This window comes from Leopardus geoffroyi, chromosome E2 (assembly GCF_018350155.1).
Source record: "Leopardus geoffroyi isolate Oge1 chromosome E2, O.geoffroyi_Oge1_pat1.0, whole genome shotgun sequence".
In the NCBI taxonomy this organism is placed as follows: Eukaryota; Metazoa; Chordata; class Mammalia; order Carnivora; family Felidae; genus Leopardus; species Leopardus geoffroyi.
In genome coordinates this window covers 18,452,153-18,591,050 of record NC_059335.1, presented here as the reverse complement: position 1 = coordinate 18,591,050, position 138,898 = coordinate 18,452,153, and the positions used below count along the sequence as shown (strand labels likewise).

At 52.5% G+C, this 138,898-nt stretch overlaps 4 protein-coding genes, 3 long non-coding RNA genes and 1 pseudogene across 19 annotated transcripts in view; 4 read left to right on the top strand and 4 right to left on the bottom strand.

The window, feature by feature from the left end:
- ZNF792 (zinc finger protein 792) overlaps nt 1-19,416 on the bottom strand; it is a 20,429-nt gene extending 1,013 nt beyond the window's left edge. For 2 of the 4 annotated variants that reach the window (XR_006702270.1, XR_006702271.1), the window contains exons 1-4: nt 19,023-19,415; nt 15,939-16,065; nt 15,332-15,454; nt 11,687-14,453 (exon numbers count right to left, since the gene is read on the bottom strand). Coding sequence is in view for 2 of the 4 variants with exons in the window: in XM_045441037.1 (XP_045296993.1) it covers nt 12,835-14,453; nt 15,332-15,454; nt 15,939-16,065; nt 19,023-19,058 (1,905 nt within the window). In the remaining 2 variants the exon portion in view is untranslated. Of the gene's footprint in view, nt 1-9,990; nt 14,454-15,331; nt 15,455-15,938; nt 16,066-19,022 lie in introns of those variants that run through there. The other 2 variants (XM_045441038.1, XM_045441037.1) reach the window with 2 other exon arrangements.
- An 876-nt stretch (nt 19,417-20,292) lies between these two features.
- Nucleotides 20,293-32,468, top strand: LOC123578319. Its single transcript, XR_006702308.1, has 3 exons — nt 20,293-20,444; nt 30,387-30,449; nt 31,875-32,468. It is a non-coding gene; the product is annotated as an uncharacterized LOC123578319 (long non-coding RNA).
- Nucleotides 32,469-38,898: 6,430 nt separating this feature from the next.
- On the bottom strand, nt 38,899-39,835 carry LOC123578278 (annotated as a pseudogene).
- A 14,346-nt stretch (nt 39,836-54,181) lies between these two features.
- LOC123578309 lies at nt 54,182-65,037 on the bottom strand. The gene is made up of 3 exons (XR_006702298.1): nt 64,773-65,037; nt 64,489-64,638; nt 54,182-55,386 (listed from the first exon to the last, which is right to left on the bottom strand). It is a non-coding gene; the product is annotated as an uncharacterized LOC123578309 (long non-coding RNA).
- On the top strand, nt 62,576-86,348 carry GRAMD1A (GRAM domain containing 1A). 6 transcript variants are annotated; one of them, XM_045440935.1, is made up of 21 exons: nt 62,576-62,803; nt 64,773-64,844; nt 72,006-72,216; nt 72,305-72,325; nt 72,799-72,883; nt 73,022-73,125; nt 73,203-73,298; nt 74,046-74,126; nt 77,328-77,440; nt 77,611-77,761; nt 78,308-78,506; nt 79,388-79,531; nt 81,127-81,245; nt 81,327-81,469; nt 82,176-82,279; nt 82,365-82,538; nt 82,635-82,722; nt 83,537-83,548; nt 83,878-83,985; nt 84,069-84,189; nt 85,891-86,348. In XM_045440935.1, exons 1-21 carry the CDS (start codon nt 62,739-62,741, stop codon nt 85,981-85,983), a joined length of 2,304 nt encoding a protein of 767 aa, XP_045296891.1. In that variant the 5' UTR covers nt 62,576-62,738; the 3' UTR covers nt 85,984-86,348. The 6 variants fall into 6 exon arrangements, with proteins under 6 accessions (XP_045296891.1, XP_045296893.1, XP_045296895.1 ...); XM_045440937.1 differs by lacking the exon at nt 83,537-83,548 and having other exon boundaries at nt 62,577-62,803; XM_045440939.1 differs by lacking the exons at nt 62,576-62,803; nt 64,773-64,844 and adding an exon at nt 65,342-65,529.
- Nucleotides 86,349-89,369: 3,021 nt separating this feature from the next.
- On the top strand, nt 89,370-98,473 carry SCN1B (sodium voltage-gated channel beta subunit 1). Of its 2 annotated transcripts, none has more exons than XM_045441233.1 (6): nt 89,370-89,612; nt 91,349-91,515; nt 92,300-92,540; nt 97,195-97,336; nt 97,674-97,745; nt 97,833-98,473. In XM_045441233.1, the coding sequence occupies exons 1-5, from the start codon at nt 89,573-89,575 to the stop codon at nt 97,738-97,740; spliced, it is 657 nt and encodes a 218-aa protein (XP_045297189.1). In that variant the 5' UTR covers nt 89,370-89,572; the 3' UTR covers nt 97,741-97,745; nt 97,833-98,473. The 2 variants fall into 2 exon arrangements, with proteins under 2 accessions (XP_045297189.1, XP_045297190.1); XM_045441234.1 differs by having other exon boundaries at nt 97,674-97,750.
- Nucleotides 93,213-100,523, bottom strand: LOC123578306. Its single transcript, XR_006702295.1, has 2 exons — nt 100,373-100,523; nt 93,213-94,020 (listed from the first exon to the last, which is right to left on the bottom strand). It is a non-coding gene; the product is annotated as an uncharacterized LOC123578306 (long non-coding RNA).
- HPN (hepsin) lies at nt 99,794-116,750 on the top strand. Of its 4 annotated transcripts, XM_045441156.1 has the most exons (14): nt 99,794-99,977; nt 100,530-100,599; nt 106,205-106,306; nt 106,403-106,444; nt 110,258-110,338; nt 111,527-111,656; nt 111,730-111,852; nt 111,965-112,005; nt 112,196-112,361; nt 112,451-112,641; nt 115,407-115,502; nt 115,696-115,838; nt 115,997-116,185; nt 116,404-116,750. In XM_045441156.1, the coding sequence occupies exons 2-14, from the start codon at nt 100,584-100,586 to the stop codon at nt 116,440-116,442; spliced, it is 1,359 nt and encodes a 452-aa protein (XP_045297112.1). In that variant the 5' UTR covers nt 99,794-99,977; nt 100,530-100,583; the 3' UTR covers nt 116,443-116,750. The 4 variants fall into 4 exon arrangements, with proteins under 4 accessions (XP_045297112.1, XP_045297115.1, XP_045297111.1 ...); XM_045441159.1 differs by lacking the exon at nt 110,258-110,338 and having other exon boundaries at nt 99,801-99,977; nt 116,021-116,185; XM_045441155.1 differs by lacking the exons at nt 99,794-99,977; nt 100,530-100,599 and adding an exon at nt 103,532-103,941.
- Nucleotides 116,751-138,898: the final 22,148 nt, after the last annotated feature.

The window sequence follows — 138,898 nt, the reverse complement described above, 5'->3', positions numbered from 1 at the left end:
AAAAAAAATTAAAAAAAAAATGGCAAACATTAGAAACATTGATCATATCAATTCTTGGCTACTATATGGAAGAACTGGAACTCATTCACTTTTGGGGGAAAGTAACATGGTATAAGTACTTTAGAAAACAATTTGTCGGTTTCCAAAAATTTTTAATATTCACTTGCCCTTGACAAAGACATTGTACTCCTAGATATTATCACAAGGGAAATGAAGGCATAGGCCCATATGAATACCTGTACATTCATGCCCATAGTTTGTAATAGCCAAAAACTCATGTTATTTAACATATAAAAAGCTTAAAAAATTATAGTGCATTTGAGTAAGTTTTCTGGTAAAATGGTAGAATAGGAAGCACTAGAAAGTCATCTCCCTATCTACACAACAATTGCATTGGCAGAATATGTCTATTGTAACTATTTTGGAACTCTGGGGTCTATTCAAAGGCTTACAACTTACGAGGAAGCCTTAAGCAGTAAATTGCAGTTAATTTTGCTCAATGTATGTCCTCAGCACTGTAGCAGCTACCTATCCCTTATTCCCTTGCCCTGTGGCAGACAGCTATTTGTGTGTCCCTGGAGCAGCTTGCATGCAGTTTTGGGGAGACTGGGTAGGACCCCACTCTCCAAATATTGAGCATCTGTGCTCTAATCTGACCGCAGAGGTGAAAACACGGAAGTGGGCGGCCATTTGTGCAACTCTTGTCCAATTGTTACAAGCCACTACCCCTCTGGCTGAGGTGACTCCCGGGGGATTTTAGGTGCCAGCACATTTCTTCCCCTTCATTTTTCTTTTTCTCCTTTTGGGAGTCAAATACTTAGCATTAAGACATTCCAAAGCAATCACATATACAGGAGAATTTTAGAAGTCAAGTTAACAGGCTCAGAAGAGACCTGAGATAGATACACTTCAGGCTGATCCCTGGCAGAGACGGCCTAGGACGGTTAAAAACATTTCTAAATAAAAATGGCAAACGCTGGGAAAAGATGAAGAATCTGATTTCCAGAGTTAACACATAATTAAAGTGTCCAGTGCTCAACGACAACAAAAATCACAAGGCAAACAAAAAAAAAAAAAACAGGAAAGCATGGCCCGTTCAAAGGGGGAAAACATCACCAGAAACTGTCTCATAAAAAAACCCTGATGTCAGCTCCCATTAGACAAAGACTTTAAAACAACTATCTTAGGATCCTGAGGGAGATGGTGGTGTAGGAGGACACTGGGCTCACCGCGTCCTGCTGATCACTTAGATTCCACCCACACCTGCCTAAATAACCCAGAAAACCGCCAGAAGACTAGCAGAACGGAGTCTCTGGAGCCAAGCGCAGATGAGAGGCCCACAGAAGAGGGTAGGAAGGGCGGAGAGGGGGTGCGCACTGCACGGACTGGCAGGAGGGAGCTGGGGCAGAGGGGCGGCCGCAGGCCAGAGCCCCCGAGTCTGGCTTGTAAAAGCGGAGAGGCCTGACGGAGTGTGTTCCGACAGCAAGCAGGACTTGACATCTGGAAGGTTATAATCTAACAGCTCTGCTCGGAGAGCGGAAGGGCTGGAGGGCAATGGGAGGGAGAGTTGTTGAGCTCCAGATGACAGAGCACAGCTTGGCAGGGCACAAAGACGCTTGCCAGCGCCATCTCCCTCGCCCATCCCCCAGCCAAAATCCCAAAGGGAACCACTTCCTGCCAGGGAACTTGCTTGCACCGTGAAAACACCCAACGCTGTGCTTCTGCGGATCCATCCCTCCAGCGGCAGGTCTGACTCCCTCCCGGTGCTGCAGGGCCCCTCCCGAAGCAGATCTCCGAAGGAAAAGCTAGCTGAGCCTGCCCCTCCTGCCCCCGTGCACCTTGCCTACCCACCCCAGCTAATACGCCAGATCTCCAGCACCACAAGCCTGGCAGTGTGCAAGTAGCCCAGACGGGCCACGCCACCCCACAGTGAATCCCGCCCCTAGGAGAGGGGAAGAGAAGGCACACACAGTCTGGCTGTGGCCCCAGCGGTGGGCTGGGGGCAGACATCAGGACTGACTGCGGCCCCGCCCACCAACTCCAGTTATACACCACAGCACAGGGGAAGTGCCCTGCAGGTCCGCACCACTCCAGGGGCTATCCAAAATGAGGAAACAGAAGAATTCCCCTCAAAAGAATCTCCAGGAAATAAGAGCTAACGAACTGATCAAAAACGATTTAAGCACTATAACAGAAAGTGAATTTAGAATAATAGTCATAAAATTAATCGCTGGGCTTGAAAACAGTATAGAGGACAGCAGAGAATCTCTTGCTACAGAGATCAAGGGACTAAGGAACAGTCAGGAGGAGCTAAAAAATGCTATAAACGAGCTGCAAAATAAAATGGAAACAACCACAGCTCGGATTGAAGAGGCAAAGGAGAGAATAGGTGAACTAGAAAATAAAATTATGGAAAAAGAGGAAGCTGAGAAAAAGAGAGATAAAAAAAAATCCAGGAGTATGAGGGGAAAATTAGAGAACTAAATGATGCACTAAAGAGAAATAATCTATGCATAATTGGTATTCCAGAGGAGGAAGAGAGAGGGAAAGGTGCTGAAGGTGTACTTGAAGAAATAATAGCTGAGAACTTCCCTAATCTGGGGAAGGAAAGAGGCATTGAAATCAAAGAGGCACAGAGAACTCCCTTCTGACATAACTTGAATCGACCTTCTGCACAAGCATGAAACCTACAGATATCACAATGACTCTAAACCCATATCTTTCTATAACACTGAACGTAAATGGGCTAAATGTGCCAACCAAAAGACATAGGGTATCAGAATGGATAAAAAAAACAAGACCCATCTGTTTGCTGTCTACAAGAGACTCATTTTAGACCTGAGGACACCTTCAGATTGAAAGTGAGGGGATGGAGAACTATTTATCATACTTGGAAGTCAAAAGAAAGCTGGAGTAGCCATACTTATATCAGACAAACTAGACTTTAAATTAAAGGTTGTAACAAGAGATGAAGGGCATTATATAATCATTACAGGGTCTATCCATCAGGAAGAGCTAACAATTATAAATGTCTATGCACCGAATATGGAAGCCCCCAAATATATGAAACAATTACTCACAAACGTAAGCAACCTTATTGATAAGAATGTGGTAATTGCAGGGGACTTTAATACCCCACTTACAACAATGGATAGATCATCTAGACACACAGTCAATAAAGAAACAAGGGCCCTGAATGATACATTGGATCAGATGGACTTGACAGATATATTTAGAACTCTGCATCCCAAAGCAACAGAATATACTTTCTTCTCGAGTGCACATGGAACGTTCTCCAAGATAGATCACATACTGGGTCACAAAACAGCCCTTCATAAGTATACAAGAATTGAGATCATACCATGCATACTTTCAGACCACAATGCTATGAAGCTTGAAATCAACCACAGAAAAAAGTCTGGAAAACCTCCAAAAACATGGAGGTTAAAGAACACCCTACTAACGAATGAGTGGGTCAACCAGGCAATTAGAGAAGAAATTAAAAAATATATGGAAACAAACAAAAATTAAAATACAACAATCCAAATGCTCTGGGATGCAGCAAAGGCAGTCCTGAGAGGAAAATATGTTGCAATCCAGGCCTATCTCAAGAAACAAGAAAAATCCCAAATACAAAATCTAACAGCACACCTAAAGGAAATAGAAGCAGAACAGCAAAGGCAGCCTAAACCCAGCAGAAGAAGAGAAATAATAAAGATCAGAGCAGAAATAAACAATATAGAATCTAAAAAAACTGTAGAGCAGATCAATGAAACCAAGAGTTGGTTTTTTGAAAAAATAAACAAAATTGATAAACCTCTAACCAGGCTTCTCAAAAAGAAAAGGGAGATGATCCAAATAGATAAAATCATGAATGAAAATGGAATTATTACAAGCAATATCAGGGAATACCATGAAAAATTATATGCCAACAAACTGGACAACCTGGAAGAAATGGACAAATTTCTAAACACCCACACACTTCCAAAACTCAAACAGGAGGAAATAGAAAGCTTGAACAGACCCATAGCCAGCGAAGAAATTGAATTAGTTATCAAAAATCTCCCAACAAATAAGAGTCCAGGACCAGATGGCTTCCCAGGTGGGAAGCCTGGTAGAACCAGGCATTTAAAGCAGAGATAATTTTCCTGCCAGACATTTAAAGCAGACATTTAAAGCAGAGATAATACCTATCCTTCTCAAGCTATTTCAAAAAATAGAAAGGGAAGGAAAACTTCCAGGCTCATTCTATGAAGCCAATATTACTTTGATTCCTAAACCAGATAGAGACCCAGTTTAAAAAAAAAAAAAAAAAAAAAAAAGAACAACAGGCCAATATCCCTGATGAATATGGATGCAAAAATTCTCAATAAGATACTAGCAAATCAAATTCAACAGCATATGAAAAGAATTATTCACCATGTTCAAGTGGCATTCATTCCTGGGATGCAGGGCTGGTTCAACATTCGCAAATCAATCAATGTGATACATCACATTAATAAAAGAAAAGATAAGAACCATATGATCCTGTCAATCGATGCAGAAAAAGCATTTGACAAAATTCAGCAACTTTCTTAATAAAAACGCTCAAGAAAGTCGGGATAGAAGGAAAATACTTAAACATCATAAAAGCCATTTATGAAAAGCCCACAGCTAACATCATCCTCAATGGGGAAAAACTGAGAGCTTTTTCCCTGAGATCAGGAACACGACAGGGATGTCCACTCTCACCACTGTTGTTTAACATAGTGTTGGAAGTTCTAGCATCATCAATCAGACAACAAAAATAAATCAAAAGCATCAAAATTGGCAAAGATGAAGTCAAGCTTTCACTTTTTGCAGATGACATATTATATATGGAAAATCCGATAGACTCCACCAAAAGTCTGCTAGAACTGATACATGAATCCAGCAAAGTTGCAGGATACAAAATCAATGTACAGAAATCAGTTGCATTCTTATACACTAATAATGAAGCAACAGAAGGACAAATAAAGAAACGGATCCCATTCACAATTGCACCAAGAAGCATAAAATACCTAGGGATAAATCTAACCAAAGATGTAAAAGATCTGTATGCTGAAAACTATAGAAAGCTTATGAAGGAAATTGAAGAAGAGATAAAGAAATGGAAAAACATTCTGTGCTCATGGGTTGGAAGAATAAATATTGTCAAAATGTCAATACTACCCAAAGCTATCTACACATTCAATGCAATCCCAATCAAAATTGCACCAGCATTCTTCTCAAAGTTAGAACAAACAATCCTAAAATTCATATGGAACCACAAAAGGCCCTGAATAGCCAAAGTAATTTTGAAGAAGAAGACCAAAGCAGGAGGCATCACAATCCCAGACTTTAGCCTCTACTCCAAAGCTGTAATCATCAAGACAGCATGGTATTGGCACAAAAACAGACACATAGACCAATGGAATAGAATAGAAACCCCAGAATCAGACCCACAAAAGTATGGCCAACTAATCTTTGACAAAGCAGGAAAGAATATCCAATGGAAAAAAGACAGTCTCTTTAACAAATGGTGCTGGGAGAACTGGACAGCAACATGCAGAAGGTTGAAACTAGACCACTTTCTCACACCATTCACAAAAATAAACTCAAAATGCATAAAGGACCTGAATGTGAGACAGGAAACCATCAAAACCCTAGAGGAGAGAGCAGGAAAAGACCTCTCTGACCTCAGCCACAGCAATTTCTTACTTGACACATCCCCAAAGGCAAGGGAATTAAAAGCAAAAATGAACTATTGCGACCTCATGAAGACAAAAAGCTTCTGCAGAGCAAAGGAAACAATCAACAAAACTAAAACGCAACCCACAGAATGGGAAAAGATATTTGCAAATGACATATTGGACAAAGGGCTATAAAGAGCTCACCAAACTCCACACCCGAAAAAACAAATAATTCAGTGAAGAAATGGACAGAAAACATAGACACTTCTCTAAAGAAGACATCCGGATGGCCAACAGACACATGAAAAGATGCTCAATGTTGCTCCTCATCAGGGAAATACAAATCAAAACCACACTCAGATATCACCTCACGCCAGTCAGAGTGGCCAAAATGAACAAATCAGGAGACTATAGATGCTGGAGAGGATGTGGAGAAACGGGAACCCTCTTGCACTGTTGGTGTGAATGCAAATTGGTGCAGCCACTCTGGAAAACAGTGTGGAGGTTCCTCAGAAAATTAAAAATAGACCTACCTTATGACCCAGCAATAGCACTGCTAGGAATTTACCCAAGAGATACAGGAGTGCATAGGGGCACATGTACCCCCAATGTTTATAGCAGCACTCTCAACAATAGCCAAATTATGGAAAGAGCCTAAATGTCCATCAACTGATAAATGGATAAAGAAATTGTGGTTTATATACACAATGGAGTACTACGTGGCAATGAGAAAGAATGAAATATGGCCCTTTGTAGCAACATGGATGGAACTGGAGAGTGTTATGCTAAGTGGAACAAGCCATACAGAGGAAGACAGATACCATATGTTTTCACTCTTATGTGGATCCTGAGAAACTTAACAGAAACCCATGGGGGAGGGGAAGGAAAAAAAAAGGGGGTTAGAGTGGGAGAGAGCCAAAGCAGAAGAGACTCTTAAAAACTGAGAACAAACTGAGGGTTGGTGGGGGGTGGAAGGGAGGGGGGGTGGGTGATGGGTATTGAAGAGGGCATCTTTTGGGATGAGCACTGGGTGTTGTATGGAAACCAATTTGACAATAAATTTCATATATTGAAAAAAAAAGAAAAAACCCTATCTTATAGATGATCAGATAACTAAAGGAAGACGTGGAGAAAGGCAAGGAAATGCTGTATGAACAAAAACGGAAATATCACACAAGACATAGAAAACATAAAAAGGAATCAAAACAAGATTCTAGTGCTAAAATACCTGAAATGAAAAATTTGCTAGAGGGATTCAAAAGCAGATTTGAGAACATGGAAGACTCCGTGAACTTCAAGATAGGAAAATCAAAAGAGAAAGGAGTGAAGAAAAGTAAACAGAATATAAGGCACCTCGGGAACACCTTCAAGAGGAACAACACACACTTTGTCGGAGTCCCAGGACATGAGACAAAGGAGAGATAACTTGAAGATTTAATGGCTGAAAACTCCCCCGGATTGATGAAATACATAAATATAAGCACCCAAGAAGCTCAATGAACTCCAAAAAGGCTGAGTTCAAAGAGACCCAAATCAAGACAAACTACAATCTGTCAAAAGACAGAGAAATTTGACAGGAACAAGGGAGGTGACCTGTCAACACAAGGGATCCTCAGTAAGATTGTCCACAGGTTCTTCATCAGATCCTTTAGAAGCCAGAGAGTCGCCTGGGTGGCTCAGTTGGTTAAGTGTCTGACTCTTGGTTTTGACTCCGGTCATGATCCCAGGGTCGTGAGTTCAAGCCTGCATCGGGCTTGCATTGTCCGTGCAGAGCCTGCTTGGGATTCTCTCTCTCCCTCTCTCTCTGCCCCTCCCCCACTAGCTCTCTCTCTCTCACAATAAATACAAACTTAAAAAAAAATTCCTTAGAAGCCAGAAAACAGTGGGCTGGTATGTTCAAAGTGCTGAAAGAAAAGAAAAATGGTAACCAAGAATCATGTATCTGGCAAAATTGTCCTTCAAAAGTAAGGGGGAAATTAATTCTCAGATAAACGAAATCCGAGGAAGTTTACAATCACTAGACCTGCCTAGCAAGAAGTGCTAAAGGGAGTCCTTCCATTTGAAATCAAAGGACATTAGACTAACTCTAAGCCGTGTGAAGGAATAAAGATCACCTGTAAAGGTAAATAAATACAAGTGCAATTTTTAAAACCACTATTACTGTAACTTTGATTTATAACTTTGTTAATTTCCACATGATTTAAAAAGATAATGCATTTTTAAAAAACAATTATTAGCATATATTCTGGACCTAAAATATATAAAGATGTAATTCTGTGATATCAATAACTGAAAGGGTTGGAGGTGGAACTGCATAGGAGCAGAGTTTTTGTATGGTATGGAAATTAGGCTAATATAAATTCAAATTAGAGTGTTATAGTTTTAGGATGTTCAACATAATCTCCATGGTACCCACAAAGAAAATAGCTATAGAATACACACAAAAGGAAATGAGAAGGGCGTTAAAACATTTTACATTAAAACAATCAAAAACAAAAGAAGACAGTACTATAGGAAATGGGGACCCAAAAGCCATATAGAAAACAAATAGCAAAATGACAGAAGTCCTTCCTTATCAGCAATTACTTTAAATGTAAGTGGATTAAACTCTCCAATCAAAATACAGAAACTGACAGAATGGATGTTTAAAAATGACCCAACTAGGGGTACCCGGGTGACTCAGTCAGTCAGTTAAGTGTCAGACTTCAGCTCAGGTCGTGATCTCACAGTTTGTGAGTTCAAGCCCTACACCAGGCCCTCTGCTGTCAGTACAGAGCCCACTTCAGATCCTCTGTCCCCCTCTCTCTCTGCTCCTCCCCGCTCTGTCTCTCTCTCTCAAAAGTAAACATTAAAAAATAATAATAAAAAAGAAAAGATCCAACTATATGTTGTCCACAGAGACTAACTTTATAGCCAAAGACAAAAGTAGGTTGAAAGTGAAAGGATGGAAAAACATATTCCATATAAATAATAAACAATTACAGTAAGGGTGGCTATATTAATATCAGACAAAACAGACTTTAAATTTTAAAAAGTTATGAGACAAATGTGGACATTTTTATATTGTAATAAAATGTCCAGTAAGAAGGGATATACAATTATAAACATTTATGAAACTAATAACAGACCAAGAAAACATAAAAAGCAAAAATTGATAGGAAGAAGTGGACAGTTTTACAATAGTTGGAGACCACTCTCAATAATAAACAAAAAGTCAGTAAGGAAACAAAGGTCTTAAACAACACATAAAACCAATCAGACTAGTGGAAATTTACATAATATTCTAACCAACAATAGAAAACACACTGTTCTCAAGTGCACATGGGATATTTCTATGATAGACCATGTTAGGCCACAAATTAAGGCTTAATAGATTTTTTTTTTTTATTATTATTTATTTTTGGGACAGAGACAGAGCATGAACGGGGGAGGAGCAGAGAGAGAGGGAGACACAGAATCGGAAACAGGCTCCAGGCTCTGAGCCATCAGCCCAGAGCCTGACGCGGGGCTCGAACTCACGGACCGCGAGATCGTGACCTGGCTGAAGTCGGACGCTTAACCGACTGCGCCACCCAGGCGCCCCAAGGCTTAATAGATTTTAAAAGGTAGATATTATGCAAAGTTTTTTGTCCAAACTCAACAGGACGAAGTTAGAAATTGATAAAAGGCAAACTAGAAAATTCACAAATTTGTGGAAATTAACACATATTTAATCAATGGAACAAAGGAGAAATCACAAGGAATATTAGAAAATACTTGGAGATGAAAGAAAACAAAAACACAACATACCAAAATTCATGAAATGCAGCAAAAGCAGTATGGAGGAAGCTTACATTAAAAAAGAAAGATCTCAAATCAACAACTTTACAATTTAAAGAACTTGAAAAAGAACAAACTAAACCAAGAGCTAGACAAAAGAAAGAAATAATAAAGGTTAGAGATTAAAGAGAACAGAAATACAATAGGGAAAATTCAACAAAACCAGAAGAAGATTCTTTAAAAAGATTAACAAAATTGACAAACCTTTAGTTAGAGTGACTAAAAAAGAGACATGACTCAAATTACTAAAATCAGAAATAAAAGTGGGGACATTACTACCAATTCTACAGAAATAAAAAGGATTACAAGAGTACCAAGAACAAGTGTGCACACACACAAAAATGGAACTGAGATGAAATAGACTACTCCCTAAAAACACAAAACCTATTGAGACTGAATCATGAAGAGAATATCTCAATAAACGTGTAAGTAGTGAGTATAATGTATACGCAACTAAAAACCTCCCCACAACAAACAAACCTCTGGACCCAATGACTTTATTGGTGAATTTTACACATTAAAGAAGTAGCAGTGATCTTTGTTAAGAAAATTTCAAAAACTTGGAGAGAACAATTCCTAACTTAGTTGTCCTGATGCCAAAGCCAGAAAATGATACTATGAGAAACGTACAGACCAGTATCCCTTATGAACACTGATGTAAATATCTTTAACCAAATACTAGCAAACAGAGTTTAGCAGCATACTGAAAGAGTGGGAGTGGGGTTTATTCCTGGAATGCAAGGATAGTTCGACATATGAATATCAATCAGTGTAATGCACCACATTAACAGAGCAAAGAATATATGACCCTCTCAATTGATACAAAAAAGAATTTGACAAAATCCAACACCCTTTCATGATAAAAACACGAAACCACTTCATATCTATCAGGATAGATGCTACTCAAAAATTTAAAAATGTTTTTTTCAGAAAAAACAGGTGTTGGTGAGGATGTAGAAAAATTAGAACCCATGTATACGGTTGGTCGGAATGTAAAATGGTAGAGCAACTGTGAAAAACAGTATGCAGGCTCTTCAAAAAATTAAACATATAATTACCATATGATCCAGTAATTCCACTAACAGGTATATATCCAAAAGAACAGAAAGAAAGGTCTCAAAGAGATATTTGTACACCCATGTTCATAGCTGCATGATTCACAATAGCCAAAAGGTGGAAGTAAACCAAATATCCATTGAAAGATTAATGAATAAGCAAAATATGACATAGAAATTCAATGGCATATTATTCAGCCTTAAAAAAAAAAAAAAAGGAAATTCTGACACATGCTATAAAACATGGATGAACCTTGAGGACATTATGCTAAGTGAAATAAACCAGTCACAAATAGACAAATACTGTATGACTTCACTCATATGAGGTATCTGGAGTAGTCAAATTCACAGAGACAGAAAGTAGAATGGAAGTTTCCAGGGGCTCAGCAGAGGGGGGGACATTGGAGTTATTGTTTAATGGGTACAGACTTTGTTTTACAAGATGAAAAGGGCTCGGGATGTGCATGGTGGTGATGGCTGCACAATATGAATGTTCTTAATACCCCTGAACTGTGCACTTAGAGATAGTTACCATGGCAAATTCTGTTAAGTGTATTTTACCAGATATTTTTTAATTAAAAAAATAAAGCATGAAAAATTATGATGGATTCACTCAATAGAACACTACTCGGTGGCAAAAGGAATGAACTATTCCTACACACAGCATGGATAATTCTCAAGAAAATTATGCTGTGAAGGAAAACAGACCAAATATAGGGTATAAGTACTTAATAACTCCAGTTGTATAAAATTCTAAGAAGGCCCACAAATCTATGGTGAAAAAAAGAAAAGGTAAATTTATGGTTTTCTGGGAAGGCAAGGAGGGCCGGTAAAAGGCACGAGGTAGCTTTGCGGGTGATGGATACGTTCGTTATCATGATGGTGTTGGTTCCCTGAGTGTAACACGTACTGAAAAACTTATGAAATTGTGCACATCAAATATGTACAACTGTTGCATGACAATCCTATCTCATTAAAGCATTTAAGGAAATTGTTGCACATTCATTTTAGAAAATTAGGTTTGGTAACCCTATGTTGACTCTATTCTCGCTCTCTCATGCCTTGGCAGCAAAAATGGCTGGCTATGTCACAAATGCTACATCCCTGGAATACAAGACCTACCTTCGCTCAGCCCCCATTTTCCTGCCAAGGCAGCAATGGCTGTGGCATGAATGGTGCAGAGAGCCTTAGCGGCCACAAAACCTTTAGAGTTTTGCTCTGCCAGTGGCCTAAGTCATAGGACAGAGGTCTGGAGGTCCTGAGAATTTCTGCAAAGCCTGAATCCTGCACAGTCACATTCAAGGAGACACCTGTGGATGCACTTTTAGAATAGGTACATTCCCTCTAGTTTGCTGCAGCCTCACCTACTCCGTTGTCACCCCAAGTGCTTCCATACAAATTATGCTCTCAACTGGGCCCAGTAAGGCTTAGTTAGGACACCAGTATACCAGATGCTAGACTTCAAGGCGTATGTCTCCTTGACAGGTGCCGCCAGGTAAATGGTGCCTGCTTAACAGTGCTAGGGAAAGTGAGGCATCCCCTGGAAACATGGGGCCCTATTCATGCAGCTCCCAGATGCAGTGGAGGTTGTCACAACTGCCCCATCCTCAGGGTAATCTCTGGTTCACAAAAATTCATGCCGTTTGGATCACATTAGTCCCACAGAGTCCTACAATCTTCCCCAGGAGGCCTTGTATAGCAACTCACAAAGGCGGCCAAATCTGGACCGAGAGGTGTTCTCCACCATCCTGTGGCAACGTCCCCTCTGAGGCAATGTTTGGAGACCCTTTTAGTTTGGTAGACCTTAACTGTGTCCTCAACCCACTTCACAATGATCAAAACATACTAAAGGTGGCTTTACAATAAGGCAATGTGAACTAGGTAGTTGCTGGGATAGGTAATGTGGAGTCTGGATAAATCCATCACGAGCATCACAGGAGATCAACCATCCTTGACAAAAGGGAAACCTTTTCTGCAAGCTGCCAGCGGAATCCAGCTCAGGTCTTCATGGTCAAAGATGGGTCATGTCCACAGCTACACTGGTCACAGAGGGAGGGAATGACATCTTCCTTTGGCCTCAGGCTCCACAGGATTCCCTCTTGAAACAAGAAGAGGTCTGAACACCGGGACTGGCTGAGACACACTCTTGGAGACCTGCTGTCCTTGGGAATGCTGAAAGGGCTCCTACCATAAACACTCGCAGTGACAAAGGTCTGGTAAAGTCCATGGTGAGAAAAATGCAACTTTGTTCCAGAAAGCTTTCAACATAACTAGCATTCATAGGGAATCTTCCCAGTGTGGACATTGGGATGAACAAGGTTCAACCTCTGGCTGATGGCCCCCTCATAAAGTCTGCCCTCAGAGCTTATCTCCACTGCACACGGTTGTGCTGGAGGAGGAAGCACATTCTCTGCACTCCTTTCTCTGATGTGAATTTTCTGATGCCGGACAAGGGTAGGCCTCTGGCTGAAGGCTTTTCCACATTCGCTGCACTTATATGGCCTGTCTGGTTTGTGAACCTTCTGGTGCTGCCTCAGATTAGACCTTTGCCTGAAGGTTTTCCCACATTCGAGGCACTCATAAGGCCGCTCCCCGGTGTGAAGTCTCCGATGGTTATTGAGGCTGGAGCTCTGGTTAAAGAATTTCCCACATTCGGGGCACTGATAAGGCCGTTCGCCAGTGTGAAGTCTCCGATGGCTATTGAGGCTGGAGCTCTGGCTAAACAATTTCCCACATTCGATGCACTCATAAGGCCGTTCCCCAGTGTGGACTCTCTGATGCTTCATGAGGTCAGAGCTCCGGCTGAAGGCTTTCCCACATTCGCTGCACCCGTAAGGCCGTTCGCCAGTGTGGACTATCTGATGTTGGATAAGACTGGCGATGTGGCTGAAGAATTTCCCGCACTCGTTGCACTGGTAAGGTCTTTCTCCAGTGTGAACCCTCCAATGTTTGATGAGACTGGAGTTGCAGTTGAAAGATTTCCCACACTCGCTGCACTCGTGAGCGCTTCTGCCAGTATGAACCCTCTTGTGATGAATGAGGTTGGAGCGCTGGCTGAAGAATTTCCCGCATTCGCTGCACTCATAAGGCTTCTCTCCAGTGTGAACTCTCTTATGTTGAATGAGGTTGGAGTTCCGGCTGAAGAACTTCCCACATTCGCTGCACACGTGGGGGCTTTCCCCGGTGTGAACTCTCTGATGTTTAATGAGACTCGAGTGTTGGCTGAAGAACTTCCCACATTCCCGGCACTCATAAGGCTTTCCTCTGTTGTGGTCTCTCTGGTGTTGAAGGAGGCCGGAGGCATGGCTAAAGAATATCCCACATTTGTTGCACTCATAAGGCCTTTCTCCAGCATGGGTTCTCTGGTGCTGAACGAGTGCGCGTTTGTCACTGAAAGTGTTCCCAGACTCGCTGCGCTTGTTATGGCTTTGGACGGTGTGACGATCCCCGACACCAGTGTCCCGGGGTGGCTCCTCCACTCTGTGAGGGACCTGATGCGGCAGAAAGCCGGATCCGGCCTTCCCATCCGCAAAGTCCTTCCCACCCTCCCTGACTGTGAAAGGTTTCTTTGATGCATCATCTCTGCAGCTCTTCATGAGGGAGGCCCTGTCCTCATCCCTTCTGACAGGCTTGTCTACACCCTGCTGCATCTGCTGCTGGTTATGGTACGCACTGGACTTGAACTCTCTCCCATATGCCTGGCACACGTAGGGCTTCTGCTTGGGATGTGCTGCCCGGTGTTCAGCCAGGGCCAAAATGTCTTTCAAGTGTAGGCCACACATGTCGCAGGAGTAGTCCTTCTGGCCAGACAGAGCTGCCTTGAGATTCCGGTCACGTGGCACTCCTTCCACAGACGCACTATGCTCACCCTCTGTTCCAGAGCAAAAATCTGAAAGCAGAGAAATGCTGGTGAAGTTAACAAGAACTCTGCTGGAAGGAAACGGCCCCGTGACAAACGCGTGCCTGACCCAGGAATGAGTCCACAGGATTGCTGGCAAGATAAGAAACCCGAGGTCAGGGTGAGGAAGGTTCTGTTCGGCAGTACTGTGTCTGGCAAGGTCACAAAACAGGGGGGGCCTTACCAGGACGAAGGACACAATGATGGGGTACACGTATCGAGCCTAAAGGTGGGGTCTCCATCTCCTCTAAAATTTTTTTTTTAATGTTTATTTATTTTTGAGAGAGTGCAAGCAGGGGAGGGGCAGAGAGAAAGGGAGACACAGAATCGGAAGCAGGTTCCAGGCTCTGAGCTGTCAGCACGGAGCCCAACGTGGAGCTCGAACTCCCAAACTGGGAGATCGTGGCCTGAGCCAAAGTTGGATGCTCAACCGACTGAGTCACCCAGGCGCCCCTCCAACTCCTCCATAAAGGCTTTTTGGCAGGGCCTTGGCTGTTGGTAACACACGAGTCCTGTGCAGAAGGTGTGTCCAGGCCCAGGAAAATCTGACTGCAAGTAAGTAGCTGGTGTTTAAGGACTACTGAAGGGAATATACACATGTCATGACATAAGGAGCATAGGTCCATGCGGGAGACTGTCACAGAGGGAGCTGTGGCAAGAGATGGGAAGGCCAGACAGGTGGGGCCCAGCCAGGGGCCCCAAGTCAGCAGAAAATGACAGGGGGGCGATGCGTCAAGAATGGGAAACGAAAGGTCGAAGAGAGATGTGCCCATTGGCTTTGGCACCCAAACAATGACGAACGCGAGAAAGACTGCAGTTATGATTTGAAGACAGCACTGACGTCACACGCTCTCCCATCCCCGACTCACCAGAGCCGGGCCCACTGTATGCCCCTCTTGCCATGGCGGAAGTCATGTCCACTCTGTCAGGCACCCATGGCTCTGCTCCCATCTCCAGCTGGGCAACTATGTGAGACCTGAAAGACGTAAGTCCTACGGGAAAGACGGGGCAGGTGAGTGGTCAGCACTTGGCCAGGTGAACTACCTGCTGACAGACCACAGGAAAGAAAGTGAAATATTACAAAAAAGAACACACTGAGGAGGTATGGGCGGAAAATCCCAGTGGTCACAGCAGGGCCTAGAATTCCTAGCAGTCAGGCCCTAGGAAACGTCAGCCGAAGGAAATGGTCACCCAGGTGGACACTGACCAAGCTGGCCGGGATCCACTGGGCTGCCTACAAGATTCCTCATTCCAGCCCCTTCCCCACAAGGTTTTGGGGCAGCAGGTATTGGGGCTGCTCAGGGAGTGGCGGGGGGGGGGGGGGGAGGGGAACCCTGCACACAGCTTAGCCCTGAAAATTGCAGCACGTATCCTGGGAGAGTGGGGAAGGAAGCATTGCCCATGGTTTGGCCATGGGAAGGAAAAGGGGACAGGCGGAAATGAGCCCGGGCCACCGGGTGGGTACGAAGGCCTTACCCAACGAGGCTATAAGTGCAAAGTTCTCCAGCATCACGTCGCAGTACAGGAGTCTCTGAGCCTCATCAAGGAGCCCCCACTCCTCCTGGGAGAAGTAAATGGTCACGTCCTCAAAGGTCACACAGCCCTGCCATGATGGGGACAGTCCATTCCATGATCAGCTTCTCTCCTCAGGACTCCCCGCCTGTCCCCTGCTCCCCCACCTCCCCAGCTTCCCAACTCAGAGGAGATCCCAGGCTCTGGTTCCACGGATGTCAGCTCTTTTCTCATGCCTCACCTGACCCGTGTCAGTGTCCCCACAGGCGGGTGAGCAGCGAGACACCAGCTAAGCTCTGGGCCTGAAGGGCAGGGCCCCACCCTCTTCTGTGGGCCCCCTCCCATGCCACCAACTTCAGGCTTTCCACATACAAACATGGACTCAGTCTTCTCCCTTAATCCCCAGTACCAGGCCCCTGGGGCCAACGGCTCACACTTACTCCTTTTTTTTTTTTTTTTCATTTTTTTTTTAATGTCCATTTATTTTTGAGAGAGAGAGAGAGAGAGAGAGAGAGAGACGGTGTGAGCGGGGAAGGGGCAGAGAGAGAGGGAGACACAGAATCCAGAATCCAAAGCAGGCTCCAGGCTCTGAGCTGTCAGCACAGAGCCCGACGTGGGGCTCGAACCCACAAACTGTGAGATCATGACCTGAGCCGAAGTCAGACGCTTAACTGACTGAGCCACCCAGGTGCCCCTCACACTTACTCCTATATACATAACACGTCCTGGACTGCACCTTGTATCCCTATTGTCACTGTACCCTCCCCCATCCAAGCCCACATCATAGCCACCTTCAAGGACCCTCACATGTCACTCTGCACATGGCATCCAGAAATTCTTAGCAAATACAACCCAGACCCTTGGGTGGCTCCCACTGCCAAGGGCAACACAGACCATTGATTTGAAGGTCTCCCTGCCCGGCCCTTTTCTGGCTTCAATCTAAGCCATGCAGAACCACACAGACATCAGATACCCTTGGGCCTCCTCCACTGCAGTGTGGCACATCCTGTCCCTACATCAGTCACACTCTGTGACTCTGGTTCTCACCTACTCAGGGTCTAGTGGCTCTCCCAGCTGACCCCACTTGCCCCTGAGCTAATTCCCCAGCCCAACTGAAAACCTCGAGGCCCCATCAAGGGTCACTACAAAGGCCTGCTGGGAATGCAAAGGGGTAAATAAGCACAGCCCAGGGCTCAGTGTAACAATAGCTCCATTACTACTGAGCCTCCCCATCCCACCCAAATCCACACCACCTGCCAGACTCCTCCCTCCTTACACAGCCCACCAGCTGTCCCCCACCACCACCATGAGCGCTACTCTTCATGTTTGTCTTTTTTAAAAAATATTTATCTTGGGGAGAGCGCAAGTGGGGGAGGGGCAGAGAGAGGGGGACAGAGGATCCCAAGCAGGCTCTGTGCCGACAGGCTGACAGAAGCGAACCCCTGTGGGGCTTGAACTCACGAATCACAAGATCATGACCTGAGCTGAAGTTGGATGCTCAACTGACTGAGCCACCCAGGTGCCCCCATGTCTGTCTTTAGAATGCCAAACAAGCCAATCATAGTCCCCTGTTCTCAGTTCTCAGGCCCCCCCTTCCTCTTTCCCTCTAGTGTCACTGCCACCATGACCTGAAAGTTCACCCTCCTGAACTGGACACACAACCACACCCTCGTCCACATACCAGATGCCACATTTTAGATATTTTAACTGTGGAAATAAACAAAGAGCAACCAAATAAGAAAAGCAAAGGTATTTATACTGAGCTTGCTATAGAAAGGGAGAGTGCTACCATCACTTATGTTTGGCCACCTCGAAGGCAGGCAGAAGCGTGGGAAAGCTTTATAGAGGAAACGGGAAGGCTTCAGATGTGCCCTGACTGGGGGCTGTGGGCACGGGGAAGCGGTAGGCAGGCTAACTAGAAATGGGGCGTCCTATGTGATGGGTTAGGGGTGCATATTTGGCTTTCTCTCCTTGGTCCCAAGGTGGAAGCGGGAACAAAAATTACAGAAGCTGTCAGTTATTAATCAAGCCCTGGTCATTTGGGGGCAGTTGTTACAGAAGCTATTGTTCCTGGATTGTCACTAGAGATAGCAATCTGGCTTCCTGAACTCTAATTTAAGCAGGCTGCTTCCTGGGTTGTTTATTGTAGATAAAGAGGTTGGTTTCCTGGGCAGGTCCCTGCAGGTTGTGGGTCAGAATTCTATTTTCATGTATGGTCTAGCCTTTGTCCTCTTGTGTATTCGGTCTCTCATAACCTTAACTACACCTCACCAAAACACCAAAATTGGTGTCTACCTGCCCACTCAACTCCATTCAGGCGTCTCTAGAACATCAGAGCTCAAAAGGGCCAAAGCCTCACTTCTACTTTTATATTGAATATTCCTTCTACACCCAACCTCCCCATCTCAGTTGATGGCAATCCATCCTTCCAGCTGCTGAAGCCAAAAACCACCCCTTTTCCTTCTCACCTTCCACATCAGAAAATCTGGTCAGCCTGACTTAAAAGGCGGATCTAGAACCCAATCATTTCTACCTCCAGCCACCTGCACTACTCATCCGAACTACTGCAGTAGCGGACTCCTTGGTCTTCCTGCCTCCACCCTTACCCCAAGTCAATTTTCCACTCTGCATCCACAGGGAGCCTGTCAAGACCCGAGTCAGGTGTTTCCTCTTTTACTCTAACCCATCTATGGCTCCCAACACAGTCAGAATAGAGATCAAGCTCCTCAGCCCGCCATTCCGGGGCTCACTGTCTCCCAACTGCTCTCCGAACACTCAGGTCAATCTCACCTCCAGGCATTTGTGCCCGCCGATTCCCGTGCCTAGAAAACCCTTCCTCGCGTCCTAAGATTTCGGAAATGGGAAGCGCTCTGTATAATCGCCGGCCTGGATTCAGCACCCCGGACCGGGCGTGGCTCCCCTCCAGCGCTCCCAGACTCAAAACCCGGAGAGAGGTGGGAGACGGCAGAAGACAGACAAGGCCCACCTCCGCGGTCCAGGTGCGGGGCACGCGAACGTAGGGGTCGCGGCATACACCTGGGCACTCACCTGCGCCGGGTCCCTGAGCGCCGCAGCCGCCGCCATCGGGACCCGGTCTCGCAGAGCAGCCGCCAGAGACGAGTGGGCCCCCAGTGCCCCCCTCCCTCGCCTGGCCCCAGGTGCGGCGGGCCCTCGGGCTCCCGGCTAGTGCAGGCGCGCGGGACGCGGGGCACAGCCGGACCGGGCGGACCCGCGTCTCTGGGGCGCGGCACGGAGCAGGGTCCCGGCCCCCGGCTCCGGAAAAGCCACGAGTGACGCCGGCGCGCACACCCGGCCCGGGCTAGGACTGGCTGGCCTGGAACGCAGGAAGTTCCGGCCCGAAGCGGCGCCGAGCTCAAGGGCTGTCATTGGCCCGGCGCCAGGCGCGGACTCCTGGTTCAGCCTCCAAGGACCTGCGTTTCTCGTCCCGCCCACGCTCGGCCCCGCCGGAGGGCTGAGCGAGAGGGCGGCCCCGGGGCGTGCTGGGGGCGGTGCGAGGAGGTGGAGCTGGGGCGGTGCGAAGGGGCGGAGCTGGGGCGGTGTTGGGGGCGGTGCGAGGAGGCAGAACTGGGGCGGTGCTGGGGGCGGTGCGAGGAGGTGGATCTGGGGCGGTGCTGGAGGGCTCAGCGAGGAGGCGGATCTGGGGCGGTGCTGGGGGCGGTGCGAGGAGGCAGTGCTGGGGCGGTGCTGGGGGCGGTGCGAGGAGGCGGATCCGGGGCGGTGCTGGGGGCGGTGCGAGGAGGCAGTGCTGGGGCGGTGCTGGGGGCGGTGCGAGGAGGCGGATCCGGGGCGGTGCTGGGGGCGGTGCGAGGAGGTGGAGCTGGGGTGGTGCTGGGGGCGGTGCGAGGGGGCGGAGCTGGGGCGGTGCTGGGGGCGATGAGAGGTGGTGGCACTGGGGAGAGCGCGCGGGTGGGTGATGCTAGGGGGGCGGTGTTGAAGGCGGAGCGAGGAGGGAGTGCTGGGCGGTGGTTCTGCGGACGGTGCTGGGGGCCGCTGCTTGGGAGGGGCGAGGCGGCGGTGCTCGGGGTGTGGGGTGAGAGGGGGCGGCAGTTGGGGAGAGGGCGACATTGTGGGCGGCGAAGCGAGGGGTGGAGTGCTGGGTGGGGATTCTGGGGGCGGTGCTTGGGAGTGGCGCGGGGGGCAGTGCGAGGGGGTGGTGCTTAGGGGCGGTGCGGGGTGGTGGTATGGAACTGGAGGGCGGAGCGCAGGGGCGGTGCTGGGGTGGCACTTGGGGGAGTCTGGGGGGGGGTAGTGCGAGGGGGTGACTCTGGGTGGGGGTTATCGGTGCGAGGGGGCGGTGCCGGGTGGAGGGGGGGGATGTTGGCACGCGCTCCGTTACCTGCTTCTCGCTGGTTCCTGCTGGTTCTCTGTGACAGCGGAGCGCGAGCTTTTCCTCTTAACGGGGCTGTCTCCAGACTTCTCTTTCTGGAACCAAGTCCCAGTCGCCCTCAGGTGTGTATCACGGGATACCCATTTCTGCGTGCGGGGACAGAGGCTGGTCCTGCAATTCTCAGACCTTTCGGGGGGGCCCAGGTTCACACTGACAATTGAAGGTAACACCTGATCTGCGGAGTCTGTGTGCTAACATGGAATGTAGCTCTAATTCAGTGCTTCTCAGCATCATCTGGGAATTTGCATTAGCATCATCTGGGAATTTGTTAAAAATCCTCGTTTGGGGGGCAACAGCCCAAACCTAGGTACTCGGAAATTTCGCGGGTGGGGCCCAGCGTTCTGCATGTGAACAAGCCGTCCAGGGGACTCCAATTTGAGAAAAAGGAGTCTTGGTAAATAACAGGGCCCAGGCTGTGCTTACTGCTGGATACTTAAGAGTCGTTATGGGGGTGCGTGGATGGTTGAGTCGGTTAAGCGTCTGACTCCTGGTTTTGGCTCAGATCATGTCTCCCTCTCTCTGCCCTTTTCCCAGTTGCTCTCTCTCTCTCTCTCTCAAAATAATAATGTTTTTAAAAAAGATTCATCATCATCATTGTTATCACAAGTCACAATCCCTGCTGTGAGAGGGCAAATCAGAGACCGTTCTCTGCATGGTAACTTATTTGTCAAAATAATGAGTCTCATTCAGCAAGTAGCAGCAGAGGTAATGATGATAATGCTTACATGAGAGCACACGTTTTACCATTTGGTTATTTTTTTTTATTCTTTGAAATACATCATGCAGGAGAGTCATCAACTACAGGCAGGCCTACTGCACAACGGACAGATTCTTACAGGCCACATGACTCAACATTTGAGAACAGCAGGGTTAGATGCCCTCAGGCCTAAGTGGGCAATGGAACTCACATGGTTTCACGTTTGTTACATAAGATGAGATACCATTACTCATCTCTGGTTCTCAGGCATTAAAGAAAAAGTTATTCAAGACACTTTTTGAGAATGATAAGGCGGACTTTCTTCACAGGCCCTATCATATTAAGTATAGGGACCACTGCAGTAGGAGTTTGTAGTGAGAACGAGTTTGAGAACAAGAGTTTCCTTGTTCTCCAGGGAGAACAAGGAAAAGTAGGAATTTATAGGCGCAGGTGGGAGGGAGGGGATGGGAAATTACTAAGAGGATACATCAGGGGATAAGAGGGGTTCCAACTGAACCGACTCAACAAAGATTCTTGCTGAAGGCAGGTCAGGATGATCAGACCTGGGGGGTGTTGGGGAATGAGGGACTGGATCAGATATCACCAGTGATCCGATATGGAGGGTAGTTCTGGTCAAACTGACTTTAGGGTTCTTGCTACAATTAGACAATGCAGAGAGAAACATGGAAGTCTGAAAGCCAGGGCCTAGTTGAGAAGAGAATTCAGAAGTGTCTAAGTAGAGGTTGGTCAAAGAGAATATCACTGTCACAGGAACCAAAACTTGCCCCTCTCCTGACTACCCTGTCGTATTCAGAGCAGCCAGATCCAGGTACAAATATATGATCGCAAGACATCCCAGCTTGATGTCCATTGGCTGGAGGCCCTTGTCCTCATCAAGACAGAATCAGCCCACCACCGCCTGGGCCTGTAGCCCACCAGGGAGCACTAAATCCTGGAGAGGTGAAAACTGAGGTCCAAGGAGGCCATACCAGGAAGGGGCACAAAATGAAGACATAATGAAGACGCAATTTCACGGTTACACCTGTCCATTTTTCATTGCCCCAAACTAATTTGCAACGGTCCAAATTAAATGTCAGGGAAGCTGGGTGTACAGAAAGAGAAAAAGAGATCGGTGAGCAAATATAACTGGCTTCAAAAACAATCCATCAGTTTGGTAACCAAATACTCATTTCGTATTTCTCCTACGCATGAACACTTGCTGCCCCTCGTTTCTCTGACAACCCCAAACCCCATCCCATCACCACCTCAATCTCAATCTTAGTATTTACACTCCGAACCTAACCTCATACCAGGAGACTACAGCAAAATAGGTTACTTATCACTTCTCACTCCCTCTAGATAGCTGTGGTTCAGGGACACGGTGAAAGAATCTTTTCAAACTGCTGAAGAAATTACCACCAACCTAGATTTCTATACATAGCAAAAGTGTCTCTCAAGAAAAAAGATATCTTAAAAAAGATCGCTTCAAGCCAAAAAAGAAAAGGTTAATGGGAAATTAACCCACATAAAACTCAATGCTAATGATTATAATTAAGAACAAGGAGAAGTGATTCCAGGTGAAATCTTCAGAGTGATAGGAATGAGGATCTGAGAGAGGGGTGTGTTTGTGGGCTTATGCAACTGTTCATTCTCTGTGTAAAACAGAAATACTATCTCCTGTGGGGTTAGAATGATGGCATTGCCATGCATACCATAAAAATCATAGTAATCGAAATGGGACAAAGTGATGGATATTCCGAGTTCCCTATATTGTCTGGAAGGAAGGTAAAGGTATTTATAACTCTGCGCTAATGGATTAAAATAAGTATTTGTAATTTTTTGCTTAAATAAAATAAGTAAAATCAAAGAAAGTACTTTCCAGAGTAGAAAAATTGGGGGGTTGTAAATGAGTAGACAGTACTTCTAAAGTAGTGGGTAAAGAAGAAGGGAGGCAAAGAAAAGCAGAGAACCCAAATGCATCAACTTTTACACTAAGTTGCTATCGAATAAATATTCAGATTAGCAATCAGAGATTTTTTCTTTTTCTTTTTTTTTCCTTAACTTTTTTTTATCATTGAGAGACAGAGAGCGACAAAGCATGAGCATGGGAGGGGCAGAGAGAGGAGGAGACCTAGAATCCGAAGCAGGCTCCAGGCTCTGAGCTGTCAGCACAGAGCCCAATGCGGGGCTCGAACCCACAAATCGCGAGATCATAACCCGAGCCAAAGTTGGATGCTCAACTGACTGAGCCACCCAGGTGTCCCAGCAGTCAGAGATTTTTAATGGCTCAATATGTCCCTGAAGGATTTGTCTTAATTATTTTTTTTATTTGACTGTAGCTGACACACACTAGTTTCGGGTGTATAGTGTAGTGATTATACAAGTTTATGCTTTGTGCTCACCACAAGGAAGCTACCATCTGTCCCCATACAATGTGACCACGATATCGACTGTGTTTCCCATGCTACGACCTTCATTCCTGTGACCTAATCATTCTATAACTGGAAACCTTTTATCTCCCACTCTCCTTTACTCATTTTGCCCATCTCCCTTCCCTATGGCAACCATCAGTTTGTTCTCTGTATTTATAGATCTGATTCTGCTTTTTGTTTATCCATTTGGGATTTTTTTTTTTTTTTAGATTCCACGTATGAATGAAATCGTATGGTATTTGTCTTTCTCAATTGACTTATTTCACTTGGTTTAGTACCTTCTAGGTCCATTTGTGTTGTCACAAATGGCACACACTCATCCTTTTTATGGCTGCGTAATATTCCGTCCACATCTTCCTTATCCATTCATCTATTGGTGGACTTCTAGGTTGCTTCCATATGTTGGCTATTGTATATAATGCTGCAATAAACATAGGGGTGCCTATATCTTTTTCAAATTAGTGTTTTCTTTTTCTTTGGGTAAATACCCAGTTAGTGGAATTATTGCATCATACGGTATTTCTATTTTTTTGAGGAGCCCGCGTACTCTTTCTACAGTGGCCATGTCAATTTCCATGCCTACCAACAGTGCACAAGTGTTCCTTGTTCTCTACGTCCTTGCCAACACTTTATTATTTCCTGTCTTTTTAAATTTAATTTAATTTTATTTTTAATTTTTTTTTTTTACATTTTATTTATTTTTAAGAGAGAGAGAGAGACAGAGCAAAAATGGGGGAGGGGCAGAGAGAGAGGGAGACACAGAATCCGAAGCAGGCTCCAGGCTCTGAGCTGTCAGCACAGAGCCCGAGGCGGGGCTCGAACCCAAGAACCGTGACATCATGATCTGAGCCCAAGTCAGTTGCTTAACCGACTGAGCCACCCAGGTGCCCCTGTCTTTTTTTATTTTAGACTATCAAACAGGCATAAGGTAAAGGATTAAATTTTGAAAATTAATAGACAGTATATTTAGAGCAGTTTTAGGTACAGCAAAATTGAACAGAATGTATAGTGTTCCCATATACCTCTTCCCGCACATGTGCACTTAGGTTCTCCTCCCTCAACATCTGCAGAGTGTTGTGCATTTGTTATAATCTATGAACTAACATTGACACATCATTATCAAACAAAATTAATCTTCAGTTTACATTTGAGTTCACCGTGTTGTACTTTTGAGACAGGGAAACTGAAAGGACCCTGTTAAAAAACTTTTCCTGCTTCTATTCTTGTGAGGACCACCCCCCCCCCACCCCCAGCTTATGTATGCCTATTGTATGTCCTCCTTGTAGAGGGCAAGGAGTTAATGATTTCTTTGGAGTCTTCTAGCAAATAGCTAACATCTAAAGGGGTGACCAGGTGGGGTTTCATGTAGGTTTCCAAGACAACTGACTCCAGACACCGAGACCAGGGCATAAGTGACTTATGGAGGACACCCAGGTACTCGTCCTTATCCGACTAGGTCCTCGATGCCCAAGAGGGCATGCATACCAGACCACACTCTTCAGTAAAAACTTCAGACCCCAAACAAACAGGAGAGTCATTATTCTTTTCCTCTCTGAGTCTCTTCCGGATGCTCTGTCTGTATCTGTTCTCACTACATCTTCAATAAACTCTGCTCTTACTTCCTGCTGGTTTGCATTTGATTTCCATCCTGCTCAGTGCCAAACACCCTCTTGGCTGGACCTATGGGACCCCCTCTGGGTCGTCGCACCTGCCCTGCCTGTGTCACTTTCTCTGGGCTTTAACAAACGTATGATGTCATGTGTCCACCATTATAGTTTCATACAAAATACTTTCACGGCCCTAAAAAAAAAAAAATCCCGTGTTGCATCTATTCATCCATCCATCCCTCTCGGCCCCCACGAGCTCCTGGTAACCACTGAACTTTTTATTGCCTCCATAATTTTGCCTTTTCCAGAATGTCATATAGTTGGAATCATATGTAGTCTTTTCAGATTGGCTTCTTTCACTTAGGAATATACATTCAAGTTCCCTCTAAGTCTTTCAATAGCTTGATAGCTCGTTTCTTTATAGCACTGCATAATATTCCACCGTCTGGACGTACCACAGTTTATGCGTTCACCTACTGGAGGACGTCTTGATGACTTGCAGTTTCTGGCAATTATGAATAAAGCTGCTATAAAAATCCATGTTCAAGTTTTTGTGTGGACACAAGTTTTCACTTCTTTCAAGGAAATACCAAGGAATGCATTTGCTGGCTTGTAGGCTAAGAGTCAGTTTCGTTTCGGAAGAAATTGCCAAATTGTCTTACGAAGCAAACGGACCGTTTTGCATTCCCATCGGCCAGGAATGAGAGTTTCTGTTGCTGCACAAACTCATCAACATTCAGTGTTGTCAGTGTTTTGGATTTTGGCAATTCTAATAGGTGTGTAGTGCTATGTCATTGTTGTGTTAATTTGCGTTTCCCTAATGATATCTCGTGTGCATCTTCATATTCTTGTTTGCCCTCTGGATATCTTCTTTGGTGAGGTATCTGTTCCATCTTTTGCCCATTTTTTATTGGGTTTGGGTTGTTTACTTTCTCTGTTAATAGTCCTTTGTTTTAGCTCACAGTCCTTTATCAGATACACCTTTAAAAAAATTTTTTTTTTACATTTATTTATTTTTGAGAAACAGAGTGAGACCAAGCGTGAATGGGGGAGGGGCAGAGAGAGTAGGAGACACAGAATCTGAAGCAGGCTCCAGGCTCTGGAGCAAGCGGTCAGCACAGAGCCTGATGCGGGGCTCGAACCCACGAACTGTGAGATCATGACCTGAGCCAAAGTCGGACACTCAACCGACTGAGCCACCCAGGCACCCCTATCAGATACACCTTTTGCAAAAAAGTTCCTCCCAATCTGAAGCCTGTCTTCTTATTCTATTGACGATGTCTTTCACAGAGCAGAAGTTTTTAATCTTAATGAAGTCCAGTAATCAGTTTTTTTCTTTCACATATTGTTTTTCGGTGCTGTATATAAAAATCACAGCCAGGGGCGCCTGGGTGGTCCAGTCGGTTAAGCATCCAACTTCGGATATATTGTATATATATTCATTTCTGAGCTCTCCAAGACCACCACGCAATTCTTCAAGTCTCAGCAGACACTGACTGGGTGTCCTCCAAATTGGACTCCATTCTGACCCTCTTTACCTGGAGTTAGCATCGTATCTGACGCGGTTTTAGAGTGGTGGTGGGGGTCCGGAACTGATGGCCAGGAAAGAATTCTTGACACGTCTTTGGTGCAAAAAGGTGATTTTATTAAAGCATGGGGCAGGAGCCATGGGCAGAAAGAGCTGCACTGGGGTTATGAAGAGTGACTGGTTATATACTATGGAGTGAGGGAGGTAAAGGCAAAGGGAGGCTTCCAGAAGGACTTTATATGCTAAAGAGGACTCAGAAGATACCAGATGTCTTGCTATTGTCAAGCTAAGGTTGTTTTCCCTCTAGTAAGGCATTAACTTTAAGACAAGACAGTTGGGAGTTTATTGGAGGAATGTTTTACTCTGCCTATCTCAAATATTTGTCAGTGGGCTGCAGGTTACAAAGAAATTTAATTGTATTATAGTTTTGTCTTGCCTTTGTTCCCTACATTGCCATGGAGGGGAAGGTGATGTTAGGGCTCCAGGAAATTGAGTCTATGGGTTTCTGGAGGTTAGGCTATTGAGAAGATTTCCTTTTTCTTGTAATTTACTAAGACCTTTGTAAACTGACGGAGACTCCTGTCCTACAGGACTGTGATCTCTATCAGTTAGCCCTTTGTTTTCTCCTTCTCTTAGCTTTAAGGCAGCCAGGAGTGCTTGAGGATTGTCACATGTATCCCACCGGAGGCGGGAGGCCGGAGGGCGTTTGCGGGGTCTCAGCTTGCCTCAGGCTCCCTCATCAATATCCTAAAGGTTAAAGGTTCAGTCTCACAAGACTGTCCCCACTTCAGATGCCGATTCCAAGTCCAGATTGTTACCCGTGCCACTGACTGATTGACTATAAATCAGAGGTTCCCACAACCTCCTCCTTGGATTTGATCATTTGTTAGAATGGCTCACAAAGCTCGGAGAAACATTGACTTACACTTACCGGTGAGCACTTATTATACAGTATATAAGTAAGTACTTATTATAAAGGATATTATAAAGCATACTGATGAACAGCCAGATGAAGAGGTACGTAGGGCCAGGTTTGGTAGAGTCCCACGTGCAGGAGTTTCTGTCCCCATGAAACTGGGGTGCACTACCCTCCGGACATGTGGATGAGTTCACCAACCTGGAAGCTCATCAAATCTTGTTGTTCAAGAGTTTTTATAGAATTTAATCTGTGATGCTCCCCCTCCCGCCTCCCTTCGCAGAGATCAATGGCTGGAGCTGAAAGTTTCGACCTTAAATCACTCGATCTGTCTGGTGATCAGCCCCAACCCGAGGTTGTCTAGGGATCCCTTCCTAAGTCAGCTTACTAGCATAAACGGGTGTACTCAAAAGGGGCTCCATATGAATAACAGAGACACTCTTATCACTCAGGGAATTCCGTGGGTTCTAGAGGTTTTTTCAGTGACCAGAGACAAAGACCAAATATATTGGTCTATTGGTCTATCCTATTACAGCACAGTACCTTTGATATTATGTGGGGAAAATGACACTTTACCTCTATGATCTTCTTAACCAAGTCCTATAACCGCAGTCTAATTATGAGAAAATCATGAGATAAATTCCCATGGAGGCACGTCCTACAGTATACCTGACCAGTACTACTCAGAACTGCCAAGTTCATCAAAAACAAGGAACGTCTGACAAACTATCACGGGCAAGCAGAGCCTGCAACGACAGGACAACTGAATGTAGCATCCTGGATGGGAGTCTGACACATGAAAAGGGCATTAGGTTAAGAGCTTGGGAAGTCTGGATAAACTACGGGCTTCATCTAATAATAATGTATCAACATTGATTCATTCATTGTAACAAACGTATCATAAACGTAAGATGTTATGTGCATATGGGAGAGGTATATAGAAGCCTTCTGCACTTACCTGCTCATTTTTTCCCCTGTAAATCTAAAACTATTCTTCAAAAACATAAAGTCTATTATTAAGTTGAAAAACTTTGGGATATTTAGAGCTTACAGGTGTGATTGTGGACAGAGGATATGCCAAGAAACGTGTGGGATGGAGAATCAGATCTACAGCGCTCTTGGGTGCAGGTAGGAAAACCGAGACTTGCATATATGAACCCTTCGGACGAAGTTCAAGGTTAATCTCTTGATAGTGAGGTTTCCAGAGAGCCAAATCTCCAACTTTTATATGTGGACTAGTTTAGATGGGAAGACTGGAGGAAAAACCGTGTTAACCTGTTGATAAAGCGTGGGCATAGTCAGTCCATGGCAATATTTGGGAAGGTCTGAAATGACCAGACCAGAGTCTTCTGTAGCCCATGCCATGTGTGGAATTCTCACAGATGCTCCAGTAAGTGTCTCATAGAAGAAGAGTTGATGTGGGTGGAGATTCGAAAGTCATCAAAGCCGAAGATAAAACCTCGGATCGTGGAAGGCCAAGTTTCTCTGAGAGTTTTGCAATTTTAGATTTAATAATCCATTCATGCGCTCAGTCAAGACAGGGCAAAAGCAACATCCCAGAGAGAGAAAAATTGTTCCAGCAGAAATTTAGCAACAGTGGTTAAGCAGTAGCCCTCTTACACGGGGAAGCTTTGATCCAATGAGAGAACACGTGAATAATGACAAGGACATATTCATAACCATGACATACAGGCAATTGCATGATATGTAATTGCCCACAGAGGAAGCTCGAGGTGGCTTTCTCGCTTGCCCCACCATTACAGCTCCACCAGGATTATGTTGTCAGCAGATGGGACAAAAGGATACCGGTTGTGCCAGGTAAAGAGCAAAATTTTCCCACCACTACCAGTGGAGGAGCTGTTCTAGATTTTCTTTCCCCTTGTGGGAAAGTCATGGCCTAAATTTCAGGCAGGGGATTGAGGAGACTCCAGACGGCCATCTGGATGTCTCGAGAGTTTATCCGGATGCAAAGGACGTCCAGCTTGTTTCTAATTGACCTTTTAATCTTAGGGACTTTGGACCGAGAGCTTTTCATTTCTTCTGTTAGAGGGTCAGGGCGTAGGCAGAGGAGATTTGACATTCTGTCTGCTGTGGAATGGGGGCAGGTTTCTGAGCTGTTGGCTTTAGCAAGTTCCCCCTTTGCTTATGGATCTTATCGCCCATATGAGTTTCTGTTTTAAATATGTCCACTTCTTTTGGCACTGATAAATCCTCGAAGTGATCAGCCACGCATTTCCCGTTTTGAGTTGCTGTGCCACTTGGAGTCATAAATACCGATCAAGTATCGCTAACCTTAAAAATAAAACTGTCGATTATTTTGCCAGAAAAATGGGCTTGTTCAGGAATAGCAGAGAACTGCAACTCAAGACATGCAAGCTACAGCAAAACCATAGGCGACCCTGTTGGCAGGCAGGGAGAAAATCTTCCTTCCGCCTGCTGGCGTAGTAAAAACAGGCTTCTTCCTGTGGGAAAATGCAAGGAAGGTCTCTTGTGGGGTCTGCAAAGGGCTGTGAGGAGTAGTACAGCGTGAGTGCTCCCCCTTCCAGCCTTATTTATTTATTCATTTATAGCAAACCTTGCTTTTTAGAAATATTTATTTATTTTGAAAGAGAGAGAGAGTGTGCATGCGCAAGTGGGGGAGGGGCAGAGGGAGAATCCCAAGCAGGCTCCACAGCGTCAGCGCTCAGAGCCCCGTGTGGGGCTCAGACTCACGAACCGTGAGATCATGACCTGAGCTGAAATCAAGAGTTGGGTGCTTAACCGACTGAGCCACCCAGGGCCCCTGTTTTTAAATTGAAGTTTTTTTTATTTCTTTGTATCCCAGGTAGGACTCCAACCTATGACCCCAAGATTGAGGGTTGCATGTTCTTCCAACTGAGCCAACCAGGTACCCCCTCCCAATTCCATTTTAGTTTAGTTTAGTTTATTTAAGTTTATTAATTTTTGAGAGAGAGAGAGAGATAGCAGTGGAGGGGCAGAGAGAGAGAGAGAGAGGTGAGAGAGAGAATCCCAAGCAGGCTGCATGCTGACGGCATGGAGCCCAACTCAGGACTCAAACCCGTAAACCTTGAGATCTTGACCTGGGCTGAAATCACGAGTGAGCTGCTCAACTGACTGAGCCACCCAGGGACCTCCCAACTCCATTTAAAACGACATTCCCTTTATTCAGTTCCATAGTTCCAACTCAAAAGGTATCTGCTATCTGTGCAGATACTAATTCTCCTATCTATCCTTAACTAACGTGCAGGCCCGCGTGAGAACCATAAGTTCCGCCAACTGGAATGAATTCTGTTATCTGGGATGATTGGGTGTGAGGCTGACACTCATATTCATGGGGTTCTGGAAACCTACAGATTCAGGCAGATCCTGCCTGAAATGTTCCTTGTGAAGTGAGGAGCTAGTATCCATCAACAGAGAAGGTGAGGTCTGGGTCTGTTAGGAGAAGCTCTGAAAGGCCGGAGTGCAGAAGGGTTAAGTTCAGGTGGCTGCCTTGCAGTCACGTGGGTCCCCTCCAGTCAGGAAAGGAAGAAGACCAGCAACGCTAAGATTTCGAACAACGGGGGGTGGTAATGTGAGAAGGAGCGAGCAAAAGGATCTCAAGAGAGGCAAGATGAGAGGTGAAAAAAAAAATGCCGTGTTTCAGTTAGGAGAAGGATTTGGGCACACACGGGTACATACCTAACACAAGATCCATTGTCGCCTGAACCAACTTTGCTCTTGCCATGACTGCTCTACAACAAGAAATGGCTTCAGCCATGCAGGCCAGAGCGAGACTGAAATACCCAACGGGCCTCTGCTTGAAAAAGCACCTAAAGCATGTCCTTCTCTCTCATGAATGAATGACTAGTGAGAAGGGCAAAGGATGCTTTGGGAGCCTCAAGGTGGAAGCACAGGAAAGGGAAGTTTTTAAGGATTTGCATACATCATGGAAAGTGAGTCCCATTGTAGAAGGTGAGGCATAGTTTCCTAAATGATGCCATATAAAGGGGACGAAAAACTTGGAATCCACTTCCTACAACATCCAGGTAATCCTAGAAAGCCCCAGAGCTGTCTTTTGGTTTCAGGCTGAAGGTAATGAAGGATGGTCTTGCTAGTTCTGAGGACAAGGGTTTTCCCTCAGGGTTAGATACCATGTTCTAAATATTGCACCTCGACCGCAAAGTTGTATTTTGCCCCTTGAAACCTTATGCTCCTCGTAAATGTGAAACTGAATAAGGAAAATGTCAGTTATCTTTTTTTAGAAGAAAGTCTCATTTAAAGTGGAGTTGGAAGGCCAGAAGGGGGAGCTCTCACGCTGTACCATTCCTCACAGCCCTTTGCAGAGCAAACAAAAAGAGACAGACCTGCGTTCCCAAAGGGAAGAAGCCTGCTTTACAACCCCAGCCGGGGAAGAAAGATTTTTCTCCCAGCCCAGCAACAGCCTAGCCAATGAGAGACTGTCACACACAACTCAACCAATGAAAAGCCACTACACTTCCGACTTCCGGTTTACCCCAATGGACTTTTTGTTTACAACAGCTCCTCCCAAGTCCCCCACCCCCCTTTTCTCTATGAAAGAGCCAACTTCTCCTTTGTGCTTTGGACTTGTTTGTGGTTTTGCTGTAGCTTGCGTGGCTTGAATTGTAATTCTCTGCTGCTCCCGAATAAATCAGTTTTTCTGGTAAAATAATTAACAGTTTTATTTTTAAGGCTAACACAAGCCGGAGCTTCTAATAAGTATCAAGTGTCTGTGAGTCACTGAACTGAGTAAAACAAAGAAGGTCATCCGCAAATTGACTGAGGCTTGAATTATACAAGAAGCCTAGATTCTTTGGATTTACACTTAATATTCAGGCAAAAATAAGCGGGGACTTTGGAACATCCCTGGAGCACGACGATCCAGGTATGCTGTTGGTTTTCCCATGCGAGGTGAAGAGGTTATTTGGGAGTTAGATAAAGGGGTCTGCTGAAGAAAGCAGAGCGTATCAACAATGACGAAATGAATAGTGTCAGAGGGTATAGGAGCAAAGATAGTGTTGCCATTTGGGAAAAAACAATATGCATTTTACAATTTTATTTATGGCTCACAGTTCTTGGACAAACTGGTAACCCCTTCCGTTAGGTTTCTTTATGGGTAGAATAGATGTGCTGCAAGGGCTCCATGTGGAGATCAGAAGCCCTTTGGCAAGTAATATATGAGTAATAGGTCCGAGACCATAAATTACCTCATTTTTAAGGTATCGTATGGAGTTAATTTAGAGACAGACATAGCGAGGTCTATATCCACCTTTAAAGGCTCTACCTCCAGCGGCGTCCTACACCTGCCGTTCCTTTAGGCGAAAGTGAGTCAGGAATGTGAATGAGCGAAAGTGAGTCAGGAAGCTGAATGAGCGTGTCCCTGCATGCAGCCCTTATCAAGGCCTTGGGGAGTTCCGAGGGGTCATGAAAACCTTGGTAATCTATCAAAGCTGTCAGAGGGCACAGTGCGTCAGGTTGGAGTCTGGAACTTCAAAGGTGAGTCCCTTGGATGAACGTTAAGTATTAACATTACAGGGGCGCCTGGGTGGCTCAGTCGGTTGAGCGTCCGACTTCAGCTTAGGTCATGATCTCACGGTTCGTGAGTTCGAGCCCCGCGTCAGGCTCTGGGCTGATGGCTCAGAGCCTGGAGCCTGCTTCCGATTCTGTGTCTCCCTCTCTCTGCCCATCCCCCATTCATGCTCTGTCTCTCTCTGTCTCAAAAATAAATAAACATTAAAAATAAAAAAAAATTTAAAAAATATTAACATTACAATGAGAAATCAAGTCTCTGCCTCGTAGCTTAAAAGAGGTTGGGGGGTTTAAGAGAAAAGCTTTGTTGGGCATCATGGGGTCCAAGAGACAAAGAAAGGGTATTTTTGTTTAGTTGTTTGTTTTTTTAAGGGATGGATCATGTGACTGATTATCTAATCATGTGAGGGATTATCTAACCTCACTACAGAGGTGAGCTGTGTACCCTGAGGAATTATAGTAGGGCCATCTGAGGTGTTGAGGGTGGAGTATGTGACCCCACCAGAAAGGTGGCAGTGTGCCCATTGACTGAGGTGATCATCTCACCCCGTGTATTCAAGGGTGTCTGGGGAAAGACAGGAACAGATTCCTTAAAGGGAAGTCATTGGGAGTAAAAATTACAGAGGGGAGGTGAACTCTGAGAGGTTACATGGCCTCAGGTAAGGTACGAAGAGACTGTTGAATGATCTGATGAGGGTTGTAATAAAAAGGCCATTTTTCTTTTCTTTTAAAAAATTTTTAATGTTTATTTTGGAGAGAGGGAGAGAGAGTGTGTGAGCAGGGTAGGACACAGAATGTGAAGCAGGCTCCAGGCTCTGAGCTGTCAGCACAGAGCCCCGATGCGGGGCTCAAATCCACAAACCGCGAGATCATGACCTGAGCTGAAGTTGGACGCTTAATCAACGGAGCCACCCAGGTGCCCCTAAAACGGCCATTTTTCAATTTCATACTAGGAGAAACTAGCAGACCACTTTTAAAAAACGTTTATTTAGGGGCGCCTGGGTGGCGCAGTCGGTTGAGCGTCCGACTTCGGCCAGGTCACGATCTCGCGGTCCGTGAGTTCGAGCCCCGCTTCGGGCTCTGGGCTGATGGCTCGGAGCCTGGAGCCTGTTTCTGATTCTGTGTCTCCCTCTCTCTCTGACCCTCCCCCGTTCATGTTCTGTCTCTCTCTGTCCCAAAAAAAATAAATAAACGTTGAAAAAAAAATTAAAAAAAAATAAAATAAAATAAAAAACGTTTATTTATTTTTGAGAGAGAGGGAGAGAGACAGAAAGAAACAGAATCCCAAGCAGGCTCCATGCTATCAGTGCAGGGCCCGACGTGGGGCTTGAACTCATGAACCATAAGATCATGACCTGAGCCAAAATCAAGAGTTGGACACTTAACCAACTGAGCCACACAGGTGCCCCTGAGGACCATTTTCTAGAGGGGATTTGGGATCCTGAGGATTCAAGGTCCCCTGGAGATAAACCAATTTGGGGAGACCCCAAGAACTCCAGAGAGATGATTGTAGTTCCAAATTATCCTTAGTGAAATTCTACCTTTTTCTGGAATGTCGGACTGAATTAGTGCTATCGAGGCAGAGCGTGTAATCAAGAACAGAGGAGGAAAGGGGGGATCCAGGGGAGCGAGAATTTCCCATGGGATTAGACATGTATTCAAATAAAAGAGGTTTCCCCCAAGAGCTGGGAAGATTCTCACCCGTCCCAAAACTTGCAAGATTCCTGTTCAACGGGCAGATCGGATGCCCACTCAAGAGCCAAAGAAAAAAGTTTTCATTCAAAGAGAATCAAAGTAACTCCTTGCTTGTGCTACAACGGCACATGTCTGGAGCACTGGATTAGGGGTTGTGATTGACAGTGTGGAGCCAGATCTCCCCAATGTGGAAAGGACACAAGGGGTACGAGAGGCTGACATGAACATCTGGGTGACGGTAGAAGGACCTGAGCCAGCACTCCCTCCGAGTCACGGCACCAGAATACTGTCAAAAAAAAAAAAAAAAAAAATCCAGACTATCCAGACTATCCAGAAGTCTGGACAGACCGTCAGATCTGTAAGCACCTGAGGAGGCTGTGGGGAAATGGCATTTCTTTTACAGGGAGGCACAGACGAGGCTGGAAAGAGCCAGGTGTGGGGTAGGGAGGTAAGCAAGTGGTGTCATCAAGCACCCGAACAGGAAATGTCTTTCTCTGCCGTCAGCCGATCCTCGGGAGGTGCCGTTGAGGCTGTCCTGCTTTCTAATGCTTGCTTCAGCTCAAGGGTGGGCTGAAGTTCAAGGGCCTGTGGAGAGGAGAGAAGCCTGACCAGTTTGGTCAGAACGAGTTAGCAGGGATTTTGTCCAGATTGGTCGTTTGCCTTTACGAAAATTGTAAATAGACGGAATCATACGGTAGGCACGCTGGCTTCTCAGTATAATTGAGATTTGTACCGCCTCGGTGACCCTCTGAACTGCCTTCAACTTTTCGTATTTTGTCCAGCTTTCCGAGTGTTCTTCTGTGGAAAGGTTGATCTGAAGTGACCCAGTCAACCACCGTGGGAAGTGCAAGTCGACTTGGTTGTTTTGATGGCATACCCTCATCCTACTTTTAAAATATTTATGGGAACTCTCTGGGACCTATGGTGAAGGCGCCTTCCTCCAGAGGAGTCATGTGTTTGTTTAGTATTTGAGTTCAGCAGATTCTTTCTGTTTCTTTTTTTTTAAGTTTTACTTATTGATTTTTTTAGTAGTCTCTACGCCCAGCGTGGGGCTCGAACTCATGACCCCTGAGATCAAGAGTCGCACACTCTTCCTACTGAGCCAGCCAGGAGTCAGCAGATGCTTTCAAGCTGAGAATTTGGATCATTGTTCAATCTAGAAAATAGGTTTTTGGAAAAACTTTTCCTCTCCTACATACGTTCTTCTTTGTTCCTGGATCTTTAATTTTTTAAATATATTTTATTTTTTTAAGTTTATATATTTATTTTGAGAGAGACAGAGAGAGACGGCGTGACTGGGGGAGGGGGTGAGAGAGGGAGAGAGAATCCCAAACAGGCTCCTCACTGTGAGTGCAGAGCCTGAGGTGGGGCTCGAACCCAAGAACCGTGAGATCATGACCTGAGCGGAAATCAAGAGTTGGACGCTCAACCGAGTGAGCCCCCTGGGTGCCCTCTTTGTTCCTGGATCTTTAATTAGATGGAATCTCTGACAGTCTTCCAAAAGTCATCCCTCTCCCCAACCAGAAAATAAATAAATGGATGTTCTTTGGATTTTCTTCTAATACTTGAATGCTTTATTTCTTTGAATTACATATTCATATATAATGCAAGTCCATTCTTTTTAAATTACCATAGCTTCCTAATTTATATGCTAGGAACAGTAAGCACCTCTTCATTACTTTGTTATTATTGTTGTTATTATTTTATTTTAATTCCAGTGTAGTTCACATATAGTGTTATATTAGTTTCAGTGCCCAATATAGTGATTCAACAATTCTGGGCATTCCTTAGCGCTCATCAAGATAAGTGCTCCCCTGGGGCGCCTGGGTGGCTCAGTCGGTTGGGCTTCCGACTTCGGCTCAGGTCATGATTTCGCGGTCCGTGAGTTCAAGCCCCGCGTCAGGCTCTGTGCTGACAGCTCAGAGCCTGGAGCCTGTTTCAGATTCTGTGTGTCTCCCTCTCTCTCTGACCCTCCCCCGTTCATGCTCTGTCTCTCTCTCTGTCTGAAAAATAAATAAACGTTAAAAAAAAATTAAAAAAAAAAAAAGATAAGTGCTCTCCTTAATCCCCATCACCTGTTTCACCCATCCCCCCACCCGCCTTCCCTTTGGGAATCATCAGTTTGTTGTCTATAGTAGAGAGTCTATTTCTTGGTTTGTCTCTTTTTTATCTTTGTTCCTTTGTTTTGTTTCTCAAATTCCACGTATGAGGAGTGGTCCTGGATGTCTCAGTCAGGTAAGCGTCCGACTCTCGGTTTCATCTCAGGTTATGTTCTCACAGCTCATGGGATTAAGCCCTACATAGGGCTCTGCACTGACAGCCTGAAGCTTGCTTGGGATTCTCTCTCTCCCTCTCTCTCTGCCCCTCACCTGATTGCCCTCTCTCTCTCTCAAAATAAATAAACATTAAAAACGATTCCACATATGAATGAAATCATATGGTATTTCTCTTTCTCTAACTAACTTACTTTGCTTAACATTATACTCTCTAGATCCATCATGTTGTTGCAAATGGCAAGATTTCATTCTTGTATATAAGTACCACATCTTCAGGGTGCCTGGGTGGCTCAGTCGGTTAAGAGTCTGACTTGATTTTGACTGAGGTCGTGATCTCACAGTCGTGGGATCAAGCCCTGAGCTGAGCTCTGTGCTGTTAGCGGAGCCTGCTTAAGATTCTCTCTCCTCCTTCTGCCCCTCCCCTGTTTGTACATGCCCTCTTTCTTTCTCTAAAAAAAAATTTTTTTTAAATAAATACCACATTTTTTTAGTTGAAAATCCAAAACGTAAGAAGAATTGAAAATTCTTTATTTGGGGGGGCACCTGGGTGGCTCAGTCAGTTATGCGTCTGACTTCTGGTTTCAGCTCAGGTCATGATCTCACAGTTCGTGGGTTTGAGCCCCGCATCGGGCTCAGTACTGGCAGTGTGGAGCCTGTTTGGGATGCTCTCTCTCTCCTTCTTTCTCTGCCCCTCCCCTGCACACACACACACACACACACACACACACACTCTGTCTCAAAATAAATAAACTTAAAAAAAAAAGAAAGAAAATTCTTTATTTGGTAAAATTAAGAATACATTGTATAACTCATGGACCACCAAGAGGGAAACATGTGAAAGTGGTAACTGGAAAAAAAAACAACATGAAGTAATACTGATGATGCTCACATTCAGTTGTGCCGTCATGTGGCTAAAACAAAGGTCTTCTGGTTCCTTTTGTGTCAAACATTTAAGGGCACAATAAAAAAAAATAAGGCAATTTTGCTAAAAGGGAAGATCCTTTAAATTCTTTAGGAAGAGGTTACCTAGAGGGGGAAGAGTGCTTAAATTCTATAGCACTAAGGTTAAGTGGAGGCCATGACCAAATAAATGTGTAACCAAGACATGTTTTATGCTCTTTAAAGCAGTACTTTTGAGTCGGGAAAGTATCCAGAGAAAGATGATTCTTCCTGATGTGCTTCTCGCTGAACAACACCTTTATTCACCTTTGTATGTAGCAACTGTCTAGCGCAAGTACTTGAACTCTGAAATATCTCAATGCAACTCACAAATGACACTTTATCATGCATAATACCTTCACCTGGAAATAAATTCTTCATGCCTTGCGCATTCATGATTCCCAGGAACATTTCAGTTATGGTAAATTACAGGATGGCAAGAAAAGTTCTTGGAGATCTTGAAGTAAGAAAAAACTTGAGGTGGGGCGCCTGGGTGGCTTAGTCGGTTAAGCGTCCAACTTCGGCTCAGGTCGTGATCTCGTGGTTCGTGAATCTGAGCCTCGCATCAGGCTCTGTGCTGACAGCTCGGAGCCTGGAGCCTGCTTCGGATTCTGTGTCTCCTTCTCTCTCTCTGCACCTCCCCCACTCACGCTCTGTCTCTCTCTCTCTCTGTCTCTCTCTCAAAAATAAATAAAACATTTAAAAAAGTTAAAAAAAAATAAAAACCTTGAGGAAAGGATATGTTAAAGGGCGTCACAAATATGAAGCACAATAAAAGGCAATTTTTCCTAGATCCAAGGCTCAAGTCTGAATCCCTAAACTTCCCACCATCAAGACAGCATTTGTGAGTGTTCTCTTCGGAAAGCTCCAGTGAGCTCCCGTGTCAGGAACAGGTGCCTCTCAGCCAGCGCTGGACCGAAGAGGTTTGTGATGCTTGCACCGAATCCAAACTCAGTACATTGTTGGCTCTTTCTGTCGGGTCGCTTATCATCGGCAATCCACCCTGTTCTGGACCTTCTCCGGTCCAGCAGTAGTGAAAAGCGTATTCAGTTTACCTTGTGTGAAGAACTAAACTCTAGTACCAACGCCTGTCACATGGAAATTTCAGACAGACACTGATCGTTTCTTTTTAATGTTTATTTATTTATTTGTTTATTTTTAAGGTTTACTTTTGAGAGAGAGAGACAGAGCGTGAGCAAGGGGAGGGACAGAGAGAGGGAGACAAAGAAGCCGAAGCAGGCGCCAGGCTCTGAGCTGTCAGCACAGAGCCCGACGCGGGGCTTGAACTCACGAGCTGTGAGATCATGACCTGAGCCGAAGACGGCCGCTTAACCACCCAGGTGCCCCGACACTGACCTTTTTTAAACCCAAGCTAAGCCGTGTCATAGCGGCCATAATCTCGAAGAGGCATCATCCCTCTGGGCTCCAGAAGCCTGCTCAGCCTGTTGAGAGCCTCCTGCATCTTGTCTTGAGGGTGACAATCTCGAGACTAGCCGTGGGCGCTGGGTAACTCTGATCTTCATCACATGGACTGTGAACAAAGGGAAAACACCGGCAAGGATCCTGTGCGAAATTTGTCTGAACCAGTTCTACAGCCGTGGAAGAAAAATCACAGCAGTAAACAGAGTCCTGGATCCCGGTTAGTCTATAAAATCAGAAAGACTGTGTCTCTCACGCCACAACCGACCTCGAGTGTTCGGGAGCTGGCTGAGGAGCCAGAGAACTCATCAGCACAGATCTGCAGGTGATTGAGTTTCTGAGTTACATTTTCTTCCACGGGAGCCGCCTGTGTTTTATGTCCAAGACTATCTGAATTGTCCCTCTATTTTAAAACCATTCTCGGGGCACCTGGGTGCCTCAGTTAGTTGGGGGACCAACTTCGGCTCGGGTGGTGATCTCACGGTTTGTGAGGTCGAGCCCCGCGTCGGGCTCTGGGCTGACAGCTCAGAGCCCGGAGCCTGCTTTGGATTCTGTGTCTCCCTCTCTCTCGGCCCCTCCCTCACTCATTCTCTGTCTCAGAAGTAAACATTAAAAAAAATTTTTTTTTTTTTACATATCAAGGTGTCTGAACTCAGGCGCCAGTCGGATTCCTGGCTCAGCTGGTTGTTGGCTTATCTCAGCCTCTGCAAGCCTCTACCACAAACAGCCTACAGGTGAGCTTTAAGAAGAAAATGTATATAAAGCCATCAAGTGACTAGTAATCCAGTTGTCTGTTTTAGGCGAGGAGTGTTTCTGATGTTGGTCCTTTCAAAATACAGATCCGTCCTTTACAAGTGTTCTCGACCACAACTCCCTCAAATGACAGCCGCATGAGTTCTGACTCTACACGTATGACAGCTGCCCCAGACTTGAAAACCCCAAGTGACATACAAGCATCGTGTGGCTTCATGCTGTCCTCTCCAGAAGCTCAGCCAAGCCATCCCACCATCACCAGGACTGCTCTTCTGGGTTCCAGCCACCGAGGATTAAATGGAGCCACCAAGCTATTCACCCATATTCTGTATCTTACTCTTCCCTCCCATACAACTCAGCCACAGCACATGCATATCCCCTGAGTCAACGAGCTGTTTTCTTACAACCTCGGAGACGCCTTTCCCTTAACGTGACACCATGCAAAGCTGGGGATTCGATTTGCATTGCAATTCAGCCATCCAAAGGATTAGACTGTGGGTTTAGTTTTCAGAAATCTCAACTCGGGAGCTAAGGGAGATAAGGATTTCTCTTAGGATGGTCATTAATGGCTTTCTATCCCTTACCTTGACTTTGAGCTGAGAATTTAAAGCCCTGAGCTCATTTTCTTTCTGCACTTAAAAGCAACCAGCCCGGGGCACCTGGGTGGCTCAGTCGGTTAAACATCTCTTTTTTTTAATTGTTTTTTTTTTTTTAATGTTTGTTTATTTTTGAGAGAGAGAGAGAAAGAGAGAGACAGAGCATGAGTCGGGGAGGGTCAGAGAGAGAGGGAGGCACAGAATCCAAAGCAGGCTCCGGGCTCTGAGCTGTCAGCACAGAGCCTGACGCGAGGCTCCAACCCATGAATCTTGAGATCATGACCTGAGCTGAAGTTGGACGCCTAACCGACTGAACCACCCAGGCGCCCCAAGCATCCGACTCTTGATTTCGAAGGTGATATTCCCAGCTGGGAATACCTGAGGCACTCGCCAGACCCATATCGCAGACGTTCCCCCCAGCAGGGCCCGTGTTGTGACTGGACTGGATCTCGTGGCTCCTGTTATGACTGCAGGATGTGCGTCAGTGAAAACCATCAGGGAACTTTGACGAACAAGGCTAATTACTCCCAAGTCCTGGCATGCCGGGGCCACCGAGTGAGGTCACAGGCAGACAGAACGCAGACCTGGGGCTCTGCCTTCATTAGCGTCTGAGAGGGGGGGTTCCTGGGGGCTCATGAGGTCACTCTGTATTGACTAATTTGAAGCCTAAGAGTGGGATTCAGGGCACGGGAGACCGAAGGCAGGGCCACTCAAGGTGTGTCCGTTTTCATGGTCGTCCAGGGTTTTCTGAAAGGAAAACTTCGTGGGCATGGGGGTGCCTACTGCCTTATCTGGTTGTGCTGATCTGGAGCAGACGGCTTTTGAAATGGATGCCTTGCCAATCAATGCTTAATTCAGGCATTACACCACGACACTTCCTTCCACCACGACAGGAGGTCGTTGTTGTCACCATTTTGCTACTGTTGCACGCCACAGACAACCAGGTCTCCTTTACCGTCAGAAACGGGGTCATGAATCCGGTTGAGTCTGGCCAGAGAACCCGGTCCAGATTCCTATCCTCGAGTTTCTGTTCCCTGGAACCGCTCACAGCACCATCGCTGTCTACCCGTCTGCATTCAGCCAGGGAAGCAGAACTTCTCCGGGGATTCTGGGGTAAGGGATTGCTTGTGAGAACTGGACCTTCCCTGATCTCACGGTTCACGAGATCGAGCCCCACGTTGGGCTCTGCGCTAATGGTGTGGAGCCTGCTTGGGATGCTCTCTCTCTCCCTCTCTCTCTGCCCCCCCCCCACCCCGGTCTCTCTCAAAATAAATAAATAAACATTAAAAAAAAAGAAAGAAAGGTAGACCTTATACAACTGCTTCACTTTCACTAACCAAATCTCATAAAAGTGCTTTCCTGGCCAACGGTAACCCAGAAGCATGCAGGGCAAGGGCTTCTGAGGAAGATGGCTTGAGTGTAATCGGAGCGACATGGTAGAGACCACAGCGATATCCAGGCAGTGGATTTTTTTTTTTTAATGTTTATTTATTTTTGACAGAGAGAGAGAGAGAGAGAGAGAGAGCATGAGCGGGGGAGGGGCAGAGAGAGAGGGAGACACAGATATCGGAAGCAGACTCCAGGCTCTGAGCGTCAGCACAGAGCCTGACTCGGGGCTTGTGACCTGAGCTGAAGTCAGATGCTTAACCCACTGAGCCACCCAGGTGCCCCGCCCACAACGTATTTTAAAGGATGTTACAGAACTTGATCTTCACACTCACCTTCAGAATTACGTCCATTTTATAGTCCGAGAGACTAAGTGATAAATTAAGAGAGTTGCCTGATGGTGCTTAGTTCATAAGGAGGAATTGGTCCAAGGTCTAGCTCACCTGCTTGCAAACGCTATGTTCTCTTCTGGGCAGTGAGCACTCCTGGCCTCCCTTCCTTATCAGTATAGATGAGTCTCTGAGGACTTTGTCTTAACTCTCTCTTTTACAATTTCAATCTCATCGCTCCCTCCCATCATTTCATAGATATGTCTTGATATTACCTCCCTCTGTACTTACTTTTTCATTCTCTCTCCCATAAAATGTCTACTAACTTATAAGATTCCCCCTTTTCTACAGACCCCCTCACCCCTCTTTTCACACACCTTGCTGATCCCCCAACATCGTTCCCAAACCTTCTCTCTCCTACAGAACCTCTTCCATGGAAACGTGTAACTTTTGTTACAGAAAAGCCTCAAGATTTGAGTTCTAACTCTGGATTCCACTTTCACGTGGGCCATGACTCTTCCCTCCAAGCTTCCGGCTCCTCATGTTTCGGGTGTGGGTCGACTGGGATCCTATTGGTGAGACCACTTTGCAAATTCTAAAGCACTAGAGAAATGCCGTTAATTGTTATCATCTCTTATGTGATTCTCAAATTAAAAAGTCGATGCCAAATGATCCACCAAATAAAAAATATTGCTCGAGTTTATTGACGGGAGCAACAGATTCCTTGAGTGCGATCACCCAGAGCAGACCCAGAGGAAGTTACGCCTACAAAGGAGCATGGGCGGACAGCAGGCTGGGTAGAAAGTGGGCGAGAGGAAACACCAGGGAATAATTCTCCCTGGCTGCCCGGTTTAGGCTCCCTGTGTGGGATGGCTTCTGTCCAGACTTGGGTCCAGCCCTGGGGGTGCATGGATTGTCCAGAGTGAGTCAGGGCCAAATTTTAATCCATTATTGGCAAACACCGAAGAATAAGGGGTTTGGGGTCTCGTAGGTCTGATTCGATTCCCCATAAAAACTGTGAAATGGCCAGGTCCCCCAGTTTCTCTGTGCTCCGGATTGCTAACTACAACATGGGGTGACGGGAAGGTGGAGGGTAATTTACAGCATTTGTGAAAACGTATACTTAAATCTAAAAGTTTTGACTCATGATGGGTGCTCAGTGAATGCTATCTGTGGTAAGAAGTGTTTCATTATATTAGCTCATTCAGCATAAGGAACACCTCTTATTCATCGACGTAACCCCAGACCTTGGCTCAAGGACAAGACACAATATGACCACCAGAAAAATCTTCTGAGCGAATAAATGAATGGATGCTATAGTAATTAAAGAAGTCACGAGGCTAACTGTGATACTGGAAGGAGACCAAAGTGCAAATGTAATCTGGGTTTGGGTGTGCAGTTGGTGAGCTGCGGTGTCCTGGCTTCTCCAAACCACAAGTTGTTGTGGAAAACATTACATGTGTGTAGAAGGCCATTGGCATTTCTCTCAAGATAAGGGAGGTTGAGTGAGTCTTCTTATGTTTAAGGGACCTTAGATTTTCCTTTTTCTTTTCTATGAACTACCTCTTCATATTCTTTGCCCATTTTTAAACTAGATGGTTGTTTTTTTTCTTATTGATTTTTAGGAGCTCTTTATATATATGTAACCCTTTGTTATGGGAAGGGCAAGCATTTTTAGCATTTTTTAAATGTCTATTTATTTTGAGAGACATAGGGTAGGTGCATGTGTGAGTGGGGGAGGGGCAGAGAGAGAGGGAGAGAGAATCCCAAGCAGGCTCTGTGCAGTCAGTGCAGAACCCAATGTGGGGCTGGATCTCACGAACCTTGAGATCATGACCTGAGCAGAAATCAAGAGTTGGACACTTAACTGACTGAACCACCCAGGAACCCCTATTTTTAGCACTTGTGTTTTATTTATGGCACTTTTAAATGTGGGAATGTTTTTCTTTATTTTTATTAAAAACATTTTTTTTAATGTTTATTCATTTTTGAGAGAGAGAGAGAGACAGAGCGTGAGCGGGGAAGGGGCAGAGAGAGAGAGGGAGACACAGAATCCGAAGCAGGCTCCAGGTTCGGAGCTGTCAGCGCAGAGACCGACACGGGGCTTGAACTCACAAACCGTGAGATCATGACCTGAGCCGAAGTTGAACCAACTCAGTTGAACCAACCGACTGAGCCACCCAGGCACCGCTTTTTAAAAAATGTTTTAGGGGCGCCTGGGTGGCGCAGTCCGTTAAGCGTCCGACTTCAGCCAGGTCACGATCTCGCGGTCCGTGAGTTCGAGCCCCGCGTCAGGCTCTGGGCTGATGGCTCAGAGCCTGGAGCCTGTTTCTTCCGATTCTGTGTCTCCCTCTCTCTCTGCCCCTCCCCCGTTCATGCTCTGTCTCTCTCTGTCCCAAAAATAAATAAACGTTGAAAAAAAAAGTTAAAAAAAAATGTTTTAATGTTTATTTTTGAGAGAGAGAGTGCATGCACGCAAGTGGGGGAGGGGCAGAGAGAGAGGGGAACAGAGGATCCCAAGCGGGCTCTGGGCTGACAGCTTCAGTGCAGACAGCAGTGAGCCTGATGCAGGGCTCGAACTCACAAACCGAGAGATCATGACCTGAGCCAAAGCCCGATGCTAAACCGACCGAGCCACCCAGGCGTCCCTATTTTTATGACATCATACATAAAAAGACCACGCCAAAGCTGAGATTAATTTTTAAAAATACTTTTCCATGCTTACGTCTGCATTTCATGGTTTCCATGCCTTATGTTTAGGCAAACTCTGCGTCATTTGGAATGGATCCTGATTTGAGATGATGGTTCTCTGTGTCTTATCCTCCTCGGTGGCACCGCTTTCTAAGACAGTGCCTGATACCTAGTAGATATTCAAGGAATATTTATTTATTTATTTATTTTATTTTATTTTTCATGTCTCTCTTTCTTAATGTTTAATGTTTTAAATGTTTTTTTATTTTTTGAGAGACAGAGCACGAGTGGGGGAGGGGCAGAGAGAGAAAGAGACACAGAATCCGAAGCAGGCTCCAGGCTCTGAGCTGTCGGCACAGAGCCCGACGCGGGGCTCGAACCCACGAACAATGAGATCATGACCTGAGCCGAAGTCTGGCGCTTGACCGACTGAGCCACCCAGGCGCCCCGACTCAAGGAATATTTATTGAGCGGATGAGCAAATTAACACTCAGGTCTGCCAATCCACCCTCTCCAGAAACCATTATTTTCTGCTGCCTGTGGTGCTTTGTGGCATCTCAGAGACCTTCCACACTGTGTGCTCCAACATGTTACCTAACCAGCCTGACTGAATTCCTTTTTGTAATGTGGGGCGGGAGTTAAAGTATGTCTGGTTCCAGAGCATGGAACACCTCTTCTAGGCCTGGCACTGAAAACCATTGAAGATGTGAAACCAAAAGTCCTGGGAAAAGGCTGGTGTTCGAGAACCAGAGCAGGTCTTTTTTTTCTCCGTGTGCAGTGATTGGTTCCTGTTTATAGAATGCAAATTTAAAATGTAATGGGTGGGGGCGCCTGGGTGGCTCAGTCGGTTGAGTGTCGGCCTGCAGCTCAGGTCATGATCTCGCGGCCCCCGTGCGTTCGAGCCCCGCGTCGGGCTCTGCGCTGACAGCTCAGAGCCTGGAGCCTGCTTCAGATTCTGTGCCTCCCTCTCTCTCGGCCCCTCCCCCACTTTCTCTCGTTCTCAAAAATAGTAAACATTAAGGAAAAAAAAAAGAAAACTTTAGAAAAATAAATAAAATGCAATGTGTGAAGACAAGGAAATATCAGGGGGATGAAGGCCACCTTTGTGGGGAAAACAGCTTATGTTGTTACATGATATAAGGGGGTAGATGTGGGGGCAGGGAGGGGAGGCAGAGAGGCCAGGCAGAAACACCCAAGTGGCCCCAACTTCCACTGTTCTGCCTTAAATATTCTTTTTCCAACAAAACTCAGCCCAGAAATCCACTTCCTCTCCTCCTGCCCTCCGGCTGCTCCAGTCAATCAGTACGGGGCAAGACTTCTCAGGTTCCAACGCTAAGGAGCATAAACAGCTTCGGATCTGAGGATCCCGGGCCAGAACTGCCAGAGGAGAGGCAGGAACTCAAATGAAAGAAAGCCCTTGACTTGGAGGAAATGATTCTTCCTGTCACAGGAAGAGCCAGTACATCCTGAGGAAGCCACATATTTGCAGAGTCTGAGCTCAGCCTGGCCCAGGGGGAGAGAACGTGAATTTGCAGGACTCAGGGATAGAACATATATCCGAGGCTCTGCCTGCTTCAGACAGGATCCACCCAGGCTCCAGGGGAGAAGATTTACAGGGGTGAGGAAGACGGTCAGTGTTCTAAGACAGTCTCAGCAAACACAGGTACAGAAACAGGTACATAGGAAAGAAGCCACCTGGCCGGGGGGACCTGAAACAGTTCCTTCACTTCGATGCAGGTCAGCACGCTTGGGTGAGAACCCTGGTTGTGTGCGGTGAGTGTAGACGCATGCTGTTAGCCTGAGAGTGATTGGGGATTCTGATAAAGAAGTGACGCTCGGCAGCCAGAGGAGGGGTGGTACGTTCGTTATCTGTCGCTGCATAACAAATTAACCCAAGACTTAGTGGCTTAGAACAACACACACTTGTTATCCCCCAGTTTCTGTGGGTCAGGAGTCCGGGCACAGTGTAGCTGGGTTCCCCTCCTCGGGGTCTCTCCTGTTGCTGCCATCGAGATGCCGGCCAGGGCTGATGTCTCATCGCCTGGCTCAGCCAGGAAGGAGCCGCTTTCTAGTTCATTCCGTTCTCACGAGCTCTTGGACCGGGGGCCTCCGTTCCTCACTGGCTGTTGGCCAGAGGCCGCCATCGGGTGCTTTTCCCCAACGTGGAAGCTGTGATGTCAAAGCGTATGAGCCAAGAAGGCAATTGAGGGAGTTGGCTAGCAAGACAGAAGTCACAACGTCTGTCATCTAGTCATGGGAACGACAGCCCATTACCTTTACCATATTCTATCCATTAGAAGCAAGTCACAAGGTCAGGCCCCACACTCAAGGAAGGAAGTTACACAAGGGCACCAATGACAGATGGGGGAGGGGCACCGCAGGCCCTCTTAGAAGTTGGCCTCCCGCAGGTGGGGAAGAATCTGCAGAAAAATACTCTTGAGAAGTATTTAAGGAGACAAACTTTTAAGTGAATTAAATGGCAAAGAAGAAACGTTACACAAAATGCCAGGCTTTCTAACACACGCGAGGGGCTGATTTCCTAACAGTTTACAAGCACTGAACTTAATTTCTAAGGAGATGGCCTTGTACAAATAGTAAATGATGAAAAATAGGTAACTCACCTGTAATTAATTGAAACCAGAGTTTCCTCACCGCCACCTCCCACACCTGGCCAAATGCAGAGTCTTGTCCCTGGGAGAGTCTGAGAGGGTTCCAGTTACCTCTTGCCCCATAAAAACAAACCAAAGTTTAGTAGCTTTAGACAACATTTATATTGCTCACAGATCTGCAATCTGGACAGGGCTCGGTGCCTGCAGCTCAGGTCTGGTGTACTCAGCATCAGCTGGGGCGGCCTGAAGGCAGACCTGGAATCTTCTCAAGGCTCTCTCACTCACATGTCTGCCGTTGACGCCGCAGTGGATGGGGGGGCTCTGGCCAGGACACCTACAGGTGGCCCTTCTATGTGGCTGCTAGGGTGTCCTCACAGCATGAGGCCTGGGCTCCAAGGATGAGTGTCCTGAGAGAAACTGAGGCAGGGTGTACCGCCTTTTACGACTTAGCCTTGAAAGACACCTACTGTCACCCCCACCATGGTCTTGCGTCTGCTGGGCTCAAGGGGACGGAATGCAGATCCCACATCTTTTTTTTTTTTTTTTTAAGTAAGCTTCACGTCCAGCGTGGAGCCCAACATGGGGCTTGAACTCGTGACCCTCAGATCCAGACCTGAGCTGACCTCGAGTCCAAAGCTTAACCGACTGAACCACCCAGGAGCCCTCCCCCCCCTTTTTTTTTTTTTTTTTTTTTTTTTTTTAAATTTTTTTTTTTTCAACGTTTATTTATTTTTGGGACAGAGAGAGACACAGCATGAACGGGGGAGGGGCAGAGAGAGAGGGAGACACAGAATCGGAAACAGGCTCCAGGCTCTGAGCCATCAGCCCAGAGCCTGACGCGGGGCTCGAACTCACGGACCGCGAGATCGTGACCTGGCTGAAGTCGGACGCTTAACCGACTGCGCCACCCAGGCGCCCCTACCCTCCCCCCCTTTTTAATAGAACCCACATCTTGACGGAGGAGTGTCTCCACCGTAAGAAGGTCCTACTGTGAGAAGGGCACATAGGATGGGATTCATCTTTGGAAAATACAATCCGCCGCCGAGAGCAGACCAGCCGCCACCCCGTCCTTGAGCTTTCACGAGTGTCAGTGACAACAGACCTCACAGGGGGAAAGGAGGTGTGTGTGGTCATGGGAAATAAGACAGCAGGTGTAATGCTGATAAATAAGAAATACAATCCTTTCTGCCTCTTCTCCCATTGAGTGGGAGGTTGGGAACAGATCCATCAGAGACAATCATGCAGGGCCACTGAGCCAAGCCTGTGGGCTTGAGAGTTTCACTTGGCCTATTATCGTAAAGCCTGTAAAACTCCCTGTGTTAGTTTTCGGTTGCAGCATAACATAGTACCACAAATTCGGCAGCTTGAACGATACCCATTTATTACTTCACCGTTTCGTAGGTGAGGAGTCCAGGCAGGTTTGCATTCAGGTTATCGCAACTCTGACATGAAGATGCCAGTGGCCATTCTCTGGGGAAGAATCTGCAAACATTCTAGAAACTGAATCTATTGGAGAAGGCGTCTCGCATCATTCTCCGCTGGGTGACGCTAGGGAGATTTTTGACCACCAGAGGGCGCAAGAACCTTAATCCCTGTCGCCTGGGTTCCAGCTCCGGTCTTGGCCCACGTACCGGCAGCGTCAGCAACGCCCAGGAACTTGTTAGAAAAGTGGAATCTCGGGCCCCAAACCCAGAGCTGTTGAGTCAAAATCTAGGTTTTGTCAAGACCCCCAGGCAATTTGTGTGCACATGAAAGCTGGATGGGCGCTGCAGCTCAGGAGTTCTCACCCTCGGCTGCATGTTTAGAATCACCTCGGGAGCTTTGAAAATTCCTGGGGCAAGGGCTCCCTTCCCCCCACAGATTCTGATTTTAACCGCCCTGAGGCCAGATTGTTAAAGGGCGCCCTGAAAATTGTAACGCGCTTCCGAGGATGAGATTCTCTGCAAGTCTGGCTCATTCCTGGCTTTAAGCACCTGGTGTAGGAACCGAGCTGGGCCAGAACCGGGGTTCACCACCTTGGGTGTAGACACAGGAGAAGGACGCAAAGCCCCATGGTCAGGGGTCTCCTGGGATGCAAGACCAAGTCGGGACAAATGTGGAAGTGTGAAACGCTGAGGAAGTGTTCTCTCATACTCAAAGTGCGTCTAAAACCCGGGTCAAACACCAATTCCTCCGACGGAACTCTAGTTCCTCTGCCCGGTGCTTGGTGAGAACACTTCTTGATGGGTGCCCTCTGATCATGATGCTGCCTCCTGGCGGCCACCTTGAGAACAGGAAATGTTTGCTCCACCAAGCACCATCCACAGCCCTACCTTGACCTGAGCAGCCACCACCCCCCCACCCCGCCTCGCCCTCCCCGCCCCCCCCCCCTCCGCTGATGGTGGACCCGGGGAGCTGACTTCAAGAAAGGCGGTACCTGGAGGGCGGAGGAGCTCAGCAGTGTTAGGAGGGACTTTTAAAAACCTTTCTCCTCACCATTTATATGGCGTTTCCCAGTCCCAGTGCACTTTTATGCACAGCGCCTCATTTTCACTGTACTCTACCTACACCCACCCAGTTAGCTTAGACCGGGTTAACGGTGCAGATGTGGGAAACGGAGTGAATGGGTATGCTGAAGTTCACAGGATGAGACAGGCCGAACTAGGGCAAGAAATCGCCTTACGAAATTTCCTCATTTGCTAAGTGCTATTTCCAGGATGTGGCAATATCCGACTTCTGACTGTCCTTTCCTCACCGTTTGGGGGCATTTCTGGGTATTTTATCATTGGTCTTCCTTCTCCGTTCCCCTCCTCCCAACGGAGGGTTTGTTTTTTCATTCTAGAATTCTCAATCTCCTATTAAAAATGTCCATTGACTTCTACGATTTCTCATGCTCGATAGAAGATTTCCCGGGATGGCGGGGGGGGGGGGGGGGGAGCGAAGTCTCAATACAGACTAACAACAACGACAACATTTCATTATCGCTTTCTTGAATGCAAAGGACTGATTTCCTGTTGTGTCTCCAGCACTTTCACAAAATATTTGTGGAATGAATGAATCACGGATGAAGTGGAGGGATTTGCCAAGTGAAATGGGAGGGAGAGAGGAAGCCGATAGAGAAAACCAATCCAGTCCGCAACCTCGGACCCCAGAGCCGTGAAGGAGGGTGCAGTGTAGACACCGCGGGGAGCGAGCTGGGTTCATCCTCTCCAATCATGGCCGACGCTCTGCATCCTACGCCCTTTTCCTGTTCTTCTCTATGGTGCAGAAAAAGGAAGTTTAAGTCTGGATGGATTTCCTGCTCAAGCGAAATGCTATGAAGTTCTTTGAAGAGTTCAGCGAACCTCCAGATGTTGACTCCTACCATAAGGGCCCTCCAGCTCTCCTCTGTCAAGTGCCTTACTCCTCTTGGGTAGAAACCCTTCTCCTTCCCGGGGCTCCAGGCACCCTCTCCACCCCCTGATGTTTGAGGAGGGATGGGGAACGGTGTGCTCTGCCTTCGCCCCGTGTTTTTGCCCTGAGGCCCCACCCCGGGCTCCCCCCGCCACACACACACCAGCTACACTCGCCCTTCTCCCACTGCTTCCCTCCCACCATCTCCCACTTTCTTCCTTGAGTCCTCCAAGGGGGGGGGGGGGGGAGAGAGGGAGACACAGAAACCGAAGCAGGCTCCAGGCTGTGAGCTGTCAGCACAGAGCCTGATGTGGGGCTTGAACTCACAAACCATAAGATCATGACTTGAACCAACCAGACGCTCAACCGACTGAGCCACCCAGGTGCCCCATTTTTAAATCTTTTTCAAGAACCAACTTGTGACTTCCAATCTTCTCTATTGTATCCTAGTTTTCTATTTTATTTTCTGCTCTTACCTTTATTGTTTCCTTCCTCATGTATTCTTAGGATTTATTCCCCTCTCTTTCCCATCTTCCTAATTTGATTGCTCACTTCATTAAATAGCGTTTAAGGCTGTAGTTTTTCTTGTTTTTCAAGTTTTTATACGTGGCATTTTCATTATTGTTAGTTCTGTATATTTTCTAATTTCTCCTATGGTTTCTTATTTGACTTGTGAATTATTGAGAAGTGTCTTTAATTTCCAAACAGGTGAGTTTCCTCGTAATATTTTAGTTATTAATTTCTGACAATTTTATTCTGATCAGAGAATGAATTTGTTTGCCATTAAAAACTTTAACAGTGCATTGGCACTTTTTTTTTTTTATGTCAGACTGTGATGAAATTTTGTAAATATTCCATGTGTGCTTTAAAGAATGTATATCCCAGGGGCGCCTGGGTGGCTCAGTCGGTTATGCATCCGACTTTGGCTCAGTCATGATCTTGCGGTCCGTGAGTTCAAGCCCCTACGTCGGGCTCTGTGCTGATAGCTTGGAGCCTGGAGCCTGCTTCAGATTCTGTGTCTCCCTCTCTCTCTGCCCCTCCCCTGCTCGTGCTCTGTCTGTCTCTCTCTCAAAAAATAGACATTAAAAAAAAAAGAATGTATATTCTTGTCGAATCACTATGTTGTACACCCGAAACTAATTTAATGTGTGTCAAAAATACTTCAAGTTTTAAAAACGTTTATTCTTTCCTTACTGCATACAATTTATTAGTGCACCCAAGCTTAGAACTGTTATATTTTCCTGGTGAGTCAAACTTTTATACTGTTAGGTTGTAGCTGTCTTTACCTTTAAAAGTGTTTTTTGCCCTACATCTTTGTTGTCTGATGTATTAGAGCTACACTACCTTTCCTCCAGTTAGTATTTTCCTGATAAATCTTTGTCTATCCCTTTACTTTCAACCTTTCTTTATCCTTATTTGTCAGTTATTTGTCTTGTAAAGAGCACGTAACTGCGTGTTTTTCTTGGCCTAATCCGGCAATGTTTGTGCTTTGACGGGAGTAGTCTTTTAACTTGGATTATAATAATTGATATGCTTGTTAGATTTCAGCCGTAATATTGTGTACACTTTCTCTTTATTCCACTTTTTCCATGCTTCCTTCACGTTTTGGATCGAAGGTTTTTCTTTTCCATTTTCTTCCTTCTACTAGTTTAGATGGTAGACATTCTCTTTCTCTTATTTTAGATGCATGCTTACTGTTTCAAAGTTTCTTATCAGTACCTTTATTCCCCTTGAACAACGCAAGGACACCGGGAGAGGCAAGGAGGGATCCTGCCCTGGAGCCTCCGGAACCCCTCGACTTCAGGCTTCCAAACTTCAGAACTCTGAGACCATGAATTTCTGTGGTTAGAAGCCCCCAAGTTCATGGGAAGTTGTTCTGGTGGCTCCAGGAAACTCATACAGGTGTCGTTTAAAATTCAGCTTTATTGACACCTATTTAAACTTGCTTGTAATGTGTGCAACGTTCCAACTGAAATTTTTCAAAATGTTTTGCGTGCAGACTTTCCCAAGTCAGACCGATTTTTTTCTCCCATTTCTGAGAACAGGTAGTGTTTGGCTCAGCGTTCGAAAGAGCTGAGAGTGGCCCTGACAGGCTTGTGGAGTGGATCTGCGAACCTCCTTGGTCTCAGCGGGGCCACTCTGAGAGCCATCCCCACAGTGGCCTGTGCCTCCCTCGTGCAGCCAGTTCCCTCTTCCCATCCTTCCTTTCCGCAGGCTTCCGGGGGCAAAGCCAGTTGTTTCCCATTCAATTAGCTATACTTGGGGCACCTGGGTGGCTCAGTCGGTTACGCATCCAACTTCGGCTCAGGTCACGATCTCACAGTTCGTGGATTTGAGCCCCGCATCTGACTCTGTGCTGACAGCTCAGAGCCTGGAGCCTGCTTCAGATTCTGTGTCTCCCTCTCTCTCTCTCTGCCCCTCCCCTGCTTGTGGTCTTTCTCTCTCTCTCTCTCAAAAATAAATAAACATTAAAAAAAAATTTAAATTAGCTATACCTAACTTTTAAAAAATATTTTTATTTTTAAATCTTTATTTATTATCTTTTTTTTTAATTTTTAATTTTTTTTTCAACGTTTATTTATTTTTTTTGGGACAGAGAGATTCAGAGCATGAACGGGGGAGGGGCAGAGAGAGAGGGAGACACAGAATGGGAAACAGGCTCCAGGCTCTGAGCCATCAGCCCAGAGCCTGACGCGGGGCTCGAACTCACGGACCGCGAGATCGTGACCTGGCTGAAGTCGGACGCTCAACCGACTGCACCACCCAGGCGCCCCTTTATTTATTATCTTTTTTGTTAGAGAAAGAAAGAGACAGAACATGTGAGTGGGGGAGAGGGCCAGAGGGGAAGAGAGAGAGAGAGAGAGAGAGAGAGAGACCCTTAAGCAGGCTCCATGCTCAGCACGAAGCCCGAAGTGGGGGCTCGATCCCCTGACCCTGGGATCATGACCTGAGCCAAAATGAAGAGTCAGACACTCTAGTGACTGAGCTACCCAGGTGCCCCTAAAAAATTTTTTAAATAAAACCAAAAAAGGTTTTATACATAATTTTATATTTACATATTATACGTAATTCCAATACATAAAACAGAAAAAAAAAAAAAAAAAAAAACGAACGATACCAAAGCTGCCATGTTTGGAGGGCTCTCTGCCTCACAGGCCTGACTGTGGAGCGAAACGAAATCTTTCTAGTTCCTCCCTCGGCCTCTGCAAGGGAATGTCAGTTTCTCATTTTAAAAGTTTGCCTAATAAGTGATGTGGAAAAACACCCTGAGCTAAACCAAACTGACATGGGGACATGACCAGCATTCTAGAATTCTTGCATTTCTCCTCACCCTATTTCCCCCCAGCACCTGCTTTCCAGCATCTTGGTAGTGTGGTTGTCAAAATCCTGAGCCACAGATGCTCTTTCAAACACCACCCCCCACCCCCGAACATATAAAACACTGATTGGGCATTCGCTGTGTGCTCGAGCCCAGCCTAAGCATTTTACTTGTATTATCTCATCAGAATCTCTCAGAACCCCTTGAGGTGGGCATCAGCATTTCCCACACTTCCCAGAGGAAGGCTGGAAACTCACTGACTACAGGGATTGTGTCTCTGTCCGTAGCTTAATCCCCATTTTCCAGAAGAGCAGCCAACAGTGTGTACATCAGCGGGTGGGGGGGCAGCCTGGAAATCATCGCAGTTTATCAAAAGACTTCCCATCATCCCTGCTGAAAGGAAGCCCCCAATCTGGAAGTTTCCTTGAAGAGCTCCCAGTCCAGGTGAGACAGAGATGGAAGGGCCACCGGGCATAACAGATCCCTCCCGAAGCAGGTATTTTCTACAGAAAATGTTGTATTTGGTCCCAATAAGTCCTTGCAGAAATGAATCCAAAAGGTCAGAAAAATGTGATTTTTCAGGCTTTGAGAACAGGCCACTTTTTCTTAGACCGTGTTTTGGGCCCTTCCTTTTGTTTTTTTTGGGTGGGAGTAAAATATACAAAATCAGAAGGCAAAATGGAAAACTTGGTGCTGGGAAGGAAGCTGGGAGAAGGAAGAAACCCTTGGGAGTTTCTGGAGGACAAAAATCCACCTTCATCACTCGTCCCTAGTCTTGTCAAGGTGCCCATCCTCGGACAACTCGAGGTACACCAAGCTTTCTCCTCAGAGAGCCCCAAGTTTCAGGGCAGGAAATGGTCTTGGCCTGGGTGTCTTTGCCTGAGGGGAGCAGCATGACACTTCCATCCAAGATGCTGGAAAGACAAAGCAGAAGTTCATGAGACACAGAGGTCCCAACAGCACTGACTGGGAGGTCAAGGCAGAGGGCGGCGGGCAGGGAACTGTCCAACTTGTCCCCTCCCCCCACCCCACAGTGGCGGGTCACCACCTGGTGCACATCTGTGTTGTAGAAATGGAACTCGGTCTGGCCCAAAGGGAGAAGTCTCAGGATGCCAACAAGGCATCGAAGGGGAGGACATCAGAGAATTTGGGACTTTCCAGGGTGGAGAGTGTGGGAAGGAATTTGCTAAAATCAGACACACTAGGGAAGAAACCTTACGTATACAGAGAGTGTGGGAGAGATTTGGTAAGAAGTCAAATTTTACCAGGCCCACGTGGGCACAGTCAGAGAGGAAACCAGAAGTCACAGTTCACTGGAAACAGATAGATACAGTCAGGAAATCTTGAAGTATCTGGGGAGTGCAAACATCGCATTATTGCTTATTATTCGTCAGAGATACATAAGCCCACACTCTCTGGAGCACCCACGTAGGGGTAGAAAATGGAACAGCGAGCATAGATTCTATCTGTACACGAAATCTCCATGTGGAAAAATACTACAGAAACAGCACAGAGTCTGGACTCCTCAGCCCAGACTCCTCGTTCCAGTTGGGAAGAGACTCCAGTGGGCAGTGCTCCCCTGGATGAGGGGAAGGCGGAAATAATGGACAAGAAGCAGGCGGTTTTCAGCCACCGAGCTTCTAGGATGGAGAGCACATGGGGTGTTCTTCTGTAGCCTTGCTCTGTTTGAGATTTCATTTCCACACACCAGCCCTTCCCATGTTTCCAAGGACATTAGGTTCTAATGAGTTTCCTTCTCTCCACCAGCCATGAACTTGACTGAGAAATCTGTCTGCAAAGGCAGAGGTCAGGAAAGGTAAAAACAACACTGACCACAAGCCCAATTCCCCCCTGTAACCTCAACCCCTAAGAAAGAATCTTATGCCAACCTTGATGTTTCTGGAAGACAATAATCCTGTGCAGGGAGAGAAGGGTGGGTTCTGGAAACAGATGTGCCAGGTGAGGTGAGGGACATTTGACAGCTAGATTTCTTGGGGTGAGTGACCTCTGCCAACACGCTGGGGAACACCCAGACCAGCGCTGATCTTTATTTGTCCAGCTGCCGACTGAACCTGTCCATCTAGGGGTTCTGTAGGCACATCTCCAACAAGTTTTCCATAGGACTCTTTTTTTTGTTTTTTTCAACGTTTTATTTATTTTTGGGACAGAGAGAGACAGAGCATGAACGGGGGAGGGGCAGAGAGAGAGGGAGACACAGAATCGGAAACAGGCTCCAGGCTCTGAGCCATCAGCCCAGAGCCTGACGCGGGGCTCGAACTCACGGACTGCGAGATTGTGACCTGGCTGAAGTCGGACGCTTAACCGACTGCGCCACCCAGGCGCCCCAAGGACTCTTGATGTGTTTCAGCAAAACATTTTCTTATTTCAATCTTCCACTGCGCTTTCAGTTTCACACTACAGGCTGAGCCTCACACCGGGCCCCACTCCTATACATGAACTGATAGGCAAGGATCATGCACAGCTGAGGTAAGCATCGAACATGAAAAGCCAAGAGACTCTTAAAGAAGAGCAAGGTGGGAGGATATCGAGACTAATTATAAAACTGTACATATAATTAGGATAATTAGGCATATATAATTAAGAAAATGTGAGTTTTGCACAAGGCTAGACAAATAGACCAAGGAAGCTCTGAAACACCCAGAGATGGCTGGATGAATGGATGAGAGGATGGATGGATGAACGGATGGATGGACAGGTGAGTAGATGAATGGGTGGATGGATAAATGGATGGATGAATGGGTGGATGGATGGATGGACAGATACCTGATGCCTGACAAAGAGGAATGCAACGAGACATGTAAAAGAATGTTCACAGCAGCACTATTTTTTTTAATGTTTATTTATTTTTGAGACAGAGAGAGACAGAGCATGAACGGGGGAGGGGCAGAGAGAGAGGGAGACACAGAATTGGAAGCAGGCTCCAGGCTCTGAGCCATCAGCCCAGAGCCCGACGTGGGGCTCGAACTCATGGACTCACAGACCGCGAGATCTTGACCTGAGCTGAAGTCGGACACTCAACCGACTGAGCCACCCAGGTGCCCCTCAGCAGCACTATTTTTAGTAGCCCAAACTGGGAAGCCCTCAACTGTCCATCAGTATAATTGATAAGTAATGGTATTTATCCACAACTTATTTCATTGATACTATATCAATACTATACAATATTAAAAATGAACACATTACAGCTAGTCACAATAAGGTGAATAATTTACAAGCATACTGTTAAATAACAAAAGCCAAATACAAAAGAATTCAAAGGGTGTTATTCTATTTGTACAAAGTTCAGAAACTAAACTAGGGTTTTGGGGAATATGTGCTTAAGTGGTAAAACTAAAGAAAAGCAAAGGAAGCAATTTTCAAAGAAGTCAATGTGTGTATAATTAAGATAGTGTGGGTTTTGCACAGGGATAGACAAATAGACCAAGGAAGCTCTGAAATACCCAGAGATGGATGGATGGATGGGTGGATGGGCGGATGGCTCAATGGGTGGGTGGATGGGTGGACAGATGGATGATGGATGGATAGATGGATGACTGGGTGGAGGGAGAGGGGTTTGGCTGGGAAGGCATTTGTGGCTTCTGGGGATGCTGGCATATTTTTTCTTGGCCTGGGTAGTGGGTCCATATGTTCTTCCTTCATAATTATATATTAAGCCATACATTTATATTTTATGCCCTTTCATGTGTGTATTATCTGTCACAAAAGAACTTCTGTAAACATGAAATACCAAAGGAAAAAAATCTAACAAAAGATACGAAAGTGGGAGGAAGGAGAATTGGAGGAAAGGGCCAAAAGGCACAAAATCCCAGTTATAAGATACTGACCTCCTAGAGATGCAATGTACAACATGACGACCGTAGTCAACGCCACTGGGTGACAGACAGGAAGGTTCTCAAGAGAGTAGATCCTAAGCGTTCCCACCACCAGGAGAAAATTATTTTCCTTTCTTCTTTTCTTCCTGCTTTTCTTTTTATTGTATTTATATGAGAAGATGGATGTTAGCTGAACTCTACTGTGATCATTTCACAATATATGTGTCAAACCATCATGCTGTATGTACCTCCTAAGCCATACAGTGAGGTATGTCAACTATTTCTCAATAAAACTGGGGGAAAAAAGGTATGAAAGAACTTTAAAAGAACAATTATTTTTCAAAAGTACCTAAACACATGGTGATCATGGCTGCATAATGTTGAGTATTGTTGACACTATGGAGCTCTACACTTAGAAATGGTTAAGATGGGGGGGTGCCTGGGTGGCTCAGTCAGTGGAGTGTCTGGGTCATGATCTTCTTACCCTGCGTCGGGCTTGGAGCCTACTTAAAAAAAAGGTTAAGATGGTAACTTTTATGTGTATTTTGCCACAATTAAGAAAAATTCCTAAACGCCCAGAGAGTGACCTAAGTACTAGGAGAGTGACCCCATGTGGACATTTTGGAGAAGTCAGTAAAGGTATCAATTGTTGGTTATAGCATAACCATGGAATTCTTACTGATTTTTCTCCCTTGGAACTTGACAAGCTGACTCTGGGAGAAGAGGAACAAGATAGGAAGATTTGCTCACCAGACATCAAGACTTACTCTAACACTAAAGTAATAAAGTCAGTGTCTTATAATAAAATAATAAGTAAAGTAATAAAACAAAGTAAAAAATTAAGTAATAAAGGCGGGATAGAAGATCCACAGAAACACCCTGAGCACTCAGACACGAGCACGCACAGGGGAGGCACGCGGGTGGCCGGACGATCACTGGGATGCTGGTTTACCAGGGAGTTACCCAAGGAACACATGCAGGGAATGTCAGGACGGCGTCATTCATCAGAGCAGAAAACCAGAAACAACCTGCCGTCCATGAGCAGGTAAGATAGATAAAGAAAGTGTGGTGGGGCGCCTGGGTGGCGCCTGGGTGGCGCAGACATCGGCCAGGTCACGATCTCGCGGTCCGTGAGTTCGAGCCCCGCGTCGGGCTCTGGGCTGATGGCTCGGAGCCTGGAGCCTATTTCCGATTCTGTGTCTCCCTCTCTCTCTGCCCCTCTCCCGTTCATGCTCTGTCTCTCTCTGTCCCAAAAATAAATAAACGTTGAAAAAAAAAAAAAGTGTGGTATATTCCGACAATGGAAGGTAGCATAGTAGCAAAAACAGAATAAGTGGGGCTACCCCTATGGCTGAATCTTAGAACTCACGTTGAGCGACGAAAGCAAGTCACAGATGACACAAGGTATGGTTCAAGAGCTCAGACGCAAGAAAAACTAAAAAAATATATTGTTTAGGGTTGTATAGCAATGTGATTTAAAAAAACTATTAAAAAAAAACTATTAAAGGGGTGCCTGGGTGGCTCAGTCAATTAAGCGTCTGACTCTTGATCTCAATTCAGGTCTTGATCATGAGGGGTCATGAGTTCAAGCCCCACACTGAGCTCTGAGCTGGGCATGAAGGCTACTCAAAAAAATAAATAATAAAATAAAATAAAATAAAATAAAATAAAATAAAAATAAATAAATAAAAATAAAATAAATAAACAAAAAATAAAATAAATAAATAAATAAAATAAAATAATAAAATACAATAAAAATAAATAAATAAATAAATAAATAAATAAAATAATTTTAAACAATTAAAAATGTGAAGGGTTGATGACCGTCCAGCAGGGGTGATGGAGAATTCTGGAAGGGAAGCCTGGTGGGCTGGGGGAGGAGCCTAAGGCAATCACCAGTGATGTGCTGGTTCTCGAATCGGGTGGGGGGCTAAAGGGCCCATTTACTGTTATAATTTATAACTCACGTCTATGATGCAGACACTTGTTAGTATGTGTCAATTATTGTGCAATAAAAATGGAAAAGCAAGAGAAAAGCGCCTAGACCTGAGTCGTGGGGAATACTAGCTTCTCCAGACAGGGTAGCGGAGAGGGGTGTGCACAAAAGTGTGAGGGGGTGCTGTCAGTGAGGTGTGAGGACAGCCAGAAACTGCGGCATCTCAGAGGCAAAGAGAAGCTCCCAGAAGGAAGAGGGCTGTCCCAGGTTGTGGCTTCTAAGAGCAGGGCGGGAAGATGAGGACTGGAAAGCGTCCCGGATTTGGTCACCCAGGGGTGACCCCTGGGCTTGGAGGAGCAGTTCTGGGGGAATAATGGGGCACAGGCAGGAGCTACACTGTGGAGAGAAGGACCAGCAGAGGCCTAGGGAAGACAGCCCCTTCCTCAGTGGGGCAGTCACGAGGGCAAGACAAGGCGGCTGACTTCACCCTCCTCTGTACGGGCGCCCCCACCCCCACTCTGTCCCTTCTCCCAGGAACAGCTGGTCAGAGGGGAACACGACTCCAGCTGGACATGCTATTCTGGCCGCAAGGTTGTGACTCTTCGGTCCAGCCAGGACTCCTGGGGGGAGGGAAGGGCCTGGTCTCCTGTCCTTATCCTGGAAGTCCGAACCCCGTGGGGACAGAAGGAGGAGGAAACCAGAAGGTAAGGGTATTGGGGTGCCTGGGAAGGACCCTGGGGTCCGGGCCTGGCCTGTAAGGGTCAGGGTCTCTTCCCCAAGCCAGGGGCTACCCTCTCTGGGTCCCACAGGTCTCCCTTCCCTACTCCCTGGGCAGCTGGACACCAAGCAGCCCTTGCTGTGTTCTGCCGTGTGGACAGACACTGATTTGATCTCCGCAGACCCAGGTGGCCTGTAATATCACATCTGCGGTGCAAGAACTGGCCCGGCTTCCTCCCAGCTGAGGAGGCCACAGCCGGCCACCCTCCCTTTGTTTGTCTTGGGAGGGGCAATTGCTGAGCAAACAGGGAAGGGAAATCCTGGATTCTGTCTCCTCAGCTTGATCAGCCGTTACCTAGGCCCGGAGGCCTCTGGGGCCCGCTCAGGCCCGGCTCCTTCCTGGCCTGGTGTGTGTGGAAAGGAGCTAGGGTGACTGGTGTATAGAAAACCCAGGGCTTGGCCTTGGTGAATGTTCAGACAAAATAAACCCCAACTCAGGAGCACAAACAGAAGTTCACTGAGCACTTACTGTGTGCCAGGCCCTGGGCTGGGCACCCCACATGTCAGAGCTCTCTGATGCAACCCAGCCACCATAGGAGGTGGGCATCGGGATCTCCAGTTTCCAGAAGAGGAAACTGAGGCTCAGGGTCAGGAAGAGAGGACACTGACAGAGACAGAGGTGGGATTCCCACCCAGACCTCTCTGACCCCTACACTGTGCTCTGAACCTCAGTTCGGCTGTGGAGCAGTGCGGGGTGGTGAGAGGCAAGGCTTCAACAGGGGCCCTTCCCTTCACCTCCCTTTTTTCTCCCCCAGAGACTGTGCAGTTATCCAAGGCTCCAGAGCCGGCAGGTGGAGCCCTTCCCATGGCTGAGCTCCTGCCCCAGCTGCCTTGGCCCCCATCGGTGGAGGGTGGTGTCCAGGACTCATCAGTCCCTGCAGCCGAGTGGCAGAACCAGCAGCCACGAGATGGCAGGGCAGAGGGCCCATCCCCTGAGACCTGGAGGCTCCCGGAGGTGCCTTCCATTCACATAACACCATCCAGTGATGGAGAGTCACCCCCTTGCACCCCGCCCCCCCAGCGCCTACGGCTGCCGAGGACCCCAGACCTGGAGAGTCTACCCCAGGACAGGTCAGACCCCGGTGTTGGGACAAAAGAGAGGTGCTCTCTCTCTAGGGACTCGTGCTCAAGGGTGGCTGACACTGTCCAGGTGCAGGAGCTGAAGGTCAGTTGGACTGAAGTTGTGAAATAGGTACACAAATAAAACCAGGCAACTGGGACTATGTGTTGAGACAACTGATTCTGAGCTCCCTGCTCTCCGCAGAGCACCGCCTATTAAGGGGACACCCCTTTCGACACACCCAGTGTTTCTCCTTCCTTTTTTTTTTTTTTTTTTAATTTTTAAAAATGTTTATTTCTTTTTGAGAGACAGAGAGAGAGAGAGAGAGGCAGAAAGAGAAGGAGACACAGAATCCCAAGCAGGCTTCCTGCTGACGGTGTAGAGCCGGACATGGGGCTCGAACTCACAAACTGAGATCGTGACCTGAGCCAAAATCAGGAGTCGGAAGCTTAACCAACTAAGCCACCCAGGTGCCCCTCTGGTGTTTTTCAAACTGTGGATCATGACCATTTAAGGGCCGTGAAACCAAGGTAGTGCGTTGCAAACAGAACTTTTTCCAAACAGAAATAGGGTAGAATTTAAAATACAATGTATGAGGCATAGTGAATAAGTGGGGTTTCCTGCAACTTTTGTGACAGTACATGTATTTATATATATATTATGTACATATTACAGGTACTTCTGGTACTGGAGACCAGTGTAAAAGGTATGTCTTGCTGTAGCTCATGGGAAAAAAAGAAAAAAGAAACTTAAACAAAACTTCTGTGAATAAACGCTGCCTCTGGCACAGGGAGACAGGAACTGAAAGTTCAAGGCTGCAAGGGGAAAAGAAGAAAGAACTATATTGGCTCTGAGTAGAAATATCCACTGTGGTTTCTTCTAACAATGGATGCTAGATAAGAGTTAAGGTTTATGAAATAGAGCTCTGTGTATCAGTGTGGAGAAAACTCAGAAACAACGATGATGGAGAAAACAAGTTGCAAAATGATACAGTAGGAGGCTAATCGTGTGTATCTTTCAAAAGACACTGAACAATAGGCTATATTGTTGATAGATGCATCCTGATGTCAAAAAAAGGATGAGAAAGGGCACAGGAGGAACACAGCTTCAGGGAGGTGGGTACCTTGGGGGTAAGACCAGAGAAAGGAGGGATGGGGAACTGGGCCTTTGGCTGTGCCTGTAACAGTTTATTTCTTTTAAAAAAGAAAGATCTGAAATGAAAATGGCAAAATATCCACATCTACCGTCTATGGATGGTGGGGATGATTGTTTTATTTTTTTTCCAGTTTGAAATAAATATTCCCTAATTAAAAATTTAAAAGTATTTCAAAAGAAACAGGTAAAGAGAAGTTGAGTTGACCTTTGAACGATGGGGGGGTTAGGAGGCACTGGCCCACCATTCAGTCAAAAATCCAAGTGTAACTTTTGACTCCTCAAAAACTTAGCCACTAATAACCTACTATTGGCCAGAAGGCTTCCCTATAACATAAACAATCAATTAACACGTATTTTGTACGTTATCTGTGGTATATACTGTATTCTTACAACAAAGTAAGCTAGAGGAAAGAAAATGTTCTAAGAAAATCATAAAGCAGACAAAATACAGGTGCAGTACTATACTGTAAAAATATCCATGTGTAAATGGATTCACATAATTCAAACCCATGTTGTTCAAGGATCACCTGTATAGAGAATGACCGCAATGAAACAGAGGGGGATGGTGGAAGGAGCGCCTAAGATCTGAGAGAAGAACGCAGAGGAAACAGCAAGTGCAAAGGCCTGGGTAGGGGCGGGGGGTGGGGGAAGTGTCTGGTGAGCTAGAGGAAAAATGGGTGGTGGGAGGGAATGCAAAAAAAGGAGGAGGAGGAGGTGAAGTCAGAATGGTGACAAGGGCCACCAGGTCCTTAGATTCTGGAGAGATTCGGTGGGTGGAGTGGACAGGGATTGCTGAGAGATTGCATGTAGGTGTGAGGGAAACAGAGGGGTCAGGGAAGATGGAAGTTTTGGGCCGGCCATGCACCAAAATGGAGAAGTGGAGTGGGTTTTGGGGTGGGGGGGGGGTGCGGGGAGATGCTGCAAAGGTGCGGAGAGAGATGGGAATGGAATTTTTTCAAGACTAGGAACAGAATGTCATAGGGAAGGGTGGGGAGTGCTGAGGTGCCTCCGGCCAGGAGCTGTGAGGTTGGACTCACGTTTCCGTGTCTTCCTGCAAGGAGCCCGGGACACCAACAGACAGCCCCACAGGGATGGACGCAGGTTACCGCGTCACAGCAGGGCTGTGGCCAACTCTGCAGCCTACCCGCTGCGTGACCTGGGCCAAGCCACTTCCCGTCTTTGAGGAGGGGCTTCCCCATCTGTGAAAGGGCTGCTGTCCCCCACCCCAGCGCTGCCCCATGGGAAAGCCCCTTACCACACAGTTCGTGGGATCTCCAGGACTGGGGTGACTTGCCCAAGGTCACGACACAGCTAAGAGCCAGGCAGGCTGGATTCTAACTTGGTCTGCTGACGGGGACTGGGATGGAGAGGGGTCCCCAGATGTCGAGGACCTCCTGGGCCAACACTGGGGGGCGAGGGGGGGGGCGGAAACGGATGGGAAGAGGGAGGCGGCCTACGGGCCCCACCCTGTTCCCGCCAGAGGCCGTACCTCGGTGCTCGCAGCCCCCACCCCTCCGCTTCCCAGAAACTTCGTCCCACCTCTCAGGTTCCGCCCCGGGCGGCCGGCAGCTCCCGGCCGGGGGCAGAAGTGGAGCCGAAGACCCTTTCCGGGTACCAGAGGAGAGGGTCGCAGCCGGTGCCAAGGCACTGCCATGGCGGGGTTTCCTTTGAATCAACTGTTCCCCTTTCTATCCTTCTCTCTCCTCTGTTCGTTTCTCTGCCTCCTCCGATTCTCAGTCTCTATCTTTTCTCTTCCTCTCTCCTGTTTCGGTGTCTCCGGCGTCCCAGCTGCTCCTCTCGGTTCCCCGCGTCGCCCTCCCTCCCCCGGTGCACCCCCCTCCCCTCCCCGTCCCAGCATCTCCAACTCTGGCCACGGGCCTCCCGCTCCGGGCCTGGCGGCGCCCGCCTGGCCTCCCGGGCCTAGGCCAGCCCCCGCCGCGGGGTGCCGGCCCGCGCCCCTCCCCCCGCCCCTCCCCCGCCCGGGTCCGAGGGCCCTCCCTCTGGGCCGCACCGCCCCCCTTCCCGCGCAGGCGGGGGCGGCGCGGTGACGCGACGGGGCGGGGGCGGGGGAGGGAGGGGTGAGCTGACGCTGCGGCGGCTCCCGCTGCTCCGGGGCTCCGGCCTTTGTGCGGGCCGCGGGCGGCGGGCGGCGGGCGGCGGGCGGCGCGGTCGGGTGGGGGCGGCGGCCGCGGAAGGCGAGGCAGGTGCCCCGCGGGGACGCCCAGCTCAGCCCATCCCCGCTCGGCCGGCCGTGCCCTGCGGCCGGGCGCGCCCGCCGCGCCGCATCCATGTTTGAGTAAGGACCGGGGCGCGGCGGGCGGGCGGGCGGGAGGGAGGAGCGGGCCGGCCGGCCGGCCGGCGGCTCCGCGCGCTCGGCTTGCGGGTAGCGCGGTCGGAGCCGAGGCTGGGGGTGGGGGCTCGCGGGGTCGGCGAGGTGGGGGGTGGCGGGCGACCGGGTGGGGGCGGGGAGGGGGCCGGGGCCGCCCTGGGGGCAGGGCGCTGAAGGCGGGGAGGCTCCAGGGCTGGCTCGTCACTGACGGGGCGCGACGCGCCGGGGTGGCGGGGCTTTGGTGGGGGTCCCGGGCTCATCCCGCGGGGAGCGTGGCCTGCGGGGAGGGCCCCGGCCTAACTGGCCGCGGCCCGGGAGGAGAGGGGTGAGCGCAAGGCCGACCCCGGGCTTTGGGCCTGGGGTGGAGGCTGGGCGGACTCTAGCCCCCGCTGGCCCCCTCACAGGCCACCGAGCCCCGGGCGGGCCCGTGAGCAGCCCCTCCCGGTCTGGGCCCCCTCCCACCGCCCTTGTCTGTCGCGGGGCTCCGTGAGCCTCGGACTGTCGATGGTGGGGGCCTCGCGCCTGAAATTCTCTGGGATTGCGGGCCCAGAATTGACCTCCTACTCCCTGGGCCCGGTATGTTTTCCCGTATGAATCGTAGGTGTCTTGGAAATGTGTGTCCGCGTGCCTGTATCCCTACTGTGCATCCTCTTTGACCGTGTGTGTAATTTACGTCAAACTCCATCTGTGGCTCCATGTGTTACTGTAAGTTCCCTGAGGATGTCTGACAGTGACTCTAGTGTGTGTCAGGGGGGCTCTGCGTGTGTGCCTGTGACCTTCTGTGGTCGTATGTGTGTGAAGTATTATCACATCCCGTCGGACCTGTGCATATCTGGTTGTGACTTTGGAGTGTGTGTACATGTGTCTGGGTCTCCTAGTGTGCAGACAGCTGTGCTCCTCCCTGGTTGAGTGTGTGTGTCTGAAATTTTCCTCTCATTTCATCTGTGGCTCCAGGTGTCACTGCACGTTGCCTGTGTGTCCAGTTGTGACTCTGTGGTGTGTGTGCGTACGTGTCTGGGACGGTGCTTACAGCTGTCACTTTCTGTCTGTGTGCCTGTAATTCATCTCTGAATGCATTAGCTCTTTGTACAAATGTAAGTTACCTGTGTGTGTCCAGATGTGACATTGTGTGTCTGGGGCCTGGCATATGTGGCTGCCTCCCCCTGGGGTTGGGGGGTTGTGCCTGTAATTTACCTCTGATTACATCTTTGTGTGAAGGTTCCGGAGTGTATTCCATATGTGACAGTTTTGCGTGTGCCTAGGCTTTGTGTGTCCAGCTGAGACACTCTGGGGCTTTATGTGTGTGAAGAGCAAGAGGAAGAAATCCCTTGTGGCTTTTAGTGGGCCTGGGACCCTCTTTCCTGAGACCTGGGGTGTACCCTTGACCCTCGGGAGCAGTAAGAACTGGCATTGTTCCCCTGTTGCAGTTGAGAAAGCTCATCCCACACGTTATTTCAATACCTGGCCACTGTGCTATTCAGATGTGGCCGTGACCTCCTGGGTCCTTCATGGCTTTGTGAGTGTCTGGGTTCTCTGGCGGTGACATAGCTGGCACTTCCATCCCTTGCCACGTTAGAGCAGGCCTTCCCTTTGTCTTCCCCACCAGTTGGTGAACATCGGGAGAGTCGAGCTGAGCCTGTGACTTAAATTTACTGACGTTGTTCCTCTGCGGCTGTTCTACTTGTGTGGCGCTCTCTGTAGAATGTGATTTGCTTTCACCTCTTTGAGACTTTCTCGAGGCTGTCTGTGTGCATGTAATTTATCCGGGACTTTCTATGGTTTCTGTGACCCTCTGCAGCTGCCTGTATGCATCACGCACATGCATGTGTGTGTGACGTCTGGGACTTTGTGACTGTAGCGTGCTTGTCATGCTGCAGCTGCGTGTGTCAGTGCTGGCACACTGTGGTCCTGCGTGAGGGTGACATACCCTGATACCGCTGCCGCGTGTGGGCTCCAGGTGTCACTGTAAGTTGCCTGTGTGTCCGGTTGTGACTCTGTGGTGTGTGTGCATACGTGTCCGGGATGGTGTGGGGTGGGGGAGACTTCTTGCACCGTGGGGAAGTACGGTTGCCCGTGATGCTGGCTGTGTGGGACCCACACCAGGTTACACCTGCCTGTGCGTCTGTTCCTCTGCGACGACGAGAGCTCAGGGCTGTTTAGGCCCAGGAAGTCCGTATCTGCAGGGGCAAAACCCGGTTCTCTTCCGAGTCCCTGCCCCCCCCCCCCCCCCCCCCCCCCGCCAACGGGCTGGGTCCTTCAGCCACGATGGGCTCTTCCCTCTGCTACAGCCCGTCTGGTTGGGCAGCCTCAGGGCTGTGCCTGCCCTCAAGCACTTCCTCTTCCTCCTACAAAGAGCCACATCTGGGGGTGAGAGACCTGCCCCGTCTGTGTGTTATTGGACCTGTTACTGGCCTAGTCCTAAGGACCAGCCCCTTAGACCTGGGGCTGTGGGAGGGTAGGACAAGGGGAGAGGGCCTGCATTTTAGGGTGGAGAGGTGAGAAAATGAGACAGGGGAGGAATGTGGTCACCCCCTCCTTCAGAACCCTTGCATAGCTCACCAGTGCCCTCAGGGTGAAGCCCAAGCTCCTGAGCAAGGTTCAGGGCCTGCAGGTGGGCCTGTACCCTCCTGTCCTCCTTCCCCAGCCCCGCTGGCCACCTCAGTCCTCCTGAGACCTGCCAGGCTCTGTCCTGTCCCTGAACTCCATGCTTCTGTCCCTAAAACAGCCTTCTCCTGCCAGAGCTGCCCTTTGTCCTCAGGCTCAGCTCAAGTGTGCCCCACACTCCACCCACCCGCCCGCTTAGCCCTCATTTATTTCTGTGGTCCTCAAACCTGAACATGCACCAGTCTCCTGGGCCCCACCTGGAGGTGGGTCCTGGGTCCCCGAATCTGCATTTCTCACAATTTCCTGCTCTGCTGGTGCTGCGAGCTGTGCTGCTTTATAGCACAGACCAGCGTCTGAGATCAGCGTCTTCGTTTACACATTTTCTTGTCGGTCGTCTCTGTTCCCCAACCGAATGTCAGGTCCCTGTAGGCAGGGAAGGTATCCGTTTTGCTCACTTCTGTGTCCCCAGTGCCTGGCACAGGGCACGTGCTCAGTGCATGCTTAGTGAATGGTGGAGCTTGGGGGTCACTTTGGGCCCTGAGCCCCAGGCTGAGGTGTTTATATGGTGCCTGTCGGGTCAGCGTTTGCATCTTGGACACAGGTGTGCTGGGGCAATGGCCGGTCCTTGTCCTCCATTTTAGTCCTAGTCCCTACTGATCAGAGCGGAGTGCCTTCCATGCGCTGGGCTTCATGTGCACTTGACCCTTGAACAACAGAAGTTAGGGAGGGCCGATCTGCCGCGCAGTGGAAAATTGGTGTGTAACTTTTGACTCCCCCAAAACGTAGCTACTTAGTTTCCTGTTGATCTGAAGCCTTACTGATAACATAAACCGTCGATTAACACGTTATTCTGTTTACTGTGTATATTATATTATTACGATACTGTATTATTACAATAAAGTAACCTAGAAAAAATGGTATTAAGAAAATCATAAAATGGGGCGCTTGGGTGGCTCAGTCTTAACCGACTCTTGGTCTCAGCTCAGGTCTTGATCTCGGGGTTGTGAGTTCAAGCCCCACCTTGGGCTCCAGGCTGGGCGTGGAGCCTACTTAAAAAGAAAAAAAAAAAAAAAACCATAAAGAAAATACATGTACAAGAGTGTACTGTATCTGTTGAATGAACTTCCCATAGAAGTGACCCTGTGCAGTTCAAGCCCATGCTGTTCAAGGGTCAACTGTATATTACCTCACTTTCTCCCCCAGACAACCCTGTGAGGTGGATGCTATTATTATTCCCATTGTATTCAGGAAGGAGCTGAAGTACAGGAAGGTGCAGACACTTGCCCAAAGTCACACAGGGAGCAAGTGGCCGGGGGTCGCTGAGGGGTTGGGCAAGTCTCACACTGGCTTGAATCTGGGTTCCCTGAGGGGCGGGAGAGGGTCAGTCATTCATTCAGTCCACAGGGAGCAGATGCTTTTGGAGCACCTACTGTGCCTAGTTCTAGGCAGTAGGGATGCAGCTGGAAACAAACCCCCTTCCCCTGTGGAGCATGGAGAGAGAGATTCCAGAAGTTCAAGTGGGGGAAGGGCTGAGGAGAAAGAGGAAGAGGGAGGAGGTTGGAGAGGCGGGGAGTGTGATTTCAATAGAGAGTTGAGACTTGGAGAAGCATCCACTGAGCAGACACCTGAGGAGGCTCAGGAGCCCTCCAGACATCTGGGAGGAAGGGCGTTTGGGCAGAGGGAACAGCCAAGGCAGGAGCTGGGGAAGAGTGAGCAACGGGTTGATGACAAGGTCCAGCCCTGGGCTTTTAGCTGGAGTCAGGTACGGCGGAGGGGTGGGGGGAGTCCCCCCACCTGACTCAGGTGTTCACAGGCCCCCCTCTGGCTGCAGGTGGGGAGCAGAGCACAGGAAGGGGGTAGGGGTCAGGGAGGTCTGGGAGAAGCCAGCTCCAGTAGTCCAGGGGGAACGGCAGTCACTTGGGTCACCGCCTATCTCATTTATTTATTTACTTACAATTTTCTTCCACAAATTCACAAGTGTGACATGAATGCCTACCCTGGGTCCTGGTCCAAGCAATCCTGGGGACAGAGCAGTGACCGGGACAACAGGCTGGCCACCAGGGAGCTCACGGACCTGTGGGGGAAATGGAGCTGTCACCAGGCAGTGACAGCCCAGGAGTAGTCAGGGCTGGGATGGGGGAAGCAGAGGCAGAGTGGCGGTGGTGCCGTGGTTCGGGAAAGGATGGGAGCTGCCAGGGGTCTGTGGGAATGGGGACGCACAGCAGGGAGGCTCTGTCCAGGAGGGAGGGGTGGTGAGCAAGAATCCTTCGAGGATGCACTTGAATTCACTAGGCGAAGAAGGCAAAGGGCAGTCTCCACTGGGAGAAGAGCGTGTGCCGAGGCTTGGAGGCAAGAGAGGGAAGTCTGAGGAGCCCCGAGTGGTCCAGGGACTTGGGATGGAGTAGATAGAAGCCCCCCAAGGTAGAACCCTGCCCTGACTTAAAGCAGCTGTGCAAGGGGCCCCTGGGTGGTTCAGCCGGTTAAGTGTCCGACTCGATTTCAGCTCAGGTCATGATCTCCTAGTTCGTGGGGTTGAGCCCCGTATTGGGCTCTGCACAGACAGTGTGGAGCCTGCTTGGGATTCTCTCTCTCCCTGCTCCCCTACACTCTCTGCCACTCCCCCCACCCCCGCCAAATTTTTTTTTTTTTTTTAAAGAAGCAGCCGTGTTTCCTTGGACAAGTGGTTTGCTGCTTTATGCCTCAGCTTCTTCCTCTGTAAAGCAGGGATGGTGATAGTGTCACATGCACAGGGTTGCCGGAGGAATAAGTAATGATACAGAGAGCCTGCCGGAGTCTTGGTACAGAGCCAAGTGTCCCTCTGCTGCTCCCGCTCCAGCCGGTGCACAGATCGTCCGGGTAGTCACCATTGTTTGTTGGGAGTTCACTGCGTGCTGGGTACAGTTTTGGGTGCCAGGGACACAGCGGCAACCAAGACCTCCTTAATCCACACAGTTGGAGGCAACAATAGGCAAAGCGAATAAGCCAACAGGAAGAGTTGAGGTAGTGTGAGGTGGGCTTCGGGGGGCTGGGCCCCCAGGGGAGGCGGAGCATTTGAGCCAAATAAGACAGAGTCTGTTAGGCTGGGCTGTGGAATGATGTTCTGGGCAGAGGGAACGGAAGTGCAGGGGCCTTGATGTGGGAATGCTGTCGGTGATGCTTAGGGAAAAAAGGAGGCTGGGGTGGCTGGAGTGGAGGGTGTGACAGGCCACAGCAGGGCCTTGGGTGCCAAGGGGGGGGGGGGCTTGGCCTTTACAAGGAGGTCCCTGACCTGACTCGGGTTCACTCTCTGCAAGGGGGTGGGGATGGGGACAGGGGGCTGCTGTGGTGTCTGGGAGGGGGAGGGTGGAGGCTGGGCTAGGGTGCTGGAGCAGGGGAAATGGACATAATAGAAATAACGGAAGTAGATTTTGGAGGTAGAGCAGGTGGGACTTGCTGATAGATGAGAAATGAAGAGTGAACAGGAAAAATAAGACGCTTAGGGTTTTTAGTTGAAGCAACAGACTGGAAAGTGGCTACTCCATAAATGTTCCTACAAATGAATTGATAAGTTAATTTTAAAAATAGAGAGACCTCCCTATATGCCAGGCTCTACTAAAAGCACTTCATACGTGTTGATTGACTTGACTGTCCAAACAAGCAGACGAGGACAAGTATTATCTTCCCTGGATCACAGATGAAGTCACCGAGGTGCAGAGTTAGGGAACTGCTCGGTCACCCTGCGAGAAGGGGAGAGAAATTTGTGGGTGGGGATCAGCGGGCTCCTGTGTGGCCTCCTAAAATAAGCCTGTGCCCGCACCTAGCCTGTTTTTCCCCCTGATGCCCCTCTTTTCCTCCCCCAGCACCACCCCCCACTCCGGCCGGAGCACGCCGAGCAGCTCCCCGTCTCTCCGTAAGCGGCTGCAGCTCTTGCCCTCAAGCCGGCCCCCACCCGAGCCTGAACCAGGCACCATGGTGGAGAAGGGGTCAGACAGCTCCTCAGAGAAGGGCGGTGTGCCTGGGACCCCCAGCACCCAGAGCCTGGGCAGCAGGAACTTCATCCGCAATAGCAAGGTTGGTGCAAGCCCAGGTTGGGTGGGGAGAGAAGTGGAAGGGTGGGGGAGTTAGGGGCCCATTCTGACTCTGCTCCTTTCTCTTACAGAAGATGCAGAGCTGGTACAGTGTAAGTGCTGGGCAGGGGGCTTGCTGGAGGGGAGCGAGGGAGGGGGGCAGGTGCTGGGCCGGGAGCCCCAGGCTGTAGCAGTCAAGGAGTGGGTGCGGGGGCCAGCTGACCTAGGGTCACATTCTGTGCCGCTCCTTACTTGCTGTGTGACCTTGAGTGAGCTGTTTAACTTCTCCGGGCCTGTTTCCTGAGAAACTGTCCCAACCTTTCAAGGCTGGAGGGAACACTCCCTAAGAGTCCGTGGTGCTGGTGGGTACTTGGCGCAGGGCCTGGCTTATGTGGAAATCCACGAATGACAGCTCTCGTCATGGCTAGTTTTGGGTTATGGGCAGTGGAGGCCAGACGTGAGCTAGACTTGAAACCGCAGAGAGCTTGTCTGGGGATGAGGAGACTCAGGGGCTTCTGGGGGCTTTGTGGGGCAGAAGTAGGGGTGTGAACCCACCTCCGGGTACTCACCTTCCAAACTCCCCCAGATGCTGAGCCCCACATACAAACAGCGGAACGAGGACTTCCGGAAACTGTTTAGCAAACTCCCTGAGGCCGAACGCCTCATTGTGGGTGAGTCCTGACGCCCAGACCCAGTGCTGGGCCGGGCCCTGGGTTCCCAGCTCTGCCCTCCCGCCTCTCCCCGCCCTCGCTGGCCAGCACAGCGTGTGTGACTCGGGTGTCTGCCGTCTCTCCCCTCGGCCGCCTCAGATTACTCCTGTGCCTTGCAGCGCGAGATCCTCCTCCAGGGCCGCCTCTACCTCTCTGAGAACTGGATCTGCTTCTACAGCAACATCTTCCGCTGGGAAACAACAGTGAGCCGACTCAGGGTCAAGGAGGGGCTCCGGGCGGTCTGGGCCCTGGCCTCTTCTGACTGGCCTTTCGTCTTCAGATTTCCATCCAGCTGAAGGAAGTGACGTGTCTGAAGAAGGAAAAGACAGCTAAGCTGATCCCCAATGCCATCCAGATCTGCACTGAGAGCGAGAAGGTGAGCCTGACCACCTGCTCGGGGGGCTGTGGTCACTGGTCTTAGCCAGCCCCTCCCGCCCCAAGCCCGGCTCATTCTGCACCCTGAACTCTCAGATCCCTTGCTTTCTCTTTACCCTCTTGCCATTCCACCGGCCTGGCCTGGGCTCCTATCACCACCAACCTGGAACCCCCACACCAGCCCCTCGTCTCACTCCCTATAGTCAGTCTGTCCTTTCACACAGCTGCTCGGAGATAATATTATTAGTAAAGTTCTTCCCTCGTGAGTTCCCATATCTGTCAGCTCAGATGCCCCCTCTCCTTGGAAGCCTCCCCTGACACTCCATTCTGTCCTGATGATTGTTGCCTCATGGTCCCAAGATGGCTGCCTCCCACTAATGACTCAGAAAGGGAGAAGGGAACGGTGGGAAGACTTCACAGCCGACTCCCCTTTGTGTTTTGTTGGTCAAACGTGGATTGGGTGACCACCCCTACTGGCCGAAGGAGACTGGGAAGGTGCCCTGGGCTTCACCCCATCACAGCCCAACCACTTTGGGCCATACCTGTCTCTCGCCCTGGACTGTGAGTTCCGGGGGCAGGGCCGGGGGCCGTGTCCTCAACACAGTGACTCCAGCATCGTCCGCTGCCAGGCTGGGCATAGGATAAACATTCTGTGGAGTGAATGAAGGGGTGAATGAACGGATGCATCAGGATGGAGATCCAGGCCATGTCTGTCCCCCACCCCATCACACCCCTCTCTCTCCTGCAGCATTTCTTCACCTCCTTTGGGGCCCGGGACCGCTGCTTCCTCCTTATCTTCCGCCTCTGGCAGAATGCGCTGCTTGAAAAGGTGGGTCTGGATGGGACCTGGATGGGGGATTAGGGGAAATCATGGAGCCGGGAGGGCCAGAACTTGGGGAATGGGCACAGGCCTGCCATACCTGCAGCATCTGTGGACTCCACCAGGGGGCCACCACGGGCCCTAGTGCCAGGCCTGTCCACATGTACGTGTATCCATGGCCTTTTATTCACTGTCCACAAAGCAAAACTGCCCTCAGCTGAGGGAGGTATCTTTGTATGTGTGGCTGCAAAACCTCGCTTGAGCTAGCATGGTTATTTGTAGTCTGTATCAGCACTGATAGAAGTTTCTGCCAAGATGAAAGTGTTCTCCATCCATGCTGTCAAAATATGGTAGCCACTGGCCACATGTGCCTATTGAACTCTTGAAAAGTGGATAGTGTAGCTGAGTGTCTGCATTTTAAGTTTTAGTTCATTTATACTTAAATGGCCGCGTGTGCTTCTTGTATAGCTCAGGCCTCCATTCATCTCAGTGTGACTGTTCCTGTGTTTCAGGACAAAAAATATTAATGTGCATGACTGAGGGACACCTTAGGTGTAATTGGAATTCAATATAAAGTTATAATATCTATCCAATATAGAATATACCAGTGATTCTCAAACTGTAGGGCTTCAGGAACCTCTTATCCTCTTTTAAAATAATCGTGGACGCCAAAGAGCTTTTGTTTAGGTGGGCTATGTCTACCAATATTTACTGTATTAGAAATTGAAACTGGGGAATTCTCAAACACAAGAATACAGGAGCACATATTGCATTGGCCCCTGGAAAAAGGCAGCATCCCATGTCATGTAGCCTCTGGAAAATTCCACCGTGTACCAGTATGAGAATAAAAGTGACAAAAGCGAGTAACATCTCGTATTGCTAGTAACACTTAACATACTTACGAAAATAATTTTGGTGTCATGGATCTCCTGGAAGGGTTTGGGGACCCCCCAGAAATCCTTGGACCACACTTTGAGAACCTTTGGTATATACCGCACTAAATACTAAGCATAATACAGTTATCGTTATTGGTACTGTATTGCTATATATAGTATAGGCACTGTATTAGCTTTTTTAAACCCCCAAACTGCTTAATTTTGAATTACATCTTGCCCCACAGGTTTTGAGTAAGGGCTTTTAGACTTACCCCATCCTTTTTTTTTTTTTTTTTAAGTTTATTTTTGAGAGAGAGAGTGAGCACATAAGAGCGGTGTAGGGGCAGAGAGAGAGGGAGAGAGAGAATCCCAATCTGAGCTGTCAGCGCAGAGCCCGATGTGGGGCTCGAATCCACAAACCGTGAGATCATGACCTGAGCCAAAATCAGGAGTCAGATGCCTCACCGACCGAGCCTCCCAGGTGCCCCTGGACTTCCCGCCTTCTGATGGTCTGCTGTGCGCCAGCCTGAGCAGACCCTCCCACAGTGCCTACATGGCACTGGTTGCCTGAGTTTACGTAGGATACAGTCGACTGCAAGTAACCGAAAACTCAACCAAACATGCTTTAAGCAAACAGATACCGAGTTCATAAAGTAATAATAACAGCTAATACTTATGGTGCTACTGGATGCCAGGCACTGATCTGAGCATTACATGAATTAATTCACCTTATCTTCACAACCACCCTACGAGGCAGCATGGTTATTACCTGTTTCACCAGCGAAGCATGGAGCGATAGGCTTGCCCATGGCCACAAGGGTTTTTGTGTGGCAGAGCTGGGGTTCTGACCTGTTGCGGTTAGGTTCTATATCCAGCTGACGCTCATGTAACTAGAGGTCTGGAGGCAGGCAGTCCAGGGTGGATTTGAGGGCTCCCCCATGTCATCAGGGACCCAAGCTCTTGTTTGTTCCTCCGTACTATCACCCTCTGCATATTGATGTTTTGTCCACATGCTTTTTGCCTCGTGGTTGCAAGATGGCTGCTACAGCTATAGGCATCATGCCCTCACGTGAGTGTCCCAGATGTGAAGGAGAAACAGGTGGATAGAAAGGGGACTTTCCTTTATCAGGGAGGGAAAACCCCCTTTAAAGGGGGGCTCTGCACTTCTTTGGCTAGAACTGGGTGACATGACCACCCTCAGTTGCAAAGGAAAGATGGAAAACTTGATGTAAGCCAGTTATAATTTATCCCTAGGGGTGGGGAAGATTCTCACCCCAAACACATTGGGGTTCTGCCGGCAGGGAGGGAGGGTGGATAGGTGTCGGGTAGGCTGCTCCTGCTGGCCTGCAGCACCCCAGAAGGCCAAGCCCGCTTCTCTGGCTGCACTCCTGTCCTGTCCCCTTGGGGTGGCTCCAGCCACACCCGTCCTCAGGGGCCAGGGTGCTGGAGTAGGAGCCTGGGGAGGGACAGTGCAGCGGCAGGGTCTCCAGGGAGGGTGGGGGCAGAGGAGGCTTCAAAGCTCAGGGCCTGGAGCCAGCCTGCCAGCGCTGGGATTCCAGCCCCATCCCTGAGGAGCTGAGTGACCAGCAGGTCGCTGAATCCCTTCAGATAGGGACATTCCCTACTTCAGAGCTCCAGGGCTGAGCCCAGAATCCGTGCTCAGTCGGGTCAGCTCTTGTGGGGCAGACCTGTCCAATGGTTAGCTCCAGGGTGCCAGACCGGCCCCTCCCCGGGACCCATCTCAGCCCCGCCACTTGAGCGCCTCTGCGCCTCAGCGTCACTGCCTTAAACTGACGGCGTTAGCGCTTCACAGAATTGTTTTTGAAGATTCAGTGAGTGCGCGGGAGGGGGTTGGAAGAGTGCCTGGCGCCTGGGAACAACTCAGTGGATGGCCGCCCCTGCTGCTGCTGCTCTTAACTTTTTACTACCATTTCGTCGTCGGCCTTGCCGTTCTGGCCAGGAGCACTAAGGAAGATAGGGGCAGGATGGCCTGGCGGAGGGTGCGTTGGCTCTGGGGTCTGGCTGGGTTTGAATCCCTGGGTCGCCCCCAGTCAGTTGTGTGACCTCAGTGCGTGGTTTCCCCTCCCTGGGCCCCCATATTCTCCTCTGTAAGTCTGGGGATGCTAACCTGCAGACGCGGGAGTATCGTGAGGACCCAGGGGGAAAGTCCAGATGGCCCTGGCTCCTGGTGCCGGACCTTTCGGCACAGATTGGGTGAGGGCTGCCCCCTTGTGGACGCCGGGGGAGCGCCGCGTCGGAGGGCTGGTGGGGACTGGGGTAACAAGGGTTCTGGGCCCAGGGAAACTCAGGCCAACCCCATGTCCTGCCTGCCCAGACGCTGAGTCCCCGCGAGCTCTGGCACCTGGTGCATCAGTGCTACGGCTCAGAGCTGGGCCTCACCAGCGAGGATGAGGACTACGTCTGCCCCTTGCAGCTGAACGGTCTGGGGTGAGTCAGAGGCTGGTGGCTGGCTCCTGGGGTGGGGGGAGACAGAAGGGGCTGTGTGCAGAGCTCCTGGGAGTCCTGGCTGGACTGAGGTGGGTGTACCGTCCGGGCAACCAGGAGGGTGTGGGGGGTCTCAGAGATATAGACATCTCACACCCTCCTTTACCCCACAGAAACCCCAAGGAAGTGGGAGATGTGATCGCCCTGAGTGACATCACCCCCTCTGGGGCAGCTGACAACAGCCAGGAGCCGAGCCCGGTGGGTTCGCGCCGTGGCCGCATCACCCCCAACCTTTCCCGGGCCAGCAGCGATGCAGACCACGGGGTGAGCGGAGGATGGGGGACAGAGAGGATGCCGATGGCGAGAGAGGGGAAGGCGGGTGGTGGTGTCAGGGAGAGGGACGGACTGAGGGGGGCGGTGGGGAGGGGATGATTGGAGGGATGGGATGGACCTGAAAAGATGGCAAAGAAAACGGGGAATGAGAGTGATCAGCTCAAGGGCAGACAGACAGGGAAAAGCTAAGAGACAAAAGAAGCAAGGGATGGATGGACGGATGGACAGATGGACGTACAGATGGACAGATGAAGTAGGAGACAAGGCATGGACAGGATGGACCAGTGGGCAGGAGGGGCATCAGAAGGCTTATGGCCCAAGCACCCAAGATGGGCCTGGTAGGGACTGAGAGGGGCCCTTATCCGGGCAGCCCCAGGGCCCCTTGTGACATGCTCAGCTGGAAGCTTTACATGCCCACGTGACCCTCCAGCGTTGGTTTCCCTACAGCGCTGAGTCCTTATGGCCAATGTGGGTACACAGGGGCCCTCGGGCTGGAATGGCGGTGGGACAAAGCTGGATTAAGCCCTTTCTCTGCAGGCAGAGGAGGACAAGGAGGAGCAGACAGACAGCCAGCCCGACGCCTCCTCCAGCCAGACAGTGACGCCGGTGGCTGAACCCCCGAGCACAGAGCCTACCCCGCCTGATGGGCCCACCTCCCTGGGCCCTTTGGACCTGCTGCCCAGTGAGGAACTGTTGACAGACACGAGTAACTCCTCCTCGTCCACAGGGGAGGAAGGTGAGACAGGTGGCCCGAGTCCTTCTCTTCGGTTACGTGTGATAAACCTTACACAGGCTGGCGTTAGCAAGGAATTTGCTGGCTCATGGGACTGAAATCCAGGGGGTGGGCAGGCAGGTAAGGCATACAGATGGCGGTGTTAGAAATCTGTGTGTCTTTAGCGGTGCTTTGAAGGCAGCAGAGCAGAGCAGATAAGAACACAGACTCTGAAGCCAGATTGGCGAGGTCCAATTTCTGGCTACACGGCTTCCTAGCTGTGTAACTTGGGCGAATTGTTTAATCTCTTTCAAGACTTATTTTGCTTACCTGAAAAGTGGGGTTGGCAATAATCATACCTACTTCATAGGGTTGGTGTTAAGGACGCTGAAATGAGTTAACATCCGTAAAGAGCTCAGGCCCGTTAGTGTTGGCTGCTGCTGTTGTTATTATTATGACTATTTCCATTTTCTCTGTGCCAGCTTCATTCACAGGTAGCCTCTGTGTTTGTGGGGGCACAGAGAGCCCCAGCCCCGCCCCAGACAAGCCTAGTTGAGAAAAAGCACGCTTTTCCCAGGGGCTGCACCAGAAGCTCTAGGGTTGGCTCTGTTTGGTCCAACTTGGGCAACAAGCCCAGCCCGGAGCCAATCACTGTGGCTGAGAGCCCAGGCCCACCCCTGAACCAATCCTGGTGGCTCTGACTGGCTGACCCTGGGGCACATGCCCACCCTAAAGCCAGCCTGTGGCTGAAAGGGGCCGAGCAGTGGGCGCTCCACTTGCGTTCAGCCCTGGAGGGTGGGTCTGTCCGTCCACCGTACGAAGCCTGGGAGTGGAAGGGGGCAGCCACCCAGAGCCGCTCCGAGGTGGGAGGAATGCGTCATCCACTGCCCTTCTCTGTCACCCAGCTGACCTGGCCGCCCTGCTTCCTGACCTCTCTGGCCGTCTGCTCATCAACTCAGTCTTCCACGTGGGTGCCGAGCGGCTCCAGCAGATGCTCTTCTCGGACTCGCCCTTCCTTCAGGGCTTCCTACAGCAGTGCAAGTTCACAGGTCAGGGGGCTGAGGTTGTGCAGGCACGGGGCGGGGGTGGGGAGGAGGAAGCAGGAGACAGCGGGTGGCTACTGTGCAGATGTGGCGCCCTTGCGGGCTTAGAAGCAGATTCTGAGACCGGACTGGCTCTGCCTCTTAACTAGCTGAGTGGCCTTGCACCGGGTTTCGAGCCTCTCTGCCTCAGTTTCTTCTTGTGTACGTTGGGGGTGTGATAATAGTACCTGTTGTATCCATGTCTCCTAAGAACTACGTGAGTTAATGCTAGAAAAGTGCCTTAGAACGGTAGTATATAGTAAGCGCTTAATAAATACAAGTTCACGATCACACCTTTAGTGCCCAGTCTGTCAGATTTGTGCAGAGGCCAGGCCAGATGAACTCAAGAATCTCATGAGAACGAAGGTAAATAGGTACACAAATAAGTCACAGATGTGCCGAGACTGTGAGTGTCAGAGGAGTAGCTGTGATCTGAGGGGTATCCAGAAAAGCGGCTGGAAGGATGTGAAATTGAGACCAAGGCCTGAAGGAGGAACTCTTCTGGGGAAGGGGGAGCAGATGGAGGAGAAACCCAGGAGGCCAGCAAGGCATCTGCAGAGGTCCTGAGACCAGAGGCAGACGCTGGGAGAGTCCCTTGAGGCCGGGCCTCTATGGCCAGGTGTGGCGAGGTGAGCCCCAGCGCCAGGTGACGTGGAAGGGTTGACTGTGGGACCAGTTGAAAGATTCAGGCCGGGGAGGGGCTAGTCAGAAGGTAGTTTCTCTCTGTTTCTTTTTCTCTGTCCATGGAAATGAACCATGTAAATCCCCTGCAGAATGAGTAAGACTGTGCCTTGAGTTGGGGCCCCACGGTCTTCAAAACTATGCTTATGTCCCGGAGAGACTGACACATCAGACTGATGAACTCCGATTCTGTCCAGAGGCCCTGGAGAGCCAGGGAGTATTCTAGGCAGGTTAGGGGCAGGGCACAAGCTTGGCTTTGAGAAGCTACCCCCTGGACCTCAGAGGTGGAGACTGAGGCCAGAAATTCCCGGGGGGCTGCAGCGGGACCCTGGGTGGGCAGGGGTGGGCCGAAGCAGGAGCAATGCTCAGGAGGTCAAGTGGATACCCAGGGGAGGGAGTGTCCAGGGCAGGCCCAGGCCTCCAGGGGGAACCTGGGGGATGGTGGGGCTGCCCCTGCGATGGCACCCCGAGAGGAGGGGAGGTTGAGGGGGATGCGGAAGCCAGTGTGGGGCCTGGTGGGTGTGAGGTATCTGGAGAACTTCCAAGAGAAGGTGTTCAGGAGGTCACAGGACCCTAGGTCTGAGGCTCAGGGGAGAAGCCTGGACTGGTACAGAGAGGGAAGCTGAGGCTGCAAGAGTGGACAAGAAGGCCCCAGGATGGGTGAGAAGTGTAGGGAGAAGTCCCAGCTCTGAATTACCGACATCTGAAGTTTTAGGTGTCTAGAAGGAAGGTGGGGCAGACACCAAGGTGGGGGGCCTGGAGGTGGGGTGGGTTTGGGGGCAAGTCCCGAGAGAACCGGAACTACCCGAAAAGGCTTTCTCCTATGGCCTGTGGGCAGAAACTGGAGAATGGTCTCCTCATCCTGTTCCTGCCTCCCCCAGATGTGACCTTGAGTCCCTGGAGCGGGGACAGCAAGTGCCACCAGCGCCGAGTGCTGACCTACACCATTCCCATCAGCAACCCGCTGGGCCCCAAGAGCGCCTCTGTGGTGGAGACACAGGTGGGCCAGGCAGAGCGGCGGGCTGGGTGGCGTGGCCGGGTGGCGTGCCCCTGACCCCTTCCTCCTTCCTCGTCCCCGCAGACGCTGTTCCGGCGCGGCCCGCAGGCAGGCGCATGTGTGGTGGACTCCGAGGTGCTGACGCAGGGCATCCCTTACCAGGACTACTTCTACACTGCCCACCGCTACTGCATCCTGGGCCTTGCCCGGAACAAGGCCCGACTCCGGTAAGCGGTGGCCTGGCCCCTCACTGGCCACCCTGCTGCTCCCGGGGTCCCCGCCCTTCTGTCCCCACCCCGAGCCCGCAGCACGACGTGGGTTACCACCGCAGAGAAGCAGACGTTCTGGGTCCCTGAGTTCTCTGAACCTTGAACAGTGGAGGGTAGACGAGGGCAGCCCCGGGGACCTCTCCCCCATCCGTGGAAGGGGTTTGAGCCGGAGGCGAGTGAGTGACTGAGTGCACGATGATCGGTTTAGTTGTTTGTTGGCTGTGGGTTATGTGCTCTGTGCCCGGCACTGTTCCAGGTGGTGGGGGTGCAGCAAACCAGACAATCCCTTCTCTTGGGGAGACGTGTCAGGAGCACCTGGGGGTGTCCAGCCTGAGCCGGTAGAAGGATGAAGCTGCCATTGACTGCGATGGGGAAGGTGGGGAGGAATAGGTTTCGGGGGAAGATCAGGAGTGGGATGTGCTGAGCTGTCTCAGACTCCGTGTGGAGCTGGGGCACGGCGGCAGGATGGAAGAGTCGGGAAGGAGGTGCGGGGTCAGCTGCCAGCGTGGGTGGGCGCTGCTAAGGTCAGGAGACTTGTCAAGGCGTGTGTCTATGGGTGACGACGGGCCCTCTCTGAATTGGCGGAAGGAGAGCTCCCCCTGGGGAGTGGGGCTGCGAGGTTGGAGTCAGACCCCGACCCCCTCGCCCTGTTCCCCAACCCCAGAGTGTCCTCTGAGATCCGCTACCGGAAACAGCCCTGGAGCCTCGTGAAGTCACTCATCGAGAAGAACTCGTGGAGTGGCATCGAGGATTACTTCCACCACCTGGGTAGGGGCCGGAGGTTGGCCAGGGCAGGGATGGGCTCGGAGCCTGGCGAGGGGCAGCCGTGCAGAGGCCTCTCCTGTGTCCACAGAGCGAGAGCTTGCCAAAGCCGAGAAGCTGTCCCTGGAGGAAGGTGGGAAGGATGCCCGGGGATTGCTGTCAGGCCTGCGGAGGCGGAAGCGGCCCCTGAGCTGGAGGGGTCACGGTGATGGGCCCCAGCACCCGGACCCTGACCCCTGTGCCCGGGCTGGCATGCACACCTCGGGTGTGTCCCCTCAGGCCTGGGCAGGGCAGGCGGAGGAGCGGGGCTCGGGGGCTCATGCCGGGATGGGTCTGTCTGACTCCATGGTGCTCTCCTCAGGCTCCCTCAGCTCGCGCTTCTCGGAACCGTCCGTGGACCAGGGCCCCGGGGCCGGCATCCCCAGCGCCCTTGTTCTCATCAGCGTCGTGTGAGTAAGGGGCCCGGGCTTTGGGGTCACCCAGGCCTGGATCTGTATTCTGGCTGTGTGACGTCGGGCAGGTGCCTGGCCTCTCTGGGCCTCTCCTGAAGCGGGAGCATGGGCACACCTCCTAGCTGGGCAAAGACGAAAGGAGAGGATGTTTGGAAGGTGCCCAGAGCTCCTTACACAGTGTGCTCCTCAGTGGGTCATGGAGAAGCGTGTCCTGCTGGAAGAGGGAAGCCCTGGGGGCTCTGGGAGGTCAGAAGGGCCTGCCCTCACCCAGGGGGCAGGGAGGGCATTCTGGGGGAGCAGGCACCCAAAGGAGGTGGAATGAGGTGCTCCAGGAGAGATACGGAAAAGGAGCACTGTCACTGACACATCTCTTTCCTACTTTCTGTACTCAACCCTAACCTGGGTGACACTGGGGACACGGTAGTGACATACGGACCTAACACCAGGCCAGAGTGCTGGGGGACAGGGCCGGGACAGGAAAGCTGTGGGAGGCAGGGGAAGGCTTCCTGGGACAGTAGAGGATTCCTGAGCTGAGACCCCAGAGAGCCGAGGCGGGGACACTAATGTGCACAAAGGCCTGGGGGGCGGTAGGGGACGTGGGGGGCAGGGCACTCCGAGGACCTGGAAGTGAGGTCCGAGCTCCCAGCAGACCCTGGGGAGTGACAGTCAGCTTGGTCACACACTCTGGGCCTCAGTTTCCCAGCACGGGCAGTCCAGAGCGGGGCAGCCCAGCATGCTTCCGGAGGGGTGGGGGCGGCTCTCAGGGCTGGGCGGCTCTCACCTCTTTGTCTCCCCCTTGCTGCCGCCTCAGGATCTGTGTGAGGTAGGGCCCCGCATCCCGCATCTGTGGCACCCCTCGCCTCAGTCCCAGCCGCAGCCCCTTCTCCCCACTCAGTGCCCCCAGCTCTCCCAGTGAGGCAGCCTGCTGTGCAAGTTAGGGGGTGTGGGTGTCAGGCCCGGATTTGAACCCTGACTTTGCTGCTTGTGGACTGTGTGACCCTAGGCGTGTCTCTCACCCTCTCTGAACCTTCACTTTCTCCTCTGAGAAGGGGGTAATTGTGGTGCTCCTTCGAGGTGGGGTTGTGTGGGTGCTGACTTACGGGAGTGTCTGCGTGCTGGTTCTGACCTCTGACCTCTGACCCCTGCCTTCAGCCTCATCGTCCTCATCGCCCTCAATGTCCTCCTCTTTTACCGCCTCTGGTCTCTGGAAAGGACGGCCCATACCTTCGAGTCCTGGCACAGTCTGGCCCTGGCCAAGGGGTGAGTGGGTGGCCTGAGGGGGTCGGGAACTTGGGTAGGTTGGGAAAGGCGACCGCCCCACTCAAGCCCTGCATCGCCTACAGCAAATTCCCCCAGACGGCCACGGAGTGGGCGGAGATCCTAGCCCTGCAGAAGCAGTTCCACAGCGTCGAGGTGCACAAGTGGAGGCAGATCCTGAGGGCTTCCGTGGAGCTCCTAGACGAGGTGCGGCTTTGGGGCCGAAGGGCCCTGTGGTCAGATCCCACCATGTGGCAGACACATCTGGGCCTCAGTTTCTTCCTCCGTAAAATGAGGAAGCCATTCATAGTCCCCAGCTCCCAGGGTTGCTGGACAAATCGGAGAAAGAATTGGGCCTCGTCCTAGGAAAAATATCCACGGGTGTCTGACCTCAGGCATGGCTGGATCCAGCCACCCTCATTCCATCTCTTGACTCTGTTCACCCCCAGGGCTGGCTTTGTTTTGGGCATCCTCCTCTCCCACCCTTGACCAGGGTGGTACCTGCAGCTCTAGGCTGACATGTAAAGGAAAGCGTTCATTCTCACTGGCTGCTAGGGTCACAGGCCCGTCCCTGAGCCAGTCACAGAGGCCGGGGGTAGGTGAGGCTTGGTCCTTGAACCCCACGGCCGCTGTGGGGTGACTAGGGTCACGTGAAGGTGGGAAAGAGTTTCTCCAGAGGATGCTGGGGTCAGATCTCCAGAAGGGATTGCTCCAGACACTGTCTGTAGTATGGTGGCAGCATCTATTCAGATGCTGAGGTTCAAATTCTGGTGTGTGACCTTGTGCGAGTGACTTCACCGTTGCCAGCCTTGGCTTCCTCCTCTGCGAGCGGGACAATGACTGCTGTTCCCTCAAAGACTGTTGTGAAAATCAAGTGAGTTCACGTACGAACGTCAAGCTCAGAGTGAACGCTGTACACGTGTTTGCTATCATTAGTGTGAACCCAGTGCCTGCACACAGTAGGTGCCCAATTCATGTGGTGGTGGGTCAGCATAAATGTCAGGTCCAGGATTAGTGCCTTAGGTGGGAGGGGGGTGTGTGGGAAGCTGAGAGCTGGCTGGCATTGGCTGGACGCCCAAGGGTATCAGAGCCCAAGTTGGTGGGTAATGGTGAAATCACGTGTGGTCACCGTAGACCGTGATATGGAGTCGCGTCTAGGGGCCTCGTTGCACCCTGAAGTCATACTTGCAGGGTGACGCTCGTGCTAGGAAGGGCCGTGCAGAACAGGGTGGAAAGGCATTGAGGCTGGGGTCACGTCACTCACAGAGAGGGATGGCAGGGCCTCCCCATCCTGAATTAAAGTCCCATTATTTTCTCCCTTAACTGCCGAGGGCACAGGGTCAACTTCATAGACTCGTTAGCAGCAGCCACAGATTGATTTGGGCTGTTCCATGTGCTGCTGTGACCCACTGATTTGCTCTTCGTGGCCAGCCTATGAGAGGGATGCTCTTGTTATTCCCCATCTATTAGACGGGGGTGCTAAGGTCTGAGAAGTTCAGACTTGCTCAAGGTCACACAGCAGGGAACAAGAGTAGCTGATGTGCATCAGGCACTTCCTGTGTGCCAAGTGCCAGGTGTTTGCCCATCGGATCCCTGAAATAATCCTGTGAAGCAGGTTTGTGACTGACCCGTCTTTCAGCGGAGGGACCTTGGGACCGTTAAGGGGCTTGCCCGAGGCTACCCAGTAAGTAGCAGAGCTGCAACTTGAACCTGGGCCACCTGGGCCCCTTCCATCTCCAGCACCTTGGAAGTTAAACTGGGTGCAGTGTGGCTCCGCTATTGTCACAGGGTGACCTTGGCAGGGGATGTGGCCTCTCTGGACCCTGCCCAGTCCCTCAACTGCATGAAGGGGAGGAACGTCACCCCTGCCGGTACTCACCCCCTACCCTGCCCACTTCCTCCTCCCAGATGAAGTTCTCTCTGGAGAAGCTGCATCAAGGCATCACGGTCTCAGACCCGCCCTTCGACTCCCAGCCACGGCCCGACGACAGCTTCTCCTGAGGACACCCAGCCATGTGGCCGACCCCCCTAACGGACAGATGGACACAGAGCCTCGGCGGCCACTGCTGGCACGGTGTGAGCGCCGGGAGCCTCCTGCCCGCCCCTCCCAGTGGCCCAGCCAGGGGCCACACAGACATGGGGACCACAGAACCGAGATGCACTTTAGATCAGCGTGTGCGAGTCCAGCTGCCATCGCCTGCCTAGCCAGGGAGCTGGCCTGGCCTTCGGCAGGCCCCCCGCTAACTTATTTTGCCCAGCTGGGGTTGTGGGGGGTGCCTCTGGGGTGCACGATGCCCTCAGCTCTGGGTTTAATGTATTATATTTATTTGGGGCTGACAGAGCCCCAATAAAGGGTTGGAAATGGCTGTGGCTGTGCCTGTGAGGTCCCTGGGAGCGGGTGGGAGCCTCCCATTGCGCTAGAAGGGCGGGGGGCGGGGGTTGGTCCATTTTCTGGGGCCTAAGTCACCGACACGATCTGGGATTCTCTAGCATCTTCCACAAGCCTTGTGTCATCAGAGTCCAGTGCCAGGCTGTGAGGACAGAGTCAGGCGCCTGGAGGCCCGAGTTCAAGTTCTACCCCTGATTTTTAGCAGTCATGTAACATGGAGCGGGGTCAAGCCCTCTGAGCTTTGGTCTCCCCTTTTGTACAATGGGCGTAAGAGTGGCACCTGTCTCCCAGCGTTCTTGGAAGTGACTAGTTCTCCAACTTGAGCTGCACCAGAATCTCCTGGAGGCTTACTGAAAGAGTGCCAGAGCCCACGCGCAGAGTTTCTGAGCCCACAGATCTGGGGTGAGCTGAGGGTCTGCACCACCAGCAAGTTCCCAGGGATGCTGATGGTGCTTATTCAGGGACCTTGCTTTGCGAGCCACGACTACTACAACAGTCGAGGAGTTCATAAACGTGGCCGCTTACAACAGGGCCTGGCTCAGGAAGTTTCCAATAATGTTACTCATCGTGGAAGAATTGGGGGGAGAAAAAAGTAAGTCCTGTAGGAAGCACCAAGTGTGCACCAGGCTCCATGCCAGGGTCTGGTGTTCCTTTAAGTTTCCCGGCGACTCCATATGAGACACAGACGGATAGTTACATGACTGAGGCCACTCTGCACAAGACGAGGGCTGCAGGCCCAGTCCATGGTGTCTCCACATTTAGATGCAAGGTCCTACCCCTGCGGGACCCCACAACAGCCTGTCCAGGTTGAGGCCATCTGGACCTCTAACCTACCAATGAAGAAATGGGCTTAGAGGCAAAGTCTCTGGTCCAGGTAGAACCCAGGTCTGTCTCACACAGCCCTGTTCTGGTTCCATAGTGAGGGGTAAGGAGAGACCTTTGACATGTCACACACGGCCTGTAAGAAAGTTCTTGACTGAGGGCTTGAGGGAGAGGACTGGAGGAAGGGTTGGATGGAGGCAGGAGGGGCCGTAAGTGGCAAAGGGCAGAGCCAGGCTCTCCTCTAACTATGTGATTGTGGCAGGTTACCCACCCACTGTGGGCCTCAGTTTACCATACCTGTTAATTAGGAATAATGGTAATACCCATCATGTGGGGAGAATTTCAGTTCCTATTAGTAAAGTGCTTAGAATAGCACCAAGCCCATAGTAGGTGCTCAGTGAACACCGGCTTATAGGGCTGTGAGCAGATGCCCCTGCCCAGTACCTAAGGCCTGTCCTTACTGCCTCTCTGCCTGTCACGGGCTGCCAGAGGGAGGGCTCGGAATGGCAAGAGAGTTATTTTCTGCAGAGGAATCTCACAGCCCAGGAGGTGTTGGCACAGAGGCCCAGACCACAAAGGTGTCCAGTGTCCCTGGCTTCCTGTTCCTCTGCCCTGAGCCTGCCCCACATCCTTGTTCCTCTTCCTCTGCAGGACTGGGTCAGGGGGATTCTGGAACTTCACCCCACCCAAAACCAGAGGCCAGGACCTGAGCAGCCAGCCAAAAGTCTCACTCCCACCCTGGTCCTGACAGCCCAGAGCTCCCACCCCCAACCTCTCCATTTGGCAGAACCTACTAAAAGGACAAGCCACCCACTATTGCTGGGGCAGGATTCCAGATCCTTTCACTTAGGCTAGCTACATGACCCTAGGCAAGGGTGTGAGCCACTCTCAGCCTCCCTTTCTTCTGTAAAATGGGGATAATAGTAGAACTTACTGCCAATGTTGGGGAGGTAGAAATGGATCCAGCATATGCGAAGGGCTAGAGCTTTGGCATATATTTATTCATTTGATGAATATTTATTGAGCACCTATAATGTGCCAGGCACAGTTCTGGTGCTGGAAATACAGTGGTGCCCAGGACAGTGTCCTCGCCTGGGGGGATCTTGTATCCCAGGGTTGAAGGAACAGGGGGTGAAAGGAAGATCTAAATAAAGGAAGAGAAAAATGTCAGGTAATGACAACTGCGGTCAAGTAAGGGACAGGGGAGGCAGTTTCCTGGGAACGGACAGAAGACCTGAGGAAGGTGACATTGGAGCCAGGAGCTGCTGGAGAAGAGGGAGTGAGCCTTTTGGTTACCAGGGGGAAGAGCAGAGGCAGAGCAGGCAGAGAGGGAAGAGCAAAGAGGGCAAAGGTCCTGAGGCAGGAATAAGTTTGCTGTGTTGGGAACAGCAGCAGGGGCCTGGGCGGGGGACTGAGCTGCTGGAGGCGCGGGTGGGTGAATGACATCAGAGACCAAGGTACCCCCTGAAACAGGTACCCCCAAACCCCCAGAGAAGCCTCTGTGGTGTAGATCCGGCATGGCCCTCCCTCCCTCCCTCCTGCTTGGGTGGAGTCTGAAGTATTCTCGTGGCCCTAGCATGACACCCCCCACCTCATGCCCACTTGGGTTCCTGCACAGTGACCCCTCAGGTCCAGATGCCAGGGATCTGAGAGGGAGGTCACTTGGAGGTCCCAGCCAAGTCCCCCTCCATCCCAGGAGGATGACCTCCATAAATTGAAGTCGGAAGCCTTGCCCCTCAAACGCCCTCTAAGCCCTCCTGGGACTCTGGGGGTGACCTTTTCCAGACTCCGAAGCTGGGGGTCCCCAGCGTCGGGAAGAGTAGGGGACACCCAGGCCATCCGCCCATGCCCAGAAGCCGCGGTCCCTGCGCCACCGGGAGAGGCCGGTGCGGCGGGCGCCTCCCGGGCCGCTGCGGCAAAGGCTGGGCGGCCGCGCCCTCCCCCCGCGGTGATTCATCCCGCCCCCTCCCGCTCCCTCCTCCCTCCCCAGGCCGCCGCCGCCGCCGCCGCCGCCGCTGCAGTGCGCAGGAGACCGCGGCCCGCGCCTCAGCGCGCCCGAGCCGGAGCCGGGCCGGGGTCGGTGCACCTGGCGAATGCGCCCGGCCGCGCGCGCCAGCTCAGGAGCCCGAGGAGCGGCCGCCGCCCGCGCGGCGGGGATGCCCGGACGCCGGGCCCCGGGGCTGGGCCCCCGGCGGTAACCGGAGCGGGGGGGCCGCGCCCCCCCTCCGCCCCCCCCCCCCCCCTTGCCGGTCCCAGAGCCGCAGCTGCTGCGCCCGCGCGCTCCCGGGGACATTCTAACCGCCGCCCGGGCCCGCTGCCTCTTGCCCCGCTATTAATACCGGCGGCCCGGGAGGGGGGCGCAGCGCGCGCAGCGCAGCCATGGGGACACTGCTGGCCTTGGTGGTCGGCGCGGCGCTGGGTGAGTGCGCGGTGGCTTGGGCGGGGGGGGCGGCGGAGGGCACAGCCCGGGCAGCGGCCCGGCGGCGGTGTTCGCGCGCGGGACCCGGGACGGCGGGGCGAGGGCCGCCCCCGGCCCATTCCCCGGCGCGGCTAAGTCCGCTTCCGAAGTTGTGAGCGCGGAGCGCCGGGCGCGGGGCGGGGGAGGGCGGTGGAGGTGCGGGTGGGCGAGAGAGGGCGGGGGCCGGGCTGGCACAGCTCGGCGGCTGCGGGCGCCCAGCCGGGGGCGAGGAAACGCGGAGTCAGCTGCTCTCGGAGCCCCGCAGGCTGCAATGTGACACCCACAGCCGCGGGAGGGGGTGGGGGAAGGCGGCGCCCGGAGACTGGGACGGGGGAGACCGAGACACAGGGAGAGATGGGGACGGAAGGAAAGGCGCGAGAGACACAGCCACTCGGAGTACTCGGGCTTGCTCCGCGGAGACTGGGGATCAGGAGTAAGGGGGGAGACGGAGACCGAGAGGGATGTAGAGGGTGCCAGAGAGAGGCCGAGAAGCGAGTTAGAAATCGGAGCTCTGGAGAGAGAAACTTGAGAGAGGCAGGGCCAGACGGAGACACAGGTAGACACAGGAAGAGACGGGGTGTAAAAGAGGCAGGGAAAGGTGGAGAGACCGACCGGAAGAGGCTGTCTGAGTCTGGAAAGAGGACACAAAGCGGTGGGCCCTCCAGAGAGACTCCCTAAGGGATATAAAGTAGGGGAGACAGACACAGAGGTGCTTAAGGAGTTGGAGAGAGACCGAAGAGAAGGAGGACAAGAAGTTCCCAGGATTCCTAGACGAAGACACTCAGGGGGAAAACAAACGAACAAACAACAGAACACCCAGAGCTAGAGCTGGAGAGGCATAGCATTCGCTGATGAGTGTTGGGCCTTGGGAAGGGGGTGGCAGGTAAGAATGTGGAGGAGGCACCCAAAGGGACTGGAATCCAGTGCGGACGCAAAGTCCCTGAGGCTGCAAAGAGCTCAGTGAGTTTTGAGAAGCTGACAGGAGGTGGGACAGGAGTCGGGAGGTGAGGAGCCTTGGGGGCAGAGGGGCCAGAGGCCGAAGTTGGGTAGGGAGTGGATGACACCAGAACTTGGGGACCTGGGGAACAGGGCTGGAGCACAGGTCGGCCTTGCTTCCAGTGCCCACCTAGCACCCCCCCCCGAGGCCTTGCCTTCTCCTGGCCCACTGTCTGGGGCTGACTGGTTTTGCAGAGCAGTAATGGTAGAAAAGACTCTGCCGCCTTGAACTTCTAACCCATCTGGAATTCTAGTCCCACCACCTAAATGCTGCAGCACCCTGGGCAAGTGGATTTCTTAAGAAGGGCTACTTGGGTGGCTACTTGGGTAGAGAGCAAAGACTGGAAGTTCCTGACCACAGTGACAGCCCTATTTTGCTAAGGGGTGGTGTGGGGGGGGGAGCTTCCTGTGTGTCAGGCCCCCTGCTGGGGCCTTACCTAACTCACGGAATCTGCCCAGCAAGGCCCAGAAGCAGAGACGATGGTTTCCCTCCCCTCACAGAGGGAAACTGAGGCCACAGATTCTGAGAGACTCGCCAAGGGGACACGGCAAGTGGCAGGGCCAGGCTTAGTGTCTGGGTCTGTCCATTCATAATGTTATTGAGGGGAAACAGATGGTCTCCGAGAGCCAACAACCAGTGAGCCTGGCACTGCCTCGGGCGATGGGTGGCCCTGCGCGACCTGAGCCTGCTGTCCCCGCAGTGTCCTCAGCCTGGGGGGGCTGTGTGGAGGTGGACTCGGAGACGGAGGCCGTGTACGGGATGACCTTCAAAATCCTGTGCATCTCCTGCAAGCGCCGCAGCGAGACCACCGCCGAGACCTTCACCGAATGGACCTTCCGCCAGAAGGGCACGGAGGAGTTTGTCAAGGTGTGCGGGCGCACGGCTGCGGGAGGGTGGGCATTTGTGTGGGGGTTGGTGGCGGGCAGGGGCCAGGGGCCAGGAGGGGGTGGCTTGTCTGTTTTCAGTAAGGTGCCACTATCGATGGCCTGGATTCGAACTCCGGCTCCCCCAGTGACCAGCTGGTGAGCTTGGGCAAGGCGCTGAGCTTCTCTGAGCCTCAGTTCCCTCTTCTGGAAAGATGGGGTGGTGATGGTCTCTAGCTCCGAGGTGTGTGTGAGGGTCCACGTGGCTGTTGCTCCTGGGACATGGGTGGCACAGAGTGAGTGTCGTTGGAACTATTTAGTGCCAGCAAGAATGTCTCAGGCAGTCATTATGGAAGAAAAGCAGAACTTTTTTGGCCTCCTTTGTGTTACACGTATTTTGAATTACAAACGAGGGGGCGCCTGCTGGAGAGCTGGGGTCTGCAGCAGCTGAGATGGGACCCCTCTGTCCCTGCCTGAGGAGTGTGCCTAGTGGCCGGGAAGAACTTTAGAGAATAAAAGCCAGGAAGGCGGAAGGGGGGGTGGGGGGTACTCCGGAGGACGCCTGAGGAATGTGTGTGTGAGTGTGCGTGTGTGTGCGTGTCAGCTCCAGGGACACACTCGGCGTTGGGGGCGGGCCGGGGCCTGATCCTAGCCTCCCCTGTGCCCTCCCTGCCTGAGGTCACGGTGCCCCCGTGTGTGTCTACTGACTGTCTGAGTGTCAGGGCGAGGGACAGAATAGTCTGGGTAGGGGGCCGGGCGCAGGCAGTGACCGGCCCTGCCGCCCCCAGATCCTGCGCTATGAGAACGAGGTGCTGCAGCTGGAGGAGGACGAGCGTTTCGAGGGCCGCGTGGTGTGGAACGGCAGCCGGGGCACCAAGGACCTGCAGGACCTGTCCATCTTCATCACCAACGTCACCTACAACCACTCGGGCGACTACGAGTGCCACGTCTACCGGCTGCTCTTCTTCGAGAACTACGAGCACAACACCAGCGTCGTCAAAAAGATCCACCTTGAGGTGGTGGACAAAGGTGAGTCAGACCCTGCCTCCCCCCCTCACCCCTGTTGCCCACTGGCAGCCAGATGGCGGGACAGATGGCAGGTAGGGGACAGGCTGGCTCCACGCCTGGGCCAGGCAAACGCCCACGGCGGCGGGGGGAGCCGCACCTCCTTCCCCAGCCCCAGCTCTGGCTTCCATTTCCTTTCGACCCCAGGCAAGGGCCACGGCAGGCCTCTCCTCTGGACGTTCTGGGTGCCAAACTCTGCCACCTGTGCCGTGGGGCCTCTGGCAGGTGCCTTCCCCTCTCTGAGGAAGGGTTGTCCTGTAGGATGCAGGTCGATAATGGTATCCACCTCCCAGGGCATTGTCTGAACTGTTCTATGGGGAGGTGTGCTGGGTGTCAGCTGCCCCCGTGCCTGGCCCGCAGCGGGGCCTCAGCAGTGGGGATGACGGTGGAGGTTCTGACTGTCGGAGAGCCTCAGCCCCTCCTCCCTTTGTGACCGTGAGGGAAGAGATAAGAGTGTGTCCCTTGGAGCAGAGCTCCTTAAATTCTGCTGTGTGCGTGGATCTGCTGGGAGTCTTGCTAATGTGCAGGCTCCGACCCAGCAGGCCTGGGGTGGGGGCTCAGGCCACATGTCTAACGAGCTCTCAGCAAAGCCGACGCTGCAGGTCTGGGGCCACACTGAACAGCCAGGATGCAAGGTGTTTTTGAACATTTCATCATTTTGGCTCCAGCTGCCTTGGATCCCTTCTCTGAACCATCTTCTGATGGGTGCAAACTGGAATTTTCCAGGACACAGTGGCCCATTGGCTTAGAGTCAGGAAGATATCCCAGAACTTGAGCCACCCGAGAGCCATGGCAAGTACGCCCCGTGGGGCCCACGGCGCACGCGCATTGTCACGGGGACCGTGCATCGTCCTTCCTTTTCCCCCAGGGGGGGTGCCAGCCTCAGAGCCTACGTGCAGTCCCTCATTGAACCCTCCCACCCACCCTCCTGGCTAGGGGCTCTTACTACCCCCCCCACTTTACAGATGGGAAACCCCGGGCTCAGGGAGGTAAGACTATGTGGCCGAGATCACAGAGCTGGGACCCGGATTTGAACCCAACCAAGTGTGTGTGACTGCCGTTTCTGTTCTTGGCATGATTCACTATACTCTGCTGTCAGCCAGAGCCTGTGGGTTTCTTTTGATAATTAGCATTTTTACGCTTGTTATCAAAGTGATCCCGCAGGATTCAACACAGGAGACGTGTCGGAGCTACTCGCTGGTGTAGGTCACGATGCTGGGTGGGTGGCCACCCACGGACGTAGAAGATGGAGCCCCGCCCGAGGGAGTGGCTGTAGCAAGAACGCCCCCAAACACTGTAGCTGAACAAAATCTGTGTCAGTCTTGTCTCCTGAATCAGCGCCGAGGCCAGGGGTCAGGAGGGCAGGGAGGCTCCATGATACCGTTCAGGCAGCCGGGTTTCTTCCATCCTGTGGCTTGGCCCTTGCTCGGGATGCTGTCCTCACCTGCGAGGGGGAGGCGGGGGTCAGGCGCGCCCACGTCCCAGCAGAGCCTCTTTTAAACATTATCTACCATATTCTCCTCCCCACCAGAGCCGGTGTTCTTAACAATTACCATAGGCAGAGCTATGTTGTTTTCCCAGAGTCTGTGGTTTCTTCATTATCCGACATGCTCTAGTGTTTTTTATCCACCGTATTAAAGCATTTTGTATTACTATATACTATACTCTTTAACATTACCAAACATACAACAATGTTTTCGTCATAATCCATCATACAAGAGTATTTTTTTTTTTTGAATTATTTCTTTTTTTTTTCAGCGTTTATTTATTTTTGGGACAGAGAGAGACACAGCATGAACGGGGGAGGGGCAGAGAGAGAGGGAGACACAGAATCGGAAACAGGCTCCAGGCTCTGAGCCATCAGCCCAGAGCCCGACGCGGGGCTCGAACTCACGGACCGCGAGATCGTGACCTGGCTGAAGTCGGACACTTAACCGACTGCGCCACCCAGGCGCCCCGAGAGTATTTTTAACATTACCCACCGTGCTGTAGTACTTTAAGTTAATCACATTGTAGTATTTTAAAATTTTACTCGTTATGCTATAATATAGTCAGCATTACCCAGCATACTGTAGTATTTTTAACATTACTCATCCCACCACAGTGTGTCTTTCATTACCCATTATATTGCATTGTTAGTATTGCTGGCCATACCGTATTTTTTCTTTTTTTTCTTTTTTAATTTTTGAAAAATTTTTAAAGTTTATTTATTGAGAGAGAGAGAGAGAGAGAGCACGTAAGGGAGGAGCAAAGAGAGAGGGAGAGAGAGAATCCCAAGCAGGCTCCACACCATCAGTGCAGAGCCCAATGCAGGGCTCGAACTCACAAACCTCGAGATCATAACCTGAGCTAAAATCAGGAGTCGGAGGCCCAACCGACTGGGCCACCCAGGCACCTACCATATTCTTTTTTTGTTATAATCCACAATCGTACTGCATTCTCAACATGACCCATCAGCCAATACTGCCTCCTGGTAATAACCCCAAGGAGGGTTTTCCAAGGAGTCATTTCCAAAGGAGGGCCCGTGGGTGCTGGTGGTGGGACCTTTGCCGAGCTGGCAGAGCTGCAGGAGACCAGAGAAGCACCCGGGAGTCCCCCACCAGGAGTGGAGCCAGCAAACAGGGACCAGAGGGCTAATTCTACTTTGGATATACCCAGCACGGGTGGAGAATGTCTTGAGGTAGAGCAGCATCTGAGGCGACGGAGAAACCCGGCATGCACAGATGCGGGCGGGGGCCTCAGATCTGGGGGCTTCTACTGGGGGCAGGCAGGTGAAGCTTTTAGAAGACTTGGGGGGTTTTGAAGAAATCAGAGTTCTCCCCAGGCAAGGTGCCTATTACTCTCTGCCCCAGTTCCTCATCTGTGAAGTGGGGGAACCACAGTCCTACCTCCTGGGATGTCTATACGGCTTGATGGGAACTGCACTTGATATACAGCAGCCTTTACCCAGTCTTTCTTCGGCTGTAGTAGTTCCCAGGGCAGATAAGAGCCCAGACCCTGCAGCTGCTAACGCTTGGGGTTGAGTCCTGGCTCCGAGTCCAATCCTGGCTGTGCCTCCTTGCCTAGCACCGTCCACTTTCTGAGCCTCAGTGTCCTTGTCTGGAAAATGGGTTACAGAGCCGTGCCTGTCACTGTCCTAATCTGATTGGGAGGGCAGGAGACACCAGATTACCTAAATCCGTTTGGGCACTGAGTTCCAGGAGCAGGGATGAGAACCCGATGGTGTAAGCTTTATCCAACATGTATCCAACTCAGTGTGCTTCCTGAGGTCAGCTGACATGGGAAGCCAGAACTCGCTCTATCCTTAGGGTGTTTCAAAGACTCAGAGAGATGCCCAGGTAAGGAACTTAGCACAGAGCCTGGCTGAAAGTGTGCATTCACCATAGGAGATACACTCGTATCTTTTGAACGAATGAATGAATGAATGAACGAAAGGACCAACGAACGAATGATGTGTGGAACCCTTTCCCCGGCTCCTTCCGGCAGAGAGGCAGGGGAGAAGCATCCAGCCCGCACCCTCCCTCACTCTGGCCCAGAAAGCATCGGTGCCATCTGCACCGGTTGGAGCAGCAGAAAGTGCCCACGGACAGGGGAGGAAAGACCATGTGAGGACAGGGGGGAAATGAGGTCCCGGCCATCAGGAAGGAAAGGCCCGGGGATACGGACTGGACACCCGTGAAATCCGGCCGATGACGCCACAGTGGCCTCCACCTCTAGTTCCCTGGCTGAACGCATCCCCCTCATAGTTTAAATTTAGGCTCAATGAAAGGAAGCTGGCAATGGCAAGAGGCAGTGCCGTGGAAAGGATAGAAGGTTTCCGGAAAATGTCAGTGAATAGCCAACATTTAGGCAGTGCTGACTGGGAGCACATCCAAGCGTGTGCTTGGATTTTAAGCGTGTGCCTAATACAGATATTAACTTGTTTTCTCTTCCCAGCCACCCTGAGAGAAGGCAGGAGTCTCATCATCTCCGTTTCACAGAGGGGGAATTGAGGCCCAGAGAGGCGGAGTCATTTACCTAAGGTCACACAGCTAATAAGAGGCAGAGGCAGGATCTGAACCCTGGCAGTCTGCCCCCAGAGCCCCCACTCTTAACAGTAATAATAGTATTAATAATAGTAAGCATTTATTGAATGCTATCTATAGGTTAAGCACTGTTCTAAGGATTTTTGAAGCGGACTTATTTTTACAGCACTCCCAAGAAGGAGCTATTGTCATTATCAGCTTCTCACAGATGGAGAAACTCACACCCAGAGAGGATGAGTCACTTGCCCAAGGTTACACAGCTGGCAAGTGGCAGAGCCGGGACTTGAACCTGAGCCTTCTGGTTGCAAAGCCACGGCTCTTGGGCACCTACGGTCACCTGAATGACACAGGTGCCCGCTCAAGCCACACAGGGAGGCAGGGTGAGGGGGACCTCAAGGCCCACCTGAGGTGGGTTATTAAGAATCACGGTAACGATGATGACTCTAGGGAAGCTGCATGGTCCTATTTGCAGACCAGGCCCAGAGAGGCCAAGCCACTTGCTCAGGCTCACACAGCAGGCTTGGGGCGCCTCAGGCTGTCATGCCTCCTGAGCCTAGCCTTGACTGCCACCTAACCCTGCCTGGCACTTGCAGCCAACAGAGACATGGCATCCATCGTGTCGGAGATCATGATGTATGTGCTCATCGTGGTGTTGACCATATGGCTCGTGGCAGAGATGGTTTATTGCTACAAGAAGATCGCCGCGGCCACGGAGGCTGCTGCACAAGAGAATGCGTGAGTGGGGTCGATAGGGAGGGGGGTCAGGCGACCCAGACCAGGGCTTCCCCGAGAGGGATGTTTGTTGTCAGAGATGGATAAGGTCAGGTCCCAGCCCCTTCCCCTCCCAGGACCCAGGAGTCTGGACCCCCAGACTCCTCCTCCCTCAGACTCAGGACTCCGGGCCCCAGCCTGGACTTTTTGTGGATCCTGGGAGCCCAGCCTGCAGTCTCCTCCTCTCTCTAGCTCCAGAACCCTGTACACTTGGGGCGGAGACCCCAACCCGCCTCAGTTTCCTGGGGGTGGGCCAGACTGATGATGGGGGTCGCTGTACATCTGGCCTTTGCCCCCACAGCTCGGAATACCTGGCCATCACCTCAGAAAGCAAAGAGAACTGTACGGGCGTCCAGGTGGCCGAATAGCCCTGGTAAGGTAGGTGGGTGGGCAGGGACCGCAGCGCCCGGGAGGGTGTCGCCCACGAGGTCCCTGATACCTGTCTCTCCCTCACCCTTAGGCCCTGGGCTCCACCTCAAGGAAGAGCCAGCCCTAAATGGGGAACATCTGGGTACAGCCTGCCCCCAGTGGGGGTTGGCCATTCCCGGGCCTCCACGAGCCTCAGAGTCCTGCCAACGGAGCCGCCAGGGTGGGAGGGGGCAGGGGGCTTGGCTCACACCCCCAATCCAGCCTACTTCCTCCTGCTCCATTGCCCACCCACGCCATGCATGATGGGTAAAGCAATACTGCCGCTGCCCCCACCCCTGCTTCTGCTGCCTGTTTGGGAGGGGGGGCGGTGAGGTGGGGGCAGCGGCTCCGCACCCCTCCTTCTTGCTGATTTGCACACACTGGCCGCTTCAGATGCACACTACTGGGGCCCAGCCCCTCCCTGCCCCAGCCCCCACCCGGTGGGGGGTCGTGATGGGCTGGCACGGTTTGGGGCAGGGGGTTCTGGGGCCCACCCCGACCCCCAGCAACATTTCCCCTCCTTCCTCTGGCTGGACCTGGGGTCCCCTCTCCCTGTGATGCACTCTTGCCCCCGGCCCAACCCTGCCCTCTCTCACCAGCCTTGGATCGTGGCCACTTAGAAAGGGGCCCGTTCAGCCTCGTCTCTCTTCACACAAGTAGTTTTGTTCATGAAATAAAGATTCTTGGACTTGATTCATAGTCTTTCTCGTGAGCCCCATCACCCTCTACACCCCTCAAATCCCAAAGCCTCAGTTCTCCTGGGGAGCCGCCCTCCCGGGCAGGCAGTGGGACCTCTCTGCGCATGTTCAGGGGTAAGGATGAGGAAGGAGCAGGTGGGTGGGTCTCGCCCTCCCCGGGGACAGCCACTTAGTACTTGACTAGTTGGGGTTGGGGGGTCACTAGCTCAGTGGGGACCGTGAGTGGTATGGGAGGGTGGGGGAGGGCAGAGGGGAGCCATGGGTAGGGCAGGGGGCAGCAGGGCAGGGAAGGTGCTCTGGAGAGAAGAGAGGGAATGCAGCCGTCTCTTCCCAGCAGTGTGGGTCTCTGCTGTGATGGGAGCTGGGGAGAGGGAGAGGGAGATGAGGGGCTGGGCAGCAGCGGGGCCCCGCCAGCACGACCCCCTGTGAGAGACTGTGGCTCTGAGTGGAGCCAGTGTGTGGGGCGAGCAGCTGTGGTGTGTGTTTGGGTGCATGGCTGTCCACAAGCAGGTGTCTGATGATGACCCTTGTGTGTCTGGGTGTTTATCTGGCCCTGGTGTCTGACGTGGATCGCTCTTGGCTGCTGGCGGGACAGTGTGTATCTGCCTGTGGACACTTCCGGCCACTTGGCCTGGGCCTCAGCACTCAGTGCTGCCTTTTCCGGGCCAAGCCCCCCATCCCCCCTGTGTAGGACTTCCAGGCTCCAGAGGTCACTGCTGCAGGCAGCAGGGAAGCTGCCAAAGCAAACCAGCCCCCGTGACTTGTAGGAAGGCAGCTGGGGGGAGGGGGCCGGGGCCAGGGCTGGGGCAGGGACCCGGACTGCCTTGTTCAGGAGCTGCACATGGGGGGCAGGAAATGGCAGGGGCAGTGGCAGGCTTGGGGCTGGGCAGGAGGTGCTAGAGGAAGCAGGGGAGGACAGGGAGGGAGTTAGGCCTGAGCTGGGGCAAGGTGGTGGGGGGGGGGGGGCGGGTAGGGCAGGGGCTGGGCCAGAGGCAGGGGCACAGGCAGGGGCAGGTTGGGCTTGGGGCAGCCGGGGCCCTCTGTCTGGTTGCCTCCAGTTCAAAGGCCCATCCTTCAGTCCTTGCGGGCACCCCCTCAGCCCCACCCCCCACCCCCGGCCTTCTCTGTCTGTCTGCCCAACCCCCCACCCCCCTACTCCCATGTCCCCTCAGACTGGCACACCTGGGCCCCCTCCAGGCCGGAAGGAGGCGATGCGGGGGCAGGCCGGCCAGGTCCAGCCCCTGCAAACCCTGCCCCACCAGCCAGGTGGCCTCCAGCGTTGCCGATCCCTCCGCCCTGCCCCTCCCCGCCCCTTCCCCCGCCTCCGGCCCAGCCCCCCTCCTCCTCAGGTGAGGCAGCCAGGCCTAGCAGGCCCCACGCCGCTGCCTCTGCCTCCGGGCCACCGCTGCTGCGGGGCCACCATGCTCCTGCCCAGGCCTGGAGACTGACCCGACAAGGGCACTATCTCTCAGCTCCGCCCCCACCTGCCGGACCCCAGGGTAAGGACCGGGGCCCTCAGTTCCAGGCCGGGACACGGGTCCCCTCATCCTCACCCTACCTAGCGCCCACCTCCCAGTAGAGGGGCTCCCAGACGTCTCTCCAAGGACCTTGGAGCTCCAACCCCGTCTCCCTCAGACACAGGGATGGGGCCCCAGTCTCCGCCTCCCTCAGACCCGGGAGTCTGGGCTCCTACGCCCCTTCTCCCACATACCCAGCAGTTCAGAGCCCCCAAATGCCTTTTTCCCCAGGACCCAGGAGTTCAGGTCCCCAGCTCTCATCTACTCCCTCAACCCCAGGAATTCAGACCTTCAGCCCACTCCTCACCAAGGCCCAGGCACGGGGGGCCCCCAACCCTGCAAATCAGGCGTCCCCTGGCTGCTGGTCAGACGCTGACCCCATCCTTGAACCCGGCCCGATCTGCGTCCGTGATCACGGCGTTCTCTGGCCAGGGCCCAGTCCCTCCAGCCTCCCTGGATGGGCGCCTGGGACTGGGGGCACCGGGGCTGGGCTCGGCTCCCCCAGGCCCTGCCTCTCGGTTCATCTCCCCACAGGTCCCTCCCCGGCCCAGGAAGTCAGCCGGGGAATCATTAACAAGAGGCCGTGACATGGCGGAGAAAGAGGGTGAGTCCCCTTTTCCTTGAGTCCCAACCTTGGCTCTGCCTCGCGCCCCTCCCTCTGTGCTCTGTTCCCAGCCCTCCACCCCCTCAGAGCCCCCTTGCTCTGGCACCCCTCCTGGGCCCACCCCCAGCCCCTTAGGAAGTCTCTTCCACCTGATTAACTATTAACCAAATTTTCTGTGGGGCTGTGCCACCACCCGCCTTCCCGCTACCCCATATGACCTGCCTGGCTCCATGCCTCAGTTTCCCCTCACACCCCAGTGATCTCTCAGCAAACCCTGGACTGTCTTCTCCTTGGGGCTAAGGTGGGAAGACCAGCTATCATGGTTAAGGACACAGACTCTGGAGCTAAACACACAGGCCTGGACTTGAACCTGCCACTTTTTTGCTGTGTGGTCTTGTACAACTGACATCCTTTCTCTGGGCTTCATTTTACCCCTGGGTCAAGCATGGATCCTAATGCTACCAACCTACCTACGTGCCTATGTACGGGGGTTGTTGGGAGCTCGGAGCACACACAAGGCACCACTGTGGGGCTTAGCATGTGAGACACATGCCATGAACTGGAGCGGTTATGACAGAGGTCGGCCGACCTGGCGTCCCTGGGACCCGAGACCCCCACCGATTCCAGACATTCCTCCCACCTCCCCGCACTGTGGGCAAAAGAGCAGAGAGAGGACTTTGGACTCGGCCAGGATGGATGGAGAGGGGAGAGGTCGCAGAGAAAGCACTCCAGGAACGATGGGGGAAAACACGCGCCCGAGTGGCTGGCACTGAAGGGCTCTTGGCAGGCCCCGGTGGGGGCTCCAAACAGCCCGCCTCTCCCTCAACCTCTTCCACGCTTGGGGGCCAGCTGGAGGGGCCCGATCAGGGGACGGCCTTTCCTGCCTGCCTCTCCAGTGGGGGCCGGCTCCCTCTCTTCCTCCTGCAACCAGGCTAGCTGGGTTTGGTCCCAGGTGGTGGCACTTTCTGGCTGGGAGGTCCCGGATTTATCCTCTCTTGTCCTCAAGCTTTCATCTGTAGCATGGAGATGATACGAAGGCATGCCTCACAGGGTGGCATGAGGGTCTGAATGGCACGCTCGGCAGGAAGGGCTGGCTGTGTTGGCTGAAACGATCAGTGTGGACACTGCCCTTGTGGGGTCTCAGCACAGTTGGCAGATCAAGCCCCAAGCCGCACGGCTGTGGCCCAGAGCGAGCCCAGGCTCGCAGTGGCTCAGGAGGGGGCACTTGTCCTGGCTGAGCAGGTGGGTGACAGAGCCTGGAACCTCAGGGACGGCATGTCTCCTGGGGTCCCCGGGCCCGGGGCCCATGTGTGAATGAACCGGGGAGAAAAGCAGGTCATGCCCAGAGGGGTGGCCGGAGATGGTCTGGCTACAGAGAGAAGCAAGGCAGAGTGGGGCTCCAGTGCACCCCCGGGCAGCTCAAGCCGGTCCCGTCGCGGGGTCCTGCTGGCGGGGCTGGAGCTGGTGGTCAAACCTGGATACAGATGCTTAGAGGTTCTGGTGCTGCGCCGACTTGCTGGGTGACCCAGGGTAGGTGGCTGCGCCTCTCTGGGCCTCCTTTCCTCATCTGTACACTGGGGACGAGGATAATGATACCGTCCTTATTAACACCTGGTGCAAGGATGTAAGGGAAGTTCAGGGCGGGGCTAGGACAGGGCTGAGAGCCATCCCTGCCTTGTGGCTGCTACATCTGTGTTACTTTGAAGTGCGCCCAAGGCAGGCTTCTTGGTGCTCCCTGGGGACTCAGAATTGGAGGAGGCGATACCTGGGCTGACACTCAGGATGAGTAGGGAATAGGTAGGGTGTGCCAGGCAGAGGGAAGAGTGGCTAAAGGCAGGGGCTGACAAGGCGCTGGGTGTGCAGTGGCATATGGGTAATTCGGCTATTTCTGGAGGTAATACCGGAAGTGGAGCTGGGGCAGCGGTGAGGTGAGCAAGCTGGAGCCACGTCTCTTAGGACTATTTCTGCTGAAGGGCTGGCCGATGCCTTGGCAGTGCTGGGTCTCTCCGCAAGATGGCGCTGGTGGTTAGTCTTCGTTTCTCTCATGCTGACTTGTGTTTTACAAGTTCTGGGGCTTTGACTGCTCTTTGGAAACTATTGGGTGTCTGATAAAGAAAGCCCCATAAGACTCTCTGGGAATTTGGGGAAACATGTTCAATCCCCGAATCTCTAACAGCTGCACCCCAGGGCTGAAGGTCTAAGACTCTGTCCTGGGGACACTGGGGAGCCATGGAGGGTTCTAGGTAAAGAAGGGACAGGATGGATTTTGTGTTTAGGAAGATCTTCTGGCTTCTGTGTGGAGGCTGGACCAGAAGGGAGGCTGAGCCCCGGTGGGGCTGGGAGCAGGGAAGGAGAGGGTGGACAGGAGATGCTCAGGAGGCCTGCAGGCTGTGAGCTGGCAAGCTGTGTGTGTGGCAGGGGGAAGCATCCTGCAGATGAGGGACAGTCCTGAGGATGAGAGCCTCTGACGGGACCTGGGGGTTGGGAGGACATTGAGACCAGTGTCAGACCAGGAGGGTCCTGTGGGCGGGGACATCTACGAGGCTGCAGGACAGCAAAGGGAAACTGAGGCTGTGGAGGCGTGTGAGACAGATATGGGAGCAGGGGGCCTGAGTGGGGGGAGGCCATGTGCCACCCTATGGACTCCAGGTTTCAGGGAGTAAGAAGAGGGTCAGGGGATGGGGAAGGCCCCATCTGAGAAATGGAAGGAGAATCGGGCACGTGCCGTATCCCGGAGGCCAAAGGAGGGCCCTCCATTCGGGAAGTGGGAGCTGGGTAGGGTGAGGGCTGAGCCACGAGCCTGAGTTTCAAGCCAAGGAACCAAAGATGTCACTTGTGAGGGTTTGCAGCCAAACGGTGGGGGCAGAAGACCTGAGGTAGGGCAGCCTTAGTGCCCTTGGGGGGCAGAGAGCAGTGCCTGCGGCAGAGGCTGGGCAGGCTGCCTCCCAGGCCCGGAGGCTCCCCTGCTTCCCGGGAATCAGGGCAAGGAGGCTGCCTCACGCCCACAGGGAGGACACTTCCTGCCTCCGCAAAGACGAGCCGTGAGGAGGCCTCTCTCACACAGCCGGACCCAGAGTGAAAACGCCTCCTGTCCCACCAGGGGCACCTGTTTTAGGGTTACTCGAAGTCTCCAGATCCAGAAGGCGTGGAAGGAGGTTCTTCCCACCCCAAGAGACACGGGGTGGCAGCGCTTGGCACCCCGGCAGGCACACCAGAGCCTCCGGGCCGGGCCCAAAGCCCTGACAGGCACCTGAAAACAAAGGGACCAGGACCAGCCTCATGGCTGCAGGGAGTCAAGACCTCCCACCGGAACCAGGAAGATGGTTGGGGGCAGAGTCGCCGGTGGGCGGGCGTGGGCGGGAGGCCAGGGTTGGCCTGGCCCACTGTGGCCTCTTTGGAGGGAGGGAGTATTTGTTTTCTCATGCCTTGACGGGAACTGCTGGCTTCTCAAATTCTTAAGACACCCAGACGCCAGCCGTCCCAGGAGGATCCTGGACCAGGCCTTGCTCCGTTCTGGGTGCTGGTCTGGCCCTGTGCCCACGACATGGAAGGGAGAGCTGGGAGCTCCTGCTGCCCTGGGGACGGCCTGCAGGTGCCAGGGACAGCTGGGCACACGCCAGGCCCTGCCAAAGGCTTTTAGCAGCCCTGCATCTTCGGCCCTCCCGCAATCCCTAGCAAAAGGGGTTGGCTCTTAATCCCCAGGGCCTCTGTCGCACTGGGAATGAAACCCCCCTTCTCCTCAGGCTACTGGCCTCCCTCATATGCTTATTTTTGCCTCAAGGATTTTGCCTGTGCTGTTCCCTCAGCCCACAGCGCTCTTCCTTGAGATCTTTACATGGCTGGTGTCACCCTTCGGGTCTCTGCTCAAAAGTCCCCTCTTGGGGAGACCTTCCCTCAGCACCCTCCAGAGGCCACCTGCTGCCCTGACCTGCATTATTTCCTTCATAGACTTCGCCACAGTCTGGAAATGATCGAGTTTGCTTACTTGTTTATGTTTTCCCCTCAACCTTACACGTATGAGAATGTGAGCCCCACGAGAGCGAGCATCTCACCTGTTTTGTTTTGGGATGGGTCTCCTGAGCCTAGAATGGGGCCAGGTACAGTGGATGCTCCAACAGGACAATGAATGAATAGAGCTCCATTTACCAATGAGAAAAGTGAGGCCCAGAGAGGTGAAGGGTATTGCCCAGGACCACACAGCTCTAATGATGTAAAAGCATTTATTGAAAACTTGTTCTATGCCGGGCATTATAGCACGGGGAGAGGTAGCATGGCTTAGTGGTTCTACAGTTGGGCCCCAGCACCAAACGTGCCCGGGGTTCAGGACTCAGCACTGCCTCTTGCTGGCTGAGTCACCCTGAGCATGTGACTCCACTTCTCTGAGCCTTAGTGCTTCCTGCTTGAAGAATGGGAACCATAATTGAAATGAGGCCTGAGTAAGTGAATGCATTTAGAGCAGTGCTTGAGAAAATAAGCCTGTGATTAGAGTTTGGCTATTATTTAAGAGAACTTGAAAGTATTATTTTTAGGTGAGTGCTGGGAGGATGCCCATTAAATAGATGAGAAAGCTGAGGCTCAAAGAGGTGATGCCACCTGTCCAAGGTCCCAGGGAGGGAGGGGTAAGGCCGACATTTAAAATGTTTTTTAATGTTTATTTATTTACTTATAGCATGGATTCTTTAACTCTTTTTTTTTTTTTTTTAACGTTTATTTATTTTTGAGACAGAGAGAGAGCATGAACAGGGGAGGGTCAGAGAAAGAGGGAGACACAGAATCTGAAACAGGCTCCAGGCTCTGAGCAGTCAGCACAGAACCCGACGCAGGGCTCGAACCCACGGACCGCAAGATCATGACCTGAGCCGAAGTCGGCCGCTTAACCGACTGAGCCACCCAGGCGCCCCAATGTTTATTTATTTTTGAGAGAGAGACAGACAGAGGGAGACAGAGCATGAGTGGGGGAGGGGCAGAGAGAGGGAGACCCAGAATCGGAAGCAGACTCCAGATTCCGAGCTGTCAGCACGGAGTAAGACCAATATTTCAAAGTGGGGCTTGCGAATTTTCAAACTTAGGTTCTTACCCTCCAGGGGCACATTTGACCTTGGAGCTGGGTCCTGCGGGAGAGGTCTGGCTTTGGGAGAATACCCAAGGACGGAGAGACCGGAGCAGACTGGTGGTGGGGAAATGCCAAACAGGAGGGAAGTGAGCTGCCAAGGGGGCAAAGGTCAAGGGTCACAAGAACCTCTGAGAGAGTTATCAGAAGTGAGAGTTTCGAGAAAAGGGTGCAACACGATGAAGGAGATAGCAAAGTGCGGAAGTGCCTGTCATGTGTCACCGACACCGGGGAGGAGAGATCATTACGGAGAGATCATTACGCGGCAGGAGTGCGGCTGTCCCGGCCACGCCCCTTCCCAGCGGGAAGCCTTGTGGAGCTGGACACCTGGTTGTCCACGCTGTAGGGGAGGGACGACCCTGAGAAACTGGGCCCAGGGCATGGCAGGCTCAAGCGTGCTAAGTTAGCCCTGGGGGCTACGAGCTGGCTCCGTGCCCAGACCCTGCCGTGAGGAGGACAGGCCTGGCGGTGGCTCTAGCACGGTGTCTGTTGCAGGTGGCCGGACTGTGCCATGCTGTTCCGGACCCAAGGTGGCAGCTCTCGCTGCGGGGACACTGCTGCTCCTGACGGCCATCGGGGCAGCATCCTGGGCCATTGGTGAGAGTGACCCCTGGGCCTCTACCCTCCCCTGCCCCCTGCAGCCCCCCCCTCCCCCCCGCCGCCTGCCTGCCCTCACCTCTACCTTCTCTGCAGTGACCTTTCTACTCAAGAGTGATCAGGAGCCGCTGTATCCGGGTGAGTAAAGCAGGCTGGGACCCTTTGGGAAGCCCTGGAGGACACATGTACCTGGTGGGAGCTCCAGAAAAAAGGTCCTGAGTGACTGCGGGAGCCTGTGCAGAGAAGTTAGCGATGTTGTGCCGTGTGGAGGGCCTGCTCTGGGCCAGGCACTGTTCTAAGCACTTCACTTGTCTGGTGTCTCTTAGACTCTAAGTGCATTACCCACTTGGTGCATCGTGAAATTAAATTAGGGAGTTGAAAACCGCATTTTAAAAAATAGATTAGATTAGAAAATACCACAGTGTACCTCTCTCCGTAAGAAAAAGTTTTGTTAATCTTCTGTTTTGGTTTTACGAGAGTGGTACTGTTTATCAGTCCGTTTTACAGATGGGGAAACTGAGGCTCGGAGCAAGGCAATGATTCGCCCCAGAAAGCACAGGTTCAGGGCTACGCTGTGATGTAAAATGTGTTCCTTACTACGAGGCAAGGTCAAAACCTGTCTGAGGGGTGCCGTATGAATTCGGCGTCCCATTCTGGTTCTTCTGGAAGGCGGCTGCTGTTCTGACCCCCATTTACAGATGTGGAAAATGAGACCAGAGAGGACACACAGCTGGTAGATGATGAGGCCAGGAATAGCTGTTAGACTTGCCTGGTAGAGCTGTGTCTGCAGGCAGCTGAGAATGAATGGCCACACTAATAATAGATACAGACACTAAATGTGGAGTGAATGGATGAATTTTCCCAGATGCCAGCCCCAGGCTGCCGTTCTGTGGCCCAGAGCAGCAGGAAGAAAGGGGAACTTAAGTGTCGGCATGTATTTTCCACTCCCGTGAGCCTCATCAATTCCATAAAGGGCTCTGCTCACATCAAGAGAAGAAATGAAAATCCAGACAAGGGAAGCCTACGTCCATGTTGGTCATCATGTCAGCACTTGGCATTTACAGGTGCCGGGCGCAGGCCCCTGGGCTCTATGCTGTCAGTTCATTAACCCTCCCCTAAAGCTCATTTTAATGTGGGGAGGCTGAGGCACAGAAAGGCCCAGTGATGTACTGCAGGTCTCAGAGCTAGTAACCGGCGGGGTCTGGGATCTGAACCCAGGTAGCCTAGATCTGCTTTTGTGCAGAACAACTACACTCTGTTGTTTCTCGAGAAATAGCCACGCAACTGGCCATAGTGACGGCTAACATCTGCCAGGCCCTGGCTGTAAATTTTGCACCATACCCTGTGAATTTGGAGCTGTTATCATCCCCATTTTTCAGATGGGGGAAACTGAGGCCCAGTGAAGTGAAGACCACACACCGAATAAGCGGCAGGACAGAGGGATCGTGCCCCTGCCGAAAACCCCTCCATAGCTCCCCACTGCCGCTGGGCTAAAATCTCAACCCGTTGCGGCTCCAAGGCTCCTAGGGTCCATCCCCCTCTTCCACCCGCACCTCACGCTTGCGTCTGGCACTCGCCAGGGTCCACTCTCATGCCCTTGAAGAACCCTCCCGGTCCCACAGTCTTTGCTTATCACCTCTTTCCAGCTCACACCGAGAAGCAGTTTCAAGGTTCCGCACCGTCACTCTGAGCTCTGGGGCCTCCTACCGGTCCTGCCCCGCCTGAGTCCCAATAGCCTCATCTGTAAGCGGCGAGGGGCGCGGGGGAGAATGAGAGATGCAGGTCCTTGCAGTGCCTGGTTCTCAGCCACTTGGTAAATACTGCTTTTGTGTCTCACCTTCAGGCTTTAACGTTCCTGAGCAAGGCCTTCCTGCACCCCAGACCTCATGCTCCCCCCGACCCCACCACCACCCGTGTTGCCGCGGTAAAACTCTCCTCACACTGATAATTATGTACTTCTGGTGCATTTTAGGAGGGCAGGGGCACGTTGTTTGCTGTCCTAGACGGTGTCCTGCATCTAAGTCGGTGCTCAGGGAGTCTTTGCTTAAACGAATACACACAAGTTGCCAATGAACTACCTTGTTCTTGGCCTTCAGCTGGAAAGTAACTAGGCCGTGATTCAGACCGAGCTCTGGCCAACGTCAGCACTACTGCTCAAGTTATACTTGGGTTTTCCAAAACTGCTGGGAAATTACAAAACAAACAAACAAACAAACAAAAACAGACGCAAAACTATATCCCCACCTCATTTTCCTGGGATTTTCACACCTCTAACTATATCACACAATTTAGTAAGCCAGCCAGGTGACCCGGAACACATTTTTTTTTTTTTTTTCAAATAATTCAAACAAGAATAAAGAGTTGAAAAGTGAGAAACAGTGGCACAGAACGTGGCTTCAAAAATCATTGGAGGGGGCATTTGATATTCCCTCCCCGCATCTCCCCCAACCCATATCCATAAAGTGATCATTTTTTCCCTAAGGCCTCACCCTATCTGGAACACTTGGAAACTTTTCACCCCCAGCTGACGGTTTGAACCCCAAGTCTTGGTCTTGGAATGCGGGGTGGTGGGCGCCATCCAGCAGAGGCACCAGGCATCGCCTGCCCCCACCTCAGAGCAGGAGGCCATAATTAAGGCAGGGCAGCCAGGAGGCTCTTAGTGCTAGCTGGGGGAAGTGTGCCCAGGGTGGGGCCAGTGAAAGTCCAGGTGAGACCCTCAGAAGCAGCAGTGAGTATGTAGGCTGGCAGGCCTGGATTCAAATTCTTTGCTGGTTCTTAGCGGTAGGTTCCTGGGCAAGTATATCCTCTCTGAGGCTCAGTTTCCCGATCTGCAAGATGGGCATAGAAGGGGTCTCTATGCCCTAGGATGGTTGTGAGATTCAAAAGCCACCCCCCATACCAGATATGACACAGCATAACATGGTCCAACCCACTGACGTCCCCCCGCTGTCACCGTTTGGCCCTCAGAAGGGGAAGTGGCTGGACAGGCCGCCTAGGGCAACATTCACAGCTTGGGGTTTGGAGTGGCGAAGCCTGGGTGCGAACCCTCTCTGCTTCTCACTCACCCGGTGATGTTGGACAAGTCACCCCGTCTCTCTGAGCTTGAGCCCCTCCTCTGACCAAAATGGGGATCTCTGCGGCTTCGGGGTGGTGTGGCAAGGCCCTGCTGTTGGTGGTCAGGGAGAGCACGAGGCATAGTGCTGGGCATCTAGCAGGGTCTCAGCACGACCTTGTCCAGATCTGTGGGGCTATGGGAAGACCACTCGGCTTGGGTACGGCCTCGCCGGCTTCCTCCTGAGGGGTTGGCAAACTGAGTTTGCCCCAGATTTGGTTTCTTAGAATGTGCTCTGGAGCAGCAGCAATGCAGGAAGCTCGGGAGAAAAGGACCCAGGAGGTCACAGCTGGTCCTTCCCCAGACCTGCTCCCCCGGCCCCCTTCCCCATCCTGGTCAATGGCAGCTCCATCCTTCTATGGCTCAGGCCAAACACCGTGGAGTTGTCCTTGACCCCTGTCCTTCCTTCACAGCCACGTCCAGTCTGCCAGCAAACCCTGTCCCTGCGACCCAGAGTCTAAACCCTTCACCTCCACCGTCCCTGCCCTGGCCCAGCTTCCATCCACCCCCTCCTGGACACCACAGCAGCCCCTCCCCAGGTCCCCCGCTGCTCTGCTGCCGCCCCGCAGGCAGAGGGAGCCTGTGAACCCCCGAGTGGGGTCAGGGCCTCCCGACTCGGAGCCTCCCCTGGCTGCCCCTCTCTTCGGGGAGAAGCAAAGTCCTGGTGTTGACCCAGCCTGCCTCCCAGCTCCTCTGCCTCTCGCTCACTCTGCTCCGGCCTCCTTGCTGGTCCTCCCCCACCGCACCCCCCACCAGCCTCGGGTTCTCTGTACTCGCAGGTCCTGTGGCCTAGTTCTCTGTTCCCTCGCCTACCTTCACAACTCTCTCCCCTCCTTCAGATCTACGTTCACACTCCACCTCCTTAACGAAGCTCTCTCTGTGCCCGCCTATGGAAAATGGCAGCTTCACCCCGCACGCCAGTACGCCCCTGCCTCTGTCAGGCTTGATTTGTCTCCCCGGCCCCTTTTGTGACACACCATCTATTTTACTCATTTGTCCCTTTCATTCCCCGTCTCACCTACTGGCCTTTGAGTTCCACAGAGCAGGGGTTTTGTCTGATTCGCTTATTGCTTTGGCAATTTGTCCACTGCCCAAAACAGAGCCTGGCCGTGCTGAGGGGTAAATGTAAATAAATGCGCCTGAGGCCTGTGACCTGGCTTAGGTGTGAAAAGGGGTCCTCTGGCCATGTGGGGAGCAGCCTGGGAGGGGCTCAGAGGGCCTTCAGTTCTCAACACAACCGGCCCCAGACATGAGGAACCCCCCATGGGCTCTCTCCAGCCTTACTGGGTCTCCACCCCACCTCTTCTCACAGCTTGTGATGAGGTGTTTGGTTGAGTGACTTTTTTTCTGCTGTCTGTCTTTCCCACCCCTGGACTTGGGCTTGGTGAGGGCACAACCCAGGGCTGCCTAGGTCATCTTTGTGCCCCCAGCATCACCCCACACAGGACTGGGTACAGAGTATACGTCTAGTTAACACTTATCTGGTGAATGAATGAATACTACTTGGAGAAGTGCCATGCGTTTTAGTATATTCAAGGCTTGGACAAGTCTTGCAGAAAAGATAGGTTTTCTTTCTCTTTCTTTCTTTCTTTCTTTCTTTCAAAAAAACCATAGGGTATCTAGATACTTTGGCAATCTGATGTGTCAAGGGTCTTCAGGCTGCAGAAGACAAAAGGAAAAAGAAACAAACTGGTTAAACAGAAAGGGAAATGATGAACTTACTTCTCCAACAGTTCTGGGGGTCTGGCAAGCCTGGCTTCATCAAGGGGCAGATCTTGGCTTTCCTCCACGTTGGCTGAGTTTTCCCCTCCTGGGGGTAAAGATGGCCCCGGGAGATCCAGCCGCACACGCCCATCCTCTCCGGAGCTCGCTGGAAACCGCTTCCCTCTTCCCAAATGGCCAAGCAAAGGGTCAGACTAGCGGTGCCTGTGCAGCCGGCTCAGGCAGCCCGGCGGCCACAGGAAGGTCCCCGGGTTCCCAGCCCATAGGTGCGCCCCAGCTCCTATTGGCTCCGCGGAGACCCTGGCCTGGAGCCCCGCAGGGTCGGGCGGGCAAGCGGGTGGGCACAGCGGGGAGGTGACCCAGGCGGCCGTCCTGTCGCCCTGCAGTGCAGGTCAGCCCTGCCGACGCCCGGCTCATGGTGTTCGACGACACGGAGGGCACGTGGCGGCTGCTGTGCTCCTCGCGCTCCAACGCCGGGGTGGCGGGCCTGGGCTGCGAGGACATGGGCTTCCTCAGGTAGCGGGCGGCCCTCGGGGGGTGGGCGGGCGGCGCGGGGCGGGAGGAGCAGGCCTGACCCCTGCCTGCCCAGGGCCCTGAGCCACTCGGAGCTGGACGTGCGGACGGCGGGCGCCAACGGCACGTCGGGCTTCTTCTGCGTGGACGAGGGGAGGCTGCCGCTGGCCCGGAGGCTGCTCGAGGTCATCTCCGTGTGGTGAGGAGGGCAGCGGGCAGGGGCGCCCACCCGCCCGCGGTCGGTGCCCTTTCTTCCGTCTTAATTGGCCTCTCTTTTTATTTCTGCCTCTGCCCCTGTCTTTCTCTCACAGTGACTGTCCCAGGGGCCGTTTCCTGGCTATCGTCTGCCAAGGTGAGACCCTGAAACTCAGAACCCTCTCCCTTAGGCCCTCCCCCCAAACCCAGAGCAGGGCCATGTCCCATCAGGCACCCCCCTGCCCCCCCCCCACACACTGGCCATATCCAACCCTACAAGGATGGGGCTGTGTCCTGAGGTTCCAGGCCCTCCCGGGGCCCTCGTGACGACTCCGCCTCTCCCACAGATTGTGGCCGTCGGAAGCTGCCTGTGGATCGCATCGTGGGAGGCCGAGACACCAGCCTGGGCAGGTGGCCGTGGCAAGTCAGTCTTCGCTACGATGGAGCTCACCTCTGTGGAGGGTCCCTGCTCTCTGGAGACTGGGTGCTGACAGCTGCCCACTGCTTCCCTGAGTGAGCGTCCCGTAGCGCTGAGGGGGAGAGGCGACGTGGGACGGGCCGTGCCCAGGCAGCTGCCATCCTCCTCTCCTGTCCCCTGGCAGGCGGAACCGGGTCCTGTCCCGATGGCGGGTGTTTGCCGGAGCTGTGGCCCAGGCCTCCCCCCATGGCCTGCAGCTGGGGGTGCAGGCAGTGGTGTACCACGGGGGCTACCTCCCCTTTCGAGACCCCAACAGCGAGGAAAACAGCAATGACATCGCCCTGGTCCACCTGTCCAGCCCCCTGCCCCTCACGGGTAAGTCTGGAGATGAGCCTTGGCCTTGGGGACTCCAGAGGCTGGGAGGAGAGAGGACGGAGCCATAGGAATCCATGGGGGTAAGGGAAACGATCTTGACGGGCACGCGTCAAACAGGGAAGACTGGTGCAGCCACTTTGAAAAACCACCCGGCAATTCCTCGAAAAGTCAAACATGGAGCTAGCATTGGGCCCAGCAAATTCCACCCCAGGGTACTCACCCAGTAGAAGCGGAAACACATGTCCGCACAGAATCTTGCACACAGATGTTCAAGGCAGCTCGGTTGACGACAAGCAAAAGATGACAACCCACACGTCTGACAAACGGATGAACAGAACGTGGTCCATCCACACACGGAAGGAGTGACAGGGTACCGACACAAGACACACTCAGATGAGCCTTGAAAACACTGTGCTAAACCAAAGTCAGACACAAAAGGCCGCTCTATGATCCCGTTAAAATGAAATTCCAGAATGGGCAGGTGTGGGGACAGAGAAAGATCCGTGGTTACCAGGGGGTAGGGGAGGTATGAGGTAGGGGCGAGGCTGGGGTGGGGAGATTGGGAGGGGATGAGTCAAGAATACAGGATCTCTTTTGTTCTAAAATGGATCGTCAGGCACCCAACTCTATGTGAACCCACTAAAAAGCCATTGACTCGTACCCTCGAAGAGGGCGACCTGCATGGTGTGTGCATTACGTCTCAAAAGAGCTGTTACCAACAAATATAGTTAAGATGAAATGAAGAGCGGCGCCTGGGTGGTTCAGTCGGTTGAGCGTCCGACTTCGGCTCAGGTCATGATCTCGTGGTTCGTGAGTTCCAGCCCCGCATCGGGCTCTTGTGCTGAGAGCTCAGAGCCTGGAGCCTGCTTCGGATTCTGTGTCTCTGCCCCTCCCCTGCTCACGGTCTGTCTCTCCCTCTCTCTCAAAAATAAATAAACATAAAAAAAAATTAAAATGAAAAAGATGAAATGAAGAAGGCTTTTAAAATACACAGATGAATCAGAGAGGGACTCAGAAGTTAGCCCCTCTGCAGTTCTATGGGGCATTTTCTTGCTGTCAGGGGGCAAGACTCCCCTTGGGGGTCAGGATGCTTCTCCAGGGCCTGCCTCTGGATTGAGAGCAGACCTTGGGCTTCCGCTTTCAGCAGGCCACAGTGTGGTGACACTAATCATAAAAACAATGGCCACGAAGTCGTAGTAATGATGACGTTGAGCCTCCATCAGGCAACGGTACAATGATAATGAAATAGTACAATTAGCCCCCACGGCAGCCTGGGGAGGGTGGGTCCTCCTCTGATCCTTCATTCCCACATGGGGAAAGATCCCGACACAGAGAAGGGAACTCTGCTCCAAAGTCCCGCAGCTGGAAAATGGCGAAGATCTGAGCCAAGCCTGCCTGGCGTGGGAATCTGTGCGTGTAACCCCCAGGCTGTGCTGCTGGGACTGTTTTGTGGTTTCTATTATACTTATTTTTATGCCTATTTTCTTTTGAATGGTCCGTGTTATTGGTTTTCCCATCGAAGGGGATGATGCACATTTTGCTTTTTTCTTTTGTTTTTATTTTCGAGAGAGAAAGAGAGAGAGAGAGAGCATGCACCAGTGGGGAAGAGAGAGGGGGAGAGATCCAAATTGGGCTCCACGGTGACAGCACAGAGCACGTGGGACTTGAACCCACGAACCATGAGATCGTGACCTGAGCCACCCAGGCGCCCCAGATACACTGTTTTTTTTTTTTTTTAAAACAAAGCCTTGTCTTTAGGGGGTTACAAATATCGAAGTAAAGAAGTGTCCGTGGAAGCACAGGAGGAGGGGGTGGGAGTGGCTTCGGTTCGAGACACGAGGCCGAGGGGGTAACAGCATAGGATTTGGGATCAGATTCCGGGGCTTGCCGTCTGTGGGATCTTGAGTGTGTGGCTTCACCTCTGTCTGTGCCTCAGTTTCCCTGATCCATTAAATGACCGCCTAGGGTTTTTGAGATGATTAAAAGGGGAATGTGAGTAAAGAGCTTCGAGCGATGGCAGCACACAGTGAGCGCCCAGTTTGTGTGAGCAGTCACCGCTTTTGTCGTTTATTACTGTGACTCATTCATGTGAGCATTTCCTATGTGTCAGGTGGGCTGCTCAGTGCTTTGCCAGTTTCTCACCACACCCTCTGGGGGAAAAGATTATTCTGTCCATTTTATAGCGTAGAGCTCCGAGGCTCAGGCCCGTGAAGTCACCAGCAGGGAGCAGACAAACCCTCTGTGTGTGTTGTGCACGGCACAAGGACATCGCATCTCAGGGGCACCATTGTCACTGTTGTGGGCGTAGACCTGTGTATCTACTGTGATGATTTTCTGGCAGTTGGAAGTCAAGTATGTAAAGATAGGGATGCCTTTTCCTACTTCTCACAAAGGCACCCTCTCGGCAGGGGCTGGCCTTGTGGGCCGGGGTTAAGAACACCGGCTCCGGAATCAGGCCGACCTGGGTTCCAGTTCTAGCTCTGTCACTGAGTCGTTATGAGACTCTGGACAAGTGACTTGGCTTCATGTCCCTCCTCTGGAAATGGGCTAACGGTGCCCCTCCCCTCCCCCCCGGGCTGATGGGAGTTTGGAGGATACGGGAAAGCGCCTCGTACACCGTTAACTCAGTTGATGGCAACTCTTCCCGTGGTTATTTTAAAAGAACCGAGGAAAGGGTGTACCGGGGCACTTGAGGCCGCCGGACAGGGGTTTGGTACAAGGTGGGCCAGGCTGGCAGAGGCTGGACCGCGTGGTCTCTCTCACAGAATACATCCAGCCCGTGTGCCTCCCGGCGGCCGGCCAGGCCCTGGTGGATGGCAAGATCTGTACCGTAACCGGCTGGGGCAACACACAGTACTACGGTGAGTCCCGTCCTCTGTCTGCGGAGCCGCCGTCAGGGAGACTGAGCTGGGCTGGGGAAAAGCAGTCCGGCTGGTCCAATGCTTCTGGGCCCCGGGGCATAGGGACGCTGAGGAGCCCGGGCGGGGGGCACCAGGAGGGAAGGGGGCCGCGCACGCTCCCCAGCCTTGGCCAGCCTTGCCCGCACACCCCCAGGCCAACAGGCTGGGGTACTCCAGGAGGCCCGAGTCCCCATAATCAGCAACGATGTCTGCAACGGCCCCGATTTCTACGCGAACCAGATCAAGCCCAAGATGTTCTGTGCCGGTTACCCTGAGGGTGGCATCGACGCCTGCCAGGTGAGGGACTGTGTGGGGTAGCCCCTAGCCCCTGCCACTCCGGGGATGGAGACCCAGGGCAGGGGGCGGTCGGGCTCCCTATCTCAGGCCCAGGGGGCTCTGTGGCCATAGCCGCTGGCCATTCTAGAGGGCCTCCTGGATGCCCTCTCGGCCTCCAGCCAGGCCTCCCCTTCCCCCACCAGGGTGACAGCGGTGGCCCCTTCGTGTGTGAGGATAGCATCTCTCGGACGCCACGTTGGCGGCTGTGTGGCATCGTGAGCTGGGGCACCGGCTGTGCCCTGGCCCAGAAGCCAGGTGTCTACACCAAAGTCAGTGACTTCCGGGAGTGGATCTTCCAGGCCATAAAGGTGAACGTTGGGCCCAGATGGGAGCCAGAGGGCGGGAGTGTTTGGGACTCTAATGGGGAAAAGGGAGAAGGCGGGGTTTTCTGGAAACCTGTGCTCAGGCCTAGAAGAGGGCGGCCTAGGGAACAGATGGATTTCAGAGGGCTTCTGGGGAGGGGAGGTGAGCTGTGGGACTGGGGAAACCTCTCAGTCCTCAGAAGCCCCCAGTTGTCTTTCCCCAGACTCACTCCGAAGCCAGCGGCATGGTGACCCAGCTCTGACCTGCGGCTTCTCCTTGATGTGCATGCTTCCAGGGCCCAAGTTCGCCTAGGTGGCTCCAGCCCCACCTGGTGGGGTTCACCCTGGGCCTGGAATGGGACATTTTTCTTCTTGGGCTGAGCCCACAGGTCCAAGGATACCCTCCCTCCAGGCTCCTCTCTTCCACAGTGGCGGGCCCACTCAGCCCTGGGACCACCCGAGCCTCACCCTCCTGACCCCCATGTAAATATTGTTCTGCCAGCTGGGGACCCCCATCTAGGTGCCCCTGATGACAGGATGCTCTTTAAATAATAAAGATGGTTTTGATTAACGTGGCCTCTGAGTTTGCAAATGGAAACAGCAATGAGGACATTTGTGGGGGAGGGAAGAGAGAAGTTAGGGACTGGCACAAATCAGGCAGGGAGCATTATCCTCCAGTCCCCACTGGCTTAAGAGAAAAAAAAAAAATAATTGGTTCACTTAACTGAAACTGCCCCGGAGCAATCGGCTTCAGGTACTGTTGGATCCAGCTGCTCATATACTTTTTTATCGGGACTGTGCCTCATTTCTTCTCTCACATCTACTTTTCTCCATGCCAGCTTTATTTCCAAGAAGACTCCACTACAACCAGAGACAGAGATGTCCCCCCCTCAACCCAAACACAAGGCTTATCTTCAAGGACCACTTAGCAGCCCCAGTGGAAAGGGAATTCTTAACCAGTAGCTACAGCAAGGTCCAGGCCTGGCTCTCACTGGACAGATTCGGGTCATATCCTCATCCCCCATCAAATCACTGTGCACGTAATGCATGGAGTCAGGAAGGTTGACCCTCAGGAACTGTATGACTTGAGCATAGGGGGTTCCCCAATGGAAAATGGGGCACTTTTTCTAAAAACATGATGTGGATACCCAGTGGGGGAAAAAGACATTCATCATAGGCCAAAACAGGAAACTGGGTCCCTGTAGGATGGAGACAGGAGTGCCAGGCCCTGTGAGCAGAACCTGAGACAACCACCCCTTCCTTGGTCTGGGCTGGAGGTCGGGTCCCAGCTTCCCCCTGTTCCCTAGAGCATCTGCAGATCTCTTGGAGGCCTGCCGGCCACCAGGGGGTGCTGCTGCCCCTAAACTGGGAGAAATCAAGTGTTTTCTGCCCTGGTCTCATCCATGTGTTGCTGACAACCAGCTGGTCTGCAGGAAAATGCTCACGGGTGCCTGCTTCCCATGACTTTCAGTGATTAAAAATTATAATGTGTTGTCCATCCGGGCAATTTCCTAAAACATGAATAGACACAGGAAAGTGCCTTTGGAGAACTGAGCGTTTGGAAAATGCTCCGAGCCTCACTCCCTGGATACCAAACCCTTAGTGTGGTTGATCCTCACCATCGCTTTGTCCTTTGGGAGCACCTCAGCCCCGCCCGACCCCCTCCTCCCGTCTCATCCGCAAGCTCCAGGCAGGTTTTCCAAATGTCCTCATGTGAACGGACCATCCTACCCATCCCATCTGGGACTCGACTTGCACATCGTGAACATAAATTTTCTTTTGCAATTAGCTGAAAAATGACCCGTACGTGTGTTTTATGAAGCTCAGGGCTTCTGAGAGAACATGGCCCACCATAGGGGTCCTGAGCAGGTGGAGCCAAGTCCTGGAGGAGCTTACCCTGGCAGGAGGGGCTGGGCAGAGCAGACATGACCTTGCTCCACAAGGGACTGAAGAGGGCACGGCCTGCCCTGGGGCTCTGAGGGGACACAGCCCTGCTCTCGCCGATCTAGTGGACGTCTGGGCATTAAAAGCCGATAGCAGGTGTACTGGAAACATGCCAGCCATGGGGCAGCGCTGGCTTCTGCGACCATTATTGCGCCCACTCACTCAACAGCCATTTACCAGTTTCCTTTGCTGAGGGTCGGTGAGCCTCAGTTTCTCCTCTTGCCCCCACCCACCTCGCCCCCTCCCCAAGGAGCCACGCAGATATGAGAAAACTAAGGACAACACAGGACTGTTTTGATGTTCTGCTGAGGTCTTGGTCTTCAGAAAAGTCGAAGATCAACAGTCTTATTTCCGTGTCATTGGCACGCACCTCCGAGCCAGAACTATTCGACCCACCGGGTGTAACCCTATCCGGGACACAAGCAGGGGTTTGCGCTCATAGACTTTTTATCTGAATATTGGCTTTCAAATATAGAAAAGCCTTCTGGATGACTTGGGGTGGAAAGCCCCGCGTGTGGTTTGTAAGCTGGCTTCCTCCCCGTCCAGCAGAAGGAGGAACGTACAGTCTTCCACAACAGCTCTCTTACAAGGAAAATGCCACCCTGATTAACAATGATTGCGATGATCGGAAATAATCACTGTGAACGTTCAAGGCGTGGTGGGAGTAGGGAGCGGATTTTAGTTTCTGCAGAAGAAGTAATACTATTTAAATGCGTCAGCTATTAAGTGAGCAGCTGTTCCCGTCCTCTTGCTGCATAACGAAACACCCCCACCATCGCGGGGGGTTAAATAGCAACCATCTCGTCATGCTAATGGAGTCCGTGGTTCAGAAGGTCTAACGGGAACAGCAGGGACAGCTTGTTTCTGCCCCGTGACGTCCAGACCCTCAGCTGGAAGATCTATGGGAAGGAAGGAGGCTGTGGACAGAGACTGGACTAGGAGAGCTGCTTTATTCCCATGTCTGGTGCCGGGGCTGGAACAGCTCAGAGGTTAGGCTCAGCTATCAGCTCGCTGGCCTCTGAGCATGGCCACCCCAGGACACTGGGACTTCCCAGGTGTCTCGGGCTCTGCAGTGAGCCTTTCCACAAACACCGCCTCTTACACCTCAGCCTCCCCTCTGCTCGACTCAGTTGGTCGAAGCCATCACAAACCTATCCAGACTCGGAAGAGCAGAGAGAGACTGACCCCAACTCTCAGTCCGTTGATAGAATTCGGGACCCGCATTCCAGAACCGCCACAGAAACTTATTGACCGGAGGAGCATGTTGGCGGCTGACAAAGTGGGGAAATTATCCCTCCCTGAAGTGTTCAACCTGAAAGATTTGCCTGTTGTGATTGTGGAAAATAAGACTGTGACAGCAAGAAGTGTTTAATACGTTTTCAGATTTGCTCTTACGTCTCAAAAGTTTGTCCTAGGATGGTGGTATTCAGCTTTGGGCATACCTTGATTTGATTTGATTTATTTATTTAAAACTTTTTTTTAAAAATGTTTATATTTATTTTTGAGAGAGAGAGCGTGAGTAGGGGAGGCGCAGAGAGAGAGAGAGAGAGAGAGAGAGAGAAAGAGTGAGAGAGAGAGACAAAGGATCTGAAGTGGGTTCCATGCTGACAGCACAGAGCCTGATGCAGGGCTCGAACTCACAAACTGTGAGATCATGACCTGAGCCGGACAAAGTCGGATGCTCAACCGACTAAACCACCCAGGTGCCCTGGCCATATCTTGATGTTCATGCTCAGCCAGTCAGCATTTGCCCAGAATGTCTATTTGGTGCACTTGTACATAATAATAATTTTTTATAATAATAAGTGTATGTATGAATATTTTTTAGCACTTATGTCTGTGTGCTTCCAAGGGTTTTATGTATGTTCTCTCATTATTTCCTCAAAGTCAGACATTTGAGTGTGGATTTCTTAATTTGTATTATTCCTTCCTTCCTTCCTTCATTCATTCGACTAGTATTTATTGAGCACGTATTACGTGCCAAGCAAGCGCGGTTCTAAGCACTGAGGACACAACTGGAGACCAGACAAAACCCTGCTCTTCTGGGGGTGTCTTGGGGGAGGCAGGCCAGCAACAAATACCACTGGTCCCACTTGTATTATTATTTTATTTAGATCATGCCTTTCTGCTTCTCCTTCTTTTTGTCTTTCTCTTTTTCCAACTTAGCCTTGACTTTAGTGGCGATATTTCTAAAACTGTAGGTTTCATGTGGCAGTGGCATATGTTTTTCAACATAAATACAAAATATTAGATTGAAAAATACGAGTAAAATAATAACCAATGCTTCCTCACTTTCTCCTATGCACTCCCAGAATTCCTGCACGGACTGCAGCCCAGGAGCCACACGTTGGGAAATGCTGGCTGAATCCTCGTACAAGCCAGGAGGCAGGGGTTTGACCTTCTACTAGGTGGTGCATTTGAGGGGGCAAAGCTGGGAATGTGACCAGAAGTGGCCCCACTCCCAGCACCCCCCCCCCCCACCGCTGACCAGGCCTGGACACTGCTCCCAGGGGGTCCCCTGGGCCCCATGCTGGGGTGTTCTGGGGACGTAGATGGGAGGCCTTAACCGAGATTCCTCAGAGTGGGGGGAAGGTGAGGGGTCCACTCATATCAGGGTCTGGTATAAGCACCCCTCTGTCCCACCTGGTTTGACTAGGTGAAGGCTGGCTTGGATTTGGGGCGTTACAGCAGTGTCCCATGGACCCCCCACTTTGACAATGGGGTCCCCACTGCCTAACTCAGAACCTCCCCTGCCAGGCAGCCCCCACCGGTCTCCAAGGTGCACAGCACGAGCCCCCTTTGCTGGTTCCTCATTCACCCCTCTAGGTGCACCTCTCCTTCGGCCGCTATGTCCCCCAGTCATGCTCCCAAATGCTCAACTAAGATTTTCTACCACAGAATCCCCCATCATTCTCTGCAGACGCCCCCTGTGGGCCCCATGTCGGGCCTGCAGCCTCTCCATCTCCCCAGGTGCACATTTTTTTTTTTTTCAACGTTTATTTATTTTTGGGACAGAGAGAGACAGAGCATGAACGGGGGAGGGGCAGAGAGAGAGGGAGACACAGAATCGGAAACAGGCTCCAGGCTCTGAGCCATCAGCCCAGAGCCCGATGCGGGGCTCGAACTCACAGACAGCGAGATCGTGACCTGGCTGAAGTCAGACGCCCAACCGACCGCGCCACCCAGGCGCCCCTCCCCAGGTGCACATCTTGACCACTCTGTCCGCACCTGCTGGCTCCGGTCCCGGGAGGCTTCGAGACGGTCTGTAACCCACTGCCGGCGGGGTCCAGGGAAGGAGAGGCCCCTGCATCGTCAGCTCCCCAGGCAGCAGAGCTCCAGTTCTCTGCGGATCGCTTGACTCATCCTGAGGCCTGCTAATGGAGTGGGGAGCCCCTCCTGCACCCTGGGGCCTGGGGCCACCCTGCTCCTGGGGAGGGCCTGGAAACCATCTGTCTGCTCTCCTTGCCCCACCCCCACCTACAGGCCTGGCCCAGCCCCGGCCAGACCCGATGAGGACCAGGATCCCTGGGAGCTTCCTAGGCCTGCTGGATCCATGAAACATGGATAGCAGAACGGACAGTCCCCCAGCCCCACCTCAGCCCCCTCCCGGGCCCCCACTTCAGCCCTGGGGATAAGCCATTGCAGCCACCCAGTACACGAGGCCACCATGGGGATGCTCTGGCTGCTGCTGGTGGGCAGGGGGCAGTGAGGGCTCTGGAGGTAGGTCAGCTGTGGCAGGTGGACCCCAGCTTTTGGCCGAACCCCCTTCCCCTCAGTCGCGCAGAGCCAGGTGACCTAGAGCGAGGCAATCAGAGGTGAGGCGGGACATGCTCCCAATCTGGTGAGCCCTGCCCTTGGGGACTGAGGGCCCCCATGTCATGAGGGACATGAGGGGACATGACCCTTCCCTGGGAGTTCTGAGAGGTCACGATGTCCCCAGCCTTGCCCCTGCACCCCTATGGGCTGAAGCATGGAGATGAGGCCCTCCCTGCAGAGGACAGATGATGGCTTCTCTGAGGTTATGCACGGGACGGCCAGTGTGAGTGCCTTGACCCCTGACCACAGGTCCCTGACTGATCCTGTCTATATCTGCTCCTTTCCTCTATCCTTCTGGGCCCTGGGCCCTGTCCCTCCAATCCCTGACCTGATGACAATCCCCAGCCCAACTCTTCCTTTCCCGCCTCCCCCAGGTCTGCCTCGATGGGCTGGTGTCCTCTGGGGAGGCTGTGGCCCTGTTTCCACCTGAGGCATTTCTCTGGGAGTTGGGCCAGGCCTTTGTGGCCCCGTCTTGGGCAGATGGGTCCACGTCGAGTCAGGGCTGTGTATGTTGCAGAATCACAGGCAGAGTTACTACAGCGGGCCCCCAAGATCTGGCCTACGCCTTCCCCAACGTGTCTCCCAGCCCAGGAACCCTGCTCGTGGCCCCCTGGGACCCGATTCCCTTTTCTGGGGATGGATGGAGGTGAGGGTGGGGGAGGGGAGAAGGGCCCAGGCTGGGGCTCTCTGGCCCCACCCCCAGGGGAAAGAGTCTGATTTCTGGCAAGTGGGAGACAGAGACAGAGGGCAAGAGCGAGAGATAAAAATGAGAGGGACATGGGGAGAGAGGAAGAGAGAGAGGAGAAGCAGAGACACAGTGAGAGAGAGAAAATGGGTGGCAGAGAGATGGAAAGACACAGACTGGGAGAGGGATAGAGAAGGAAGGAGACAGAGCGCAAGAGCAGGGAGACAGAGAGTGAGAAAAGGTGAAAGATAGATGGTTGGGGGAAGGGAGGGTTGAGGCAAAAAGAGAGAGAGAAAAATAGAGAAGGAGGGCGGGTGAGAGGGAGGCCCACGTGGACAGGGGACTGGGACAGGGGGGAGCCGGGAAGAAGCCAGCTCCGTGGGGCAGATGGAGCCCAGCTGAGGAGCGGGGCTGTAGGCCGCAGCCCTCTCCTCTTCCAGGACCAGGGGTCCATGGCCAGCGGTGCCTCCCGGGCGCTATTTCTCTACAAGGACATCCAGTAGGCCGTGGGTGTGGCCAGCGGTGGGAGCCTCACGGTGGCCCGGGGGGTGGGGGGGGGGGTTGGGCATGGCTGCCCACGTGGGTGGGGAACCAACAGCGGCTGCCCAGGGTCCTCAGGGTGAGGAAATGGCCTGGCTGACCCTGTCCTGAATCCCACACCACGTGGGCTTCGACAGTGGCCAGCAGAGGGACTGTTTCGCCATCCCAGGATCCGGGACCCCCGACATCCCGTCGGTGGCAGACAGCAGCAATGTGGCCTCCCCGGGTACTGGGCCTGCCGCACCGACACCTCTGTGGTCCCCGATGGCTGTGCCTACAGCGGTGAGGCGGTGGGGGCTCTTATCCCAGACCTGCCTTCTGCCGGGTCCAAGCCCACGGGCACCAGGAGCCCGAGGCCGCAGCCCTCTCCTTTTCTCCTCTGTGGCCGGCCCCTTCCGCCACCTGGGTGCCCTCCCCCCCCCCCCCCCCCCACCGGGCCGTCTACACACACTGCTGAGAAGCGGCCAAGCTCCCGCCCTGTCAGGCTGTCCTGGCCCTGCTTTCCTGGAGTCCACGTCCGTGTGGAAGTGGGGCGGGTGGTCCACGGGACCCTCGTGGGGCGGGTGGTCCACGGCCAGGACGTGGTGGTGAGATCCCGAGGCCCAACAGGACACGGGCTGGTGAATGAGTGAGGCTGGGGGCTGGGCAAGGAGTGGAGCAAGGAGGGGCACCCAGGGAGCCAGGGCACAGTGGGAAAATAGGCATCACAGGGACTGACTGTCAAAGAGCCTGGCAGGCAGGCAGCGAGCCGCAGGGTGACAGGCAGGCCGAGAGGGAGAGGGATGAGAAGACAGACCGTCAGGCAGATGGATGGGCAGGTGGACCAAGAGAGTGTCAGGCTGACGGAAAAACGGAAAGCCGGAATGATACTGGGCTGAAGGAAGCAGTGGTGAGACGGAAGTCGGGGAGACAGACGGACAGGTGGACGAACGGTGGGCGGATGGCGAATCGCACGGCGGACTCTCCCGAGGCAGACAGAGGGTCACGGGAGACGTGGAGCCTCCCAGGGTTGGGTCCTCACCACAGGCCTCTCGTGGCCCCTCCCGAGGGGCAGCCCTCCAAGGCCTCAGCTTCACCCCTACTCACCGCCACTTTCCTTGTTGCACAAGCCAGTCTCTGGCTGCCCCTGAGTCTAGCCACTGGCCGACCTCACTGGCCATCCAGCCCACGGACCCACTGACCCTACTGCTGCTTCCCCGCACCCTTCTGTGACTCCGGCCGGCCGGCACCCTCCCCTCCCTCCCGCTCATCAGGCAAACCCCACTTCAGAAGGCTCCCCTGTCCTCTTGCACTCGCCCCTGGGCCGGCTTCACATCTGTGATCGTGAACTTGAGGGGCCACCTGCCCAGCTCCCGGCTACCCTCACTTGCCTCTCCTGGATGAGCACTCTCACCTCCTTTCCCGAACCCCACTCAGCTGTGCTGCCACAGTCTCGCCTCCTGTTTCGCTGGGAAACACAGTGGGAACCCTCTGGGGCCCCCTCTGAGTCCCAGCAGCTGTGGTGACGGTGGCCTTGGTCCCTGACTAAGCTCCATCCCTGCGACTGTTCCCGGGTCTCACCCAGAGATCCTTCTGTTCTCTCACCTCTGCGTCGATAGTTCTCGAAGTGGGGTCCCCAGACCACAGCATGAGCAACACCTGGGGACTTGTTGACATGGGAGCTCTTGGGTCCCACCCCGGGCCACCACTCCGTGGGGCCCAGCAGTCTGTTTCAGCCAGACTCTGGGGACTCTGATGCACACTGGTCTGAGTCCACCCACAGTTGGCCCCTTTCTGCTGGATCCTTCTCACCTCGTTCCAACAGGCTGCGATTTGTCCCGCCTGCCTAGGGGCACCTAGGTGACTCAGCCGGTTGAGCCTCTGCCTCAGCTCAGGTCGTTATCTCACAGTTCGTGGGTTCGAGCCCCGCGTCAGGCTCTGTGCTGACGGCGTGGAGCCTGCTTGGGATTCTCTCTCCCTTTCTCTTTGCCCCTACCTCTCCCCACTCCAGAATAAATAAACATTAAAAATTTTCTTTACGTTTGTTAAAAAAAACCCAAACAAACCTGCCTTGATCCCTCAGCCCCTCCAGCGATTGCCCCCTGCCTTCGAAACCCTTTACAGCAAAACCCCCCACAGGGTTACCTGTGCTCAGTGCCTCCGACCCCTCCCCTTCCATTCTGTGAAGCTTCTCTGCTCGGGCTTCTGTCCACCTTCAAGCTCACACCAGCCAGACCGGTCCTGATGAGCTCCCCCACCCCCGTCCCCCCAGGGGCCCATCCTCAGCCCACATCCTGCTTGGCCATCCGTGGCTTGAGACCCCCCAACCCTTCCCTCCTCCCTGAAGCACTTTCTCCCTGCGTCCAGGACCCCAAGCTCTTGGTTCACCTCCCACCTTCCGGCAGTCGCCACCCGGACACCCACTGAGCGCCTGCCCGGGACTCAGCCCAGCCTCCTCCTTGCCCACCTGCACCTACTCCCCAGAGCGACGCTTTCACATGGTCTGCTGTTAACGCCCACGCCTCCCCCAGAAGTGAACCTGCTGAGGTCCCCTGACCCCGGGCTGTGTCCTGTCCCACAGCTGGAAGGGTGTCTGCTTCCTCCGCCCCCTCTGTCCCTGAGGCTGGGCCTGCTGTCCACGCACGGTACTCCGTCACCCACCTGGCCACGGGCGCCGGCCTTGAACTGTGGATCGAGGATGTGCGCCTGGAACTTGTGGGACCCGAAGCTGAGGTCGCTGTCGCGGGGGGTGGGGGGGGTTCGTGTGGGCCCAAGGCCTTGACCCCCCCTGGAAACACCCCAGCTGGAGCCTGGGCTGTTCCAGGCCAGCTGACAGGAGGTGGGACGCTGCAGCTCCGAATGGTCCAGACGCCCAGCCCAAAGGAAGGCTACGTATGCAGGCCCCAGGGCCTGTGGCAGCTCTCAGAGCTGACGGGCCCCTCGACCTCTGTGGGCCCATTCGTGGACAGCTGTGTGGAGAAGCAGTGCGTAGCCAACGGGAGCCTGGCTGTCAGGCTCTGGCTGCCTTTGCCTGGGCCTGTCAAACTATTGACATCCCTGTGGGTGCCTGGTATTGTCCTGGCTTTGGTGGTGAGCTGGAGGGAGATAGTGAAGAGGAGGGTGGGCACTGTGTCTAGAACTACTGTGTACAGTTGCACGGGCTGTGCACTGCACAGAAACATCTGTTCTTGCTTTGGGGTCTGAGGGGACACAACCCTACTCTGTGTGTGTGTGCGTGTGTGTGTGGGTGTACATGTTGGGGTGGTTCTGAGGAAAACACAGTACTGGGACTCTGAGGGGTCTTGACCCTGACCTGAGTCAGAGTGAGGGGTGAGGAGAATGCTTTGAATCCAACTGCAGAACAATCCTGCCCTGAAAACGGCCTCTGGCAGACACATGCCGGTGTCTGTGAGGCAAGCTGCCCCTGTAAGGAGGTGCCTCTGGCCCGCCACAGCCTGTGTCGTGGGGGCTGCATGTATGACACCAGCTACCTGTTCTGTGCAGGTACCGGGCTCTCTGTGGCTGTCTCCAGCAAGGCCACGTCTTGCCCGTAGGCAAGCTCAGCTCAAGAGCTGAGCCCCCTCTGCTGCGACCTGTGTGAGTACAAGGAAAGGGGACCACGTCACTGTCGCCCCCGAGCTGGCAGAGATGGAACTCCATGCCCCTTGCACGCTGGGGCCTGGCACCGTGGAGTCCCAAGAGGCAGGTGTCAGGGGACCACCACCACCGCACCTTTGATGGCGCAAACCTCACAACCCGGGGGGTCCTGCTGCTATGTGCTGGGCCCCGCCTGTTGAGTGGGTGGGGCACCGGTGTTTACGGGGCAGGAGGACAGTGAGCACCTAAGCCCCACGGCTGGTATGACTGGGACGCCGTAGATCAGGTGGGGTAAAGGTAACGATGGAGGCTCAGAGTCCGGGAAGGTACAGGTAAGCTCGGGCAGAGGCTGGCACCTGGCGTATATAGTAGGTACTCGAAGTTGAACAAATAAATACTACAGAGAGGGGCCTCAATACGTTCATTGACTCAACAAATATTGACGGAGGTTTGCCTTGTGCTGGGGGCTGGAGAGACAGCAGGCAACAGAATTTGATCTTGGGGCAGTGCATCGGTGTCCTTGTGACTTGTGTCCCTCCAGAGCTGGCCTGCCCTCCCAAGAGCCACGACGAGGTCTGTGGCTTCTCACATGTCCCAGCTCCTACGCCAAGCCTGCCCTGCCCGACAGCTGCCTGACTCTGTGCCAGCGTGACACGAGCTTCAGGCTCAATGTCACCGAGTGTGTGGCCCCTGTCCAGTGTGGCTGCTCCATGGGAGACAGGGACAGGCACCACGTGGCCGGGGAGGCCGTCTGGGCTGGGGAGCACTGAGAGCGATTCTGCCACTGCCCAACCACACCATGGGCTCCCCCTCCTCCTGTGGGTCTGGGCAGAAGTGTGGGACCCTGAGGGGCATCTTCACGGGCCACCTGCTCCCCTCTGGCATCTGGGCACTCACACATCACCATCTTCGACGGTGGGACTGTTGAGTTCCCAGGCACCCATGTATCCATCTGCTGAGTCCTGTGGCTCCTCTGGCTCATTGCCCTTTTTCAGAGTAGAACCGGGGTTGGGGGGCGGGGCGGGGGGGGGGGCGGGCAGGAGCAGGTCCAGAGCCCCATCATGCTCATCTGAAAGGTGTCTATCCAGGTTAACGAGAACGGGGTCCACCTCCAGAGGGACAGCCCAGGCCTGGCTGGGGACATGTGGGTTCTAGGAATCCCAGGCCCTTGGGAAAAAATTTTCCCTCCAATGTTTCCTCATTTTTACCTCTATTCTGACGATATTTACTCTTCTGTCTGTATCCACCAGAACACATTCAGTTTAAAATAACAGAAACAGGGCCACTTGGGTGGCTCAGTCGGTTAAGTGTCTGACTTCGATTCAGGTCATGATCTCACCGTTCGTGAGTTCTAGCCCCGTGTCGGGCTCTGTGCTGCCGGCTCGGAGCCTGGAGCCTGCTTCCGATTCTGTCTCCCTCTCTCTCTGCCCCTCCCCTGCTCATGCTCTGTCTCTCTCTCTCTCTCAGAAATAGACATTGAAAGAATTAAAATAAGTAAAATAAAATAATAGAAACACACCTCAAATCAGCTTAAGAACGAAAAAGGAATTTGTTGGTTTATATAACTGAAAAAAAAAAGTCTCTGGCTTCAGGCACAGCTGGATTCAAGTGCTCAAACAATGTGTCCAAAATCTGTGCCCATTTCTGGGCCCTACTCTCCTCTGCGGGGGCTTCATTTTCAGCGCATGCGGCCCCACGAAGAGGGTGGCCAGTTTAGCAAGTGCTGGTGGACAGAGGACCGCTTTCTTTTTTTTTTTTTTAATTTTTTTTTCAACGTTTTTTATTTATTTTTGGGACAGAGAGAGACAGAGCATGAACGGGGGAGGGGCAGAGAGAGAGGGAGACACAGAATCGGAAACAGGCTCCAGGCTCTGAGCCATCAGCCCAGAGCCTGACGCGGGGCTCGAACTCACGGACCGCGAGATCGTGACCTGGCTGAAGTCGGACGCTTAACCGACTGCGCCACCCAGGCGCCCCGGAGAGGGCCGCTTTCTGAAGCCTCCAGGGCTTGTCCCTCATTGGCCCGGCTTGAGTCATGTGACCATCTCCGGCCCAGTCACCTGGACTGGCTGACTGCTGGGCCTGGGTCAGGTGCTGGAAGCTAGGGGGGGTGGGGGTGAACTTCCCCACTGCATGGATTGGCGGGGTGGTTCCCCGAGGAAACCCAGAGAAAGGGCAAAGAAGGCTGAGCAGGACCGGACGAGAGATGGTCACCATTACACTTTTGTCTTTGCCCCCCTCACTGAGGAATACTTCACATGTATTTGAACATTTGAACACCTACCATGTGCCAAGCGGTACTGGGCCCAAACGAACTTGGCCCTGTTGTCCTGAACCTTCCTTTCCTCTGTCCGCCCCTCAGGCTAACAACGAGACGGTGAGCCTCCCCGTGGGCTTGAATGGAGGCAGCCTTGTGTACAGGAACGACCTCTGCCCCGTGCCGCAGTCCTACTGTGGCCAGTGACTCAGCCCCGATGTCACCCACAGCCTCCCCCTTCCCCTCCCCCTGCCACAGTCCCATGCGGGTCATCCCTGTGGGCTCTGCGGGAGCTTCAACCGTGACCCCAGTGCTGACACCGGGGCCCACGTTGCCAAGCAAGGCTTATGGGGATGGCTGTGGGCTGCCTGTCCAGCGCGAGGGGACCGGGGGCAGACGGCGTCAGCGGGGAGGAGGTACTGGCTCCCGCACCCCGGACCCGTGAGTGTCCAGCTGTGTCAGGGATCTGTGTGTCACGGAGGGCGGTGGCCGCACCCTCTGCTTGGCCCCGCAGACGCATGCCGGGCTCACCACTGGGCTCTGGAAGAATCCTTCTCTCTGTGGTGAGTCACGGTTGAGCGGGGTGGGCACTCATCTGCGAGCCCGTTGTTAGCAGACAGAAACGCTTCTGTACTCCTGACTGCCCCCACCTCCTGCCGTGTTCCGAAGCCTGGCGTCGCAGCGGCTTCCAGATCCTCTTTCCAGGCTCCAGCTGGATGCATGCTGATGGGTTTGGAGCTGGCATTCTACTGACTGGCATACGTTTTAATCCCACCTCTGGGCGGACTCTCTGACTCCTTGTGTTCTTCCCTGCCTCCCTGTCAAGGGGACTGGCTGTCCTTTCCCACCCTTGGAGAGCCTGACCTGAGATGCCCAGAGATGCCAAGATCCTACTCCCAACAACTCTCCCGATGGGCTGTGCTTTGTGCGGAGGGAAGCAGGTTTCACAGTTTGCTGCTGCCTGGGCCGGTCACGGGTGCCAGGCCTGCCTTGTGGTTGCCTCTGAGCATCACCTTCCCTTCCTGACCATCCTCATGCTGAGCCAGCTCCTCAATCTCTGCTCTTTTGGGTCCAGCTGCCAGGCCCACACTTCTGCCTGCTCCAGAGCTCCGCCGTGCCCGGTCAGGTCCGGCCGCCTGGGCAGGAGATGCTCATGTGGCCTCTCTCTCTCCAGGTGGGAGACCTTGGCTGGCTGGAATGGTACCCCCACTGCTGCAGCAGGGACAGAGCAGAGTGTTTTCACGACAGCCCGGCTTGCTGCCCTGTTGGGGATGTCTGCGGGCTGTGGGGTGACCGGTGGGGCTGCCAGAGCCGTCTAGGCACCTGTATGGTCACCGGCGACCCTCATTACTTCACCTTCTGTGGGGCTGCGGTCCACTTCTGAAGCACCTGCACCTACCACCTGGCCCACCCCGGTGGGCCACGTCCCTTCCCCGGGCCCTTCCTTCAGTGTGGATGCTTCCAACAGCAACTACTGTTGCCAGTGTGTGTCCTTCTTCTTTACGCTGTGGAGGCGGAGCTCAGCAGCCCGGGACCGAAGATGCACGTGGCCCCGAAGGGCTGTAAGTCCAGCTGAGAGGGCAGAAGGCAAGCCCACTCAGCTCTGTCCAGGCCGCTCCCTCATCTTGCCCTCATCCAGTCAAGCCCATGCTGCATCCACCCATCCATCCACCTTTCCACCCATTCACTGATCCTTCCAACTCTCTACCTCTTCATCCCTCCATGCCTCAGTTGACCCACCCCTTCATCAATCCATCCCTTCATTGAAATTCCCCTGCATCAAACCATCTCCAATGATGTCGCGTGCCATTGATCCATCCAGCTTTCCATTCTTCCATTCCCTCCTCCATTTACCTATCCATTCATTCATCTCTACATCCATCCATCCATGCATCCATGCATCCATGCACCCATCCGTCCATCCACGTATCTATCTATCCATCCATCCATCCACCTGCCCATCCATCCATCCATCCATCCATCCATCCATCTTTCAACAAGACTTTACTGAACATTGACTTTGTGTCAGATCCTGTTCTAAAGGACACAGCAGAGAACAAAGCAGACAGGTCCCCTCAGATTATAAAGTGGAAGGCAAACATGAAAAAGCAAATACGTATCAGATGGTAACAAGTCCTAGAAAAATAACACATGAAAGGAACATTGGGAGTGCGTGTATGTATGGGGTGGGCGTTATAATTTTAAGTAGGGTGAGGTTCCCTGTGGCTTCATGTGGGGAACAGACTGTTGGAGGCAGGCGGGAGCAGGTAGACAGAGAGGCAGCTGATGCACAGTCCAGGCGGGAAGTGGCCGTGGTTGGAATCGGGGAGGGGGTAGTAGCAGGTGGGGAGGAGTGGTAGGGTTCTGGAAATATTTTGAAAGAATCAGACGTGGGGTGACAGAGAGTGGGTTCCAGGAGGACTTGAGTGCTGGCCTCTGCAGGCCGAAGGGTAGAGCTGGCCCTGCCTGTGATGGAGGAAGTGAGGGGACGGGGCTTGAGGAGCTCAGACTTGGACATGTGCACTTGGAGATGTCCCTTAGTGCCTTCTCTGTCCCCCTGTGACTATTGTGGGGGTTACAAAGGGATGTGTGCCTGGCACTGGGCAGGGGAGGGCGTGGCAGGAGGAGACAGACCGCGTGCGCTGGTGGAGGACCTGGGGGTAGGACACCCAGTGCTCTGAGGCCTGAATGTGGTGGGAGGCAGACCAGATGCTACTGCGGGTGGGCACCCAGCTACAGGTTTGGTTCAAAGGCCGCAACATACTGTTTGTGTGGGTGGGGCCCAAATACCACGGCTGCCTCCGTGGCCCCTGGGGCAATTTCCACGGAGGCCGCAGTGATGACAAGTCACTCTCTAGTGGGGCACCTGTCCCCAGAAATACCAATGTCAGCAACGCCTGGCAGACCCAGGACAGACAGCCTAGGTGAGTGGCTACGCTGGGCCAGGGAGGCCTGGGTTGGGGGAAATGCTGGGCTGGGGCCAAACAGCAGGCAAGCCGACAGTCTCTCAAGGACAGACAGGCTGAAAGGCCACTAGTAGCAAGCACGTGGTGCTCCTTGGTACCAGGAACCACTATTACACCCATTTACAGAGGGGGAAACTGAGGCACCGAAGGACTGAGTGTTTGCCCAAATTCCCACGGTAGGAAATGGGGACTGGAACCCAGGCAGCCTGGCTCCAGAGTCCTGGATCTTAAATACTCCACTCTACCAACTCCCAAAAAGGAGGCAGGAAATACCCAAAACCTTAGTCCTGAGATGTTCGATGAGGCAGCCACTAGCCTGGACGGTTATTTAAATTCATGTGTAAATTAGCTTAACTTAAACATCTTGCTCCTCAGTCACACTAGCCGTATTTCAAGCGCTCAGCAGGCCCGGGGGGCTGGTGACTCCTTTATCGGGTGGCACAGATTTGGAAATTCGTCCCAGCAGAAGAGCTGGGATTTGGAGGCAACAAGGCTGATTCCAGAACCCGTGTCCTAACAGCTTCTTTGTGGGGAGCAATGGTATGAAAATTACTTGTTACTGCAGGTTGGGTTTTTTCAAGTTTATAAAACTGCACGAGGAGATGGCAGGGTCTGGAAAGGAGAGGCTGGCGGAGGCCGGAGGAGGGGGCTGGTGGGGTCGGCCAGGCGGGGGAGGCAGGACACGTGGGTAGGGGGGGCCCGGCTGAGCCCCCGTGGTCCCCTCAGCCGCCGGCGGGACACTGGGGACCCCGAGCCCTGCAGGACAGGCCCCAGAGAGCAGCTCAGCGGGGTTCTGGGGAACTGCCCCGGGCCCTTCTGCAAACATCACAGGCACGATGAGCCCATGGCCTAAATGCAGGCTGCATCTTCGACCTCCACCGGTGGGGCCTGGGCAACCGCACGCCGGGTGCCGTGCTGGAGGCCCCTGTCCAGCTCTGGGCCCTGCGTGGCATCCGCCTGCCTGAGTGGTGAGCCAGCCTGAGGGGGGCCGTCAGTGCCCCTTCCCCTTCTGCGAAGGGCCTCACGCCTTGGGCAGCTAGGATGCCACCATCCTCAGCCGATTGGAACCCCTCATCCCCAGGGAGACCCTGAGCCCTGCTCTCGGGGATGGGGACCCAAACCTCAAACCAGAATCCGGGTCCCTCACAGGCCTCTTGTAAACATCTCCTGCACTTGGTCCTGAGTTGTCCAATTGTTCATCACATGCTACCATTAAAAAAAAAATTTTCAATGTTTATTTTTGAGTTGGGGAGTGGCAGAGACAGAGGGAGACAGAATCCAAGGGGACTCCAGGCCCTGAGCTCTCAGCACAGAGCCGGACGCGGGGCTGGAACCCATGAACCGTGGGATCATGACCTGAGCCAAAATCAGGAGTCAGACGTTTAAGGGACTGAGCCACCCAGGTGCCCCTGACATGCCAGAATTTTTTTTTTTTTTAATTTTTTTTTTCAACGTTTATTTATTTTTGGGACAGAGAGAGACAGAGCATGAACGGGGGAGGGGCAGAGAGAGAGGGAGACACAGAATCGGAAACAGGCTCCAGGCTCCGAGCCATCAGCCCAGAGCCCGACGCGGGGCTCGAACTCACGGGCCGCGAGATCGTGGCCTGGCTGAAGTCGGACGCTTAACCGACTGCGCCACCCAGGCGCCCATGCCAGAATTTTTAAGCTGCCTGTGGACATGATGTTAACAAGCCATATGGAGAGAAAGCATTAACCAGGAACAGTGGCAGTTTGGGAAGCACCCCGTGGTCCATCCCTGCCTTCCTCCCTGACCTGCAACCATCCCAGGGTTTTCTCCCTCTGGTTTGGGCTGGTGGCCTCCGATCCGTGTGTCCCCTCTCCCGGGTGTGGCACGTCCGACCAACAGTGACTACGACTTCTGTGGGCCACCCTGCCCGGCCACCTGTGCCTGCCTTAACTCCTCAGGGCCCCGCACCCCCTGGCGCACAGCCTGCTGCTTCTGCTACAAGGGTTCTCCCTGGTGGCGGGCCTGTGAGTGTCGCACACCGGCCGTGGCCGCCACCTGCAGGGGCGCTACATCTCGGGCACCCAGGTGCTGTCCACGGCCACCCGTGAGCAGAAGTGTCGGTGCCCCAGGCCCGGACACCTGTTCGGGTGCCACCCGCATGCCTGTGGGCCCTGAGAGTCGTGCCACGGCCTGCCGGAGCAGCACGCTAGGGGACACTGTGGCTCTCTGGAGACCCCCACCTGCACACCTTCAGTGGGACCCGGCACCACTTCCAAGGGCCTGGCCGGGAGGTGTTGGCCAGAACATGCTGGCCGCACCCTTGGCCGTCTGGATGGAGGTCAGGCAGCAGGAGCCCTGGGGTGCTACGTGGGCCCACAGGTGGACGTGGACATGGAAGAAAGGCAGCTGTCACTGCCAGTGGCGCAGTTTGGGGTGATCCAGGTAGGCGTGACCTAACGCTAGTCCTGGTCTCGGAGAGCCCTGATGACTGAGCGTAAATAACAACAGGCTGATGAAATGGTAGCCCAGGGGTATTCACTTTGGAGAAGGAGACCCTAGGGCTTTGCCGCCCTTTGAACTGGGCAGAGGGTCCCTGCCCCAGCCTTGCACTCCAGGGTCCCGCCAGCTCTGGCTGTGCCACTCCCCACAGGCTGCAGAGCCCAAGGACCTCTGGGAAGTGCCCTTGGGTCCTGCACCCCCTCCTGACCCCTTTCCAGAATCTGCTCTGGGAGCCACAACGCCAGGGCTCTCAGTGACCTCATCCCACGTCCATCTTCAGGGGGTGGACCGTGCGGGCAAGGTGCACACAACAAGCCCCACTGCAGGAGGGGGGGGCGGCCAAGATGGGCCGAGGCTACAGGGTTGTATCACTATGCAAGACCTCCCTCCTGCAGCGTGGGCCACAGCCGGGGCTGGGAAGACGGGAAGTGGGCCTGGGCAACCTCTCCTGGGCACCACGTCCTGTCCAGAAACTCTGCGGAATCAAGAATTCTAAAGCCACACCTGGCCTCCGGGGAATTAGGAAGGTCTCTGTGTTGAGGGTAGAACATAGTTCATTTAACAGTTTGGCAGCTGGGAGACATGAGATGGGGGCCTCCATTCACACTCTTGTTCCAGACCCCACGAGTGGGGCAAATGGTCACTGGGCCCACACAAAGAGTGTTAGCCGATGCTCTAACAGGCAATGTGGGGAAGCAATAAAGCGTGTGGTGCTGGGCTTGGAGGCCTGGGTTCCAGCCCCACTGTGCCCTTTGTCAACTATTGACCTTGGCCTAGTGGCTTGGTTTCCCTATCTATGAAATGTGAGTACCGTGTGGCATATTCTCTGCTCACCCAGAGCACTTCTGTGACCAGATGTGTGCGTTTCCCACATCAAGCAATTCTCCAATTCTCTGTGGGAAGCAGCCGAGTGTCCTATAATTCAGTTCAGCTCTGACACATCTACCTGGAGATGGGCATCAGACCCCACAGGTTAAGGGCTGACCCGCAGGACTGCCCCCCCCCCAACTTCAGATGCCAGTCGCAAACCTGCTACCGGGGGTCACTATGTTTCCTGTCCGCCTTCCTCTGGACAGCATAGGAGTTCTCCAAGCGCAGGGACTTTGTTTATTTTGGTGAAAAAACTAGACACAAACCCCTGAGAGAACCCTGAGGATGTCAGAGGCGATGCATGCAGTTTGTTCTGGAGAAAAATAAGGCCCGGAAGGAGGCCAAAGAGGCCCGTGGAGGCAGGGAGGTAGGGAAGCACTGGGACAGAGACCTGAAGGAGGTGACAGGGGGAGTCGTGTAGACACAGGAGGGAAGAGTGTCCAAGAAGAGGGAACAGTCAGTGTGAAGGTTGGAATGGGGCCTGGTGTGTGGCTGGAGCAGAGTGAGTGAGGGGCTGAGTGGGCGGAGATGAGGACAGAGAGGTGACACGGGCCACAGGGAGGACTTTGGATTTTATCTGAGGAGACCAAGGAGCCATGGAAGGGCTTGAGCAAGGGAGGGACAGGATGTGATCTGTGATGTTAGAAGATTCGTTGGAGGTCATGAGGAGGGTGGGTCACAGGGGGCAGAAGCCCCGACCCCGAGGGGCTGGTGTCTGGGCAAGGCCGCCTGACACACTTCGGTGTCTGTTCCGTCTTCCAGGTGAGCAGGTCCCAGGCCAGACTGCCCCTGCCTCTGTCTGGGGTCATGCTCCGGGCCTTCTCCACATCCTCGGCCGCCGCGGTCCACGTGACCCGTGGCCTCTCCATGGCCTTTCACAAATCCCGTGTCCTCAGGGGGACAGTGCCGGAGATCTACACTAGCACCGTCTGTGGCTTCAGTGGGGACCGTCACATGGGTATCTTGGATGATTTTGGCGACTTCAAGGGCGTATGCTTCTCTGATGACCACAGCTCAACCATCGGCCTGGCCCCCTGTGCCCGCCGGACAAGGCAACTCAACACCGGCCCTCCTGCGGACCACTGGGCACCCACAAAGGGCCCTACGGGGCCTGCAAGGAGGACACGGAGCCTCTGGTCCACCTGGAGAACTGTGTCCATGACCTCTGTGCCACAGGGGGCTTGCAAGAGACTTTATGTGCCGTGCTAGGGAGCTGCGCCCCGGAATGCCTCCCCGTGCCTCCCTGAAGACCCCTGGTGGCTTGCGGTGAGTGGTATCGTCACGGGGATCTTTCTGAGCCTGATCTCACTGGCTGGCCCAATACCACCTCCAGGATGTCTTCCTAGGTCAGTGCCACCCAAGTGGAGTCACTGCATGCCCTCTGGGTCACTGTGCCCCTGAGGACCCTCCCCCCTTAAAATGCTCCAGTCATAATGACAGCTGCCATTGACACTATCGGGTCAGCCAGGATGGTCTAGGTCACGCTGCAGTAACAAACCGACCTGACATCTCCACGGCCCAACACGGCCAAAGATTATTCTCTCTCCTACAGATTCCACAGTGTTCAGGGCACCGTTCAAGTTCACTTCCATCCTGTGATGCCACCCCGGTCTTCAGTCCTTCACCGTGGAAGTCACATTCACAGCTCGTAGCACTTTGGCCACAGCTAGTCATGGTCCCACCTACCTGTAAGGGGGCTGGGACGGGGAAGCACGTGGGCATTTGGTGGCTCTAAGTGACTCTGCCATATGCATTAACTCATTCAATCCCCGTAACCACCTGCCAAGGGAAGTGCTATTAGGACTTGTTTGATGGGTGAGAAAACTGAGGTACCAGAACCTTAGGGGACTCATGTAGGGTCACTTGGAGGGTCAGTAGGATGTGCGTTGCATTGATTCCTGCTGCCTTTAGGATGAAGCACAAGCCCTTGGCTGAGCACTTGAGGGCTCATGTAGACTGGCGCCCACTCCTGATCCCTGTCAGCTGCTCCTCACCTACACTCTGGGATCCTGAAGTGTGTGTAATTCCCACCCTCTCCAGCCAACTTCCTGCTGCTTGTCGATCCTTCAAGTCCCAGAAACCCACACGCCAGTGGGGCCAGGCATGCAAATGGCTGACATGGGCTGGGGGAGGCTGGGGTGTGTCCTGCCTGGGGGGGTTGGCATTGCTTTCCAGATAATTCTTGCCAAGTGGGATCGTGGGCTCAGTGGAGCCCAACAGCTTATTCCAAATCACTCAGCAGTTGTGTGACTTTGGGCAAATCGCTTAACGTCTCTGGACCTCAGTTTCCTTGTCTGCAAACGGGGTGATGAAAGTCTCTATCTCATGAGATTGTCGTGAGGGATAAACAAGGTGGTATATGAAAAACCAGCTCCTGGTAACTGCTCAGTTATAGGTAGTTCTTTTTATTGATGAATGATAATAACCTGGCACAGTTTCTTGCTAACTCCGTTTTCTTCAGTGAATTCAGGAAGAAAATACTAAAGATTAGAAGAGATAATACCTAGAAGGAGCATAGAGCAGGGCCTGGCATACAGTGAGTGCTCAGGAAATGTTATATAAGACAATCCTCATCACCGTCATTGCCGTTATCATCACCATCAACAGCATCATCTCCTGATGATACCTCCACATTCCCCACTCTGCCCTGATGATCCGTCCTTGGCCTCCTCAACCTGCCCTCTGCTCCCTTAGTCATCTTCTGGTTGGAAACATTCCAGAACAGTAACGCTTGGCTAATTATTAGCCCCCATCTGTGTTCTTCCAGATCTGGCCTGCCATCCCACCATCCATGATGAGCTCGGCGGTTCCTCACGTGTCCCAGCTCTAGCACTCAGCCTGCCCTGCCCGACAGCTACCTGACACCACGCCGGGAGGGCTGGTAGTGTGATACGGGCTTCGTGCTCAAGCAGCACTGACTGCATGCCCCCCCCCCGCCCCCGTCCAGGGCGGCCGTTCCATGGGGGGCAGGTACCACCCGGCCAGGGAGGACTTCTGGGCCGGGGAGCGTTGTGAGCAATTCTGCCACTGCCCACCCACACCGTGTGCTCCTCCCCTTCCTCCTGCAGGCCTGGGCAGAAGCGTGGGACCCCGAGACGTGCCTTCGGGCGCCACCCACTCTTCCCTGGCACCTGCCAGGCATGTGGGCACTCTCACACTGCCACCTTCAATATGAGACACTTGTGTTTCTGTCTTTGCTAAGTCCTGTGGCTCCTCTGGCTCATTGGCCTTTTTCAAGGTGGAACTTGAGAAGGAGAACAGGTCTTTCTCCAGATGTCTATGCAGGTGCAGGGGCTGAGATTTGTCCACCAGAGAAATACTTGACCGGGCCAAGGTAAGCACTTAATGGCTTCTAGAGACACTTGGACCGGTTAAAGGTAAGAGAAATGCTTGGCTCAAACTAAGTAAAAATCATGTGACATGTCCCAGTGGAAGCACAGTGATTCTGGGCCCACGGAGTTTCCCTGTGTACGAGTTTGATTGTCGTTAATCACAAATAGCAGGAAACGTCGCTAAAACGAACTCAAACAAGTCAGATTTTTAGATTCACGACTGAAAATTCCAGAGGGAGATCGGGCGTGATTTGATCAGGGCGC

What these genes read in the sequence shown, in the direction of transcription:
- GRAMD1A (XM_045440935.1), top strand. Translation starts at nt 62,739, where the DNA reads ATGTACATATTACAGGTACTTCTGGTACTGGAGACCAGTGTAAAAGGT. An exon ending in CGGAACAAGGCCCGACTCCG is followed by an intron (nt 81,470 to 82,175) that starts GTAAGCGGTGGC and finishes CCCCAACCCCAG; the next exon opens with AGTGTCCTCTGAGATCCGCT. An exon ending in AGTCTGGCCCTGGCCAAGGG is followed by an intron (nt 83,986 to 84,068) that starts GTGAGTGGGTGG and finishes CATCGCCTACAG; the next exon opens with CAAATTCCCCCAGACGGCCA.
- SCN1B (XM_045441233.1), top strand. Translation starts at nt 89,573, where the DNA reads ATGGGGACACTGCTGGCCTTGGTGGTCGGCGCGGCGCTGG. An exon ending in GGTGGTCGGCGCGGCGCTGG is followed by an intron (nt 89,613 to 91,348) that starts GTGAGTGCGCGG and finishes CTGTCCCCGCAG; the next exon opens with TGTCCTCAGCCTGGGGGGGC. An exon ending in GCACGGAGGAGTTTGTCAAG is followed by an intron (nt 91,516 to 92,299) that starts GTGTGCGGGCGC and finishes TGCCGCCCCCAG; the next exon opens with ATCCTGCGCTATGAGAACGA.
- HPN (XM_045441155.1), top strand. Translation starts at nt 103,920, where the DNA reads ATGGTTGGGGGCAGAGTCGCCG. An exon ending in CTCGAGGTCATCTCCGTGTG is followed by an intron (nt 111,853 to 111,964) that starts GTGAGGAGGGCA and finishes TTTCTCTCACAG; the next exon opens with TGACTGTCCCAGGGGCCGTT. An exon ending in GGGCAACACACAGTACTACG is followed by an intron (nt 115,503 to 115,695) that starts GTGAGTCCCGTC and finishes GCACACCCCCAG; the next exon opens with GCCAACAGGCTGGGGTACTC.